General features: G+C 52.8%; 4 protein-coding genes and 1 long non-coding RNA gene across 22 annotated transcripts; 2 read left to right on the top strand and 3 right to left on the bottom strand.

Moving 5' to 3' along the window:
• Positions 1 to 28,162: 28,162 nt before the first annotated feature.
• Positions 28,163 to 35,822, bottom strand: CLEC11A (C-type lectin domain containing 11A). 4 transcript variants are annotated; one of them, XM_074024398.1, is made up of 5 exons: positions 35,341 to 35,416; positions 31,107 to 31,192; positions 29,772 to 29,958; positions 29,262 to 29,453; positions 28,163 to 28,852 (listed from the first exon to the last, which is right to left on the bottom strand). In XM_074024398.1, the coding sequence occupies exons 3-5, from the start codon at positions 29,872 to 29,874 to the stop codon at positions 28,407 to 28,409; spliced, it is 741 nt and encodes a 246-aa protein (XP_073880499.1). In that variant the 5' UTR covers positions 29,875 to 29,958; positions 31,107 to 31,192; positions 35,341 to 35,416; the 3' UTR covers positions 28,163 to 28,406. The 4 variants fall into 4 exon arrangements, with proteins under 4 accessions (XP_073880499.1, XP_045236984.2, XP_073880500.1 ...); XM_045381049.2 differs by lacking the exons at positions 31,107 to 31,192; positions 35,341 to 35,416 and adding an exon at positions 35,673 to 35,822; XM_074024399.1 differs by lacking the exon at positions 31,107 to 31,192 and having other exon boundaries at positions 34,885 to 35,416.
• Positions 34,130 to 93,540, top strand: SHANK1 (SH3 and multiple ankyrin repeat domains 1). 10 transcript variants are annotated; one of them, XR_006694533.2, is made up of 26 exons: positions 34,130 to 34,528; positions 36,980 to 37,277; positions 37,483 to 37,686; positions 38,226 to 38,297; positions 39,957 to 40,065; positions 40,298 to 40,449; positions 42,142 to 42,309; positions 42,769 to 42,885; positions 48,804 to 48,881; positions 49,138 to 49,204; positions 49,495 to 49,825; positions 50,673 to 50,866; positions 55,186 to 55,299; positions 55,478 to 55,553; positions 56,019 to 56,045; positions 63,810 to 63,892; positions 64,121 to 64,245; positions 65,026 to 65,161; positions 65,421 to 65,501; positions 66,047 to 66,070; positions 66,289 to 66,357; positions 66,741 to 66,859; positions 80,678 to 80,774; positions 83,516 to 86,615; positions 89,631 to 89,703; positions 90,111 to 90,186. XR_006694533.2 is itself a non-coding variant. In XM_045381047.2 (26 exons), the coding sequence occupies exons 2-25, from the start codon at positions 37,023 to 37,025 to the stop codon at positions 89,670 to 89,672; spliced, it is 5,844 nt and encodes a 1,947-aa protein (XP_045236982.2). In that variant the 5' UTR covers positions 34,130 to 34,528; positions 36,980 to 37,022; the 3' UTR covers positions 89,673 to 89,703; positions 90,111 to 90,249. The 10 variants fall into 10 exon arrangements, 9 of the variants coding, with proteins under 9 accessions (XP_045236982.2, XP_005590086.2, XP_015297209.2 ...); XM_045381047.2 differs by having other exon boundaries at positions 89,627 to 89,703; positions 90,111 to 90,249; XM_005590029.5 differs by lacking the exon at positions 89,631 to 89,703 and having other exon boundaries at positions 90,111 to 93,540.
• Positions 68,753 to 72,438, bottom strand: LOC141409127 (uncharacterized). The gene is made up of 2 exons (XR_012427907.1): positions 71,639 to 72,438; positions 68,753 to 70,178 (listed from the first exon to the last, which is right to left on the bottom strand). It is a non-coding gene; the product is annotated as an uncharacterized lncRNA (long non-coding RNA).
• On the bottom strand, positions 93,491 to 99,667 carry C19H19orf81 (chromosome 19 C19orf81 homolog). Its single transcript, XM_045381050.2, has 5 exons — positions 99,586 to 99,667; positions 96,969 to 97,041; positions 96,745 to 96,865; positions 94,643 to 94,782; positions 93,491 to 93,850 (listed from the first exon to the last, which is right to left on the bottom strand). Exons 2-5 carry the CDS (start codon positions 97,028 to 97,030, stop codon positions 93,655 to 93,657), a joined length of 519 nt encoding a protein of 172 aa, XP_045236985.1. The 5' UTR covers positions 97,031 to 97,041; positions 99,586 to 99,667; the 3' UTR covers positions 93,491 to 93,654.
• Positions 99,668 to 113,457: 13,790 nt separating this feature from the next.
• SYT3 (synaptotagmin 3) lies at positions 113,458 to 133,754 on the top strand. 6 transcript variants are annotated; one of them, XM_005590026.5, is made up of 11 exons: positions 113,458 to 113,513; positions 114,149 to 114,286; positions 115,894 to 116,056; positions 120,524 to 121,049; positions 123,128 to 123,515; positions 124,104 to 124,322; positions 127,564 to 127,684; positions 128,093 to 128,264; positions 128,364 to 128,496; positions 130,853 to 130,921; positions 131,310 to 133,754. In XM_005590026.5, the coding sequence occupies exons 3-10, from the start codon at positions 115,909 to 115,911 to the stop codon at positions 130,916 to 130,918; spliced, it is 1,773 nt and encodes a 590-aa protein (XP_005590083.3). In that variant the 5' UTR covers positions 113,458 to 113,513; positions 114,149 to 114,286; positions 115,894 to 115,908; the 3' UTR covers positions 130,919 to 130,921; positions 131,310 to 133,754. The 6 variants fall into 6 exon arrangements, with proteins under 6 accessions (XP_005590083.3, XP_073880492.1, XP_045236981.2 ...); XM_074024391.1 differs by having other exon boundaries at positions 115,710 to 116,056; XM_045381046.3 differs by having other exon boundaries at positions 115,526 to 116,056.
• The last annotated feature ends 5,337 nt before the right edge of the window (positions 133,755 to 139,091 follow it).

The following is a 139,091-nucleotide window of genomic DNA, read 5'->3' as shown; positions in this document are numbered from 1 at the left end:
GATTGAACTACCGCACTCCAGCCTGGGTGACAGTGAGAATCCTCAAAAACAAAAACACAACAAAACAAAAAGAACTTCTTGGCACATAGTAGGCGCTCAAACATTGTTAGCTCTCTATTATTAATACTGCTCTTATTATTATTATTATTATTATTATTGAGACGGAGTCTCGCTCTGTCACCCAGGCTGCAGTGCAGTGGTACAATCTCGGCTCACTGCAAGCTCCGCCTCCCAGGTTCACCATATTCTCCTGCCTCAGCCTCCTGAGTAGCTGGGATTACAGGCGCCCGCCACCATGCCCGGCTAATTTTTTGTACTTTTTAGTAGAGATGGGGTTTCACCGTGTTAGCCAGGATGGTCTCGATCTCCTGACCTCGTGATCCGCCCTCCTTGGCCTCCCAAAGTGCTGGGATTACAGGCGTGAGCCACCGTGCCCGACCACTGCTCTTATGATTAATACTGCTATAGTCCTGCTTTGATTAACATCAGGAATAAATTCTGAGAGACACGTCCTTAGGCGATTTCATCATTGTGCAAACATCAAAGAGTGCGCTTCCACAAACCTAGGTGGAAGAGCCTGCCACACACCTGTGCCGGATTATCTAGCCCAGGGGTCTAGGCCACAGCCCAAGTGGGACCATCTGTTTATTTTTTGACATGGAGTCTTGCTCTGTTACCCACGCTGATGTGCAATGGCCCAATCTCAGCTCACTGAAACTTCTGTCTCCCAGGTTCAAGCGATTCTCCTGCCTCAGCCTCCGGAATAGCTGGGATTACAGGCATGTACCGCCACAACGGGATAATTTTTGTATTTTTAGTAGAGATGTCTTTTCACTATGTTGACCATGCTGGTCTCAAACGCCTGACCTCCAGTGATCCACCCACCTCGGTCTCCCAAAGGGTTGTAATCCCAGTTACTGGGAAGGCTGAGGCAGAAGAATCGCTTGAACCCAGGAAGCAGAGGTTGCAGTGAGCCGAGATCACACCATTACACTCCTGCCTGAGTGACAGAGCAAGACTCCATCTCAGAAAAAGAAAACACGTAACACACAATCACACACATCAGCCTAGTCCTATGCAGGGTCAGGATCATCAGCGTGACTGTCTTCCACCTCCAAGTCTTATCCCAGTGAAAGATCTTCAGGGGCAGTAACACCCTTGGAGCTGTCATCTCCCAGGATAACAATGCTTCCTTCTGGACACCTCCTGAAGGAGCTGCCTGAGGCTGTTTGACAGTTTTTCCCTTTCTATTTTTTTTTTTTTCCCTTTTGAGGCAAGGTCTCACTCTGTCACCCAGGCTGGAGTGCAGTGGCACAGTCTCAGGTGACTGCAGCCTATGCCTCTCAGGCTCAAACGATCCTCCCACCTCAGCCTCCTGAGTAGCGGGAACTAAGGCACGCACCACCACACTCAGCTGATTTTTAAATTTTTTTCTTTTTTGCAGAGACTAGGTCTCACTATATTGCCCAGGTTGGTCTCGAACTCCTAGACTCAAGCAGTTAACTTTTCTTTATAAATAAAAGGCGTACACTCTAAAACAACAACAAAAATTATAGTACAGTGAATAAAGGCCAGCCACAGTGGCTCACACCTGTTTCCCAGAACTTTGAGAGGCCAAAGTGGGCAGATCACTTGAGGTCAGGAGTACGAGACCAGCCTGGCCAACATGTGAAACCCCATCTCTACTAAAAATACAAAAATTATTCAGGCATGGTGGTGCATGCCTATAATTCCAGCTACTCAGGAGGCTGAGGCAGAAGAATCACTTGAACTGGGGAGGCAGAGGTTGCAGTGAGCAAAGATCACACCACTGCCCTCCAGCCTGGGTGACAGAACAAGACTCCATCTCAAAAAACAAACAAACCGACCGACAAGCCTATATATAGTAAATACATACACCAGTAACATAGTTGTTTATTGACTTTTTTTTCTTTTTTGCAGAGACAGGGTCTCACTATGTTGCCAGGGCTGGTCTCGAACTTCTGGCCTCAAACCATTGCCCTACTTCAGCCTCCCAAAGTGCTGGGATTACAGGTACGAGCCACCATGTCCTGCCTGTTGCCATGGATGAGTATGACGTACTGTACACAGTTGTATGTGCTATGCTTTTATATGACTGGCGGTCAAGTAGGTCTGGGTACACCAGCATCAGCACAAACATTAGAGTAACGCCTTGAGCTACTCCATTATGACAGCTACAACATCACCGGGTGATTGCAGTCTTTCAGCTCCGTTATAATGGGTGGGGCCGCTGTCGGATGTGCAGTCTGTCATTGACAGAAACCTCGTTATGCTGCGCATGGCTTTATTTCCTCAGGAGAATGCTGTGGCCTCAGCGGTAACATTTCACTGACTCTAAGACACATCATGTCAACAGGTGTCACCAGAAAGACAAGATGTTGTAACCAAGTGAGTTATAGAGAAACACCGCACTTTGAGACAAATTATAGAGTCCTTTATTAGCCGGCGACCGAGAGACAGCTAGCGCTTAAAATTCTCTCAGCCCCGAAGAAGGGGCTAGATTCTCTTTTATACTGTGGTCTAAATAGGGGAGGGAGGTTTCACTGAAGCAGTTTTACAGAAGCAGAGGAGGCAAAAAGTTAAAAAATTAATTGGTTATAGAAGCAGTTACAAAAAATAAACAGTTCCAGGTGCAGGGGCTTAAACTATCACTAAGAGATAAATGCAGGGGCTTTTAGGTACCTTTCGCCGAGCACATTCCCAGGAGCTGCTGGTACAACCTGCCTCAATAGCTTATCGGCAGGTGCATTCCTGGATGTGCTTGGAGTCAGTTTGCCCTAGTTATTCCCTTAAGGGGGATAAAAGGGGCTGCAAGTAAAGAAACTAAAATGAAGTCTGTCCAGCTGTCTCTGCTAGGAGAGAGTCACTCAGGTTAAAACAAGGTAAGGTATCACAAAGACACCACCTAAAAAATACAATCCAATGCTTTCTATCCTATCCTATCCTATCCTATCCTATCCTATCCTATCCTATCCTATCCTATCCTATCCTATCCTATCCTATCCTATCCTATCCTATCCTATCCTATTTTATTTTATGTTTTGAGTAGGAGTCTCGCTCTGTCACCCAGGTTGGAGCACAATGGTGCAATCTTGGCTCACTGCAACCTCCACCTTCCAGATTTAAGTGATTCTCCTGCCTCAGCCTCCCGAGTACCTGGGATTACAGGTGGGTGTCACCTCGCCCAGCTAATTTTTGTGTTTTTAGTAGAGACAAGGTTTCACCATATTGGCCAGGCTGGTCTCAAACTCCTGACCTCAGGTGATCCACCTGAGGCCAAGGCAGGCGGATCACTTGAGGTCAGGAGTTCGAGGCCAGCCTGGCCAACATGGTGAAACCCTATCTTTACTAAAACTACAAAAATTAGCCAGGCATGGTGGCACACACCTGTAGTCCCAGCTACTCGGGAGGCTGAGGCAGGAGAATCACTTGAACCTGGGAGGTAGAGGTTTGCAGTGAGTTGAGATTGCACCACTGCACTCCGGCCTGGGCAACAGAGTGTAACTCTGTCTCAATAAATAAATAAATATTTCAGCATCAATTTCCAAAAGAAAGGACTCCTTTAAAAGAAATACAGTTACCAGGCATGGTGGCTCATTCCTGTGATTTTAGCACTTTGTGAGGCCAAGGCAGGCAGATCATTTGAGGTCAGGAGTTCAAAACCAGCCTGGACAACATGGTGAAACCCTGTCTTTACTAAAAATACAAAAAAAAAAAAAAAAAAAAAAAAAAAATTAGCCAGGTGTGGTGGTGGATGCCTGTAATCCCAGTTACTTGGGAGGCTGAGGTAGGAGAGTTGCTTGAACCTGGGAGGTAGAGGTTGCAGTGAGCGGAGATCATGCCACTGCAGTGTAGCATGGGTGACAGAGCAAGACTCCTTCAAAAAAAAAAAAAAAAAGGAAAGAAAGAAATAAAAAGAAATATAATTTTATTACCACATCCCCAAAATAGCAATAATTCCAATTCCTTAACACACACACACACACACACAAGTCCCTCAATGTTTATATTCCCAATTGTCCCATAACAATTATAAACATTTTTGGGAAGGGGGTGTCTTAACTCTTCCAGATCACTTTTGGACTCAGAAGCATCCATGCCTTTATATTTCTATACACTGCCATCCTCTGTGGCATCTAGATCAAGGGGATTGGCAAACTTTTCCTGTAAAGTGACACAGAGGAAATATTTTGGGCTTTTCATGCCCCAGAGCCTGTGTCAACCAGTCAGCTCTGCTGTTGTGGGATGAAGGAAGATCCACGAAAAACAGTGGGCAGGGCTGTGTGCCAATAAAACTTTATTTATGGACATTGAATTTTGAATTTCATATCATTTTCGTGTGTCATGAACGTTATTATCCTTCTTTTGATTTTGCCTAACCGTTAGCTCACTGACTGCCCCAAAACAGGCAGTGAGCCAGATTTGGCCTGGGCGGTGGGTCATAGTTTGTGAAACCCAAGTAGACGTCAACCTGGTGTTGCTTTAAAGACTTCCTGTGAAGGCTGGGCACAGTGACTCATGCCTGTAATCCCAGCACTTTGGGAGGCTAAGGCCAGTGGATCACTTGAGGTCAGGAGTTAGAGACTACCCTGGCCAACATGGTGAACCCCATCTCTACTAAAAATACAAAAAATTAGCCAGGTGTGGTGGCAGGTGCCTGTAGTCCCAGCTACCCGAGAGGCTGAGGCAGGAAAATCACTTGAACCCAGGAGGTGAAGGTTGCAGTGAGCTGAGATTGTGCCACTGCACTCCAGCCCGGGTGACAGAGTGAGACTCCATCTCAAAAAAAATAATAATTAAAAAACTGAAACCAGTTCCTTTTCTAAGGGCAACACCAGGGAGAGCTGGTAAGATGACGGTTGTTCTTCCCAGGCTGTGCTCTGCCTGGATTCGGGGATTACCTCTCCCCATGGTGAAATCCTCAATGTATTTCTCCTGCTGCACCACAACGTTCAACATTTTTTGCTTTGTTTTGGTGGCCATTCTGGTATTTTTTTCTCCTTTCATTTTAGATGCAGGGGGAACGTGGACCTGGGGATATTTACACACACACACACACACATTTATATATTTTTAAATATATATTTATATATATAAATATATATTATATATTAATATATAAATCTATTATATATTATATATTTTTATATATAAATATATATTTTATATATTATATATTTATATATTATATATATTTTATATATTCATATATTTATATATTATATATTTATATATATTTTACATGTATTATATATCATATATTTTATATATTATATTTTATATATTATATATTTTTATATTATATATTTTATATATAAATTATATATTTTATATATATTATATATAATATATATTTTATATTTTATATATATTATATATAATATATATTTTATATTTTATATATATTATATATAATATATATTTTATATTTTATATATATTATATATAATATATATTTTATATTTTATATATATTATATGTATTTGTGTGGGCGTCACCCAGGCTGGAATGCAATGGCGCAATCTCGGCTCACTACAACCTCCACCTCCTGGGTTCAAGTGATTCTCCTGCCTCAGCCTTCCGAGTAGCTGGGACCACAGGTGTACAACACCTCGCTCAGCTAATATTTGTAGTTTTAGTAGAGACAGGGTTTCTCCATGTAGACCAGGCTAGTCTCGAACTTCTGACCTCAGGTGATCCACCCACCTTGGCCTCCCAAAGTGTTGGGATTACAGGAGTGAGCCACCACGCCCGGCCGACTTGGGTATATTACGGGGTGCTGAAGTTTGGGTTACGAATGACCCCATCACCCAGGTACTGAGCATAGTCCCCGAGAGTTGGTTTTCAACCCTCACTGCCTGCCCCTTTCCCTTCTCCAGCAGTCCCCAGTGCCCTTTGTTTCCATCTTTACGTCATGAGTACTCAATGTTAAGCTCTCACTTATAAGTGAGAACATGTGGTATTTGGTTTTCTGTTCCTGCGTTAATTCCATGAGGATAATGGCCTCCAGCCGCATGCATGTTGCTGCAAAGGGGCAATATTTCATTTTTTTTTTTTTTTTTAAGACAGCGTTTCTCTTTTGTTGCCTGGGCTGGAGTGCAATGGCGCAATCTCGGCTCACTGCAACCTCCGCCTCCCGGGTTCAAGAGAGTCTCCTGCCTCAGCCTCGCACGTAGCTGGGATTACAGGCATGCATAACCATGCCCAAATCATTTTGTATTTATAGAAGAGATGGGGTTTCGCCATGTTGGCCAGTCTGGTCTCGAACTCCTGACCTCCAGTGATCCACCCACCTCAGCCTCCCAAAGTGCTGGGATCACAGGCATGAGCCACTGCGCCCAACCTCCAGCTTTATATTCATCTCCTACCACTCACCACCGCTGCGCTGCTGGCTCTGAACCTTTTTTAAAATCATAGTACCCCATGACGGTTTATGGCATTATTACCCAATCAGTTCACGGCAAATTTAAGTGTTTATTTCCTCCCTGTTTTGCATTATAAATGGTGCTGCAAATAACACCTTTGGGGATGAAAATTGTGTCTGTGTTTAGGATTATTTCTTTGCTCTCAATTCCCACAAGTGAACCCCAAGAAAGAAAAGATCTTGTCTCTGTCACCCAGAAGGTCCTGACAACCCTATAACCCAGCAGGACAGATGCTGCCCCGGCCTCCCGCCCCGCCCCGGGGACTCCTGTGAGATTGTTTCCTGGTTGTTGATGGACGGGGTTGGATTTTGATTTCTTGTGTGCGGGAACGTCTTCCTGCGATGACGGTTGGCCACTCCCCCTCTTTCCGATTTGCAAACGCCTCTCTGTGTCTTTTGCCCACTTGCCTACTGGAATCCGACTTTGTTCCTTCTCTGTGTGGTTTACGTGATAAGATTATTGATGCTATTTCTGTCGCAGGGAATATAAGGTTTTTTCCAGGTCTATTTCTTGACTTGTAATTTTAGTATGAGTTTTGTTTTATACACAGAGATTTTAATTTAAAGGCTGTCAAATCTGTCTCCTTAATACGAGAACAAAAGAGAAAAACTTAGTTAGCATTTTTAAAGTAAGGCATAATTTGCACACAGCACAATTCACCCTTTTTAGGTGCAGTTCTGAGGTTTTGGCAAATGCACACATCAAGTGACCATCCCACAACCAAAACACAGAACAGTTCCATCACCGCAAATCCCCTCACCCCCCGTTATGGCACAAGTGTTTAAAACATAAGAAAGCTAAGAGAATAGATGTGAATAGGCAATTCTTTTTTCCGGGTTGCTCTATGTTTTATGATATTGACCCCTAATTTTTGTCTTTTTTTTCTTGAACAAAACCAAAAATGCTAAATGAGGGGGAAATTGTAGATCAAACTAAAATTTGTAGTTAAAGAATCCCCTGCCATGCTCGTTCTTCCCTCAGATAATGAGAATTGTTAACAGTTCATATCTTTCTTTTCTTTTCTTTTTATAGAGATGGGATCTTGCTATGTTGCCCAGGCTGGTCTCAAACTTCTGGGCTCAAGTGATCCTCCAGCCTTGGCCTCCCAATATGCTGGGATTACAGGTGTGAGCCACCGTGCCTAGCCGAGTTCAACTCTTTTAGATTCCACATGTAAGTGAGATTGTGCAGTGTACTTTTTTTTTTTAACCTAGAGATTACTTCACAGTTACAGAAAAGTTACAACAGTATAAAGAGGCTGGGCACAGTGGCTCACACCTGTAATCCCAGCACTTTGGGAGGCCCAGGAGGGCAGATCACCTGAGGTCAGGAGTTCCAGACTAGCCTGGCCAACATGGCAAAACCCCGTCTCTACCAAAAATACATAAAAATTAGACAGGCATGGTGGCGTGCGCCTCTAATCCCAGCTACTTGGAAGGCTGAGGCTGCTTTGTTTTTGTTTTGCTTTGTTTTGTTTTGAGACAGAGTCTCCCTCTATCGCCCAGGCTGGAGTGCCGTGGTGCGATCTCAGCTCACTGCAGCCTCCTTCACCTCACTTCAACCTGAGAGGCAGAGGTTGCAGTGAGCTGAGATCATACCACTGCACTCCAGCCTGGGCGACAGAGGGAGGCTCCATCTCAAACACACACACACACACAAACACACACACACACGCACGCACACACGCACCCTGAACCATGGAGTGTGGTGAGCACATCGAGGTGCTGGGACGGTGGTGCCTGGAGAGGACCTGGCAACTCCATGCCCTTCCCCGTAACTCACCCCATGCATCTCTTTCGTTCCTGAATTCTATCCTTTATAATAAACCAGTAATAATAAGTAAAATGCTTGCCTGAATTCTGTGAGTTGTTCCAGTGAATTTTTTTTTTTTTTTTTTTTTTTTTTTTTTTTTTTTTTTTGAGACAGGGTCTCGCTCTGTCACCCAGGCTGGAGAATGGTTGCCTGATCATAGCTCACTGCTACCTCAATCTTCTGGGCTCAAGTGAGCCTCCTGCCTCAGCCTCCTGTAGCTGGGACTACAGGTGCATGTCCCCACACTTGGCTAATTTGTTTTTATTTTTGGTAGAGATGGGGTCATGCTATGTTGCCCAAGCTGGTCTCCAACTCCTGGGCTCAAGTGATCCTCCCTCCTGGGCCTCTCAAAGTGCTGAGACTACAAGCGTGAGCCACGGTGCCCAACCTGTAGCGAATTAGTGTATTTGAGTAGGTGTTTTATTCCATTTGCACTACTATAAAGGAATATCTGAGGCTGCGTCATTCATAAAGAAAAGAGATGTATTTGGCTCACGGTTCCGCAGGTTGTACAAGCATGGCACCTGCATCTGCTCAGCTTCCAGTGAGGACTTCACAGAGCTTCCAGTCATGGTGGAAGCCAAAGGAGGAGCCAGCACATTGACACAATGAGAGATGGAACAAGAGAGAGAGGGAAGAGGTGTCAGACTTTTTTTTTTTTTTTTTTGGTTGATGTGGGAAGGGAGACAGATTCTCACTCTGTCGCCCCCGCTGGAGTGCAGTGGCACAATCTCAGTTCACTGCAACCTCCACCTCCTGGGCTCAAGCAATCCTCCTGCCTCAGCCTCCTGAGTAGCTGGGATTACAGGCACGTGCCACCACACACGACTAATTTTTGCATTTTAGTAGAGATGGGGTTTCACCATCTTGTCCAGGCTGGTCTCGAGCTCCTGATCTCAGGTGATCTACCTGCCTCAGCCTCCCAAAGTGCTGGGATTACAGGCGTGAGCCACCGCGCCTGATCCAGACTCTTTTAAACAGTCGGATCTCATACAAGCTCACAGACTGGGAACTCTCATTACTGCAAGGACAGCACCAAGCCATTCATGAGGGATCCGCCCCCAAGACCCAAACACCTGCCCTCAGGCCCCACCTCCGACACTGGAGGCCCCATTTCAACATGAGATTTGTGGAGGAGGCAAACATCCAAACCTTATCAGTGGGAGTTTTGGGTACCCCTGAACTGGTGATTGGCCGGGCGGAAATTCAGGTCGCGTGGACACCCTCCTGTAGCTGGCATCTGAGGTGGGGGCAGTTTTGTTTGTTTGTTTTTTCGTTTTCTTTTTGTTTTGTTTTGAGACAGAGTCTCACTCTGTTGCCCAGGCTGGAGTGCAGAGGTACGATCTCGGCTCACTGCTACCTCCACCTCCCGGGTTCAAGCAATTCTTCTGCCTCAGTCTCCCAAGTAGCTGGGACTACAGGTGCACACCACCACGCCCAGCTAATTTTTGTATTTTTAGCAGAGATGGGGTTTTACCATATTGACCAGGCTGGTCTTGAACTCCTGACCTCATGATCCGCCCTCCTCGGCTCCCCAATGTGCTGGGATTACAGGTGTGAGCCACCGCGCCGGGCCTGAGATGGCGGCAGTTTTGTGGCCCGAGTCCATAACCTGCAGCGTCTGACACTAACTCTGGGCAGTCGATACTGGAACTGAATTGAATGTTTGGGCACCCGGTTGGTGTTGGAGAACTGGGGAATTGGGGGAAGAACCTCTCAGGATCCCTTTAGGATGGAGCTCCTGGTTGGATACAGCTGTGTGAGCCTCACAGCAGGGACTCAGGGAATGTTCACTGCAGAATGAACAAAGTGAGACCTAGAGAGCTGAGGAAACCTGCTCCAGCGACAAGGCAGAGAGTCCCAGGGCTGGAATCCCATCCCGTCTCCTCTCCCTACCAGTCTCCCCACAGGGAGCCCAGGCCAGAGCTCAGACCTGCCCACACGGCTGAGTATTCGGAGCAGGATGACAGGGCATTCCAGTCCTCGGGGTGTTAGGTTTTGAAGGGAAGGCGAGGGTTAAAGAATGACACCACAGGCCAGGTACGGTGGCTCACACTTGTAATCCCAGCACTTTGGGAGACCTAGATGGGTGGATCACCTGAGGTCAGGAGTTTGACAGCAGCCTGACCAACATGGTGAAACCCCAACTCTACTAAAAATACAAAAATCAATCAGCCAGGCGTGGTGGCGCGCACCTGTAATCCCAGCTACTCGGGAGGCTGAGGAGGGGGAATTGCTTGAACCAGGGAGGCAGAGGTTTCAGTGAGCTGAGATCGTGCCATTGCACTCCAGCCTGGGTGAAAGAGCAAAACTCCGTCTCAAAAAAACAAACAAAGAAACAAACAAAACAGAGAGAGGGAGAGAGAGAGAGAGAGAGATGGGGGCTCAACAGCAACACAGGTATATTGCAAAAACCTGTGGAGATGGGGGACCAGCTTAGGGCCCGAGCCCACAGCCACTTATAGGCTGGGGTACTTAAAGGTATGGTTGGGAGGGTCTGAGCAATATGGCTTGCTGCCTGGCAGGATATTGATAAGATGTGCAATCAGGCGGTTTGGCCCTTTTTCCAGTGGGATGTGATAAGATATTCCTTGGACCTTTGCCCAGCAGGATATGACAGGGATTTTTCCTTCAGTAGGGCCTTTGCATGGCAGGGTATGATAAGGATGTTTCTCACCACCTGAACCCTCATGGAATATTCCACTTTGACCAAGGTCTGTGAAATGGCAGAAGGCTTCCAAAATGGTGCAGTTTGGACTAACACTGGGTAGGCAGCGAAAGAGCAGAAATAGTGCTCTGTGTCTGGGCATCTTCCGGTCACCACGCGGTGGGGATTGCTGAAGGTGCAGGGGCGGGGAGTGGACACAGGCCACAGGAGAGGCTATTCTGGAGCCCCTGTAAGTTGAATAGCTTTGCGGGCTCCTCCTGGCAGCCTCCTTCAGTGGGGAGGGTGAGAACCTTGCACAGAACCTGACTGAGAGCCCCAGGAGGAGAGGGAGCTGCCCTGGGTGACAGGTTACAAGCTGAAGTGACATCAATCTCTGTCTGATTCCAGATCTCTCTCTGTTTCCCATATTTGCTGAGGAGAAGCCATAAGCTCAAGCGGCTCCTACTGTTGTCCCAGTGATGCTAGACAGGTGAGACCCCAAACTGGGCCTTGGCCTGGGAGGGCTCGTGGCTTTGGACAGGAAAGAATTCAAGGGTGAGCTGGTGGTGTTAGTCAGCAACTTTTTCTTCTGACCGTCATCAGAAAGTATAGACAGCAATTTTTTTTTTCTCTTTTTTTGAGGCGGAGTCTTGCTCTGTTGCCCAGGCTGGAGAGCAGGGCTGCAATCTTGGCTCACTGCAACCTCCGCCTCCCAGATTCAAACGATTTTCCTGCCTCAGCCTCCTGAGTAGCTAGGATTATGGGTGCCTGACACCATGCCTGGCTAATTTTGGTAGTTTTAGTAGAGACAGAGTTTCACCATGTTGGCCAGGCTGGTCTTGAACTCCTGATGTCAAGCGATCCTCCTGCCTCAGCCTCCCAGTTGGCATTACAGGCGTGAGCCACCACGCCCAGCCAACATTAACTTTTATCTAAGCCACAGTGTATAGCAGCAACAGCAGTGTATACTGCTCCTTGCCTGAAAGGCTACCCCATAGGCAGTGTGCCCAGAGCAGCAATACTTATACCCACTTTTAATTATATGCAAATTAAGGTACAGATTATCTAGTAATGACTAGAAAAAGGGTGGTAACTTCCAGGTCATCAAGTCACCGCCATGGAGAGGAGTGGTAACTTCCCTGTGTTGTCATGGCAACCGTAAACTGACATGACACTGGTGGGAGTGTCTTATGGAGAAGTGCTTTCCCCTCTTCCCTGTTTCAGCTGGTCTTCAACATGATGCTGAGTCCAAGCCCCACCTCCAGAGTCTAGTCCCAGCTCCTACTTCATCAGGCATTGGGGGAGGGAGAGAGGGGATTTACTGCTTAATGGTTGCAGAGTTGCTGTTTGTGGGGGGGGATGAAAAATTTTTAAATAGATTGTGGTGATGGTTATGCAACGTTACGAATGTAATTAATGCCACTGAATTATACATTTAAAAATGGTTCAGTGAAATTTTGTCACACATTAACATAATGTTAAAAATGAATAACGCAATATACCAACAACCGTTGAATTTTACTCTTTACATGGGTGAATTGCGTGGTATGTAAATTATATCTTAATAAAGTGATTTCTTTTTTTCTTTTCTTTTTTTTTTTTATTGAGACTGAGTCTCACTCTGTCGCCCAGGCTGGGGTGCAGTGGCGCAATCTCGGTTCACTGCAAGCTCCTCCTCCCAGGTTCACGCCATTCTCCTGCCTCAGCCTCCCGAGTAGCTGGGACTACAGGCGCCCTCCACCACGCCCGGCTAATTTTTTTGTATTTTTAGTAGAGATGGGGTTTCACCATGTTAGCCAGGATGATCTTGATCTCCTGACCTCGTGATCCGCCCACCTCAGCCTCCCAAAGTGCTGGGATTACAGGCGTGAGCCACGTGATTTCTCTTCTTAAATTCAGTGTCTTACTCACATGTGGCCTGTGGCTACCATCCAGGCAGTCCGGGGTGGGGCTATTTCACTTCATGCTTGGGTTCCCAGCCCTGCCGCCTGGCTGGGTGGCCTTGGATAAGTAAAGTCATCTCTCTGAGCTCCTTTTCTTTGTCTGTAACATGGAGATAACAACAGCACCCACCTCAAGGCTGTTGCAGGGTTTAAATGAGAGGAAAGTGAAAAATTCTCAGCAGGATATCCGGCAAACACAGAGTACTCTTTTCTGTGAGCCGTTATGATTATTGGCCCACTGAGAAAATATCACCAAAGGATAAACTCCCAAAAGTGTAGTCAGTAGGTCAGACATTCATTTAAGAACTGTTGGAAGATGTGTATTGAAACAACCCCAGGGAGGCAGGTGTGGACACCACCGGCCTCCTCTGGGCAGACAGCCTGTCCCTGCGTGGTGTGATTGGCACCCAGCTGTCTCAGTCTGGCTCTTCTGTGTCGACAACTGGCAGATGGGACAGCTCCTTGCTGCTGTCATTCATGCGTCTCTAGTTATGGGAGAGGGCGGCCCCTTTAGATGCTCTGTGCTATGGTGGAGGAGAATGTGACAATGATGCTGTTAGATGCAACGCACGAGGGAACCCAGGAATGGTGCACACTGCGGAACACGCACAGGTGCGGGCGTGCACGGCAGGGCTCCACCTGAGCCTGGTACGTGAATGAATACGTGAAGAGAAATAAAAGGCAGAGAGAAAGCCCTCAAAAGGAAGACTTGGCTGGGCGTGGTGGCTCACGCCTGTAATTCCAGCACTTTGGGACTTTGGGAGGCGGAGAGAGGATCACTTGAGCGCAGGAGTTGGAGACCAGCCTGGGCAACATGGTGAGATCCCCATCAAAGAAATAAAGAAAGAAAGAGAGAGAGAGAGAGAGAGAGAGAGAGAGAAAGGAAGGAAGGAAGGAAGGAAGGAAGGAAGGAAGGAAGGAAGGAAGGAAGGAAAGAGAGAGAAAGAAAGAGAAGAAAAAGGGAAGAAAGTGAAGAAAGGGAAGAAAAGGAAGAAACTTGTTAACAATTCTCATTATCTGAGGAAAGAACGAGGATGGCAGAGGACTCTTTAACCACCAATTTTAGTTTGATCTGCAGTTCCCCCCACCCCCCCCAATTAGGCATTTTCGGGTTTATTCAAGAAAAAAATACAAAAAAATTGGGGGTCAATCTTTTAAAACGTAGAGCAACCCGGAGAAAAGAATTGCCTATTCACGTCTATTCTTTTAGCTTTCTTAAGTTTTAAACACTTGAGCCATAACGGGGTGTGAGGGGGTTTGCGGTGATGGAACTGTTCTGTGTTTTGGTTGCGGGGTGGTCACGTGATGTGTGCATTTGCCAAAACCTCAGAACTGCCCTTAAAAAGGGTGAATTGTGCTGTATGCAAATGATGCCTGTATTTTAAAAATGCTAATCTTTTTTTCTTTTTTCTCATATTAAGGAGACAGATTTGACAGCCTTTAAATTAAAATCTCTGTGTATAAAACAAAACTCACACTAAAATTATAAGTCAAGAAATAGACTTGGAAAAAAAACTTATGGCCCCTGTGATAGAAATAACATCAATAATCTTATCATGTAAACCACACAGAGAAGGAACAAAATTGGATTCCAGTAGGCAAGTGGGCAAAAGACACGGAGAGATGTTTGCAAATCGGAAAGAGGGGGAGTGGCCAACCGTCATCGCAGGAAGACGTTCCCGCACACAAGAAATCAAAATCCAACCCCGTCCATCAACAAGCAGGAAACAATCTCACAGGAGTCCCCGGGGCGGGGCGGGAGGCCGGGGCAGCATCTGTCCTGCTGGGTTATAGGGTTGTCAGGACCTTCTGGGTGACAGAGACAAGATCTTTTCTTTCTTGGGGTTCACTTGTGGGAATTGAGAGCAAAGAAATAATCCTAAACACAGACAAAATTTTCATCCCCAAAGGTGTTATTTGCAGCGCTATTTATTGTAAAAATCACCAAAAGCAAAATAGCGGTACTAATCTTTTTGTCTTTCTTTTATTTATTTATTTATTTTATTTATTTTGAGACGGAGTCTCACTCTTACTGCACAGGCTGGATGGAGTGCAGTGGCGTGATCTCGGCGCACTGCAACCTCCACCTCCCAGGTTCAAGCGATTCTCCTGCGTCAGCCTCCCAAGTAGCTGGGATTACAGGCGCACAACACCATGTTCAGCTAATTTTTGTGTTTCCATTAGAGACGGGGTTTCACCATGTTAGCCAGGATGGTCTCAAACTCCTGACCTCGGGATCCGCCCGCCTCGGCCTTCCAAAGTGCTGGGATTACAGGCGTGAGCCACCGCGCCCGGCCCTAGGTACTGAGATTTTTCAAACGTTGACAAACAGCCATGAAGACAGGGTTATCACGCTTGTATGCCTGATAACAAAAACTATCACATGCGGGGTACCACGGCTCATGCCTGTAATCCCAGCACTTTGGGAAGTCGAGGAGGGAGGCTCACTTTGAACCCAGGAGTTGGAGACCAGCCTGGGCAACATGGCGAATCCCCATCTCAACGAAAAATATCAAATATTAGCTGGGCATGGTGGTATGTGCCTGTAGTCCCAGCTACTCTGGAGGCTGAGGTGGGAGGATCACTTGAGCCCAGGAGTTGGAGGCTGCACTGCAGGGAGCCAAGATCACACCACTGCACTCCAGTCTGGGTGACAGAGCGAGACCCCATCTCAAAAAACAGACAAACAACAACAACAACAACAAAACAAAAAAATAACAACAACAACAAAAACCAACAACACCTATTACAAAAGACTCTATAAAACCACAACCTGGCACGAAAGCCATCACAACCTGCCACCAAAAAGACTGCAAGGACATCTCCCCCGCAACTGCCTGTTCGCCCTCAGACTGGTGTCACCTTTATTATCGATCTTTGCAGCCAAGGATAATTATTTCAAAACAATTATGTAATCCTCCTCTTCTTTCCCTTTAAAAAAACCTTCTTCTTCCTTCACCTCCCTGCATATGCACATAGTTTACTATGACATGCATTTCCTACTGCAATGATCTATTCCCAAATAGCATACTTTCTTTTGGAAGCCTCTCTCTGTTTCTTATTTAGTTTGCCATTGCAATAGCAAAACACTTAGGGAAGGTGGAAAAAAAAAGAAAACCCTTAAATTTGCACCAAGACGGAATTGGGTAAGAACACCATCAGCTCTTCCCAGGGTACTATGATTTTAAAAGACTGAAGATGGCATGGCAGCAGGGGAAATGCTTCTAGAAATTAAGTATCTAAAACCAGCCTGCCCACTCGAAAATATTAGTTAGGATATCAGCTTGACAAGAAGCAGTGCCCAAATCCAGGCAGAGTAGAGCCTGGGGAGAACAACCATCATCTCACCAGCTCTCCCCGGTGTTGCCCTTAGAGAAGGAACTGGCTTCAATAAAGGAGACACCACCTTTGAAAAACACACTGTAATTGATCAATTCTAAGAAGTCACTTTTCCCACATCTTGACGCCTCTGAAACCGGGAGGCATCTTCCAACGGCCGGCACCATACGACTGCTGTTTGAAAGGCATGAAAACCTGCAGAAGGGGTGTCCACAGCCGAGAAGAAAATCCACCAGACGACAGTGGAGCACTCTCAGCCCCTGGGAACCAACTGGGTGGGCCTGGGTGGGTCAGGGGGAATTGGTGAGGAATAAGTTGTCTTTGGTGTTTGCTCTGAAAACAGAAGTCAGCAATAAACTGTTTCCTCTAATTGCAAAGCTGGATCAAGAGCCCCAGCAGTAATGATTTTTAGTTCTTACATGCAATCTTTTTTTTTTTTTTCTTTGAGACAGGGTCTCCATTCCCCCACTCTGTCATCCAGGCTGGAGTGCAATGGCGCCATCATGACTCACTGAAGCTTCGACCTCCCTGGCTCAGGTGATTCTCTCGCCTCAGCCTCCCGAGTAGCTGAGACCACAGGTACGCACCACCATGTCCAGCTAATTTTTGTATAACTTTTCCATAATAAACAAAAAAAGATCTCAATTGTGAAACAATTTTAGGGATCCTTTATTTTACTTATATGTTCCTTTATTGGTTGCAATAAATACACCCATAAAAGCTCTTTCAGTAAATAAGAAATAAATATTCCAAGTGGTAAGGAAGCATTGTTGCATCTTATAGGCAGTACACACTTTTCTTTCTTTATATCAACCATAAAAGTGGAGTGTCTTAGAGTCCATGAAATGCAGTAGCTAAAACATTCTCCAGAAGGAATAATGCTAATAATAGCAGCTGATGGGCCAAGCACAGTGGTTCACGCTTGTAATCCCAGCACTTAGGGAGGCCAAGGCAGGTGGATTACCTGAGGTCAGGAGATCGAGACCAGCCTGGCCAACATGGTGAAATGCCGTTTCTACTAAAAATACAAAAATTAGCTCATGTGGTGGCAGACACCTGTAATCCCAGCTACTCAGGAGGCCAAGGCAGGAAAATTGCTTGAACCCAGGAGGCAGAGTTTGCAGTGAGCTGAGATCATATCACTGCACTCCAGCCTGGGCAACAGAGTAAGACTCTGTCAAAAAAAAAAAAAAAAAAAAAAAAACAAGGCAGCTGACAATTTTTTAAGCACTTACTGAGTCCCCAGCGCTTTCTCAGTGCTTTATAAATATTAACTGATTTTGATGAAATTATGGAAAGTGGAGGGAGAAGAAGAGGGCGGAGGGCAGGCAGAAGAGAGATGGCCCCGTGTACCAGAGGCAGCCAAAGAGCTTCTTAGAAGCAGACTCACATATCCATCTCCCACAGACTGTTTTTGCGAGTCCCCAGGACCTTCTTGGTGGCAAAAGTCTTCAGGGACCACAAGTTCACAAGCACCAGAATTATCTGTGGGGAAAGGTTGATGTCAACTCTTGAGCTTAGGTATTCAAAGCTTAATGCATTACAGTCTGGCGCAGTGGCTCATGCCCGCAATCCCAGCACTTCAGGAGGCTGAGGCAGGCAGATCACCTGAGGTCAGGAGTTGGAGACCAGCCGGGCCAACATGGCCAAACCCCATCTGTACTAAAAATACAAAAATTACCTGGGCTTGGTGGCAGGTGCCTATAATCCCAGCTACTCAGGAGGCTGAGGCAGGAGAATAGCTTGAACCCAGGAGGTGGAGGTTGCAGTGAGCCAAGACTGCACCACTGCACTCCAGCCTGGGCAACAGAGCAAGACTCCGTCTCAAAAAAAAAAAAAAATTTTATAACAATGATACCACAACAAGGGGAAATGGAATAGAACTATCTAGGAATAACCTTTTATATCTCACTGTAATAAAGCTAGCATAAATCTGAAATGGATTCTGATAAACTAAGATGTATATGGTAACCCTCCAAAAAACAAAAACAAAAAATAAAATGTACGAAGAACTCAAGTAACCCAATTTTAAAATGGGCGAGGCCAGGCATGGCGGCTCACAGCTGTAATCCCAACACTTTGGGAGGCCAAGGCAGGAAGATCATTTGAGGTCAGCAGTTTGAGACCAACCTGGCCAACATAGTGAAACCCTATATCTACTAGAAAAATACAAAAATTATCTGGGCGTGATGGTGGGTGCCTGTAATCCCAGCTACTTGAGAGGCTAAGGCAGGAGAATTGCTGGAACCCAGGGGCGGAGCTTGCAGTGAGCTGAGATTCCACCACTGCCCTCCAGCCTGGGCAACAGAGTGAGACTCCGTCTCAAAAAATAAAACAAACAAACAAAAAAGGGTGAATGATCTGAATAGACATTTCCCAGAGAAGATATAAATGGGCTAAATGTCCAGGAAAATATTAACACCATTAATTATCACAGAAATGCAATTCAAAACCATGCAGCCTCCCAGGCTCAAGTGATCCTCCCACCTCTGCCTCCCAAGTAGCTGGGACCACCAGCACACACCACCATGTCATGGTCTCACCATGCTGCCCAGGCTGGTCTCAAACTCCTGGCCTCAAGTGATCCCCCCGCCTTAGCCTCCCAAAGTGAAGTGTTTTAATTCTTTTTTATTATTATTATACTTTAAGTTCTAGGGTACATGTGCATAACGTGCAGGTTTGTTACATATATATACTTGTGCCATGTTGGTGTGCTGCACCCATCAACTCGTCAGCACCCATCAACTCGTCATTAAGTGTTTTAATTTTTAACCACAATAGACGTACAGCCTTACGAAATTATTTTCCCACATCAGTTGAAATCATTATATTTTCTTCCTTGGCCTATTGATGTGGTGAATTATATTGAAAGAACTTTTTTTTTTTTTTAATTTTTGAATCATCTTTGCATTAGGAGGAGAACTCTTATTTGATCATGAAGAATTATGGTACGCTGGATTTAAGAGGCAATTATTTGATTTGGAATTTTTACATCTTCATTCACAAGTGAAATGAATCTATAATTTTCTTGCATCTGGTCCTTATCCGATTTTGGATTCAACATTGCATTAGCCTCTAAAAATGAATCAGGCAGTTATTACATAATTTTCCAGCGATTTTCTGGAATAATTCATACAAGATAGGAATTAAACATTCTTTGAATGTTTGGTATCACTTGCTCAGAAAACCATCTGTACCGGGGGGTTTTGGGGGGAGAGGGGAGATCTCTGAATATAATTTCAAATTCTTTAATAGTCACTGGCTTATTCAAGTTCTCTGATTTTGTGTCATTTTAGTATTGTATATTTTTCTAGTAATTGAACCAGTTCATTCAGGTTTTTAATGTTAGCACATAGCCATAATATATTTTCATTACTTTTTATATCTCTGTCCTGGCTATAATTATTCACCATTTTACAATTTGTATTTTATTTGCAGCCTGTCTCTTTGTTCTTAATTGGTTTGCCAAAAGTAAGTCTGTCTTGGTTGCTTTTTCAAAACTTAAAATAGATTTTGGTTTTGTTAATCTTTTCTTCCCCCATGCATTTCATCGATTTCTCCCCATATTATTTTTAATCATTTTCATACCATACCCCTGAAAAATGTGTGAACAATGGCTACAGGCACCATCACGAACGCATCTTAGTAACAGAAGTTTGTCTTTAAAAAGCAAGTTGCATTGGCCGGGCACGGTGGATCACGCTTGTAATCCCAACACGCTGGAAGGCCGAGGCAGGTGGATCACTTGAGGTCAGGAGTTCGAGACCAGCCTGGTCAACATGGTGAAACCTCATCTGTACAAATACGAAAATTAGCCAGGCATGGTGGCATGTGCCTGTAGTCCCAACTACTTGGGAATATGAGGCAAGAAGAATGGCTTGAACCTAGGAGGCAGGCTGCAGTGAGCTGAGATCACACCACTTCACTCCAGCCAGGGTAACAGAGCAAGACTCTGTCTCAAAAAAAAAAAGCAAGTTGCATACAGTAAGATACAGTTGTAAGCTGAAATGCAGCCCCTAAAATTCATATTTTGGAGCCCTAACACCCAGTACATCAGAACATGACTGTATTTGGACATAGGATCTCTAAAGAGGTAGTGAAGGTTAAATGGGGCCATTAGGGTGGGCCCTAATCCAGCTGGACTTCATCCTTATGGGAAGAGGATATATGGCCACACAGAGAGTCACCAGGGATGTGCACAGAGAGAGGACCACGTGAGGGCACAGCAAGAAGGCGGCCGTCTGCAAGCCAAGGAAGGAGGCCTCAGAAGAAACCCACCATGCCAACATCTTGATCTCAGACTTCCGGCCTCCAGAACTGGGAGACAATCAATTCTGCTGTTTCAGTCCCCCAGCCTGTTGTACTTTATAAAGGCAGTTCGAGCCAACGAATACATGTATTATTACTCCAAAGCCCCAAAAACAAGCATAATTAGATAAGATGTTGTTTCAGGAAACATACACACATGCTAAAATAATAATGAAAATCAAGCAACGGCGAAACACAATTCAGGATTGTAGGTACTGGTGAAGGGGATGGGAGAAGGTGTTTAACAGTAACTTCCTATTCTTTTTCTTCTCTCTTTTTTTTTTTTTTTTTTTGAGGCAGGGTCTCCCTCTGTTGCCCAGGTTGGAGTGCAGTGGCATGATCACTGCTCACTGAAGCCTCGACCTCCTGGGCTCAAGCAATCCTCCCACCTCATCCTTCCAAGTAGCTGGGACTTCAGGCTCTTGCCACCACACCAGGCTAATTTTTGTGTTTTCTTTAGAGACAAGATCCCTCTATATTGCCCAGGCTGGTCTCAAACTCCTGAATTCAAGTGATCTTCCCTCCTCAGCTTCCCAAAGTACAGGGATTACAGGCGTGAACCACCGTCCCAGGCCAGGAGCATCTTTTGTTATTCATAATAACTCGCATCTGCTGAATCATCAATGGGTGTGAAATCAAGGGGGAAATTTTGATGAAAGGCAGATACCTACTTGTCTTAAAGTATCTGCCCCTGGACTGCTTATTAGCTGCAAAGGAGTATTACACAGCTGAGAAACTGGACATCAGCTCGCTGGGTGATCAAAACTCACTTCACTAATGAGGGACCATAGGATACTGACTGTGTCCAGATGGGATACCGTCAAAGAAGTATACACCTCACCTCATTATTCTGGTGGAGAATGTATAACTTGAATCTAATCTTCATGAGGAAACATTAGATCAACTAAAAATGTGGAAGTTCTATTTTTAGAAGGGCAAGGAGCTGTTCTTCCAAAATGTCTCTCTCTCTCATATATATATATATATATATATATATATATATATATATATATTTTTTTTTTTTTTTTTTTTTTTTTTTTTTTTTGAGACAGAGTCTCGCTCTGTTGCCCAGGCTAGAGTGCAGTGGTGTAATCTTGGCTCACTGTAAGCTCTGCCTCCCGGTTCCCGCCATTCTCCTGCCTCAGCCTCCCGAGTAGCTGGGACTACAGGCGCCTGCAACCACACTTGGCTAATTTTTTGTATTTTTAGTAGAGATGGGGTTTCACTGTGTTAGCCAGGATGGTCTCAATCTCCTGACCTCATGATCCGCCTGCCTCGGCCTCCCAAAGTGCTGGGATTACAGGCGTGAGCCACCGCGCCCGGCCCCCAAAATGTCAATATTATAAATATGGAAATGTTCCGGATTCAAGGAGGCTAAAGAGACATGACAACTGGCTGGGCACAGTGGCTCACGACTGCAATCCCAGCATTTTTGGAGGCCAAGGCTGGTGGATCACCTGAGGTCAGGAGTTCAAGATCAGCCTGGCCAACATGGCGAAACCTCGTCTCTACTAAAAATATAAAAATTAACCGGGCATGGTGGTGCACACCTGTAATTCCAGCTACTTGCGAGGCTGAGGCAGACGAATCGCTTGAACCTGGGAGGCGGAGGTTGCAGTGAGCCGAGATGGCACCACTGCACTCCAGCCTAGGCTAAAGGGCGAGACTCTGTTTCAAAGAAAAAAAAAAAAAAGACATGACAGCTAAATGCAATGCCTGACCCCAGATGGGATCCTGAACTGGAGGGGGAAGTGCTATGAAGGACGTCATTGGGTAAACTGACATAATTTTGAATACCACCAGTGGATTAGATAAAAGTATGCATAAATGTTACATTTATAGAAGTTGATTATTGTGGTTATGGAGGATAATATTTCTATTCTGAGGAAATACACACTGAAGAATTTAGGGGTCAAGGGCCATGATGTGTGTAACTAACCCTTAGATGCTTTTGAAAACATACATGTAAGGCCCAGCACAGTGACTCATGCCTATAATCCCAGCACTTCAGGAGGCCAAGGCAGGAGGATCGCTTGAGCCCACGAGTTTCAGACCAGCCTGGGAGAGACCTTGTCTATAAAATAATAATAATAATAAAATTGGCCAGGTGTGGCAGTGCATGTCTGTGGTCCTAGCTACTTGGGAGGCTGCACTTGGGGGGCACTGTTGAAGCCCAGGCAGTTAAGCTGCAGTGAGCTGTGATTGCGCCACCGCACTCCAAAGCAAAGGAGCGAGACTCTGTCTCAAACCAAAAAAAAAAAAAAAAAAAAAAAGAAGAGAAGAAGAAAGAAGAAAAACGGCCTGGGCCCAGTGGCTCATGCCTATAATCTCAGCACTTTGGAAGACTGAGGCGGGTGGATGACTTGAAGTCAGGAGTTCGAGACCAGCCTGGCCAACATGGTGAAACCCCATCTCTACTAAAAATACAAAAATTAGCCTGGCATGGTGGCGGGCCCCTGTAGTCCCAGCTATTCAGGAGGCTGAGGCAGGAGAATTGTTTGAACTCAGGAAGCGGAGATTGCAGTGAGCCAAGATTGCACCATGGGACTCCAGCCTGAACAAAAGGGCGAAACTCCATCTCAAAAAAAAAAAAAAAAAAAAAAAAAAAAAAGACAAAAGAAAAAGGAAAGAAAGAAAGACAGGGGAGAGAAAGAAAGAAAAAGAAAGGCAGGAAAAGAAAAGAAAAATTATATATATATATATATATATATATGAGCTAAAGCTAGCTAATACTGTAAAAATCTGGCCTGCCCTTCATCTATAGACCCAGATAAAACTGTAAGGTTAGCAGGACACATTTCACCCAGGGGGAAGCTGCAGCAGTAAAAGTGTTCTAACAGCCCCCTTTATGAGTGACGACTGCTATCTTACTCACTGAGAAACTTTGTTCTCTAAAATCATAGACTGTTGGAAACTTTGCAGTATGAAAGTCTATCGGTAAGAATGAAACAGCCTAATCTTTCCTTCCTAGAAGATCTGTCACTTTGACCAAGATAAGAAGCCTCCATTTCCAGCCCTGGTGCAGAGTTTTAAATAAAAAGTTTCTGGGCACAGCATGCCACATTTATATTAACATTGTAGTTTCCAGGGAAACAAGACCTTAGGTCCACTTTGCAGTCCAAATCTGATTTTTCCTTTTTTTTTTTTTTGAGACAGGATCTCGTTCTGTCACCCAGACTGGAATACAGTGATACAATCATAGCTCACTGCAACCTCAAACTCCTGGATTCAAGCAATCCTCCCACCTCATCCTCCCAAGTGGCTGGGACTACAGGCATGTGCCACCACACCCAAATAATTTTCTCCTCCCCTCCCCTTCCCCTTCCGCTCTCCTTCCCTCTCCCCTCCTCCTCCCCCTCCCCTCCCCTCTCCTTCTCTCCCCTCCTTCCCCTCCCTCCCTTCCTTCCATAGAGCTGGGATTTCACTATGTCACCCAGACTGGTCTTGAACCCATGGGCTCAAGCAATCCTCTTGTCTTGGCCTCCCAAAGTGTTGGAATTACAGACATGAGCTTATTGCACGCGGCCCAGGCCTGATGCTGACTCACTTATACACATTCCTACCTTGTTCTAAACCTATCTAAACATTGTTTCACTTAAATTTCTTTTTTTTTTTTTTTTTTTTTTTTTGAGACGGAGTCTTACTCTGTAGCCCAGGCTGGATCTCAGCTCACTGCAAGCTCCTCCTCCCGGGTTCACGCCATTCTCCGGCCTCAGCCTCCCAAGTAGCTGGGACTACAGGCGCCCGCCACCTCGCCCGGCTAGTTTTTTTTGTATTTCTTAGTAGAGACGGGGTTTCACCGTGTTAGCCAGGATGGTCTCGATCTCCTGACCTCGTGATCCACCCGTCTCGGCCTCCCAAAGTGCTGGGATTACAGGCTTGAGCCACCGCGCCCGGCCTGTTTCACTTAAATTTCATCCGAATTTCTCTCTTCCTCCAAATCCTATAACTCGATTGCAGCTTCTGCTCTGAGGGGTGACCGCTCTCATTTCAGTGGGTCAACAAACCTGACTGTCTTGCTTGTCCCTGATGATTGGGCTAGGATGGATGGGTAGGTGGGTGGGTGGATGGATGGATAAATGGAATGATGAAGCCAAAGCAATGGGGTAAACTGTTAATAAACAAATCAGAGTATTTGTTTGTCCTACAGTGTTTATATTTGTGTAGGTTATCTATAAGTTTAAACTTATTTCCGAATTACAATTTTGTCTGGTTTTTTTTTTGTTTGTTTTGTTTTGTTTTAAGGTGCATGCCTGTAGTCCCGGCTACTCAGGAAACTGAGGCGGGAGGATTGCTTTAGCTTAGGAGGTCGAGGCTGCTGTGAGCTATGATTGCGCCACTACTGCACTCCAGCCTGGGTGACAGAGTGAGACTCTGTCTCAAAAAACAAAAACAAAAGCAAAACAAACAAACAAACAAAAAACCAGAACCCGAAAATAAGTAGAAAAGAAAGAAACTAAGTTGGTTAGGACCAGTGTTTAGCCACAAAGAAAGAAATTTTATATTGAATTTTATATTGTTAATTCAGCACATCGACGTTTAAATTTTGAAAAGCTTCTTACCATTTTCTATGACACTAATATTTCATATGAATTTATTTCACTTTTTAAAAAATGGTTATGATCTACCCAAGGAAATGCACCTGTTCTGAAAAACTCTCGTCCGAGAGATCTAAACGCGAGTTGAACGTTAAGGCTTCGCGAATTGCGGTTTTCCTACCAGTGGGCGCGTGACCGGACTACATTTCCCAGAGTACCTCGGGGCCAGGCCGGGGTGGAGAGGGGTCTGAGCTCCCACCTCACCGCCAAGGCGTGGCCCTCAGGCTTGCTGGGAAAAGGAGGCGAACCTCACGTGGGAGGAGGGGCGGGGCTTGAGAGGTGACCCGTTGGAGTCACCCGGTTACTGCGGAAAAACGTGGTTCTGGGAAGGCGGTAATGGGCCTACTGCTCGGCCTCTTGGGCTTTATCGCCCTGCAAGCCCGTGCGGCCGCTGGTTCTTCTTTCTTCTCTGGTTCTTCCTCCCCTGCTGAATCATCCCAGGCCTCCTGCCCTTGTTCTACTTCCCTGGAATTCCTTAATGCATCTATTCTAATCAGCATTAAAAGGCGCCCCCTGGTCCATGGCTCTGGCCTTGCAAACTACCAGCTCTCCGCAGAGAGCCAGGGAGAGGACACTGGCAAACTCTGGCCCGTGGGAAGTCTGGTGGGGCTTCCTGGAGGAGACAGTAGGTTTCCCACGCAGACCAGAGTCAGGAATCAGCAGCGAATGCCACATATAGGTGTGCTGTTCTGATGCATAAACAGTCCTTGCAGGCACGCCACTCCCTTCAGACCTCTCTCTCGGCATACCCACAGCTGGCCCTGTGCTTGGCATGGTAGCTCCAGGCCCTGCCAGGGAGACAGACATTGTCTCTCAGACCAGACAGTGGCACCCAAAGTGATGTGGAAAGCCCCGGACCCTATGGGAAACTAGAGGAGGTGCCTCACCCAGCCTTGGGGAGGCCAGGGAGGAAAAGCAGCAGAGATCCGACTCATCTCAGGGTCCCCTGCATGATGCCACACAAGAATCTTCATTCAAAGGGCTCCCCTGTGCCAGGCGATGCTGGGGACAGAGATAGTCATACCTCGTCCTGCCCTCCCCCTACGCACCTGGAGTGTCCCTCAGCCTGTCTGATCAGGGCTGGGTCAAGAGAGGAACAAGGGGTTTGTGGATACCAAAGGGGATCCCTAACCCCGTGCGGGACTCGGGGGAAAGGCTGGATGTTTGGGGTGATGTGTTATCCAATTCTTGGAAGTGGGTGTTTACCCTACAGAGGAGGGAGGATGGAGATCTTTGCATATACAAATGCAGTGTCAGGAGAGAGCACACAGAGGTGAAGATCAGATCTGGGAACTGCAAAGACCCCTCTGTGTCTGCTATTATTCTAGATCAATACTGTTATTATCCCCACAGTACAGATGGAGACATTGAGAAGCAGCAAGGTTATGTCTCACTCAGGTTTTCCCAGGAGATAAGTGGCTGATAGGAGACAGGACTGGAACCTGGGCCATCTGGCTCCAGAATCCGGGCGGGCAGCCATGGTGTACCATGCCCAAATACTTTCCAGAATGGAAGCTCTGCTAGGGCAGAGACCCCTGTGGGAAGTAACAGGTACTCATCATTGTCTGCCTAATCTGATCTCTGGCTGCCTATAAGATCTAGAGCTGCCTATTCCTCCCTGGGGAAACTGAAGCTCAGCATGGGAAGAATTTCTGATTGAAGGCTGACTCCAGGCCACACCCCCACTCTCCTATTCTGCATTCCTCTGGGACTGTGGGGCTGAGAAATGACTCCAGTAGAGAGAAGGGTGGGTGATCTTCCCTCTATCCAAGCTGACCCTGATGGCTTGCTCCTCCCTTGTGGATCCAATGGTGACCCTTTAGGCAGTGGTGCCATGGCTGAAGGAGGGGAAGAGGCAGAGTGGTAAGGACAGACAGGGTCACATTCCCATTCCTGGGCTCCCTGATGTCAGGGTCACGCCCATGATGCCAACCTTGGGGGAGGTACTAGGGTGATTTCCAAAGTGCCTCTCCTCCAAACAGCTGTCCACTATGCTGAGGCCCAGGCTGGCTGACTCCTGGGTGTCTTCACTGCCCCCAGGGAGTAAAGATATGAAAACGGTGAGGGAGAGCCAGGCGCTGTGGCTCACGCCTGTATCCCCAGCACTTTGGGAGGCCCAGGCGGGCAGATTCATTGAGCTCAGGAGTTCAAGACCAGCCTGGGCAATATGACAAAACCCGACCTCTCTAAAAAAATACAAAAATTAGCCAGGTATGGTGGGGTGCACCTGTAGTCCCAGCTACTTGGGGGGCTAAGGTGGGAGGGCTGCTTGAGCCCAGCAGATTGAGGCTGCAGTAAGCCATGATTGTACCACTGCACTCCGCCTGGGCGACAGAGCAAGACCCTGTCTAAAAAAAAGAAAAAAAAAAAAAAAAGGGTGAGGAAGGAAGGTAGCGTGTGGCTCAAGTTCAGCCATCACTAAATGCACACTGTCCTGGTCTCACCTGAACATCCCAAGAGCTGCACAAAGTAGGAGGGAATGTGCCCATGTTCAGATGAAAAACCCGAGGCTCGCAGAGGGGACGGGCCTGGCTCCGGGCCTCATTGGCAGGAAGCAGAGGAGGGAAAATTGGAAGTCTAAGCTTCAGGGTTGGGTGGGTCCTTAAGTCCATGTCTCAATATATCATCTCAACAAGTCCATGAAACCGTATCATCTGGGGAAACAAATTGGAGACACACCACTTAAACAAATTAAACAGGCTTTCCTGCAGGACTTGTCAGAGCCTTTAGCTCCTTCATGTTTCCCAAATCTCTTTGACCAGGACCAAGACCAAGGCCTGGGACGATTGACAGTCCCTGAGTTCCAAAGGCCGAGAGAGGGCACGATGGAGGTGAAGGTGTCTACAGCATTTGCACGCGTGTACTCCGGGCATCTGTGCACAGAACAGATGAATGTGTGTACATATGCACCAGTGTTTCTCCATCACTCTATCTGGGGCTCAAATTACATCTTTAAAAACCAGAACAGGCGTCCAAAGGCCAGGACACGCGCCCAAAGATCAGGGTCTGGCCCTTCCCGGCTTTCCCTGCAGAAGATAAAGTCCAAGAGTGCCTTCACTGCCCCTGAAGTCAGATTCCACAAGGATTTATTGGCACCGGACCTAGCCTGGTGTCCGCCCCTTCAAGGAGGGACACTAACAAGGAGGAGTCCCGGCACCGCAAGAGCCCTCCCAGGAGCGCCCAGCCTGGAGTGGGGTGGGGGAGATGCTGCCATCCGTGGACAGGAATGGAAGGGCGATCTCGCAGGAGGGTGGGCACGGCGCAGGGAAAGGCCGGCTGGTGGGATGGGCAGGGAGGCGGGGGACCGGCCCCGCTAGAAGGGGAACTCGCAGACGTAGTAGAGGCGCCGCTGGCAGTCGTGGTCCCACCAGGAGCCGTCGTCAGAGGCCTGCGCCACGCAGTTCTCCAGCGTGCCGCCGTTGGGCTGGTCCGGGCTGAGCGGGTGCGGCGAGGCGCTGGGCTGGGCGCCGAGCTCGGGGCGGGGTGCGCGATGCCAGGCGAAGAAGGACACGCGCTGGCCGTTTTCGAAGAGGTAGAGGCCCTCGGCGCGCCGATCGTGCACGCCCAGCCACACCGGCCAGTTGTAGGGAGCGAGCGCCGCGCGCATGTAGCGGGTGAGGGCCTCCATCTGCTGGCGATCAGCAGGCTGCGCCAGGCTCCCGCCCCGCGCCGTGCACCGCGCCTGCGCCGCCGCCTGAGTTTCGAAGTCGCGCGAGAGCAGGAAGCACTTGTGGCCCAGGCGCAGCCCCTTCAGGCAGCCTGTGGGCGGGGCCGGGTAGAGAAGGAGGCGGGGTTATGCATTCGGGGACCGGAAGGGGGCGGGGACAATCCTCCGGGAGTGGAGGGAGGCGGGGTCAGGACCTCGTAGGGCGGGCTGGGAGGAGGCGTGGTCAGAACCTTGGGAGCCAGAAGGTGGAGAGTCCGGTCCGCCAGGGGCGGGGTCAGGCGGTGGGGGTGGGACTGTAGGGGGCGTGGTGCTGCCCCAGTAGGGTCCGCGCGGCTCTGGAGTTCCCACCCTGCTCCCTGTGTTCAGCCTCCCAGCTCTCTAACCCCGTCCGCTAGCACACAGCAGCTCTCCCGCCCCGGACACCTAGGGTCACTTTCTCAACCAGTCCCATACCTGACCAAATAGTCTCATTTTTTTCCACCCCGCGTGCCGTGGACTCACCCTCCAAGCGGCCGTGCTCGCGCTCGGCGCGACCCTGCGCCTCCTGCAGGGCTTGCACGGCATCGCGGGTGTCGCCCGCCGCGTTCCGCAGCTGCCGCAGCCCCTGGGTCAGCTCGACCACACGGGTGTCCAAAGCGTGCAGACGGACGTGCAACTGGTGCAGGCCTGCGTCCAGGCCAGCCAGGCGTCCCACTGCGGACAGACAGGGATCGTGCTGGAGGGGGAGCCTGGAGATGCAGCTGGGGGACTGAGGATCTGGAGAACTGCGACCTAGGGCTCCTGAGGGCGGGGTGGCGGTGTGGGGGGACCCCGGACTCCTGGAAGGTAGGGTCGAGTGGCGCCAGGCTCTTAGAAGGCATGGTCGTGGACCTGGGGCTCCTAGGGGTGTGGGGGCTCTGGGCTAGGCAATGGACAACTGAAAGACCACCCGGCAGGGAACCGACCCTTCATTTTTGCGAAAGTGACCGCGGCGGCCTGGGGGTTTAGGGGTGAGGGTTTCTGGTTACTTACGGATGTAAGTGACGATGTCCTCGGGGGTGGGAGAGGGGCTGGGGCTGGAGGATGGGGTTGGCATTGCTTCCTCCTCCTCTTCCTCCCCCTGGTCCTCCTCCATCTCCCAGTCCTCTTTGCCCTCAACAGTTCCGGCAGGATTCTCATCCCCCCTCCCAGCAGGCAGTCCCAGGGCTTCCTGCAGATGCTGGGGCAGGGGAGGGGCGGTGAGCCCCAGCCTGCCACCAAGATGCCCCACGCGCCACTTTCCAACTCTTAACTCATTCTCTGCCGCCTGAGTCCTGTCTCTGAGCCCATCACCAACCCCCCCCCACCCCGTGAGACTATCCTAATTGCTCCTTTTTGTCCATTTCCCTAACCTTGCAATACCCCCTCCCAGGCTCACAGTTCACCACCCATAGCTCCCTGACACTCCAGAGCTCACCTTCAGCATCAGGGCCTCCCTCTCCCGCTCCTCCTCCTGGGCACCTCCCCAGCCTCCCTCCCACTCCCTCTCGGCTCCCCGAGCCCCATGGCCAAAGCCCAAGAGCTGGGGGACCACCAAAGCCCCCAAAAGCCAGGCTGCCTGCATTAAGCTGGACTCTTGGCACCCAAAGTTCCAGATGTCTGGATGTCTGGGGTGGGAGGGGTGGCCTCTGGGAACTGCTGAGTGCCCCTGCCCTGTGTGCAGGTCACTAGCCCCCAGGTTCCCGACTCTCCCAGTTTCTCTCTTCCTGTTTCTCTCCTCGTCTCTGTCCGGTCCGTTGGTCTCCTCTGCTCCTCTGTGTGTGTCTCTCCCCGCCCCTCTTGGCTCCCCCGAGGCCCTGCCTCTGTGGCCGGAAACCTCCAACGTTCCAAAGCCTGGATCTCGCCTTGGGTCTCCTCGCACACCCTCCTCTTTCCACTTTCCAGAGCTCGCTTCCGCCCTGCTCCGTTCCTTCTGCCGTGGCCCAAAGCTTAGATAATCAGGAAGAGGATGGAGCTGGCTCTCCAAGGAATCTTGGAAAACACAGGCCCCGGCTTCAGCCCAGGAACCCGCTCAGAATCACTGGGGCAGTGGTGGGATGCTGGGACCCAGCACTGCTCCCTTCTTCCCTGCCTGGCCATTCCTGAGGAGGGGGCAGACCTCAGGATCTCGCTGAGGTTGTTATTACCCTGTGGCCACCATCGCCCACATGCTCAGTAGAGGAGACTCCAGGGCCTCTCCTGTCCCCTAGATTGCCCACCCCACCCTCCAAGCCCTTTTCTGGAGATCCTAGTGCGTGGGTGTGGGGGAGGGGCGACACATGCAAAGAGCACGCATGTGACTGTGTGTACACAGCCCTGGAAGATGGGGCTCGGGGATTAATTGACCACCTTACTAGAAGCCTCCTGCAGGCCAGGCCCTGGGCTGGGTGATGCTGAGGACTCCAGCTGCTTGCAGACCAGCAGCCAGATAGTTCCTGGGATGAGGAGGTTGGAGATGGGAGAGGGTGAGGAGTCTGGAGGAGCAGTCAGGGAAGGTTTCTCCAGGAGGTGAAATCGACAGACTCTAGGTTGTGTGCTCAAGGAGCTCTGAGCATTCAGCGAGCCACCTCGTTTCAGCCTGGACCACTGCAGTCTCCCTACCCTCCCCCTCCTTCCTCCTGAGCCCCTCCAATCCCCGCTGCTTGCCGCAGCCAAAGCAATCCTTCCAAACCATAAATCAGATCACATCACTCCCCACTCCCCTGCTCCCCCACCTTCCCATCATAAGCAGGAGGGAAGCCAAGCCTGGGCCTCAGTCCTTAGCACAGCCTACCACGCTGAGGGCTGGGAAGGAAGAACCCTTTACACCTCTGCAGCCTCATCACCCCCACTCCCCTCACCCGCCCCCAGGCTCCACCTTCCCTGGCCTCTTGGCTTGCCCCCAAATACTAAGCTGATTACAACCTCAGAGCATTTGCACCAGCCCTTTCCTCCTTCGAGAAGGTTCTTTCCCCAGCGCCTTCTCATCATCGAGGTCTCAGCTCCAAGAGGCCTTCCCCAACCACCTTATCTGTTCCACAAGTTACTTTATTAAAATGCCCCATTTCATCTTTTTGGTATAATCAAGACTGGCACGATCTTGTTTGTTTATGTCTGTTCCCTGCCAATGAAAGCAGGGATTTCTATGCACTGCTGCATCTCCTAGCACAAGGCCTACCTAGCACATAGTAGGTGCTCAATCAACCTGTTGAGTGGGCCAGAGGATAGCCGTTCCTGGTGGGGTCAAAGGCCTGGAGGCTTCACCTTTTTGGTTTGCTGGCACCCAAGTTCCCAGGGTGGTGGTGGCAGCGTGGGTGGAGGCGGTGAGAGCAGTGGGAGAGAAGCTTGGAGGCAAGGAAGCACGATGCCATGCCATGCTCCTCTATGTCAGGCCCATGAGTCATGCAGGGCTTTTCCAGTCCAGGCCTGGCTGGTGGTGCCAACAAGCATGGGGCACACCAGCCGGGGATCACTGGGCCTGCTCTTCAAAAGAGGAGACCGAGGCTCTGAAACAGCATGGCCTGCTGGAGGTCACCAGTGTGGCGGCAGCTAGCCAAGGTTTCTGGCTCCAAGAGCAGGGCATCTGCCCTCGGCTGCCGGGAGCCCCAGGAGGGGCCTTGGAAATCAATGCCTCCAGCCTTCCGTTTTCCAAGAAAGCCTGGTACATCGAGGGCACTGTGACCTTGGGCAGACTGCTCCCTGCCTCAGAGCCTGGGCCTCTCAGGTACCTGTTGGGGACCTGGGACCCCTCACCAGGAGCTACAGACCTCAAGAAATAATGCATCTATGGGGAAAGGCCTTGTAAACTGTGCAGGGGTGCACAGCCTCTCTGGCTGCTGAAGCCAACATGGGCAGCTGTTCTTTCCCCGGGCCCAGCTGCTCACCACCTGGGCTAGTGGATGTGCATCAAGATAGAGCCTCCCCAGGCTGAGCAGGCACCTCCTCCAGCTCATACTCGGGTACCAGGGAGAGCCTGCAGCTGGAGGGGAACCCAGAGGCTGCCTAGAACTGCCCCCTGCAGGCCCGGGAGGTGCTGTTGGAGCTGGGAGAATGAGGAAGCCTAGGCTAAGGGGACACTCGCCACTCACTGCTGCTCTGTGGGATCTGCCCTCTCTGTGGGTGCGTCCCAGGCATGAATGAGCTGTCTGCCTGCAGCTGGCTGCATATGCGTGCCTACACACACATGTGCAAGCTCTGAGGAGATGGTTGGGTGTGTCTGTATGTGATGAACAAGGATCTGCAACTATGAGGGGATATGCCTGGGAGTGCACAATAGTGGTCAAGTGAGGACTTTGGAGCCAGCCTACCTGTTCTTGATCCTTGTTACCACATCCTTATAGCTGGATGACCTTGGGCAAGTTACTTAGCCTTTCTGTGCCTTGGTTTCCCCCTCTAGAAAATGGGGATAGTGAAAGTCCCTGAGCCTGGCACACAGAAAGTGCTGTAGGAATATCAGCAGTAACTATCCTGGAGGGGAAGGATGGCACAGTGTTGGGCATGTAAACGGGTGAGTGCGAACCAGTGCAATGGACAGCACGGTGGGTGGGCGTGATGGGAAGGCGTGCACACGTCTCTACGGTGCTGTAACTCCGTTTTGGTGTTGAGAGATCTGGGCATGCATACCGGGGTGAACGCCTGTGTGTGTGTGTGTGTGTGTGTGTGTGTGTGTGTGTGTGCGCCCGCGCACGCGCGTGTGTGGTGGGCAGTTGTGTGCATGTGCTGCGTGTGTGCCCGGGCACAGGGGTGTGACAACTGCATGTAGCTGGGTGTGCTTGTAGCTGTGTACCCCAGGTGCATTGTGTCTGGGCATGCATGCGCTGGAGAGTGTGTGTATATGGGGACTCTGCAGGTGCTGTTACAGCTGGTGACTATGCACCTGTGCCTTGGGGGAATGTGGCCTGGCCCAGGTATGTCCACGTGTGCCCTGACCCAGTACTGAGATGGAAAGGGTGTGTGTGTGTGTGTGTGTGTGTGTGTGTGTGTGTGTGTGTGTGTTTGGGGGGACAGGGTGGGAATCTATAGCCTTCACACTTCAATTTGGGGGTGTAGAGTCTGGCAACAAATATTTATTGTGCCCCACTGTGTGCAGGGGGACGGGGAGCTCTCTGGGAGGGGGTGGTCCTGAGGCGTATGGGGGGGCACCCTTACGGGGGCAGGACCCCTTCGTCGGGGTATGGGAGCAAGCAGGGGCGGAGTCAGGATTTGGGGACTCGGAGGTGGTGAGGAGTGGTGGGGGAGGGCAAGGGTAGGGGGCGGAGCCGGCGGTGGTGGGGGATGGGCGAGGTTTGGGGGCGCGGGGAGGGGCGATGTCTCCTCCGCCGGCTCCCGGAGGGAGGGGAGAGGGCGGAGGGAGGGGAGGGAGGGAGAGAGGGAAGGAGAGAGACAGGGTGAGGGAGAGACAGCGAGAGCGAGAGAGCGAGAAGGGTGGCAGAGGAGGCGCGGAGCGGGCGGCGGCGGCGGCGGCCCGAGGAAGAGGAGGAGGAAGAGCAGGCGGAGACGCGGCGCCCGGAGCCGGCCGGACCCAGCCGGGGGCGGGCGAGGAGGGGCGCGGCGGCCGCGGCGGAAGGGGGGGCGCTCTGCGGATGGCCAGGCCTGGCCCGCGGGGGGGGTGAGGTCCTCGGCCCTCCCGCCCTCCCCCCCGGCCCCCGCCCGCCCCCTCCCCGGGCCCGCTCGCCCTCCGGGGCGGTGGGGCATGGCCTGAGGGTCCCCCGTCTCCGGGGGGGTGGGGGGTGGGGGGAGGGGGGAGGGGCCGCGGGCGCCGCCGACCGGGACTCAGCAGCCCCGCCAGGCAGGTAAGGGGGTCGAGAACCTGGGGGTTTGGGGAGGCTGCGGGGCTCGGGCTGCGGGAGCGGGCGAGGGCGCCCCGGATGTCCTTGGCCCGGCGCCGGGCTCCTGGCCTGGGTGTGCGGCTGGGGGTGCGGGTAAGGTGGGGAGTGTTGCCCTGGGCGACGCCAAATTGGGTTACGCCCCGGTCCCCGGTGCCCCGTCCCAGATCGCATCCTTGATGGGAGGGCGCGCCCCCCATCCCCCGCCAGCAGAGCCCCTATCCCGAACCCGCGTCCCGGCTCTCTGGGCCCCAGGGCTAGGTCCCGGTACCCGCCTCCCCGCCCAGCCCGGCCACTCCCCCGCCTCGCCCACCCTGGCGCACCTGGGCCCCTCCGCCAGGTCACCCTGGTCCCCACTCCCCTCCAGCGAGGGTCTAGGCCGGGGCTTCCTCCGCCCCCTTCGATCCCTCCAGCTCCCGCTTCTCCTTCCAGGCTCCTCCAGTCCCTTCCCACCCCCTGCCCAAGCTCCCCGCGTCCCCACCAGGTCTCCAGTCCCTACACCGCCGGCCGGCGCGCCCTCTCGGCTCCCGCCCCCGACTCCTGCTCCCCGGTGCCCCCCGCCCCTCTCCGCGGTCGAGCTCTCCCCCACCAGTTTCCCAGCCTCGGCCCTGGCTCTCTCTCCCCGCCCCTCCCCGCCTCCCTCCGCCTCCATTCATTCTCCCAGGCCCCGCTCTCGGCCACGCCAGCCGCCCCCTGTCCCCCGCAGCCTCCCAGGGCACCCCCTCTCGCGCGTCCTCCACCACCCCCCCCCCCGCCGATTCCTCAGCCCGTCTCGGTACCAGCTGCGTGCCAGCTATTCTTAGCCGCGGAGCGTTTGATTCATGCCGCCCCGGCGGAGCGTGCCCGCTCCCTCCCGCGAGCCCTGAGGGGGAGGGGCCGGAGCCTGCCCCGTGGGCTGGGGCAGCCGTACACGCTGGGGGCCCTGGCCAGTTTTTCTTTCATCCCACCGGCCACCCCCTCCGAGCGGGGTTGAGGCTGGGGGTCAGCCAGGGTCAGCCGAGGGGGAGTGGCTGGCTGCAGGCCCCAGATCGCTAGGTGGGCTGTGAGGCGGGGCGGGGAGGAGGAGGCCGGGGTCTCCGCAGAGACGAGGTGGGGCGGCGTGGCTGGGTACCTGGAGGGGGAGGGGGCTTCGCAGCGCTGTCGCGCGTGGGGGAGGGGTCCGCCGGCCCTGGGTTAGAGGCTCGCTCGCCCACAGCTCCTGGAACTCTCCTCCCACCACACACATTTAGTCTTCCCTTTCCCAACCCCCCAGCCCATCCCCACTCCCCCAAAGTCAGCAGTACCCTCCACTGCTTCCCATCTCCATGGCAACGGTGCAGGAACCGGGCCTGGTGTGGGGGGGAGGGACCAGACCAGACATTCTGGTTTCCGGTGCTGGGGTGGGAGTTGGGGGAGAACAGAAGGGAGGCGGACCCCGTTTGGAAGGGGCTCCACCCTCATAAGTCCACCTCAAGGGAGAACAGCGAGGATCCAAAGATGACCCCCTACCTCAGTTTCCCAGACCCTCCTCTCACCTCTTAGCCTCCCTCCTAACACCCCCAGTCCTCAGAGTGAAGCCCCTAGTACCCAGCAAAGCCAGCCCACCCACCCTGCAGTCCTAGAAAAGAGCTACAGGTCATCTGCAGCCACCCACATCTACCCCGGCCACCACACCACTGTCACCAGTACAGCACTCCCCAGGCCAACCTCCCCACCCACCCACACACCCTCTCAAGAGGCCCCAGTCTCTAAAAGCCACTTCTTGTGGTTCCCTTGGGGACACCCTAGGCCAAATGCTCTGCCCATGACACTGCCATCTCAGTGCCCCTTGTTCCCCTGGGACGGCCGATTCCCCAGCACTACTCTGCATGCCACGCGTTGTCAGCCACACTTGAGTGAAGTCACCGGCTCCACCCGCTCCAGGCTCACCACGCCTCCCTCTCCCCCTTACTACATCTCAGTCTCAGCCTCAGCTTCTCCCCAACCCCACCCCCCGGCCCTGGGGTGACAGGCCAGGCTGGGGCCAGGAGGGCAGGATGCCTGTCAGTTTGTCCATCTGTCTGTCCTTAGCTAATTTTAGCTGCATTTTCTGTGGCCTGGCAAAGTGGGCCAGTAGCTCCCGCGGTGATTCTGCGGTTTCTGGGACACGGCCACGCTGGGTCACCGGCAAAGTGGGGCGCAGGGGGCGGGCTGCAAGCGGGGCCAAGGGCAGGGAAGGAGACACATGCCAGAAGCATGTCAGGGACAGGGGTGTGTGCGTGCCAGCGTGGGAGGAGGTGGCAGGGGAGGCCATGCAGGCCAAGGGTGTGCCCAGCCTCCTTCCTGCCTATCTTGGGCAGTGGGGATAGGCTGCCCTTGACCGCTTGACCACCAAGTAGCACTAGTGGCCTCTGAGGGGCTCCGGGTTCCTAGTCTGATGGCCGCCCTTCATCCCCATAGCCGCCTGTGATGCTGCCGTCCCCCGTCGCCCCGTGGCCCCACAATGACCCACAGCCCCGCGACAAGCGAGGACGAGGAACGCCACAGTGCCAGCGAGTGTCCCGAGGGGGGCTCAGAGTCCGACAGCTCCCCAGACGGGCCAGGTCGAGGCCTCCGGGGGACCCGGGGCCGGGGCAGTGGGGCACCTGGTAGCCTGGCCTCTGTTAGAGGCCTCCAGGGCCGCTCAATGTCCGTCCCAGACGACGCCCACTTCAGCATGATGGTCTTCAGGATTGGCATCCCGGACCTGCACCAGACAGTGAGTACCTGCCCACTGGCCAGCGGCAGGAGAGGGACAGGGGAAGCTGGGGGGACAGGGCTCCAACTGACATGGGGAGTTCCACTGGTGCTGGGTATCCTCCCAGGGATCACCCCCACACCCAGCTCCTGGCTCACTTCCCAACCCACCTCAGGCTCCTCTGTGGCCCCTGGCCCACCCTAGCCCCTATCTCCTCCCCCACCAGAAATGCCTGCGCTTCAACCCAGATGCCACCATCTGGACGGCCAAGCAGCAGGTGCTCTGTGCCCTGAGCGAGAGCCTGCAGGATGTGCTCAACTATGGCCTGTTCCAGCCGGCCACCTCAGGCCGTGACGCCAACTTCCTGGAGGAGGAGAGGTTGCTGCGGGAGTACCCCCAGTCCTTCGAGAAGGGGGTCCCCTACCTGGAGGTGAAGCTTCCCCAACTCCTTCACTGACAAGAGAAGGCATGCCCTAAACACATCTGCCCCCCACCCACTTTTTAACACACTCGAAACCTTAACGAGGGGGCACCCATTGTACTAGTCCTGATCTGAGCATCACAGGGAAGTCAGAGAGTCCTGAGTTCAAATTGCCATCTGTTCTGCTTCTGACCAGCTAAGTGACCTTGGCCAAGTCACTTTCCTGCCCCAAGCTTCTCCTCGCCCATCAAAACGGGGGAGGATTCCCAATTACAGTAGGCACTCTAGAACATTTCCTGTGGGGTCCAGACTCCTCCTCCTTCAAAGCAGGGGTTGCAGTGCACATATACCATGATATCCAGCACTCAGAAAAGCCACTGCCACCCCTCTACCTGCTAGACCAAGGTTCCAGGGCTGTTTCCACTCCTACCCTGAGCTACCCTTGGGAATTAGAAGGGGATCAGACCTTCTCCCTACCCCAAGCCTTCTCCCCAGGCTCCTGATTCCAAATCTCTGTGTCTCTCTCACTGCCCTACCCCTGACCTCAGTTCCGATATAAGACCCGAGTTTACAAACAGACCAACCTGGATGAGAAGCAGCTGGCCAAGTTGCACACTAAGGTGAGAGAATCCTGCTGGCATCTGTCCCCTATAGCCCACTACCACCAGAGCCCCCTGCCCAACTGCTTTCTCTCCCCACCTCTTCCCAACAGACCTGCACATTCCCCAAGCCCACAATCCCTCTGGCCACTTCCACCCCTTAACTCGGGATGCTGTACCACATTTGAGACAACCACAAATACCCCCATTATCCCCATCACAACCCCTTCTTACTTTCCTCTTTTGCCCCTCATCCTTCTGCCTGGGCCCGCATCGTTCCCACCTGGCCTCCTTTGAGTCTCCCTTCTCTTCCCCTGCCTCCCCGCATATCCACCCAAGGCCTCTTTACTTCCCCACCTTGGCCTAGGACCCTGACATTGGAAGTCCTTCTGCCTGGAGACTATTTGAAAGACAGGCTGCATTTCTCCCAACCTCATAGCCTGAATCCCTGCAAAAATCCAACCGTTACACCCCCCTTTCCAGCCATATCTGTTCTCCTGGTACCTTGCCCACCAATCCTCAGCCCCGTCTCTGCTGTGTCTCTGATGGTGAGAGCTGGGAGGAAATTGGGGAACTGCTTTGGTCAGAAATGAAGGACTTTTGATCCTTGAGAGGGAAAAACTCCCAATCCCTCCTTGTCTAACCCTCTCTCGACCACAGCATGCATTGAACTCTTTCCTCCCCTAAATGTTCCGTCCCTCCAGGCCTTCACAGTCCGCTTTGGGAACCACTGGCCAAGTGTGGCTCCTGAGTACTTGCAATATGGTTAGTCCCAACTAAGACTCGCTGTGAGTGTGAAATACACACTGAGCTTCAAAAACTTAGTGCCAAAAAAAGTTAAATAACCTCATTGATAAGTTTCATCTCAAGTACCTGTTGAAACAGTAACATTGTGGCTATGTCAGTTAAAGAACATATATCATTAAAATGAATCTCAACACAACTAACACTTCACCCCTGACCCTGCTATATTTTTTTTTTTTTGAGACAGAGTCTTGCTCTGTCACCCAGGCTGGAGTGCAGTGGCGCAATCTTGGCTCACTGCAAGCTCCGCCTCCTGGGTTCATGCCATTCTCCTGCCTCAGCCTCCCGAGTAGCTGGGACTACAGGCGCCCGCCACCACACCCAGCTAATTTTTTATGTTTTTAGTAGAGACGGGATTTCACCGTGTTAGCCAGGATGGTCTCGATCTCCTGACCTCGTGATCCACCCGCCTCAGCCTCCCAAAGTGCTGGGATTACAGGCGTGAGCCACCGCACCTGGCTTTTTTTTTTTTTTTTTTTGAGACAGGGTCTTGCTCTGTCACCCAGGCTGCAGTGGTGCAATCATGGCTCACTGCAGCCTCGACCTTTCAGGGTTCAAAGGATCCTTCCAGCTCAGCCTCCTGAGTAACTGGGACTACAGGCATGTGCCACCACGCCTGGCTAGTTTTTTGCATTTTTTGTAGAGATAAGGGTCTCACTGTTGCTCAGACTGGTCTCGAACCCCTGGGCCCATGTGATCCTCCCGCCTCGGCCTCCCAAAGGGCTGGGTATTTTCTCTGTAAAGGAGGCCGCTAGAAACTTTTCAATGGCGTATGTGACTCTACGTATATTTTCACTGGACGGCGCTGCTTGAGGACCCGGCTTCTCTGCCTTGCTCCTGACTGTCCTGTCTTGTGTGTCTTTGCTCATGGCTCAGACGGGGTTGAAGAAGTTCCTGGAGTATGTGCAGCTCGGGACATCTGACAAGGTGGCGCGGCTGCTGGACAAGGGGCTGGACCCCAATTACCATGACTCGGATTCGGGAGGTAGGGAGGGGTGAACATCAGGAGGACCTCGGGGCCAGGACAGGGCTGGAGAGCAGGGCTGCCATCTGCATTCAGATCCATTCCTGACTGGTGTCTCTCAAACACGTCGCTGTCCAAGGGTGAGGCCGCGGGGCCAGAGGCTGTGGGGTGGAGAGCTACAGAGCCTGGAAAATGGGAAGGGATGGAGGAGAGGAGAAGGGGCTTCAGGTGACCAGCTTTTCCTGCCTTTCAGAGACCCCCTTGACACTGGCGGCCCAGACTGAAGGCTCTGTAGAGGTGATTCGAACCCTGTGCCTGGGCGGGGCCCACATCGACTTCCGGGCCCGGGATGGCATGACAGCACTGCATAAGGCCGCATGCGCCCGACACTGCCTGGCGCTCACGGTGAGGCTGCGGGGACCCCTCACCCCCACCGTGGGGCCCTCTCTCCTTTTCCCTTTGTTCTTTCTCAAACTTCAGTTCTTTGGTTTCTGTAAAAATAGGCCCTCGCATGTCCCCAGTTCAAAGCCCCTTTCCATAGACTGACACACAGCCCCTATTGTCACCCTTGTCAGGTCCCCCAGGTGCACCCACCTGGGCTACAGCTGACATCATGCAGACCCGGACGCAGCCTCCTCCCCTGAACACCCAGAACATCTCCATCCCCTGTGACCCAGCTCAATACCAAACCTGCCTCTGTCTCCCCAAGGTGTAAACCCTTCTCATTCCTTAAAATGCAAAGTGAGTTCCCTGCTATGCCCCCAGATAGAGCCCCTCCTCACACACCCTGAAAACAGTCCCCCAGCTACCCTTCCAAACCCAGCACTGCACCAGCTCCACTCCCTCCTCTCTCACATGCAAATACAGCCCCTTCCCCACGTACACAGCCTCAAATGCACTTTCCCAAATAGACAAACCCATACACCCACAAAATACATACACGGCGTCAGCTGCACAGTCTAATTTTAAAATACTCTTCTCCCCCTGCCCCCGCCAGGACACTTGATTCCTCTTCATATGCGGGTCAAGATGGGCTGCCCCCAAAGACAGCCATTGAGAAGCACCCCAATGCATGGATGCTCCAGCTAAATGGCCCCTCCCCTCTCTCCCTCAGATTCTTTCCTGAAGAGCCCCTAATGCAGTCAGACACCAGCCACAAAGATCTTCAGTATACCCCTGGAGTTAACAGACCCTGTTCATGTATCTCCCATGCACACTCACTCCCAAACCCACATCCTGCTCATGCACGCCCCTCCCAGCCTCCAGACCTGTGCTATCCAAGCCAGTAGCCAGTGGCCACCTGGGGCTGTTTAAATTTAAATTAATTAGAGTGAAGTAAAATTAAAATTTCAGTTCCTCAGGCTCACTAGCCACGTTCAAGTGCTCAGGGGACCACACGTGCCTGCCATATAGGGTGATGCAGTTGCAGACCATCCCCACGATGGTGGAATGTTCTGTTGGATGGCACTGCTACAGGCTGTCCTCATACAAGGTTGCTGCCAACACTTTCTCCTATTAATGCTCATTACTGCCAGCCTTCCACACCCAGAGTTGTCTTTCAAGGGGGAGCAGGAAGTGGCCTGCAGCCCCAGTGAGGCCGGCCCGATCCTTGCCCTTATCCAAGCTCACTTGTCTGTCCCCTGGCTTCCTGCTATGCCCCTTCTTTGAGATCCTGGACCTAATAACACCTCCCACTTGGCCAGAGACCCTCCAGCATCCAGACTCTGGCCTCTCATTTGTCCCCAACAACCCACCTGTAGGAGGTGGAATGGATGGGTACTGTGGCCCCTAATGCCCTTCAATGGCTCATGCAAGGTCACCCCCAGGGGAAAGGCTGGGTGGGATGTCAGAGTGCCAGGGTCCTCTGGAGGCATCTACCCAAGTCCCACGTTGTTCACAGGGGATCAGAGTGGCCCAGAGAGGGAAAGGGCCGGCCTCAAGGTCGCACAAGGGCATCATGGCAGAACTAAGACTGTCACTGTCATTGGCCACTGTGGGTCACCCAGGACGGTCCAGTTCCCCTGGCCCTTCAGAATGAGCTGGTTAATGTGTGACTGTCATCTGTGTTTTTCTACTGGGTTCTCTTTCCGTTCCTAGGCGCTCCTGGACCTTGGGGGTTCCCCCAACTACAAGGACCGTCGGGGGCTGACCCCTCTGTTCCACACGGCTATGGTGGGTGGTGACCCCCGATGCTGTGAGCTGCTCCTGTACAACAGGGCCCAGCTGGGCATAGCTGATGAGAACGGCTGGCAGGAAATCCACCAGGTGCTCCTGATTCACGCCATGAAGGGCTGGGGTGGGGGACCCAGTCTCTGAGGCATCCAAGGGACTGGGGCTGGGAACCAGATGCCAGGGTCCTCACAGAGCATGGGGGTAAGAATAACATGGTCCCCAAAGAGGAAATGATGGGGGTGAAGACACGAAGACCCTAAGGGGGCATAGGCAGGGGAACCAGATGCCTTGATCCCTAAGAGGGATGGGCTGGCCTCTTGGCCCTCTTAAGGAGGCAGACCAGACGCCTGGGCCTTGGAATGACTGAACATTTGGATTGTGAGGCTGACAGCCTGGGTCCCAGAGCAGGAAGGGGGGCAAAAAGGTGATGGGGAGGTGGATGTGGTGAAGGATAGGATGAGAAGGCCAGTGTACAGGTTGTGTACAGACTCTTGGCCCAGAGGGAGAACAGCCTGGGTCTGATCCATGCCCCTCGCTCCCTGTCCTGCCCAGGCCTGCCAGCGGGGTCACTCTCAGCACCTGGAGCATCTGCTCTTCTACGGGGCTGAGCCTGGAGCCCAGAACGCCTCAGGGAATACAGCTCTGCACATCTGCGCCCTCTACAACAAGGTCTGCCTAGCAGTGGCCGCCCCAGGCCCCTCGCATCCCTCATAGCTGCCTCCCCCAGGGCCAAGCTCAGATACTCCTCTTGACTGCATCACTGCACCCTTCACTTCTTCACTATTTCACCCTTTCATCCAGTCATCCATTCATCCATTCATCCATCCATCCATCCATCCATCCATCCATCCATCCATCCATCCAACAGATATTTACTGAGCTCCTTCTCTGTATCAGGCCCGGAGCTGGGTGCTGGGGATAAAGTGTTGAGCTCATGGCCTAGCAGAGGGCAGACAACATAGTTTGCTGCTACAATCCAGAGTGCTCAGAGCAAAGTCACAGGGAATCCAGATCCCTGTGGGAGCCCCCATCTGGGACTGGGCTTGAGAGAGAGTGGCTGGGGGTGGAGGTGGCTTCCCGGAGGAGGTGTCCCTAGTATTGAGATGAGCAGGAGTAGAAAAGGGGAGAAAGGGGTGCTCCAGGGTGGGGGCACAGCCTGTGCAGAAAACCAGAGGAAAGGGGGCTATGGGTCCTCAGTTCCCCTGTGTCTCCATTCAGCCAGTGGTGTGTGCAGGTGCCACGTGGTGGCACGGCAGGGCACAGGGGAAAGTTCAACGTGCAGCCACTGTGGCCCCTGAAGGGAACGAGTGATATGGGAGTTTTAGCAATTCAGGACCTTGGGGGTCCTGACAACCTGGGTCCCTGAGCAGGAAGGGAGTGCTGAAGGAAGACGGGAAGGACATCCCCACTTCCAGAGTTCCTAGGAGAGGAGAGGGACGGAGCAGGCAGGGGATCTCATGGCAGCTGGTTGGCAAGAGCCAGAGCTTTCAGTATCATGACCTCTGGTACTTTAGCCGCCTGTGCTGCAGATGATCCTGGGCAGGTCAGCCCTATGGAAAGCCTCAGTCTCCCCACCTGTTTCTCGATGTTCCCTGCCCTTGAAGGGCAGCTGTGGGGGTACTTAGAGGGACAGGCGCTCGCATGACAGAGCTGGTCTATCAGCCCCCTTCCTCCAGGAAGTCTTCCAAAACAGCCCTCAGCCCCCTCTGCCTCAGCAGAACTTACAGTGCTGGGGATTTGGCGGGTGGCCACGTGCTGCCTGGTGGCAGCCAGCAGCATGCCTGGAGTCCAGGGAAGACTCAGTGCTTTTCAAACCGAACCAACATGGTGCCGGCACTTCTCTCCCTGTGTGCTTCTGCCTCCTGCTCTGCGACACGCAGGCCTCGCAACCAATCCTATGACTCCCAGGCCCTTGTGCAGCTGATGGGGAAGAAGCCCCGGCCCCACGGGCAGATGGGGGTGGGGGAGGAAAAAAGTCCCCCCGACTCTTTGAGGCGCCATCCTTCTTCCTGAAACGGGAATAACGCCAGCTTTTATTGAAGAGGATGAGCCATCATGTATATTAAGTACTCATCCCTGGAAGGCAGCCATCAGAATAATAATTGCCATTATTACCATCACCAGTGTCAGTCAGGGTCCAGTCGGGAGACAGAAACTGTACCATTCGGATAAACCGAGAAATTTTAGTGTAGAGAACTGGACCAGGCATGGTGGCTTATGCCTGTAATCCCAACACTTTGGGAGGCCAAGGCGGGAGGATGGCTTGAGCCCAGGAGTTCGAGACCAACCTGGGCAACATGGGAAAACTTGGTCTCTATGAAAAATACAAAAATCAGCTGGGCACAGGGGCGTGCACCTGAAGTCCCAGCTACTCAGGAGGCTGAGGCAGAAGAATCGCTTGAGCCTGGGAGGTGGAGGCTGCAGTGAGCTATGATCATGCCACTGCACTGCAGCCTGGGTGACAGAGTGAGACCCTGCCTTAAAAAAAAAAAAGAGAGAGAGAGAATTAGCAGGCAGAGTTTTCTTAGTGGCACAGATGAACAAGTCATTTCCCCTCCTTGATCTTCTCCTTTCTCAGCTGTGATGGGTCAGTAATTAACATCCACCATGCAAAAGCATCAAGTGGGTTAGTAGTTTTGCTTGCCTTTGCCATGGGCTTAACAAATCGATGCATAACACATACAAACTTGATTCCTCCATTTCCCCCCTTGTCTTCCTCCCAGGCTCTAAGCTTTCCAAGAGCCAGGGCTAAGTCTGAGAGTGTTTCCCCAGCCCCTGCCACCTTGGCCTCCTGACATGCCCGTCTAGCCTTTGGTGGTGAAGGTCAGATCCGTGTCTAGGCTGTGAGCACCTCAAGGGTGGGGGTTGAGTCCGATTACTTGCTCTGTTCCAGAACCCCAGCACACAGCAGGCCTAACTGCATCTTTGTTGAGTGAGTGAATGAATGAATGAAAATGAGTGAATGAATGATAGCTCAGCCCTCTTGGATTTCCACCAAGACTCTGCACAGTGCCTGGCTCAGAGCATTCAACAGGTGTTTGCTTGTTTCAACAGACTGAATGACTCAACAAACGAATGAAAGATTTGAACAAAATGAATTTTGACTGACTCAACTTCATATCCTCCATCCTCATCCTTTCCATGCACGTTCCTTGAGCACCTACTATGTGCACAGCACCAGGCCTTGGGGATGTGAGATGAATCAGATGCAGCATCTGGCCTGGGGAGGGTGAGGGTGTGGTGGGGGGCGGGGTGGGAGTTCACAGTCTGGTGAGGAGGCAGACGTGTAAACACATCACCGCGACGGCATGAAATAAGTGCTAGGATGCCATTAAATGCGAGTTTCTCTCGGTGCCACCAGCTCTGACTCGTACACCTTCTCAGCTTTGTAAGAGTAGGATGAGGAGCAGGTGAGTTTAGGGGCTGTGCTCTGGCCCTGTGCCCCCAGTGTGGGGGTAGCGGGTGTGAAAACATGTAAAAAGTCAGGAGCGGTGCCTCATGCCTGCAATCCCAGCACTTTGGGAGGCCGAGGCGGGTGGATCATGAGGTCAGGAGTTCAAGACAAACCTGGCCAAGATGGTGAAACCCTGTGGCTACTAAAAAGACAAAAATTAGCCAGGCGTGGTGGTGTGCACCTGTAATCCCAGCTACTTGGGAGGCTGAAGTAGAGAATTGCTTGAACCCAAGAGGCAGAGGTTGCAGTGAGCTGAGATCGCACCACTGCACTCCAGCCTGGGTAACAGAGCAAGACTCCATCTCAAAAAAAAAAAAAAAAAAAGAAAAAGAAAAACACACAAAAGTACACATGGCAGGCGTTAACAGTCTAGTTGGCCAGCATCACGGGCATACACAGGCTCACATACACACACACACTCACGAACATACCCAGAACACACACTGGGCTAACTCTGCTGCCTGATGTGTCTTTGGCAGTCAGAGTCATCCATTCATAGGAGACAGGTGAACCATAGGATCAGAAGGCCACGTGCACAGGAGGATCGCTTGAGCCCAAGAGGTGGAGGCTGCAGTGAACTGAGATCGCGCCACTGCACTCCAGAAAGTGGAGGTTGCAGTGAGCTGATATTGCGCCACTGCACTCCAGCCTGGCAACAGAGCGAGACTCCATCTCAAAAAAAAAAAAAAAAAAAAAAAGAAGGCCAGGTTGGAATCCTCATTGCTCCACCAACTGGTTGTGTGGCCTTGGGCATAGCATCTGCCCTCTCTGAACCTGTCCTGTAACATGGGCTCATACAAACCCCTTGGTGGGTTTGTCATGTGGAAGGGATAAGATCAAGGAAGTGCTTGGAGAATGACGGTTAAATTAGCATCAGAGGACTCTGGGGTAGAGTTAAGCTGGAGGCCAAGTTGGGTTTAGCCAGGCCAAGAAAAAAGGGAGAGGACACTCCTCCTACTGAACAGTTCCTGTGGTTCCAGCATTAATCCAGGTGGCAGGTGCCACAGGCAAAATCATGCCGCTGTACAACTTACGACGTAGAGGAGAAGAGACGCTAATCAGACAAATAACAGGAAATGGAATTTCAGGGAGACGGGGTTATGAAGAAAATGAGTTAACATTGGCTTAGAGTGCCTGGCACATACACCAGTCTCTCATTAAAAAACAAAGCAAGGAGCCAGGCACAGTGGCTCACACCTGTTATCCCAGCACTTTGGGGGGCCAAGGCGGGCTGATCACCTGAGGTTAGGAGTTCAAAACCAGCCTGGCCAACTTGGGGAAACCCCGTTTCTACTAAAAATACAAAAATTAGCCAAATGTGGTGGGCGGGTGCCTGTAGTCTCAGCTACTCGGGAGGCTGAGGCAGGAGAATCGCTTGAACTCAGGAGGTGGAAGTTGTAGTCAGCCAAGATCATGTTACTGTACTCCAACCTGGACGTGCCACCACGCCTGGCTAATTTTTGTATTTTTAGTAGAGATGGAGTTTCTCCATGTTGGTCAGGCTGGTCTTGAACTCCTGACCTCAGATTATCTGCCCCCCTCGGCCTCCCAAAGTGCTGGGATTACAGGCGTGAGCCACCTGTAGCCAGCCACACCAGGCCAGTTTTTAAAAAATTTTTTTGTAGAGACGGGATTTCGCCATGTTGCCCAGGCTAGTGTCAAACTCCTGGGCTCAAGCGATCCCCCCCACCCCCCGCCTCGGCCTCCCAAAGTGCTGGGATCACAGGAGTGAGCCACGGTGCCTGGCCGACCTTGGGCTCTTTTGAAAGCCTTAGTTTCCTCCTCTGTAAAATAGAGACAATTTCCATGTCCTGGAATTGTTGGGCAATTGAAGGATCTTCTGCCTCTAAAGTGCCAAGTGCCTGGCATGTAATGGTAAGCCTCCGTAAGGTCTAGACCCGTGGTTCTCAACCGGGGAGCTTCTGTCCCCCAGGACACACTTGTCAACGTCTAAAGACATTTTTGGTTGTCATGACTGGGGAGGGGAGTGCTACTGGCATCTAGTGGTAGGGACGGGGGATGCTACTCAACATCCCACAGTGCTCAGAACACCCCCCACAAACCAATGAATCACCAAAGAATTATCTGGCCCCAACGTTCAGTGGAACATAGCATGAGCACGTATCCTAAATGCCCTCAAATATCCTAGTGGCCATGTTAAGGAGAAGGGGAAAATAATTAGGTGACATTTATTGTAACAACATACTTTACTTGTAACAGTGTATCCAAAATGTTATCATTTCAACATAGAATCAATACAGAAATTATTTTTTGTGTGTGTGTGTGTTTTTTTTCTTTTGAGACAGTGTCTCCCTCTGTCATCCAGGCTGGAGTGCAGTGGCGGGATCTCGGCTCACTGCAACCTGCACCTCCTGGGTTCAAGTGATTCTCCCACCTCAGCCTCCTGAGTAGCTGGGATTACAAGCGCCCGCCACCACACCTGGCTAATTTTTGTAGTTTTTTGTAGTGACAGGGTTTCACCATGTTGTCCAGGCTGGTCTCAAATATCTGGCCTCAAGTGATCCACTCGCCTTGACCTCCCAAAGTGCTGGGATTACAGGTGTGTGTCACCACGCCTGGCATTTTTTTTTTTTTTCTGGGCGGAGGGGAGACAGGTCTGTGCTCTGTCACCCAGGCTTGATCTCAGCTCACTGCAGCCTCAAACTCCTGAGCTCAAGAGACCCTCCCACCTCAGCCTCCCAAGTATTTGGGACTCCAGGCACCCACCACCATGCCTGGCTAACTTCTGTTTATTTTTTTATAGAAATGGGGAGTGTCTCACTATGTCGCCCAGGCTGGTCTGGAACTTCTGTCTTGGCCTCCCAAAGTCTTAGGATTACAGGCTTGAGCCACCACACCTGGCTATAGACATTTAAATTCTCTCTTGTTTTCATATGGCATCCTTGAAATCCAGTGTGTATTTCGCATGTATGGTGCATCTCCATTTGGGCCATCCATGTTTAAACTCAAGTGCTCCTGGTCCGTACCTGGCAGGTGGCTGCTGTCCTGAGTGGTGTGGGTTTAGGGTGGAGTATTTATTCCTGAGGCTCTTAGCATAGTACCTGTATCCACTCGTGGTGCCCTTAATCTTTTTTCTCTCTCTTTGTCCTGCACCACTGGCCATCACCCACAGGAGACCTGTGCCAGGATCCTCCTGTATCGAGGTGCCGACAAGGATGTGAAGAATAACAACGGACAGACCCCATTCCAGGTCTGGGGCTGCAGTGGATATACTGAAGTCTCCAGGGCTAAGGAAAGGCTGACAGTGACACCCAGTGGATAAGGAAGGGGACAATGAGGAAAGCAAGGAGACAGGCCGTGGAGGGGGAGCTGGAAGAAGAGGGAGGGAGGCATTGTCAGGGTGGAAGGTTTGGGTCGGGCTGGGGACCTCAGCATGTTTCCTGCCCTTTCTCTGCTCCCTGGGCCACCCCGCCCCCCGCCAACCCACCTCTACCCCCTCCCTCCAGGTGGCAGTGATTGCTGGGAATTTTGAGCTGGGGGAGCTGATCCGAAACCATCGAGAACAGGATGTGGGTGAGTGACAGGGAGCTGGGGCTGCACAGAGAACCTGGGGCGGCTGGGGTTTCATGGTAGGATGGGAGAGTTGGGGTACCTGACTTGAGGGCCAGGATAAGATGGAGAAAACCCTAGAGGACCAAAAATGTCTGGGTGGTGGTTGGGGGAGCAATTCCAGGCCCCCCGCCCTTTCTCATCTCTGTCTTTCTCCCTCATGCCTCTCTCCCACCATCTCTCGCCCCCGCATGGCCCCCTGCTTGCCTTTTCTCCCCTAACATCTGCCCCCCGCCGCCACTGTGCCCTCTCAGTGCCCTTCCAGGAGTCCCCCAAGTACGCGGCCCGGCGACGGGGGCCCCCGGGCACAGGGCTGACAGTGCCCCCGGCGCTGCTGCGGGCCAACAGTGACACCAGCATGGTGCTGCCCGACTGGATGGTGTTCTCCGCCCCAGGGGCCTCGTCCTCTGGGGCCCCTGGCCCTACCTCAGGGTCCCAGGGCCAGTCGCAGCCCTCGGCCCCCACCGCCAAGCTCAGCAGCGGGACCCTCCGAAGTGCCAGCAGCCCCCGGGGTGCCAGGGCCCGCTCTCCATCCCGAGGGAGGCACCCTGAGGACGCCAAGAGGCAGCCCCGAGGCCGGCCCAGGTAGGGGAGGCAGCCCTGGCTCCACAGTCCCCAGCCCCGTCAAATCCCCTCCCCAGAGCGGTGGCTTCCCCCGAGGCCAGCCCAGCTGCCTTCCTCTGTAGGCCCTCATCCATCCAAGTCCCTAGTGTCACCGTGGGGTAAAGGAAGGGCCTTGGGAGCTACTGTCCCGACTCCACCCCCAGTGCACCACGTTAGCTGGACATCTGCTCCACGACAGGGGCCCCATGCAGAGGATACCCCAAAGAAACATGTGTCCCAACCCCTGGGGACAGAGAATGACAGGGTGAGGTGGAGGGAAGCCGAGCAGGAAGAGGATGGGGGTGGTGGCAGGGACTTGGGTGGGGGACAGAGAGGTCACTCTGGAGGGAGGATGAGGAGTGGGCGGGGGACATTCCGGGGTCAGGAGGCCCACGTGGCTAGAGGAGGGTGAGAAGGAGGTGGAGGCCAGCCAGGCGTGTCCCGAGGAAGTGGGGGAGAGGCTGGCAACGGCGGGCAGAGGAGTTGGACCTGACCCAGGAGGAAGCTGGGAGTCGCGGAAGGCTCGTGAGCGGAGGGATGACACAGTCCCAGCTCAGCCTCAGGAAGCTGAATCAGGCGGTGCGCACAGGACCGTGGGAGGGGGCAGAGCCGGAAGCCAGGAGGCAGGAGAGGGGGCTGGGGGCAGCTGCGGGGAGGCAGAGGAGCCCCCAAATGCCCTCTTTCCTGGAGGACACCAGTGCTGGGAAAGCCCCTCCCCCCACCTCCACCCTGATGCTCCATCCTCTTCCCCCACCCAAGGACCCCTGTCCTCCCAGAGGTGTTCCCTCCCTCCACCCTCCCTTGCCTCTCATGCCCTCTGTGTACACAGCTCCAGCGGGACACCCCGGGAAGGGCCAGCCGGGGGCACGGGGGGCTCAGGGGGCCCCGGGGGCTCCCTGGGCAGCCGTGGGAGGCGGAGGAAGCTCTACTCAGCAGTACCCGGACGCTCCTTCATGGCTGTGAAGTCGTACCAGGCCCAAGCCGAGGGGGAGATCTCCCTGAGCAAGGGCGAGAAGATCAAAGGTACCCAGGGTGGAAGCAGGGCCTGCGCTGGGCTGGGCTGTGGGGGCGATCAGGGAAAACGTGGAGCAGAGAGCAGACCATTCTCAGATACCCAGAGTATCTCAGACCTCAGAGAGCCCTGCGGCGCCCCTTGAGCCTTGAAGGAGCAGAGAGTGTAGCTGAGATTACCCTGTCAGGAGGCAGTGCTGAGGCAAAGGCAGTGAAGTGGGCCGGGTCCCATTGTGGGACACTGATGCCGTGTGCAGGGCATAGTTGGAACATCTCACCAAATTGTCTCATTAGACTCCTCATGGTCCTTTCTGGGGAGGGAGGTCATGGGCCACATTGCATGGTTGAAGGAACAGAGCCTCACACAGGTGAAGCAACTTGCCCAAGGTCCCCAGTCCAAGCCCACAGTCCTTCCTGCCACCTGGTGCAGAGCATGAGGCCGAGCAGCCTTAACTTTGCCTCCTGCATCTGCCCAGGGGTCCTCAACTGAGAGACGGGCAGGATCCTACTTCTAGGGCCCCAGTGAGTTGGCACATGTAAGATGCTTGGCCATGGGGAGGGCTCCCAAAACAGTGGTTGCCGTTATCAGGGTTCACCTCCCTCTGGTTTTTCCACCTTCGTTTGGAAAGTGGAGCCAGTCTCCCCTGCTTGTAGGCTTCGCAGGGCTGCTGACGTGTTCTTGGATAGAAGGACGCTTTAGAGACGACCACTTGCCACAGGTGTGGCCGTTAATATGAGGCATTGGAAAAATTATTTGCCAGACTCTAGGCTGCCCAGGAGCCGAGTGGTATAGAGGTTGAGAGCCTGGCGTCCTGGGTTCAAATCCTGGCCCCACCACTTCCTAGCAGGGTGACCTCAGCCAAGTGACTTCTCTGGGCCTCAGTTTCTTCATCTGTAAAATGAGACCCTCATGAGGATTAGAGGAGTCAGAGCATGTAAAGCACTTAGACCAATGTTTCCTACATAACAAGTGCCACATAAGACCCATCACTTGGCCAGGCGCTGTGGCTCACGCCTGTAATCCCAGCACTTTGGGAGGCCGAGGCAGATGGATCACCTGAGATCAGGAGTTCTAGACCAGCCTGGCCAACATGGTGAATCCCCATCTCTACTAAAACACAAAAAATAAAAAATTAGCTGGGTGTGGTGGCGCACACCTGTAATCCCAGCTACTTGGGAGGCCGAGGCAGGAGAATTGCTTGAACCCAGGAGGCGGAGGTTGCAGTGAGCCGAGATCACGCCACTGCACTCCTGCCTGACTGACAAGAGTGAAACTCCATCTCAAAAAAAAAAAAGAAAAAAAAAAGCCATCATTTTCTTAAGTGGCCCCTACTTTAGGCACTTAGAGGAGAGAGACCTGGGCCCCTGGATAAGTAGGGAAGATCCTACCGTAGAAGGTCAACTTGAGTGAGGCCTTGAAGGGTATTCAGGGGTCAGAGCGTCAGGCGGGCTGTGTAACTGCATGTGTTACAAAGTCTCTCTTCCCATAGCCTGAGTTCCTGTAGGTGAGGTCATAAGTCATTGGTCTCTGGGTCTCTAGGGCTCAGTTTAATGACCCAGCACACAGGAGGCTTTAATGCACATATATTGAATGAATGAATGAGTGAATGAATGATCAAATTCAGGAGCTACTGTGGAGGCCAGGTGCAGCTCCTTCAGGGCAAGCAGCCTGGGACATAGGCACGTGGGGTGGGAGGAGATGGGAGAAGAGAAGGGTGAGCTGAGGCCAGAAGTAAAGAACCTTCCGGGCAGGCAAGGACCATGGGCAGTATCTTGCTGAGCTACAAGCTCAATGTTTCTACGCAGGAAGAGGATACGCTGCCTTCTGTTTTTATATCCTCGTCTTCCATTAAGAGGGACTCAATTGCCTCAAAGCACGCCCACATCCACGATGTCACTGAGCTTCACACAACCCGATGAGGTAGCCGACTCCTGCTACTCTCAGAATCAAAGCCCAAAGTCTTAACCTGGCCTCCAAGCTGCCTGTCTGCCCACCTTGCCAACCTCATCTCATGCGACTCTTCCCTTCACCCACAAGGTTCCAGGGACCTCATCCTTCTATCCATTCTTCCAGTGCCCCAAGCCCTCCAATCCCCCAATGCTCTGAGCCCTCCCACCCCCCAATGCCCCGAGCCCTCCCACCCCCCAATGCCCCGAGCCCTCCCATCCCCCAATGCCCCGAGCCCTCCCATCCCCCAATGCCCCGAGCCCTCCCATCCCCCAATGCTCCGAGCCCTCCCATCCCCCAATATCCCGAGCCCTCCAATCCCCCAGTGCCCTGAACCCTCCAATTCTCCAATGTCCCAAACCCTCTAATCCTCTAATGCCCCAATCCCTCCAATATCCCAAAGCCCCAAGCCCTCCATTCCCTCAATGGCCCAAGCCATCCAATCCTCCAGTGCCCGAGCCCTCCAATCCTCCAGTGCCCAAGCCCTCCAATTCCCTAGTGCCCCAACCCCTCCATTCCTCCAATGCCCCAAGCTTTCCAATCCTCCAATGCCCCGAGCCCCCCAGTCCCCCAATGCTCCAAGCCCTCCAATCCTCCAATCTACCAACCCCTCCATTCCTCCAATGCCCCAAGCTTTCCAATCCTCCAATGCCCCGAGCCCCCCAGTCCCCCAATGCTCCAAGCCCTCCAATCCTCCAATCTACCAACTCCTCCATTCCTCCAATGTCCCAAGCCTTCTTATATGCCAAAATCTTCAAACATGCTGTTCCTTCTGCCTGGAAAACTCTTCCATGCTCTCTTTGCCTCCCCAGCTCCTAGGATCCTTCAGGTCTCAGTCTATATGTCACACCTCAGGGACACCTCGTTGGACCCCTTTGCCATCTATAAGTTATATACTCCCATCTGGCTTCTCTCCAAACACCCTCTTATTGTCCCTGGAGCTCTGACCCCAACTTCCAATCATGTAGTCACTTGTACAGTTATGCCTCTATTGGCGGCTGTTCTGGAAGCTCCTCAAAGGAAAGAAAAACATTGATTATATTCAACTGTGTCTACCCTGGTACCTGACTCATGACTGGCACTAAATAAGTATTTTTTAAGTGAACAAATGATTGATTACAAGACCACCAAGCCAGGCATGGCAGTACCAGCCAAGAACCCAGTCCCCTTGACAACCCATCTCCTGCTCTCTTCCATGACTTTCAGCTTCCCCTCATTTAGTCTCCCCAGATGCTCTCAAGGGAGTCAGTTTATGGAGAGGAATACATCTGATGGCCCCAACTCAACCCCTAGCATAGCTGGAGTCATCTCCATGCAAGGGTGTTCTCCACATTCGCTTCAGCTTCTTTGTCTATAAAATGGAAAAACAGTTGTTACCTAGCTGGGTAGGCATAAGGGTTGAACGAGGAAGGAAACTATGTGAAGGGCTAAATGGGGGCAGAGTCATGAAAATTGCCAGAGAAATTGAAGACCATGTGTTCGCCACTGGTGCCCTTGTCATGCCCTGAAGCCCTTGCATGGAGAGGTAGCAGCACATGAGTGACTGAAAGCATGCCCTCTGGAAGCAGACTGAGCTGTGTTCAAATCCAGATCTGTCAATTACTAGCCTTGTAACCTTCAGCAAATGATCTTGGCTCTCCAAGCCTCAGTGTTCCCATCAGTAAAAGGGGGATAAAGGAAGTGGCCCCTCTTAGGGTTCTGGCCCAGGTGAGAGTTGGATAAACATTAGCTGTTCTTGTCATGCATCTGTTTTTCAGCAGCAGGCATGTAACAGGCAGCCTGTGATGTTTGCTAAATGGGGAAGCGGTGGGGCCTGGGAGGGTGGGCAGGGGGAAGTGGCTTCCGTTAGGGGAGAGGGAGAGAAGGAAAGAGGTGATTCTAATCTCTTCTCCATTCTAGAGCCAGGAGAGGCAAAGAGAGGCAGAAAGAGGGGTCTGGGGACAAAGGACTAAAGATTAAGTGGCAAGGAGACTTTGGGAGGTGGCAAGGACAGTGGTGGGAGGGTGAAGTAGAGCTTGTCCCCCCATCTGTGATCTAAGTCCACAGAGCCTAGGAGGATGAAAAGGAATTACACAACTGAGCTGTGACCAGTTACCAGGGGAGACAAGGACCAATTGTGGACCTGCCCCTAACCTAGGAAGACCATGTTATGGAACACAGCCCTCTTCTCCAATGCCTCTGGTCCTTATTGGATCCAGAAGCTAGAATGCAAGAGTGATATGATTTGGGTCTCCCCCAAGCTCCTTGCTCCTTCCTCAGACGTTTATTAAGGATGCCATTGGGCTGGGAGCTGGTAACTGTGGGAAGGCTGTAAGTTGAGTGTGTTGGCAGTTGAGAGGCATAGAGACACAGAAATGTCTCTTTGTCCCCGTTCCCCATCCAGTACTTAGCATCGGGGAAGGAGGCTTCTGGGAAGGCCAGGTCAAAGGTCGTGTTGGCTGGTTCCCGTCTGACTGCCTGGAAGAGGTGGCGAATCGCTCTCAGGAGAGTAAGCAAGGTAAGGTGGAACCCCCAGCCGTGTTCAATGGACCCTAGGATTCCCATGTCCATTCCTTTCCCTTCCTAATGAGGGTGGGGTACTGGGAGGTAGATGGGAAGACTTGGGCCAGGAGCTCTAGGGTTGGGCTTGTGGTTTCCAAAACAAGAGTCCAAGGTTGTCTGTTGTCCCCCTGCAGAAAGCCGCAGTGACAAGGCAAAGAGACTCTTCCGGCATTATACCGTGGGCTCCTACGACAGCTTTGATGCCCCAAGGTAAATGTCCTTACACCCTCGGGCAACCCCCCTCACCCCAAGTTCCCTTTGCAATGTATTCCTTTAAATACTTCCATCACCTCTAAGCCCTTTTTCTAATCTATTCCTTCTAAAGTTTGATCCAGGGGTGGGAGAAGCCAGAATTAGCTTCAGACAGCACAGCCCAACCCCAAACCATCTTCGGCAGCCACTAAGACTGCCCAGCTCTGGGGTAGCCAGAGACAACGGAGTGGTCAGGGCAGGGCGGGATGCCTGGGGGGGCCGGGGCGCTCTTATGTCTGGCTGGCTGGAGGCCCTTGTCTCCTTCATGTGCCCCATCTCTGTGCAGTCACGGGCAGTGGGAATGTGTGTGTCCCATGCACCAGTGTGGGGAGGGTATTGTCAGGGCCGGGTGGGATGAGGGTGAGGAGAGAGGTGCACTGACACCTTTCCCCTCCCTGGCTGCTGGCTGACTTGCTTCGGAAGCTTAATGGATGGGATTGGCCCAGGGAGGTGAGAGGGGAGGGGCAGGGAGGGGATGGGATCAGGAGGGGAAGGACGGGCTGCCTGGGGGGTGTATGAACGTGTGTGTGCACGACCAGAGCTGAGGTTTCCTGGTGTGTGAACGTGTGTCTCTGTAGGTGTGCATGACACGCATCTGTGTGCATGTGTGGCCTGGATGTACCTGTACCTATGCCCGGGGCTGGAGGGTCTGCCCTGCTCTGTATATAGCGGTGCCTTTGTGGCTGATTATGTGGGGCTGCCTCTGCACATCTGTGCTTCTCTCAATCTGTGGGCAAGCACTGCAGGGCATGTCAGTGAGTCTGCTCACACACATGGACAGGTGGGTCTCTGCACACATCTGTCCCTCTCTGTGCATGTCACTGTGCGTGTGCTCTCGCACATTAACGTGTGTGCATGCATGCGCGTCTGTCTGATTGATCTGAGTTTCAGGACCTGGGATGTTGGGGGAGGGACGGGCAGAGGAGGGGAGGATTCCAGGGCTTGGGCCTCCAGAAGGACAAGGTTGTGGGGGAGGGAGGGTCGTAATTTGGTGTCTAAAATATGACACTCTCCTCCACTGCTCCCCCCAATCCAGGGAAGGGTCCCCTTGTGCGTAGCATCCTTCCATTAAATGTGTCCAAACCTATGTGTCTGTGTTCTGGCCAGTGGGGATGGGTCGGGGATGGGGGGGGACAGAGAAATGGCAACATGGGGATAGAGGGTGGGGCTGGGGTGCCACCCTGCGCCCCGAGTGTCTGAGGCGCTTGACCGTTGTGCGTGTTTGCCTGGCACGTCTCCGGCTCTGGGCACCGGGTGAGTATTGGGGTACACCCCCCACCCCGAGCTTCTATGTCAACCTCTGCTTCTTGTCTACCAGCGTCTCTCTGGGTCTCTCCTTGGCCTCCGTCCGTGGGGGTCATTTGCCCTACTAGCTGAATGGGGGTGGTCCCCCTCACCCTCAGCTTCCTTCCTCCTTCTACTCTGTCTTGTCAATGGGCTTCCTCCCCTACTCCTCCCTGCCTCTCGCTGGCTCCCACGTGCTCTCTGTGTGTGGTGCGTCGGAGCTTCCCCTCCTCCTGCCTCCTCCCTGTTCCCGGACCCTGTCTGCGCTGGCCTGGCCTGTGCCGTGTGGTGCGCCCTGCAGCCAGGGCCCAACCCCGGCCTCCCTCCCGGAGCTGGGCGGTCCTTCGTGTGTCTCCCCTCCTGGCGTGTGCCGCCCCCTCCTCGCGCTGGCTCGGGGTCCACGGCTCTCTCGGGGAGCTGTGGTGGTGTGTTCGCCCCTCCGCCTGGGCTTCTCTGGTGGGGGAGGGGTGTTGTTCATGGCCTTGGGGCCCAGTCTGAATGTCCTGGCCTTTCTTGCCGACCGTGTCGAGGTGCGTTGCGTGTTGGTCTGTAGTGGTGGGCTGCGTGTCCCCGCCTGGGGCCTCTCTCACCCGCGGTGTCCCTGCCGGGGAAGCGGGGCTCCGTCCGCGCGTCCGTGCACGCGGCTGCGAGGCATCTTGTGTGATGTTGTGCCTCCCTCTCCCCGCGCTCTCTCGCTCTGCACCTGCGCGGGAGGGCTCTGGAGGGGGGAGGGGGGTTAAGGGGGGGCTCAGACCGGAAGTGCCTCCCCCTTCTCCTCCCCCCTCCAAGCCTCGCCCCTCCCCCTTCTCCCGCCAAGGGGGCCCCCGCGTTCCCCTCCCGGCCCCCTCCCCCCTGCCCGGCCCCCTCCGCCGCCCGGCGCAGGACGCCAAGGGGTTAAGCCTCGCGCCCGCCGCCCGCCTCCGGAGCTGTCCGCGGTGCTGAAGCCGGCGCCGTCCGCGGTCCTCGCGCTACCGCCGCGGCCCGACCCCGCGCCCCGCGCCCCCGCGCCCCCCGGCATGTGAGCCCCCGGCCCTGCCCTCCCTCCCGTGGGGGGGTGCGCGCCCCCTCCCCCTCCCCCTCCCGGCGCGGGTCAGCATGAGGCGGGGCCTGGGGGCCCGGACACGGGGGTTCGGCCGAGCGGGGACGGGGACGCGGCGGCGGCGGCGGCGGCGGGGGCGGCCGGCACCGGGACCCGGGCCGGGGCTGGGGCCGCGGCGGCGATGGCTTTGTCTGCGGTCGGTGGCGGGGGTCTCGGGGGCGGCCCCGGTGGGAGCTCCCTGCCGCAGCCGCCCCCCGCGCTGTCCTCCAGCTGGCCAGCTCTGGGGCCCCGGCGGCGCAGCGTCTGGTACATCTACAGGTAACGGAGCGCGCCGCCCCCTGCTTTGCCGCCCGGCCGGCAGGCCCCGGCCCGCGGTGGCGACCCTCCCCCACCGCTAACCCCCAGCCCCAGGGCCCTTCCCCTTCCCCCAACCCGCCCCTTCCCCTCCGCTCCTCTTCCCTTAACCTTCTCTCAGTCCCAAATCCCTTTCAGCCCCCCGTCTCAACCCTTCTCCTCTCCATCTCCCTCCCTGGACCCCTGTCCCCGACCCTCCCCCCTAATACGCACTCGTCAGCCCTGGGAATCTTTTCCTCCACCCCCTCACAGGCCCTTCCAGGCCCCCCTCTGCTCTTCCCCCAAGACCTTCCTCCCAGCAGGCCCCCCAAACTGACCCCCCTCCAGGATTTGGAGCCCACTTGCCTTTCTGCCGCCCTTAGCGCCCCCACTCCCCGGAGCCCTCCCTGTGGGGAGCCACGGTGGCTTACCCGCATCCGCCTACATCCCAGGCCCCTGTCCCTCTGATCCCCACATCCCCACACCTCTTCACGTTGTTGGCAAGTCCCCCCATTCATACCCCTCTCTCCCATTCACAGTCATCCCCCCTCCATCACACACGCATCCCGCCCCCGGCTTCCCCTCCCCTCCTCTTTTTCCGCTGCGTGTCACTGTGCGACGGTTCGTGTGTCAGTGTGGCTGTGTCGATGTGCGTGTGTGTGACTGCCTGCAGCCGCGTGCGTGTGTGTGCGTGTGTGTGTGAGTGAGAGAGAGATGGAGAGATGGTGGGCTCCCAGCCCACCCCCCAACTGTGTCCATCTGTGTGTCCCTGTGTGACAGCGTCTGTCTCTGTATGACTTGGAGCGACAGCGAGGCTGTCTGGGACTGTGTGTGTGTGTGTGTGTGTGTGCGTGGTGTGTGGTGTGTGGTGTGTGGTGTGTGCTGGAGTGGGTCTGTCCCAGGGACTGCGGCTGTGCTTCCCAACACCCACCCTCCTGGGCCTGGCCTGCCCCTCCCCCACAGGTCCCTACTTCAAGGGTCCATCCTGTGTCTCCCTCCCCATGTGCTCCTCCTCCTTGCCCCCTTGCCCCCGGGGGTCTGTGCATGTCAGGGGCACTTGAGTCACTGGCTCTGCCCTCTGCCCGTGTGGGGCACGTGTGCTGAGCCCCGTCTGAGCTGCATGGGGAGCCGCATCCGCTTGTGTGTGCCACTTCTGAGCATGGGGAGGGGGGCTGGCGTCCCTGTGTGGGGCCTCTGGGCAGGCCGTGGACAAGGGCACATGGGGAAGGGCTTGAGTGCGGGGTTGGGGGTGCGCCGTGCACAGCAGCAGGCTCTGGGCTGGCGGACCCTGGGTGTGTGAGAGGGACGGTGGGGTGGGGAGGGGAGTGCTGGCCGCTGCAGTGCCCCTGTGTGTGGGATCCAGTGAACAAGAGCTGGCTGCTGAGCTCCGGAGGCCGCTCAGGGTTGCTGAGGGATGGCCTGGGGAAAAGCATTGTGTGAGCTCCTGCAGGGCAGGTAGTCAGCCAGAGGGAGCCTGAATGGGGTGCTGCGGGGGCAGCCAAGATGGGGGGCGAGGGGGAGGGGCTACAGGGGTCTGGGTAGGAGGTGCAGGGTTGAGAATGGAACAGGGGAGAGTGGAGATGCTGAAGTGGGGGAGGGGTGGAGGCTGGAGCACGGAGGGTTCGGAGCAGAGAAATGGAGTGGGGAGGGAATTCGGGGAATGTGGGGAGGATTTGGGAGTGGGGATTTGGACAGTAGCGGGAGAATACCAAGAGGACGCAGGGAATGTAAATGAAACGCAGCTGCCAGTAAACGCAGGCGGGAGGGCTGTGGTGAAGTGAGTCGAGGGGGCAGAAATAGGTTTAGCTTTCCACTGATGCAAAAGTGGGTACCTGGGAAGTATGAAAGGGACCAGAGGTGCTTTAGGGGAGCCAGTGAGATTACTTACGGAGGTGCCAGAGAGTGTGGGAAGGATGAGGCTAAAGGACGAGGGAGAGGTCGCACGACAAGGGTGAGGAGGTCGCAGAGGTCTGAGGATGCTTTGGGGGAAAGGGGGTTAGGGTGTGTCAGGGGACATGGGAAATGGGGGGATGGCTTCATGGGGTGTGAGGAGGGCTTGTGGGAGTCAGGGATGAGGAGGGTGGGTTAGGGTGATGTGGAACCTCAAGATGGCATGCAGGAGTAGGGAGTGAGGTGCAGAGAGGAGGGGTACACAGGAGTTGGGGAGAGGGAGTTTAGAGGTACATGAAGCTGTGGGAGCAAAAGAGCAGTTGGGAAGTCCAAGGAGACTGTGGTGGGATGAGGGCAACACCACCTATGTCCTAGCTGGGGATTGGGTGAGGGAGTCATGGAGCAGAGAGGGGAATGGAGCATGTGTAGGATAGGGGTTGGTTGAGAAGCAGGAACAGGGTGGGTCTGGATGTTGTTGGACCCTCTTCCTGCCCTAGATCACCACTGGCATATATATAGGTTACCTCTGGTGAATTCAAATCTTGGCTTTGATATTTTATTAACTGGTGTCATCTTGAGCAAGTTATTTCTCTGTGCCTCAGTTTCCCCATCTATAAAATGGGAAGAATAACAGTCAACCTTTCCCTGGATTGTTGTGAAGACTAACTGAATACATAAATGGAAATATATAAATGCAAAGTGCCTGGAATCATGGCTGGCATTCAGCAATAATTCAATAAGTGTTCCTCGTCACGGTGTTACTGCCACACCCTGGGATAAACTCCAGGTGCTGCAGGGCCGAGCTCAGGGTGGATTCTGAGCAGACGGATATATGTGCTCAAGGTATTTCGGTGCTGTGGAGTGGAGGGTATTACCATTGCAGTTACCTGAGTATTCTCTTGGGTATTGTTGAAGAGTGATACTCACTGTGTGACCTTGGACAAGTTACTTAACCTTTCTGTGCCTCTGTTTCCTCACCTATAAAGTGAAATTAGGGCTTGGTGTGGTGACTCATGCCTGTAATCCCAACACTTTGGGAGACTGAGGTGGGAGGACTGTTTGAGTCTAGGAGTTCAAGACCAGCATGGGAAAGATAGTGAGATCCCATCTCTACCAAAAAAAAAAAAAAAAATTATTTTAATTAGCTGGGCACGGTGGTAAGCACCTGTAGTCTTAGGTACTTGGGAGGCTGAAGTTGGAGGATCCTTTGAGCTCAGGAGTTTGAGGCTGCAGTGAGCTATGATTGTGCCACTGCACTCCAGCCTGGGCAAGAGAGTGAGACTCTGTCTCAAAAAATATAAATAAATACATAGATAATGTGGAATTGGTACTTATCCCTACCCCAGAGGCTGGTTATGAAAAGACAATTTAATGATCTATCTGTGAAGGGCTTCAGATACTGCCCAGCCCATGGCAAGTACTCCTTTTTGGCATATTGACATGGGAGTTTTATTGACTATATTGGCTGACATTTGGGGAAGGCTTATGTATGGGGTATGAGGCTGATGAGGGGGCAAGAGAGAGATTCCAGAGGGCAGGGAGAAAGATGGAGGAAGGGAGGGGTTTGTGGTATGAGTGAAAGAAAAGTGAAGTTACCTCCAGTGAGGAAGGGTGCTGCTGGCTGCTAGGGGAGCCTGGAGACCTGGAAGAGATACAAGAGGAGGAGTAGGAAAGTGAGAATGAGGACATTACAGAATGCATGGATAGAAACAGGCAGCTCTGACCTCTGAGCCAATTTCCGTGTCCAGTTTCCTTGTCCACTCGCTGTTCCAGCCTTCTCGGCCCCTTTCCTCCCTTCCCCTCTCCCTTTTCCTCCCTTCATTCACCCCTTTGAGCCCCTTCCCTCCTTCTCTGTCAACACCTCTCCATCCAGGGGAGGAAGACATGGCGGGTATGGTTGGATGAGTTCACTGGACTGTGGTGAACTTTGAGCAAGGACTGTTGCTGGAGTATGTACATGTGAACATGTGTTAGGTGCACTGAGGCGCCACAAGGAGGGTGGCGGCAGGAAGGGAGGACACGTGCACATCCAGAACCCTGTCGCCACGGTGCAAATGTATGGATTTTTATAAGGGGAGCCATGGGGGTCCCGGGAGCATACAGGGGTGCTTGTGGGGGTGGTACCCAAATACAGTGGAGCACAGTAAGTATTATTGCCTTTTGCTGGGATGTATGTGTTCAGAGGGCGTGTTTTGGGAATACACTGAGATCCGAGTGAGGGGGAGTTATTATTGGAACATACTGGGATGTGTGGGGGTTGCCGAAACATACTGGAGTATTCAAGGAGGGCTGTTTTGCTGAATTTGTGGGGGCAGGTAATTGGGAGCATGCTTGGCTATGATTGGAGTGTATTAGGGCCACATGGATGTTACTGGGATCTGGGTATTATTGGAATACACCGGAATTGTGAGGGTGGGAGGTGGGACGGGCTTTAGACAGTGCTGAAGGAAGCAGGGCACAGCAGAGCGCACGTTCCAGTGACTCCTGGGTGTTCTTGGGTATTCTGAAGGCAGTGGGGTTGCAGCCAGGGTGTCTGAGTATTCCTGCTGTAGACTGGGGGTGTCGGATCCTCTGGGAATGGAATGGATGTGTATTCCTGAGGTGTACAGTGGTCATATCAGGGGTTTGGGGCTGTTTGAGTGAGCGTTGAGATCCATGAACTGTATCTGAGTTTCATTGACATTTCCTGGGTACATTTGGTGGCTTTACTGGAAACTACCACCCATATTCATGGGTGCTTTGCATTTTACTATAATAGAATATGCTGAGTGCATGCAGGAGCTCCATTTGAGATGCACCAGGGAATACAGAAGACAGTGCTGTCCACAGCGAGCTTTGCAGCAGTGGAAATGTTTTATATCTGTACTGTCCAATGTGGTGGCCACCAGCCACGTGCGGCTTCTGCACACTTGGAAATATGGCCACTGTGACTGAGGAATTGAATTTTTCCATTTGATTTTGATTAGCTTTCATAAAACCAGCCACGTGAACCTAGTGGTCACCATAGTGGGCAGTGCAGAATTAGCAATTTTACCCTGTGTGGGGTCCTTGGGAGGTGACATATATATAAAGGAATTTTGAGGGGCATCATCAAAATACATGAATCCTCTTGACTTAACACCCTGACCTGAGGACATCAAGCAGATCGTATTGAGCACCTACTGTGTGCCAGGCACTGTGCAAAATACTAAATGTGTATTACCCCCACTGGACTCCCACTGCAACCCCATCAGGTAGGGTCTGTGATCGCCCTCCATTATAGATGGGGGAACTGAGGCACAAAAGGTTAAAGTTGTGGGCTCAAGGTCATAGGCAGGAAGTGACTAGCAGGGACCCAAGCCGGGCCGTCTGGTAATCTGGAGGCTTTTCTCCCCATCCTCCCCACCGTGCCTGGCGCTGAATGGATGGGTGGATGGATGCATGGATGGATGAATGAGGAGAGAGGGAGTGGGAGAGAGAGCATGTGGGCTCCAAGGGGGAAGCCCGTCAGGGCCGACGCTAGCATACGCACACAGAGTGGGTGACAGAGATCCTAGGAGGTGCAATTAATGGCCCTGGAGCAGGGGTTCAGGTCTCTGGGTTGCCGGGTGGGGGACAGGCTCTGTGTCTCATGATCTCTTCTCTACTCCCCACCACTACCCCCCCCATTTCTCCTGCCTCCCTGCCAGCGATTACATCATTAAGGAGAAGACAGTCTTGCTGCAGAAGAAGGACAGTGAGGGGTTTGGGTTCGTGCTCCGGGGGGCCAAGGGTGAGTGCCAGCCGGGGAGGGGATGGGAGAAGGGCTCTGTGACCCCAGAAGCAGGGCTGGAAAAGGGAGCGGGAAAGGGAAAGGGACCCCAGCCCACCCACCACCCCACCCCGGGGTGCTGGTCCCTCAGCTGCGGTGAGGCCTCCGTGACTTGGGTCTGAGCCCCATCCCCTGCTCGGCCTCTCCACCCCCTCCCCTCCGACCCCGCCGGCTCCTCCCTGTCTGCAGCGCAGACCCCCATCGAGGAGTTCACCCCCACCCCGGCCTTCCCGGCGCTGCAGTATCTGGAGTCGGTGGACGAGGGTGGCGTGGCATGGCGAGCTGGACTGCGAATGGGAGACTTCCTCATCGAGGTCAGTCCAGGCCCCCTCTCTTCCCTGGGACCCTGTGACAAGTTCCCAGACCCCCTCATGATCCACACCAGGATCTGGCTGCCCAGTTTTATTCTCCTTTAGCACCAGGATTCCCAGCCCCCTGCCCTCCCTCCAGCCAGCCTCTACTTTCCCCAGCGATTCCACCTAAAGGCCTCTGAGGCATCTCAAAAGAGTGACACAGAGCTGTCCCCAACACATACACAATACCAGGGGATGGCCAGGCACAGTGGCTCACGCCTGTAATCCCAGTGCTTTGGGAGGCTGAAGCAGGTGGATTGCTTGAACTCAGGGGTTTGAGACCTGCCTGGGCAACATAGCAAGACCCTGGCTCTTAAAAAAAAAAATTAGCTGGTGCTGTGTGCCTGAGGCCTCAGCTACTCGAGAGGCTGAGGTGGGAGGATTGCTTGAACCTAGGAAGTCGAGGCTGCAGTGAGCCATGATTGTGCCACTGCACCCCAACCTGGGTGACAGAGACCCTGTCTTTTAAAAATAAATAAATAAATAAATAAATACTGGGGACAGGGAGGGCGGGGGAAGTGAATAGGGTAGGCTGAGCCTCTTCCCCAACCCTGGGGCCAGGGAGGGTGGGAAAGCGGGCTTGCCCAGGGAGGCGGTAGTATGAAGGGTCAGAGGGAGGGGAACGTGGCCCAGAGGCCCATGGACAGGGCAGCGCAGGAGCCATCCTTATTGGGGTCTCTGAAGCTGCAAGCACTCCTCCCCTCGTCTACTCTGTGTGATCTGGGGGTGTCTGTGCCACAGGTGAACGGGCAGAATGTGGTGAAGGTCGGCCACCGACAGGTGGTGAACATGATCCGCCAAGGGGGCAACACGCTGATGGTGAAGGTGGTGATGGTCACCAGGCACCCGGACATGGATGAGGCAGTGCACAAGAAAGGTGCTCCTGCGGCCACTCTCGCAGCCACCCCACTGCCACCAGGCTCAGCCCCGCGGGAGCCCCAGGGCTGGTGCTGCTGCCCAAGGCCTTCTGTTCCCTAGCATTACTTCTCCATTACCCTTGTGGGGAGAAACTGAGGCAGGGAGGGCTCAGCACGCTGGCATCGGCTATTCTCTGAGCCCTGGGAGCCCTGTGGTGGTAGAGGGTGGGGGAGGCGTCTCCCCCATGATACTGATGCCTCCCCTCATCACGTTTCCAGCACCCCAGCAGGCCAAGCGGCTACCGCCCCCAACCATCTCCCTGCGTTCCAAATCTATGACCTCAGAGCTGGAGGAGATGGGTGAGCCTGCGGGGCTGCTGAGGCCAGGGGGCCGGGGGGGAGAGGGGAAGGAGGGCTGGATCATCCCTCGAGTTCGTTAGTGTTGTTAGTGACCAGGGGTCCTTGTCCTCATCCTGTCCCCAGTCCATGGGTCGGACTCTGGCCTGTGTGTGTGTCTCTGGGAAGGGGTGTCTGAGAGGCGACTCTCCTCTGTGCTCTTGTATCTGTTTCTCTGTTGGGGTCTCTCTCAGGGTCTGTATGTACCCTCTTCTGCGGGTCTCTCTGTCTCCTTCCTTCTGTCCCACCTCACCCCCAAGCCCCATTCAACATCTCTCCCTCCACCAGCTCCCCCCAACCCCCAATAAGAAGCGAGAAAAGCGAGCCCCTCCCTCCAGACGAGGCCGAGTGGACCTGGGCGTCCCATTTCCCCTGACAGGGGGCTGGTCGGACAGCTGACCGCCCCTCGCCCCGGGGCCCCGAGGGAGGTGGGCTTCCAGAGAGGGGGCCCCTCTCCTTCCCTTGACGTCCTAACTCTTGGCTCCTCTACTGCCTCTCCCCCGGGCTAGTCTCCCCCTGGAAGAAGAAGAGTGGTGAGTGGGCACAGGACTGGCGGGAGGGCCCCCGTCTCCCGACCCCGCCGGCGGACTCGCCCCTCCCCGACCCCGGCCCCTCACTGCCCCTCTCGCGCATGCGCGCGCCCGCTGGCCACGCCCACCGGCCCGCACCTGCTGGCCACGCCCACAGGCCGAGCCCACTCCACCCCGCCCCCGGGGGCTCCCTGGGCTTCATCCGTGTTCTTTGCCCACAGAGTACGAGCAGCAGCCGGCGCCGGTGCCCAGCATGGAGAAAAAGCGGACCGTGTATCAGATGGCTCTCAGTAAGACGGCCCAGCCCTGCTCCTCGGGCTGCCGGGCCCCAGCCCCGGCATCCGCTGCATCCCCGTCCCACCATGAGCCCCACGGCGCCCCTCACCTTCCTGCCCCAGAGAGGCCGCGATTCCACCTCCCCTCCCTCCGCCCGCCCTCTCCCGACGGCTGCCCCGTTCCCTGCCCGCACCGCTTCCCACCCTGGGTGCTGCCTCCCGGGCTTGGTGATTGTGTCTCCAAGCGGGACTGGCCGTCCACCTGGACCCAGGCAGGGCTGCCCTTTCCTGGTTGATCCAGGTGCTGGATGAGCTACGGGGCGGCAGCTCTGGTCTCTGCGGCCCGGGTCAAAGCAAACTTCATTTCATTGTCTTCCCATCTGTTCATCTCCCCCTAGACAAACTGGACGAAATCCTGGCCGCAGCTCAACAGACCATCAGTGCAAGCGAGAGCCCTGGGCCCGGTGGCCTCGCGTCCCTGGGCAAACACCGACCCAAAGGCTTCTTTGCCACTGAGGTAGGCGGCCTGGTATGGGGAGGAACTGGCAGGGGGAAGGCGGTTCACACACCAGCCTGGAGCCTTTCTCTTTCCAAAACCCTCCTGATGCCCCTGTGCTTTAGGCTGGTCCTGGAGGGGCGACACGCATCCTAGGGTTTCCTCCTTTCTCCCAACTTTGGGGACCTCCTTTCCTCCTTATCCCCTTTCCCTCAAATCCCATCTCTGTCCTTTTCTCTCTCCACTTTCCACCCCTGCTGTTATACTTGCGCTCTTGCCCTGCCTCTTTCTGTCCCTCTGCGTCCCATCTTAAGGGTCTCTGGGAAGGCAAAATGATGTCATGGATGGAGATTCCCCGACATAATAATAGATACCCAACACGTAGTACTTATTAAAATATGAATGGTCACGTCTGTCGCCACTCTGTCTGCCTCTCCCCACAACCAGAGGCCAATCTGTGGGGAGTGTTGATAATTTGGGGGACACTGCATTTTATTTTATTTTTTAATTTTTATTTATTTATTTATTTTGAGATTGAGTCTCACTCTGCCATCCAGGCTGGAGTGCATTGGGGCAAGCTCTGCTCACTGCAACCTCTGCTCCCAGGGTTCAAGAGATTTTCCTGCCTCAGCCTCCTGAGTAGCTGGGATTACAGGTGCGCGCCACCTTGCCTGGCTAATTTTTGTATTTTTAATAGAGATAGGGTTTTGCCATGATGGCCAGGCTGGTCTCGAACTCCTGGCCTCAAGTAATCCGCCCGCCTCAGCCCCCCAAAGTGCTGGGATTACAGGCATGAGCCACCTTGCCTGGCCAGACACCAAATTTTATATGGATTATCTCATTCATTCCTTAGATTCATCCTGGGAGATGCACGAGGTTGTTAGCCCATTTACAGAGGGGGAAACTGAGGCTCAAGGAAGGAAGAGGGATTTTAACCCAGGGGCAGCCCTCTGAACCCATGGTCCTGCCACAGCTCTGGCTATCCTGGTGGGGTCCTGCTGGTCCCTTCCTGGATGTTGCCCCACTCCACTGGACTGTGTGCCTTCCCTCCAACACATCCCCCACTAGGCCTACCAGTGCCACCCCTTACCCTCCAACTGTCTCCTTCAGAGGCCATGCTCTGCCTTACTCCTCCCTTCCCGCTTCCTTCTTCTCTGCCCAGTCCCTATCCTCTGGCCACATCCACCACCTAGTGGTCAGGAGTCTATTTACTCTAAAACTGGGTTCTTTGGCTTTTAGGGGGTCATGGATCTCTTTGGCAGGCTGCCATAGTCCTCAGAATAATGCTTATAAATGCATAACATAAAATAAGTTAACAAAAGAGGCCAGTTACACTAAAATATAGTTCTCAAAATATTTTTCAAAAGCAAAATTTGTGATATCATAATATCATCTTTTTTTGTCAACATGTTAGACACTGGCGGTGGATCTTAACAACTCTAATTTCAAAATCACGAGGAGCATAAACACTATTTTGGGAAATCTGTACCACTGTGATGGGATATGGAAATATCTGTGATTCCTACTGGGGATACAGGCATGGGTCTTGCTGAAACTAGCATGGTTTGCTGCTTACGTATTTAATTGAGGAAAGGTTGAGTTTTTGTTGGAGGATGATGAAAATGAAAACATAGGATTTCTTTTCCTATACAAGTGCACAGGCCCCTGAAGTCTATGCACAGTCCCTCGTGCTCTGGAGGGTCTCGTACTTTTATAAAAATCAAGAGTAGGAGGCTGGGTGTAGTGGCTCACACCTGTAATCCCAGCACTTTGGGAGGCTGAAGCGGGCTGATCACCTGAGGTCAGGAGTTTGAGACCAGCCTGGCCAACATGTAGAAACCCCATCTCTACTAAAAATACAAAAATTAGCCAGATGTGGTGGCATGTGCCTGTAATCCCAGCTACTCAGGAGGCTGAGGCGAGAGAATCGCTTGAACCCAGGAGGCGGAGGTTGCAGTAAGCCGAGATCACGCCATTGCACTCCAGCCTGGGTGACAAAAGCAAAACTCTGTCTCAAAAAAAAAAAAAAGGGAAAAAAGAAAAAAAAAAACTTCTTCCTTATATGGAGTCCAAATCTACCTCCCCTGGGCTCTTATTTTTTTTGACACTGTTTTCTCCTCCTGTGATCTTCTTCTATCTTCACTTGCACTGCAGCAAACTTCTCATAACTCCTCATCAAACTTCTTCACAACCAGCTTTAAGAAGGAAAGGGCAATAGAGAAACAGAAAGAGAGAACATGCACATTCCCATTTTACAGAAGATGAAACGGTTTTAGAGATTTGCATTCACTTGCCGGAGACCTCCCATCGAGTGTGTATCTAATCAGACAGAACCAAAGTCCAAATTTGCCTACTTGCTGAAATTTATTAGAACCCCAGGATCAATATGCGAAGGGTTTTTGTGGTTATTCTTGGACAGGCGCAAAGCAGAGAAAATCTTGAGTACATGCGGGCTCCCAGACAAGGCTGAACGAGGGTGCCTTCTCATTTCAGCTCTTATACTGTGAACAAGTGTCTTTTCTCGGTCTATTTAGTGCCACGTGCTTTGCATCTTTGGGCCTTTTAGTGGTGATATCAGTGTTTCAAAGGTCCCCCAAGCATGGTGCTGAAGAGCTGTCTAGTGTTCCTAAGTGCGAGAAGGCCGTGATGTGCCTTATGGAGAAAATACGTATGTTAGAGAAGCTTCATTCAGGCATGAGTTAGAGCACTGTTAGCCAGGAGTTGGATGTGAATGAATCAACAATGTATATTAAATAAGGCATCCTTCAACAGAAGCATGCATAAAACGAGATTATGTATTGATTGGTTGAGGGAAATGTGTGGCAGCCTCCTATTAACATAACTACCACAAATAGCCACAATTGCCTGTATTTGGGGCTGCGTACTTCTTTGTTGTGGAAGCCTGTCCCGTGCATTGTAGGATTTTAGCAGCATCCCTGGCCTCTACCGTCTGGATGCCAGCAGCAAATACTCCCCAATGTCCTCTGGGGAGCAAAACCACCTCTAATTGAGAACCACTGCCCTATATCATTCTAAGGTTAAAAGATTTTCAGGGCCGGGCACAGCGGCTCACACCTATAATCCCAGCACTTTGGAAGGCCGAGGCTGGCTGATCCCTGGAGCTCAGTAGTTCCAGACCAGCATGGGCAACATGGCAGAAAACCCATCTCTACTAAACATACAAAAATTAGTTGGGCAGATGTGGTGGCACACACCTGTAGTCCTAGCTACTCCAGGGGCTGAAGAGGGAGGATCACCTGAGCCTCCGGGGTTGAGGCTGCAGTAAGCCATGATTGTGCCACTGCACTCCTGCCTGGGCCACAGAGAGACCACCCTGTCTCTAAAAAACAAACAGAAAAGATTAAAAGATTTTCAGCCCCAGGATTATCCCAAGTGGACTTAGATTCAGGATGCTACCATCCATATTCACTCATTAAATTATTCAGTATTTATTGGAAGCCTGGGAGGTACTCCCACTAATCCCATTACTTCATGCCACCCCCTAATCTGTATTTTACGCTCTCCTCCTTCTGAATTTCCCTCTCTGGGTCTCTAAACACACCCCAGGTGTTTCTGTTTGTTCCTGATCCCCCAGAAACTCTGTATTAACAGACAAATGGGGATTCAAATTCTGACTTCCTTTAACTTAATTTGCCACCTTGGACCACATTACTTAATTTCTCTGCATCTCAGTTTTCTGTTCTGTAAAATGGGGCTAAAGCCAGCCTTGCCCAGTTCTTATGAGGATTCCATGAGATTAACTGTAACACAGCAAACTCCCAACAGATGGCGAACCCCTCAGGATAGAAAATAGGCCAGGCTGGGCTGGGCGCATGGCTCACACCTACAATACCAGCACTTTGGGAGGCCAAGGCAGGCAGATCACAAGGTCAAGAGATCGAGACCATCCTGGCAAACATGGTGAAACCCCGTCTGTACTAAAAATACAAAAAAAAAAAAAATTAGTTGGGCGTGGTGGCGGGCGCCTGTAGTCCCAGCTACTCAGGAGGCTGAGGCAGGAGAATGGCGCAAACCTGGGAGGCAGAGCTTGCAGTGAGCCAAGATCGTGCCACTGCACTCCAGCCTGGGTGACAGAGCGAGACTCCGTCTCAAAAAAAAAAAAAAAAAAAGAAAAGAAAAAGAAAATAGGCCAGGTACAGTGGCTCTCACCTGTAATCCCAACACTTTGGGAGGCCAAGGCAGGAAGATCACTTGAGGCCAGGAGTTCAAGACTAGCCTGGGCAACATAGTGAGACCCTGTCTCTACAAAATATTTAAAAATTAGCCAGTCATGGTATGTGCTGAGGTGGGAGGATCACTTGAGCGAGGGAGGTCAAGGCTGCAGTGAGCCATGATTGCGCCACTGCGCTCCAGCCTGGGCAACAGACTGAGACCCTGTCTCAACAAATACATACCTTAATTAATTGAAATAAAGGAAACTAGAAAGTCCACCATGACTCAGCAGTGATCTCTGTGTATGCCTCCAGAGACCCTGCAACATCAGAGACCCCACAATAGCACATCAGACTGAGTGTAAATCTCTGATAAACTAATTAGAGCAACTCCTGTTTTCATCAATTCGACAAATGCACAGAGTTCCTGTGAAATGCCAGGCAGTCACAGTGCTAGGTCTGCCCTGCATGAACCCAGGTACAGGACAGTCAAGAGCCTAACCCTCAGGGAGCTCACTCTCTGAGCTCCAAAGACCCCCACCCCCAGAGGAGCCCAGACACCAGCCAGTAATAAAACCAGCTGCCCACCTGCCCCCGCCTCCTAGAAATGAAACTCAGAGGCACTCACCTGAGTTCTGCGAGACCTCCTTTCCCTCTGTGTCCAGAGGACCCATAGTCATTTGTCCTGTACATCCCCCTTGCCTTTTCTTCTCCCACCTCTTGGATCTGTCCCTGGGCCTTCCCCAGGCCCCCGTCTCATGCTGGAGGCTCTTTCTGCCACCTTCTCTGCTCCTTCCCACCTGCCACTTTTATCTTTCCCACTCTCTGAGTCAATGCAGATGCCCCTTCATGAGGTTTCTGCATCTTGGTGGCCTTTCTTGATGTCTGGTCTTGTTCTCGGTGTCCCCATTTCCCATTTCAGCTCCTCTCCCCTCTTCACTCTGCATCTTCCCTCCGGTTTAGATGCAGTGGTGGGGGGCAGGGGGGCAGTATCCTCCCGAGGCTTCTTGGGTCAGATCTGCACAAAAGTGAGCAAGAGCAAAGTATTGCATAAGATGCCATTATCAGCCAGGCATGGTGGCTCACGCCTGTAATCCCCGCACTTTGGGAGGCCAAGGCAGGTGGATCACCTGAGGTCAGGAATTTGAGACCAGCCTGGCCAACATGGTGAAACCTCATCGCTACTAAACCTACAGAAATTAGCTGGGTGTGGTGGCACACGCCTGTAATTCCAGCTACTCGGGAGGATGAGACAGAGGAATCGCTTGAACCTGGGAGGCAGAGCTTGCAGTGAGCCGAGATTGTGCCACTGCTCTCCAGCCTGGGTGACAGGGTGAGATTCCCTCTCGAAAAAAAAAAAAAAAAAAAAAAGATGCCACTGTCTAAGGACTTGGAAACTGGGAGATTTCAACCCTCTCCAAAGATGCACTTTTGTATACAACCTAGAGGAGGTGGGAAGAGTGGGGGCGCAGAGCCCGGTAGATCCACCCTAGGTCAGGGCACCTCTTGGGCTGTCTCCTCCTAGGGCTCTGCTGTCCCTCTGCCCCTTGGTATGGCTTTGACTTTCTCGGCTACTGTCTTTGTCATCCGCCACTGATGACTGAGGGCTCCCTCGTGCCCTCTCGTCTCTCAGTCTGAGACGTCATTGTTCCCTCTCAGGTGCACTCCTCGCTTCTGGGGTTCCCTCCTGGGGCTGCGCAGGCCCTCTCCGAGTCCGAGCTGCCCTCCCTCCTGCCTCTCCGGGCTCTTCCTGCTTCCCATCGCCCTCTCATTTCCCCTCTCATCTCTCAGTCCCTGTCTCTCCCCCTTCTAGGCCCCATCTCTGTCTGCCCCTGCTCCCCTCTCTCACTCTCCCCATCTTCCCATCCCTCCCTGTTTGCCCACCTCCCTCTCTCCTGCATCTCTGTCTTCGTCTCTTTGTCTCTGTCTCTCCATCTCTGTCTCTGTGTCTCTTTGTCTCCCTAGCTCTCTCTCTGTCTCTCTGTCTCCTCATCTCTGCCATTGTCTCTCTATCTCTGTCTCTCCATCTCTGCCTTTGTCTCTGTCTCTGTCTCTCCATCTCTGTCTCTCTCTATCCCCATCTCTGCCTTTGTCTCTCTATCTCTCTGTCTCTGTCTCTCTACCTCTGTCTCTGTGTTTCCTTGTCTCCCTCTCTCTGTCTCTGTCTCTCTCTGTCCCCCCATCTCTGTCTCTTCAGTTGTCTCTCCCCTATCCCGTCTCAGGGCTGCCTCCCTAGCAGGAGTTCCCCAGCCACTGGTCAGCCGGAGGACATGCGCTGCCCTTGAGGCACCAGGCCACGAGGTGACGGAGACCTGGGCCTTTGGGCGACTCACTGAGGGGGAATCTGCCCGGCGGCCGGTGACGTCATGCAAGGCTGCGCACTCTGATTGGCTGCCCCTTCTGCGCGGGAGCGAATGCTCCCGTTGGTTGGTGGAGTTCAAGTGCTCCCTCGGGGATCAGTGCGATGCCCCATCAGACTGTTATGGTTCTTCCGTCAGTCTGACATCTCTCCTGTCACCCTGACCCTTCTTATGTCAAGCTAACCCATTTTTGTCCCTTCTTCTTCCACATGGCATGGAAGTGTCTTTTGTCAGCTTGCAAATCTGACGCCTCCTCTGTCACTCTGCACCCTCCTCTGTCGGGGACACGGCTCCCCCCTCACTCTAACCAGTTCCTTGCCACTCTAAGCTCTCTTCCGTCACCCTGACCCCTTGCCTGTAACCCTGGCCCCTCCCCATCACGCTGACACCCCCATCACCCTGACACCTTACCTGTAATGCTTGTAATCCTGACCCCTCCCCATCACGCTGACCCCTCCCCATCACTCTGATCCCTCCCGATTATCCTGACCCCTCCCCATCATCCTGATCCCTCCCCATCACCCTGACTCCTCCCCATTATCCTAACCCCTCCCCATCACCCTGACCCCTCCCCATCATCCTGACCCCTCCCTATCACCCTGACCTTTCCCCATCACCCTGACTCCTCCCCATTATCCTAACCCCTCCCCATCACCCTGACCCCTCCCCATCATCCTGACCCCTCCCCATCACCCTGACCTTTCCCCATCACCCTGACTCCTCCGTTGTCCCTTTGACTCCTCCACTGTCTCTCGTTTACCTCTTCTCTCACCCTGACCCCCACCCTATCACCCTCACCCCCACCCTATCACCCTCACCCTTCTCCATCACTCAGACTCCTCCTTTGTCACCTGACCCCTTCTCTGTCACATTGACCCCTCCACTGTCCCCCAACCCTTCCCTGTCATCCTGACCTCTCCCCCATCACCCTGGTCCCTCTGTCACTCTGACCCTTCCCCTGTCACATCGACCCCTCCACTGTCACTCTGATCCCTGCCTCATCACCTTCACCCTCACCTGTCACCTGATCCTCGCCTGTCCCTCTGGCCCCCATCACCTGCACCCATACCCTGTGCAGGTGTTTCCCTCGCCTTCTTCCCCTCCTCCCAGCTGTCCTCTCCTGCCTGGACTCTGTTCTTGGTGTCCTCTCCAGCTCTGCCCCTCAGCAGTCCCCGTGTGCTTCCTGACTGCTCACATCCCCTTCTCCTGGCTCTTCCCACCCCTCCCATTTTATCTTAGGGTTTTTGAGCCACTCTGATATCTTTTCTCCGATGCGTCTTTAATCTCCTCCTTCCTCGCTGGCTGCTCTAGGATAAGGCTCTTTTCTCTCTGATCCACAGCCTCTTTCGTTATCACCCAAATGGGTATAATCCACCCTAACTCACAGGTGTGAGGATCCAATGAGGACACATACGAAAAACAGCAGGCAAAATGGCTCACACAAGAGTGTCTCCCTCCACTTGCCACTTCTCTACTGCCTTTATCTTCTGGAAGGTTCTGCGGTCTGATACCACACAGCTGCAGGACAGGACAGAAAGCCAAGCAGAGTATTGGGCTGTGGCTGAAGGAGATGGGGGAGGGGGTCAGAAAAATATTCAGCAAAGCAGAGAAGGATTGAGCAGGCTGAGAAGCGCTTAGAGAGCAGCATGGCAGGAAATCCGTCAAAGCAGGGATGCCTTCAGGCGACAGCTCCTGACACCTGCTTGGAACTGGCTCTGTGCTGTTTGATGGGAATGTTCAGAGGAACAGGCTGGGATTTTGTCCTGGAGTTGCTCCCCACATCTTGTCAGGGCTTCTTATATTGTTTCCAATGAGTTCTTCCTTCTGCAAATATTTATTGAGCACCTACTATATCCTGGACCCGCTGCTGGGCTCTCAAGGTCTCTCTCTTTTTTCAGTCAAACAAAGTAACTTCCTTTACAGAATTTACATTTGAAAGAGGAGACTAGGAGAATTAGATTCTGCTGTACCTGAGGGGGAAAAAGCAAATAATAGTGACTTGACCAAGAAAAATGCTTTTATCTCTCTCTTGTTAAATAAGTGTGGGGGCCAGGCATGGTGGCTCATACCTGTAATCCCAGCACTTTGAGAGGCCAAGGTGAGTGGGCAACATGGTGAACCCCTGTCTCTAGTAAAAATACAAAAATTAGCTGGGTGTGGTGGTGGGCACTTATAGTCCCAGCTACTCAAGAGGCTGAGGCAGGATAATCACTTGAACCCAGGAGGTGGAGGTTGCAGTGAGCCAAGATCATGCCATTGCACTTCAGCCTGGGTGACAGAGTGAGACTCCCATCTCAAAAAAAAAAAAAGTATGAGATAGGGAGTCTCAGGCAGGTTAGCAGCCTCCATGGTCTTAAAGACCCAGAATCCTTCTCAATTTCTGCTCCACCATCCTCGCCATGTTTCCAACTGCAGACTGGCCTCATAATCCAAAATGGCTGCTGGAGCTCCAGCTATTGCACCAGCATTCCAGGTAGCAGGAACAAGGAAGGGTAGAAAGGCAGAAGGGCAAAAGAGGGCACCTTGCAGCCTCTTGAGTTACCTCCAAGACATCCCAGATGTAACACACAACATTCCCACTTGTGCATCCGGGTTGGCCTTCCTTTGTCATATGGCCACACCTAGCTGCAAAGGAGTCTGGGAAGTGTAGTCTCTCAAAAGGTGCCAAATAAGATTGGCATTTTCTTACCAAGCAAATAGAGTAGAAAGAGTATTGGGGTGGGCTGCATGCCCAGGGAGACAGACAGTAAACAAGCAAGCAAGTGATTATGATGACTCCAAACTGGCATAAGTTAAGGGAGTTATGAACAGAGTAATAGGAGGAAGCCTCTCCAGAGAGACCTCGTGGCCAAAATCTGAAAGAAACCTGAAACTTGCAGGTCCTAACCAATCCCACCCTTCTATCACCTGTCTGACCTCAACTCCTGCCCTTTAGCTCCTGGCCTCCTTCCTAGTCCTCCTGAGCCTGCCTGGCTCACCCTCACCTCAGGGCCTTTGCACCTGCTGTTCCACCTGCCCGGAACACTCTTCCTCTACACATCATTATGCCCCCTCCTTCCCCTCCTCCAGGAGTTTGCTCAAATAATACCTTCTCAGTGAGGCCTTCCTTGACCACCTTATTTTATTTACTTTGAGACAGGGTCTTGTTCCGTTACCCAGGCAGGAGTGCAGTGGCACGATCACAGCTCACTGCAGCCTCAAACTCATGGGCTCAAGGAATCCTCCCATCTCAGCCTCCCAAGTAGCTGGGATAACAGGCACATGCCACCACTAATTTAAAAACAAATTGGGGAGTAGAGACAGGGTCTTGCTATGTTGCCCAGGCTAGTCTCGAACTCCTGGGCTCAAGCAATCTTCCTGCCTCTTGGAGTGCTGAGATCACAGACAGGAGCCACTGTGCCTGGCCAGCCCTTTTATTTTATTTTATTTTATTTTATTTTATTTTATTTTATTTTATTTTTTTAGACAGAGTCTTGCTCTATCACCCAGGCTGGAGTGCAGTGGCACGATCTTGGCTAACTACAACCTCTGCCTTCAGGGTCAAGCGATTCTCCTGCCTCAGCCTCCCTGGGACTACAGGCATGCGCCACCACGCCTAGCTAATTTTTTTGTATTTTTAGTAGAGATGGGTTTCACCATGTTGGTCAGGCTGGTCTCAAACTCCTGACCTCAAATGATCCACCCACCTTGAACTCCCAAAATGTTGGGATTAAAGGCGTGAGCCACCGCGCCTGGCACCAGCCTGTATTTTAAATTACATTCTCCCTCTCTCCTCCCCCTTACCTCCATCTGACCCGTGTTATATTTTATGAATTTATGTTGTTTATGGCCTGCTTGGCCTTCCTGTGGGCCAGGACATTTGTCTAATTTGTTGTATCTTCAGTATCTGTCACAGTCCCTGGCATAAAGGAAGTCCTCAATAAATATTTCTGGAATGAATGAATCAATGAGACAAACATAGAAACAGGCAGTCCCAATCCAGGGAGGGATTACAGTGAGAGGCGTGTGTTACAGACCCCAGGAAAGTCTGGACTAGAACCAATACAACTCTCTGTGATGATGAAATGTTCCACATCTATGCTGTCCAATTTGGTAGCCACCAGCCACAGGTAACTGTTGAATATTTCAAATGTGGCCAGCACAGCAGAGAAATTGAATTTTATAAATTAATTTTAATTAATTGAAATTTACACTTGCCTTTTTGGTTTGTTTCTTTAGAGACACAGTCTCACTCTGTCATCCAGGCTGGAGTGCAGTGGTACAATCATAGCCCAGTGAAGCCTTGAACTCTGGCACTCAGGTGATCCTCCCACCTCAGCCTCCCAAATAACTAAGATGACAGGCGTGTGTCACTATACCTGGCTAATTTTTTTTTTTTTTTGAGACTGAGTGTCACTCTATCACCCAGGCTGGAGTGCAGTGGTGTGATCTCGGCTCACTGCAACCTCCACCTCCTGGGTTCAAGTGATTCTCCTGCCTCAGCCTCCTGTATAGCTGGGATTACAGGTACACGCAGCCATTCCCAGCTAATTTTTGAATTTTTAGTAGAGATGGAATTTCACCATGTTGGCCAGGCTGGTCTCGAATTCCTGACCTCAGGTGATCTGCCCACCCTGGCCTCCCAAAGCGCTGGGATTACAGACGTGAGCCACCGTACCCAGCAATTTTTGTAATTTTTATTTTTGTAGAGACAGAGTCTCCCTATGCTGCCCAAGCTGGTCTCAAACTCCTGGAGTCAAGCGATGCTCCCTAATGTTGAGATTTCAGGCATGAGCCACCATATTGGCCGGAAATGCACAGTTGAATGGCTAGTGGCTGCTCTAAGGGGCACTGCAGGCCTAAAGGAAGGGGGTAGCTGGGCCAGGGTGCAGGGCTAAGATGATAGAGCTTTTCCAAGCAGAGCACAGAGCCCAGTGAAAGGATGTTCCAAGCAGAGTCTCGGAGGTGAGAATTGAGGGAACTGGGCATGGTTATGGCTGGAGGAAAGAGGCAGGAGGGGGTACGGTGGGAAGTGCAGGAAGTGAGGGTTCATCCCAAAGGTGGGGACTTCATTCCGAGAGGGTTTCCTTTCTCTGCACTTCTGGTCTCAAAGATGGAGAAGGGAGACACATGGGAGACCTGGCAGAAGCTGGGGACTCCGGGCCCCTAAGTGTCTGACCTTGGCTGATTCTCCCCGTTACTCATCTGATGCTTGTAGAACAGCAGGCCCTATGTGGCGACTGGGGACTCAACGGGAAACGAGACTGATAAAGTCACTACCCTACCCTCGGCAGGTTTCATAATGATTTCTGTGAACCTTAGGCACTTTTGCTCTTCTGCATTAAAAAAAAAAAACATTGGCCAGCAAGGTATCTCATGCCTGTAAATCTGAGCATTTTGGGGAAGCCAAAGTGGGAGGACCGCTTGAGCTCAGGAATTTGAGATGAGCCTGGGCAACATAGCAAGACCTCGCCTCTGCAAAAAAAATTTAAAAATTAACTAGATGTGATGGTGCCTGCCTATAGTCCCAGCTACTCAGAAGGTTGAGGTTGGGAGCGCTTGGGCCCGGGAGGTCAAGGCTGCAGTGAGCCGTGTTAATGCCACTGCATTCCAGCCCTGTCTAAAAAGAAAAAAAAAAAAAGTTTAAATGTTATTATTTTGTTGCTGCAAAGACCAATATTATCCAGGGTAGAATTTTTTCTTTTTTTTTTTCTTTCACTTCTACTTTGAAAAGAAATTAAAACATTTCCTCTAAAAGCATCATGGGCCCTAGACACTGTAGGTGCGATGCCTGGGATACATCGGCCCTGCCTTCAGGGAGTTTCTAGGCTAGTGGAGGAAACAGACAGCAAGTAAACAAGACGGTTTCTAGGGAAGAGAGATGCTGTGAAGAAAATGGGACAGAGGGAAGTGCAGTCTGGGCAGGGGGCCGGGGAAGGTCTGGCCAGGAGAACTTAGCACTGAAAAGGAACTGTGACAATAAGAGGGAAAGCTGTTGCCGAGGGAACCAGGGCTTGCAGGTGTTCTCAAATGAGGGTAGACCTGGGGCTGACAGAGGAGAAGGAAGAGGTGGGAGTGGAGGCGGACCAAGGGAACAAGTGGGAAATGTGGGCAGAGGCTGGGTCCTGCAAGGTAGACGTCTTTGTGTGGGCTTCCCTAGAATGGGAGCCTGAGGTAGGGATTCCTGTACTAAGGGTTTGCTAAGGGGGAACCTTCAGGGAGTGCAGGAGACTGGCTGGGGCTGTGGAAGGAGGTCAGCAGACGTGGTTCTCGCTGGAGTGGGAACCCGTGGGGTCAGGCTGGGCACCCCCGCTTTAGTGCTGCCTCGGACCTCCATATCAATCATGGGCTGTGGGCTGCTCCAGGAAGCAGGGACACATAATGGACTGGGCGAGTCCGGGACTCTGAAGGAGGGTGATTCTTAAGGGCTGCAGGCAGGTGACACTCCCAGCAGTGGGAGAGGGATGGGATGCCGCATCCAGGGGGAGGGCAGCTGCAGGGGTGCCAGCAATGCCTGCCATGGAGGGTCTTGTAGACCAGAGCTGGGAGTTTGGTTCCCTCCAATCTCCTCCTAACTGACATGGGATTTCAAGCAGGGGCAATAGCATGCTTTTTGAAAATGCCTCTTACTCGTGTGTGGAAAACAGACCGGAACAGGGTGGGGGATCGACGATGGCGGCAGGAAGACGAGGGAAGAGGCTGCTCCGTCCTGGAGAACACTGGTGGGGACCTGGACATGGGCAGTGGCTGGAGGAAGGAAGCAGAGCAAGAGTCGATGGAAAATCTGCTTTCTTCTCCTTTCTTTCTCCCTCCTGCCCCGACTCAAGGCTTTTCATTCCCCCAGAATTCCTTTTTGCCTTCTTCTTCTTCTTCTTTTTTTTTTTTTTTTTTGAGACAGAGTCTTGCTCTTGTCACCCAGGCTGGAGTGCACTGGTGCGATCTTGGCTCACTGTAGCCTCCACCTCCCGGGTTCAAGCGATTCTCAAACCTCAGACTCCCGAGTAGCTGGGATTACAGGCGCCTGCCACCATGCCTGGCTAATTTTTGTATTTTTAGTAGAGACGAGGTTTTGCCATGTTGGCCAGGCTGGGGCTTGCACTCCTGACCTCAGGTGATGGTCCTGCCTCAGCCTCCCAAAGTGCTGGGATTACAGGGGTGAGCCACGTCGCCCAGCCTCCTTCCACCATCTTCACACTGCTCTCCCTTCCTGCAGGGGCTTAGGGAAGGAATAGGGGGCAGCCGTGTGGTGAAGCCACAAGCCTCTCTGCGCTTACTGATCTCTCTCTGCTATCTTTTCTCTCTCTCCCCCTCTGACTGCCACCCCAAAGTCGAGCTTCGATCCCCACCACCGTGCCCAGCCAAGTTACGAGCGTCCTTCTTTCCTGCCTCCAGGACCTGGGCTGATGCTCCGGCAAAAATCTATCGGTATGCCACCCAAAAGAAGAGATGTGGGGGCTGGGGGAGGCCAGGAATGTGACAGTTTAGGAAAAGCAAGCGGACTTGGAAATGTTTTCTGCTTCCAGAGAGACCATAGTTTCATCAAATTGGGTTGAGAGTTCAGGCTTTGGAGATGGGTGAACTTGGCCATGATCCTGGCTCCCCTCCTTCCCAGCTGTGTGAACTGGGGCAGGTGGCTTCACTTCTCTGGGCCTCTGGCTCTACATCTAGAGAATGGGGATGCAGTGAGCTAAAGCCCCTGCTACAGCTTTCTGGTTCTTTCTCTTATACCAGATTCCATCCATTCATTCATTTTACAAGTGTTTACTGAGCGCTCGCCACATGCCAGGAATTGTTCTAGAATAGGGATATGTCAGCAAATAAAACAGACTAAAGGTTCCTGCCCTCATGGGGCTTGCCTTATAGCAGGGGAAGACAGATAATGGATTATAAGGATGATAAGCAAGAAAATTATCTAATATGTTAGCAGTTGTATGTGCTATGGGAAAAAAAAGAGTGGGCCGGGCGTGGTGGCTCACACCTGTAATCCCAGCACTTTGGGAGGCCAAGGCGGGCGGATCACAAGGTCAGGAGATCGAGACCATCCTGGCTAACACAGTGAAATCCTGTCTCTACTAAAAATACAAAAAAGTAGCCGGGTGTGGTGGCAGGTACCTGTAGTCCCAGCTTCTTGGGAGGCTGAGGCAGGAGAATGGTGTGAACCCGGAAGGTGGAGCTTGCAGTGAGCCGAGATCGTGCCAACGCACTCCAGCCTGGGCAATAGAGCGAGACTCCATCTCAAAAAAAAAAATAAGTGAAAAAAAATAGTAGAGTAAGGTAAGAGATCGCGCCATTCCACTCCAGACTGGGCGACAGAGCGAGATTCCGTCTCAAAAACCAAACCAAACCAAACAAAACAACACCTAGAGATGAATTGGGGAATCATGAGGCTCTCTGGGGCTAAGGCAGTCCAGGCAGAGCGAACCACTTCTGCAAAGGTCCTGAGGTCGGGCTGAGTCTGGTGCGTTTGTAGAACAGGGAGGAGGCCCGTGTAGCAGGGGCCGAGTGAGCACTGGACATGAGGGCAGAGGGGGACAGGGTCCCAATCCTGCAGGGTCTGGGGAGTCATGGTGAGGACTTGAACCTTTGCCCTGAGTGAGGTGGGTGCATGGCCAAGGCTCTGAGCAGAGGAAGGACATGAGCTGACTTCAGTTTTAACAGAAATCCTCTGGCTGCTGTGAAGGGACTAGATTGAAGGGGATGAGCTGGGAAGCCCAGGGACCAAAGAGGAGAGGTGACAGCTATTGCTATCCAGATAGGAAATGATAGTGGCTGGCCCAGGGTGGTGACTCTGGAGGGGTGAGAAGGGACTGGATTCCGGATATGTTTTGAAACAACAGGATTTGCTGGTGGATTGGATGTGGGTGACGTGAGGAAGAAAGCTACTAAGGGTGGCTGCAGGGTTTTCAGTCTTAGCGCCTGAAAGGACAGAAATGCTGTTTGCTGCGGTGGTAGGGGGAGACGGTGGGCTGGGCAGAGTCTGTTGGGGAGGAGATGGGGAGATTGGGTTGGAGAGTTTCGAGTCGGAGATGCCTGTGAGACAACCAGCTGGGTGTGGGTATCTGAATATAGGAGCCTGGAGCTCGGGGCTGAGGATGGGGCCCCAAGCATAAACGTGGGCGTCCACAGCAGAGAGGCAATGAATGAAGCTGGTCACTGGTTGAGAGGGAGTAGTCAGAGGCGAGAAGAGGGTCAAAGACGGAGCCTTGGCAGTGAAGTAAGCAAAGACTTAACTCCTGCACGCCTCCTGGAGTTGTTTTTCCCTGACTGGATCCAGCTTTTCCCCAACTCCTGGCGTTCAAAGTCCACCAGTGTGAGTCTTGCACTCCCACTGAGTGTGGGGTCCACCTGGCTCTCATCGTTTACCTGATTGTTTTTTCTATAGATCCGCTCCCTTTTAAACTTTAGCCTCGGCCGGGCGTGGTGGCTCACGCCTGTAATCCCAGCACTTTGGGAGGCCGAGGTGGGCGGATCACAAGGTCAGGAGATCGAGACCATGGTGAAACCCCGTCTCTACTAAAAATAGAAAAAATTAGCCGGGCGCAGGGGCGGGCGCCTGTAGTCCCAGCTACTCGGGAGGCTGAGGCAGGAGAATGGCGTGAACCCGGGAGGCGGAGCTTGCAGTGAGCCGAGATTGCGCCACTGCACTCCAGCCTGGGCGACAGAGCGAGACTCCGTCTCAAAAAAAAAAAAAAAAAAAACAAAAAACTTTAGCCTCATCATAAGTGGTTCTCTCTGTAGAATCACAGCTTTGACGTGCTGGTTGCACTTCTTTCCTGCATATAAGTGAAAAGAAACACGCATCTATGCATAAACACGAGGGACTATCTCTTCCCAGCTCCAGCCGCTTTTGCTGGCCCCAAACCATTCACTGAGCCTTTGAACGGAATTAGAAAACGGCGCCCCCTCCTGGCATGGGGAGGAAGTTCCGCCGAATTTCAGTTTCCTCACCTTGCGGTTTGCAGTTGTGCGGTGCACAACCTGTACCTCTGTATGAAGCAGATTTGGGTTTACCCCAAATAGGGAAGAGCTGGGCGAGTCCACGTGAAGTTCCTGGCATATACGGGGTGCCATTCTTGTTATTAGTATTGTTGCGGTTCTGTGGGATAGTGGAGCAGGGAGTCCCTCTCCACCAGGGTCCCCCTCCCTGATCCTCTGTATCTCCCCAGGGGCGGCAGAAGATGACAGACCTTACCTAGCACCCCCAGCCATGAAATTCAGCCGCAGCCTGTCTGTGCCTGGTTCGGAGGACATTCCCCCGCCACCCACCACGTCCCCGCCGGAACCCCCCTATAGCACACCTCCAGCCCCCTCCTCCTCAGGGCGCCTCACCCCCTCCCCTCGGGGAGGGCCCTTCAACCCCGGCTCTGGTGGCCCCCTCCCCGCCTCCTCCCCTGCATCCTTTGACGGGCCCTCCCTTCCCGATACCCGCGTGGGGAGCCGCGAGAAGAGCCTGTACCACAGCGGGCCCCTGCCCCCTGCCCACCACCACCCGCCCCACCACCACCACCACCACGCCCCGCCCCCCCAGCCCCACCACCACCACGCCCACCCTCCTCATCCTCCCGAGATGGAGACAGGCGGCTCTCCCGACGACCCTCCACCCCGCCTGGCTCTGGGGCCCCAGCCCAGCCTGCGAGGCTGGAGGGGCGGCGGGCCCAGCCCGACCCCGGGGGCTCCGTCCCCGTCGCATCACGCCGGCGCGGGCGGGGGCGGCGGCTCCTCCCAGGGCCCGGCTCTGCGCTATTTCCAGCTGCCCCCGCGGGCGGCCAGCGCAGCCATGTACGTGCCCGCCCGCTCGGGCCGCGGCCGCAAGGGCCCGCTGGTCAAACAGACCAAAGTGGAAGGCGAGCCCCAGAAGGGCAGCGGCCTCCCGCCCGCGCCGTCGCCCACGTCCCCGGCCTCCCCGCAGCCGCCGCCCGCCGTGGCCGCGCCCTCAGAGAAGAACTCCATCCCCATCCCCACCATCATCATCAAGGCCCCGTCCACCAGTAGCAGCGGCCGCAGCAGCCAGGGCAGCAGCACCGAGGCGGAGCCCCCCACCCAGCCCGAGCCTGCGGGAGGCGGCGGCGGCGGCGGCGGCGGCTCCTCTCCCAGCCCCGCCCCGGCCATGTCGCCCGTGCCGCCGTCCCCCTCGCCCGTGCCCACCCCCGCCTCGCCCAGCGGCCCGGCCACGCTGGACTTCACCAGCCAGTTCGGGGCCGCCCTGGTGGGGGCGGCCCGGAGGGAGGGGGGCTGGCAGAATGAGGCGCGCCGGCGCTCCACGCTGTTCCTCTCCACCGACGCGGGGGACGAGGACGGCGGAGACGGCGGGCTGGGCACAGGGGCGGCCCCGGGCCCGCGGCTGCGCCACTCCAAATCCATCGACGAGGGCATGTTCTCCGCCGAGCCCTACCTCCGACTGGAGTCTGCGGGCAGCGGCGCGGGCTACGGCGGCTACGGGGCCGGGAGCCGAGCCTACGGGGGTGGCGGGGGCAGCAGCGCCTTCACCAGCTTCCTGCCCCCGCGACCCCTGGTGCACCCGCTGACCGGCAAGGCCCTGGATCCCGCCTCCCCGCTGGGGCTGGCCTTGGCCGCCCGCGAGCGAGCGCTGAAGGAGTCCTCGGAGGGCGGCGGGCCCCCCCAGCCCCCTCCTAGGCCCCCATCGCCCCGCTACGAGGCCCCGCCGCCCCCTCCGCACCACCACTCGCCCCACGCCCACCACGAGCCAGTGCTGCGTCTCTGGGGGGCCTCCCCGCCGGATCCCGCGCGCCGGGAGCTGGGGTACAGGGCCGGGCTGGGCAGCCAGGAGAAGTCCCTTCCAGCCAGCCCGCCCGCCGCCCGGCGTTCCCTGCTACACCGCCTGCCGCCCACCGCTCCCGGGGTGGGGCCCCTCCTGCTGCAGCTGGGGACGGAGCCCCCGGCCCCGCATCCTGGAGTGAGCAAGCCCTGGAGGTCCGCAGCCCCCGAAGAGCCCGAGCGGCTGCCGCTGCACGTGCGGTTCCTTGAAAACTGCCAGCCCCGGGCCCCCGCGACGAGCGGAAGGGGCCCCCCCTCGGAGGACGGACCCGGGGTCCCGCCGCCCAGCCCACGCCGGTCCGTGCCTCCCTCCCCGACCTCCCCGAGGGCCAGCGAAGAGAACGGGCTGCCCCTGCTGGTTCTGCCGCCGCCCGCCCCCTCGGTGGATGTGGAAGATGGCGAATTCCTTTTCGTGGAACCGCTGCCTCCGCCCCTGGAATTCTCCAACAGTTTCGAAAAGCCGGAGTCGCCCCTCACGCCTGGGCCTCCCCACCCGTTGCCCGACCCACCTGCCCCGGCCACCCCGTTACCCCCTGTGCCACCCCCGGCTGTGGCCGCAGCCCCTCCCACCCTGGACTCCACCGCATCCAGCCTGACATCCTATGACAGCGAGGTGGCCACCCTGACCCAGGGGGCCTCCGCCGCCCCTGGGGACCCCCCTCCACCAGGCCCGCCCGCCCCAGCAGCACCGGCTCCCCCTGCCCCACAGCCCGGCCCAGACCCTCCGCCTGGCACGGATTCTGGCATTGAGGAGGTGGACAGTCGGAGCAGCAGTGACCACCCGCTGGAGACCATCAGCAGTGCCTCCACGCTGAGCAGCCTATCTGCCGAAGGTGGTGGCAGCGCAGGGGGTGGGGGCGGGGGTGGGGCCGGTGTGGCCAGTGGGCCGGAGCTTCTGGACACCTATGTGGCCTACCTGGACGGCCAGGCCTTTGGGGGCAGCGGCACTCCCGGCCCGCCATACCCTCCTCAGCTCATGACTCCCTCTAAGCTCCGGGGCCGGGCACTAGGAGCCAGCGGAGGCCTGCGGCCTGGCCCCAGTGGGGGACTCCGAGACCCTGTCACCCCCACCAGCCCCACCGTCTCGGTGACAGGGGCTGGAACCGATGGGCTGCTGGCCCTGCGTGCTTGTTCAGGACCCCCCACGGCAGGCGTGGCTGGGGGTCCGGTGGCTGTAGAGCCAGAAGTCCCACCGGTGCCCTTGCCGACGGCCTCCTCTCTGCCTCGGAAGCTGCTGCCCTGGGAAGAGGGCCCGGGCCCGCCGCCACCACCTCTGCCTGGTCCCCTGGCCCAGCCTCAGGCCTCAGCCTTGGCCACAGTAAAAGCCAGCATCATCAGTGAACTCAGCTCCAAGCTTCAGCAGTTTGGGGGCTCCTCGGCAGCTGGTGGCGCTCTGCCCTGGGCCCGAGGAGGCAGCGTGGGAAGCGGAGACAGCCACCACGGGGGAGCCAGCTATGTCCCGGAGAGGACCTCCTCCCTGCAGCGGCAGAGGTAAGCGGGGGGCTGGTGGCCAACAAGGGAGGCCAGAGGGGTTGATGGCATAGCTGTGTCCCTTTAGGGTCTCAAGGTGGCAGAAAGGAAACAGAAACCAGGTTGGCAGGAGTCTGCTCTTGCAGAAGCATGCTTCCACAGATACTTTCTTTTTTCTTTTTTTTCTCTTTTTTTTTTTTTTCCTTGAGATGGAGTTTCACTCTTGTTGCCCAGGCTGGAGTGCAATGGCACGATCTCGGCTCACCACAACCTCTGCCTCCTGGGTTCACGAGATTCTCCTGCCTCAGCCTCTTGTGCCACCACACCCAGCTAATTTTGTATTTTTACTAGAGATGGGGTTTCTCCATGTTGGTCAGGCTGGTCTCGAACTCCCGACCTCAGGTGATCCATCCACCTTGGCCTCCCAAAGTGCTGGGATTACAGGCATGAGCCAACATGCCTGGCTCTTTTTCTTTTCTTTTCTTTTCTTTTTTTTTTTTTTAGAAACAGGGTCTCACTCTGTCACCTGGCTGGAGTGCAGTGGTATCATCATGGCTCACTTGCAGCCTCAAACTCCTGGGCTTAAGCAGTCCTCTGGGACTATAGGTGCATGCCACTATGCCTGGTCAATTTTTCTTCTTTTCTTTTCTTTTTTTTTTTGAGACGGAGTCTCGCTCTATTGCCCAGGCTGGAGTGCAGTGGTGCAATCTCGGCTCACTGCAACCTCCACCTCCCAGGTTCAGACAATTCTCGAGCCTCAGCCTCCTGAGTAGCTGGGATTACAGGTGCCCGCCACCACGCCTGGCAAATTTTTGTATTTTTAGTAGAGACGAGGGGTTTTGCCATGTCGGCCAGGCTGGTCTTGAACTCCTGACCTAAGGTGATTTATCCCACCTCGGTCTCCCAAAGTGCTGGGATTACAGGCATGAGCCACCATGCCTGGCCCTGGCCAGTTTTTCTTAAGCTTTTTGTAGAGACCAGCTATGTTGCCCAGGCTAGTTTCAAACTCCTGGGCTCAAGTGATCCTCCTGCTTTGACCTCCCAAAGTGTGATTACAGGTGTAAGCCACCTAGTCCAGCCTTTACATTTTCATTTATTTCAGTAGCTTCTGTTGTCTCCTCCCATCACCATCACAACCTACATCCCATGATGAACAAAAAGTTATTAACAGGCTGGGCATGGTGGCTTATGCCTGTAATCCCAGCACTTTGGGAGGCTGAGGTGAGCGGATCATGAGGTCAGAAGAGAGAGACCATCCTGGCTAACACGGTGAAATCCCATCTCTACTTAAAAAAATACAAAAAATTAGTCGGATGTAGTGGTGGGTACCTGTAGTCCTAGCTCCTCAGGAGGCTGAGGCAGGAAAATAACTTGAACCTGGGAGGCAGAGGTAGCAGTGAGCCAAGATCGCGCCACTGTGTTCCAGCCTGGATGACAGAGTGAGACTCCATCTCAAAAAAGAAAAAGTTATTAACAAAGGAGACTGGAGTGAGACCTGCTTATATTTGTTTCCTTGGTGAGCTGTGACTTCTTTCTGACAGTCCCTGAAATCTGTAAGTCCCTTGAAGCCAGTGTGGTTCAAGACAGGATGCAGTCATAGGTGTGGTTCTAGAGCCCACCTTCTCGGCTTCCAGTCCCAGCCCTGCACTTTCCACCTGGGTGATCTTAGGCAAATGAATCCACCTCTCTGTAGAACGGGGATGGCCTAGTGCCAGCCCAAAGAGTTTTTAAGAGGATTTAATATGGGTTATTGTTGTAACATGAGATGGGGGAAGAGGGGGGCCTCGAACAAGAGCCCAGCAACTTCTACATGGGGAAATACAGGATGATGCAGATGTTTCCCAGAGCAGCCACTTAGCTGCATTGCCACAGAATTCGAGCCCATTCAAGACCTTCTAGTCCTAGAGAAAGTAAAGTTACATTTCTGGTTCAGATACACAGAGGGTTGGGAGCAGTTTTTAAATATCCTTGTCCATCTACAGAGTTCACTCGAATTCTGTTTGAAGGTCTGCTATCCAAATGTGTCTGACCTTCAAATGTGGGTTCAGGGAGGGTATATTTGGGGCAAAAGAAAAGAAAAAGGAGGCTGGTCACAGTGGCCTGCATCTGTAGTCCCAGCTACTCAGGAGGCTGAGGTGGGTGGATCACTTGAGCCTGGAAGGTTGAGGCTGCAGTGAGCTGATATCACACCAAGGCACTGCAGCCTGGGGAACGAAGTAAGACCCTGTCTCAAAAAAAAAAAAAAAAAAAAAAAAGGAGAGAAAGAAAGAAAAGAAAAGAAAAAGGAAGTGTATATTATCAGAGCAATTTGAATCAATGCTCCTAAGTTGTAAAAATAAACAAACAAATGTGGGTTTATTAGGCCTTTAAGATCTGAATGAAATTCATTGAATATTCTTAAGTATTCTGGGTAGAGGATTTTTTTTCTTTTTTCTTTTTGTTTGTGTGCTTGTTTTCCCACTGCTTGTAGCAGCAATAGAAAGGATGCTTAATTCAGTCAACAAACACATTAATTATTGATTCATGATCTGTGTGTGCAGAGTGCCCTTCTGGTTGATGGGATCCCCTGCTGGACAGAACAGGCAAAGACTGTGCAACCCCATAGTCTGGGGACATAAGAGTGGGGGCGGGGCAGTAAACAAAATAATTGCAACCATCCTTAAAAAAAAAAAAAATAAAAAAAGCTACCACAATGGGATGGTTGGAGAAGGTCTCTCATGTAACAGACAAGATGGGCAGAGTAATGGAAGTGGAGAGGAAGCAGCTGCCCGGGGCAAGAGTGAGCCAGGCAGGGGGAGCGGCCAGTTCAAAGGCCCTGAGGTGGGACAGTGCTGGAGGAGAGGGAACAAAAGGGATGAGGGGAACCTTTTTCTCCCCTTGTTTCTTCTCTCTTTCATCTCCCTCTCTTCATCTCTCTCTCTCTGTGTCCCCTGTCCCTTCCATCTCTCTCCCCTGGATGCTCACCCTCTTTTTGTCTCTCTCTCACTGTCTCCCCATCTTTCACTCTGCTATGACTGGCCATAACCTGAAAGGCAGTATAGAATAGTGGTGAAGAGCTCAGACTTTGGTGCCATATAACCGGGCTCTGCCACTTCCTGTGTGTCCTTAGGCAAGTTATTTAACCTCTCTGTGCTGATAATAATAGTAACCTGCATCAGGGCTGTCGTGGGGATTGAGATGCAATCATGTAAAGCACTTAGAACAATGCCTGGCACACGTGAGCATCAGTGAGCGGTGACGATTATTATTATTATCACTTAATGTCTCTTTTTCTTTCATCTCTCTTAACTGTCGCCCTCTCCCTGTCCTCTCATCTTTCTCTCCCTTCATTTCTTTCCTCGACGGCCATATTACCCTTTGCTCCCTCCATTTCTTCCCGTCTCTCTCCTCCATTTCTCCCCCTACCCTTATGTCTCTCCTCCTCTCTCCCTATATCTTGACCTCTGCCTCTTTCTCACCCCTGCCCTTGCCCCCTAAATCCCTGTCCTCCCCCACTGCCCCCTTGTCACATTCCAGACTCTCCGACGACTCCCAGTCCTCGCTCCTCTCCAAGCCTGTCAGCAGCCTGTTTCAGAACTGGCCCAAACCACCTCTGCCACCGCTCCCCACCGGAACAGGGGTCTCCCCTACAGCCGCTGCGGCCCCAGGGGCCACCTCACCCTCGGCCTCCTCCTCCTCCACGTCCACCCGCCACCTCCAGGGCGTGGAGTTCGAGATGCGGCCCCCTCTGCTCCGCCGGGCCCCCAGCCCCTCGCTGCTGCCCGCCTCGGAGCACAAGGTCAGCCCTGCGCCCAGGCCCTCCTCCCTGCCCATCCTGCCTTCTGGACCCCTCTACCCAGGCCTCTTTGACATCCGTGGCTCCCCAACTGGAGGGGCAGGAGGCTCAGCTGACCCCTTCGCCCCAGTCTTTGTGCCGCCACACCCGGGGATATCCGGAGGGCTCGGGGGAGCCTTGTCAGGGGCCTCGCGCTCCCTCTCACCGACCCGCCTGCTCTCGCTGCCCCCGGACAAGCCGTTTGGCGCTAAACCTCTGGGGTTCTGGACCAAGTTCGACGTGGCTGATTGGCTAGAGTGGCTGGGTTTGGGGGAGCACCGAGCCCAGTTCCTGGACCATGAGATCGATGGCTCCCACCTGCCCGCCTTGACCAAGGAGGACTATGTAGATCTAGGTGTGACCAGGGTGGGCCACCGCATGAACATCGACCGGGCTCTCAAATTCTTCCTGGAGAGGTGATGGCTGGCCTGGACGGACCAGCCCCGTCCACAGAACTCTTGAGCCTGCTGGCCTCTTGACCTCTGACCCCTGACTGTCATTCTCTCCCCTGGGCCAGGGACTCTGTTCAAACTGCGCCCTGCCCTCGTCTCCCAAGGCCAGAGGTCACTAGGTGGCCCAATCCAGGCCGGACATTTGCACCTCACTGAAGGGGGGCAGCTGACACAAGACTGTGTGTGTGTGAAGCGGGGAGCGGAGGGGGGATAGGAGAAATTACCGAGGGGGACTGAGAAGGAGGGAAGGGCCTATTCTGGGGGGAGGGGACAGACAGAGCCATAGAGGGTCAGCCCTGAGCCTGATTGGATGGGGACTGTCCCCCAGGCCGCAGGGGAAGGGGGTGCCCTCAGATTCCACCACCTGCCGCCCCTCTAACCACCCTTCCCACTCTCTCCAGACCCCTCAGCTCTTCCCCCTTCCCCTCTCCCCAGCACACACAGCTGCCCCCCTCAGCTTCTTGCACGCTCTGTTGCACGCCTGCTCACCTCTCTCCCCTCCCCTCCCTGGGCTGCAATTTTGCACAAATTTGCCCTCTCGCTGTCTTGCACATTCTGCCTTTGCTTCCGGCTGGCGAGGCCCGTTCAAACACACTCTGTTCTCCTCGCACACGCTGCATTTCCTTTCTCATGCTCCATGCCTCCTGCTCTGATTCTCGCTGCTTACACACTTTTCCCCTACCAGGGCCCTCCTTTACACACTCCATTTCACATCTCCTCCTCCCCGCTCGCTCTGGACCCTTGTTGCAGACACACTTGGGACACATTTTCCCTCCCCCACTCACGGACTCCATGCACATCATTCATTCTCTGGAGTGCCCTGCTCTTTGCTCAGCCCTTGCACACTTGCTATCTTATGCACCCTTCCTGACACACTCTTACCTCCATTTTCTTACGTTGAAGCACTTTCCCTTCTTATTCTTAAAAACCCCAGATTCTTCCACTCCCCACCTCTCCCCTCTCACCGTGACACTCCTAGCCCTCCACCCCTCCCCCCTCTTCCCTCTTGCCCCTTTTGCACCGTCACTTTTGGTCACACCTTTTGCACACTTGCCTCCCAGGAACTGTGTTTCTCTCACAAATGCTCATTCTCTTCTTCTTTGCCAGGCTCCCACTCCCTTGCCCCTTTCTGTTTGAAATCTTTGCCCCTCTGCATTTTTGATTCTTTTGTGAACCCTCTCGCACACTTGCTTTTGCACATGCGCCCCCGCCCCCCGCCCCCGCATTTTCAGTGCTCTCTGGAAGCCTTGTTTCTCCCCCTTTAATAATGTTCTTGCACTCCATGACATGGCTGCACACCGCATCTTGTCTTTTCTACCTGAATGAGAGCTCTACCACTTCTTTCCTTTTGCAAACTCATCTCATTCCATGCGCTCTTGGGCTGTAACATTTCTCTTCCTGACACCTTTATTTGTTTTTTCCTGTTGACAAGCAGCTCTTGCGGCCATTCTCATTCGGATTCTCTTACCTCCTTAAGCTCTTTCTCTTCCTGGTGAGAGAAGACCCTATGCACACTGGCTTCCCGCTCACCATGCTTCCACACTCAAGCCTGACCCTGCCTCCAGCCCTCAGCCTCCCTCTTCTCTTGCCTGTCCTTCCTGGGCCATCTGTCCATCCCTTTTGCACGAAGATGCCCCTCTCCTAACCTGCCCACTCCAAGAAGCTCCCTCTCCTTCCAGCATGGCTGTTCCTTCCCGCACGCTTCCTCTCTCCCCTTGTCCCCGCGGCTTGGCAATTGTAAGCCACCCCTCCCCCTGAGAAGCCCCCTCCCCTGCTGTGGGTAAAGCGGGGAGGGCATTGCCCTCAGGTCCCCCCCCATGTTCAGCTGCCAAAGAAGGGAGCTCCCCCTCCTTCCCCAAGCCCATTCCCCCTCTGCTGCCCCCTACCCCCGAGAGGGGGGGGCGCTCCGTCCATGAGGGGAGGGGGCTTGCAGCCCCCTCCCCTCACCATGTCAGGGATCTGCGGGGAACCTCGTGGGAGGGTCGTGGGAGGGGGGAGGGGTGTTGAGGAGAGGGGCAGAGGACGCGCTGGACCCCTACCCGCCCCCTCCCCCTTGTCGGATGCCCCCAGTCCGCAGGGGGCCTGCGCGGCGCCCGTCTATCAAGGGCTTGTTCATTCTGGATGGGTGCCGCGGGGTTGGGGAGGGCGTAGGGGGTGGGGAGGGGGGAAGAGAGGTCGGGGTGGGAAGTGGGGAGGGACCGAATGCGGGGACAGCGCGGGATGGAGAGCAGAGAAAAAGCAAAAAGAGGAACAATAACAAAAGAAGAAAATATAAAAAACAGAAAAAAAAAAACCACAAAACCCCTAGAACACACAAAAAAAATCCAGAAAAAAAACCTGAAATAAAAGCCCGAGAATTGTCTTCCAAGGGGGGTGGGAGGGGAAGAGGAGGGGGGCGGATGAGGACGTCTGATTCTGAGGCAGGGCTCGGCACGCGTTGAAAGCCCCGGTGCCCAGGTCTTCCCTTCCGCGGGCCTCAGTTCATCTTTCAAGGGATTGGGACCCAGGAGTCCACGTACAGGGACTGGAGGAAGATTAGGGAGGCGGGATTATAACAAGGGGGTTCATTCCTACCCCCCATCACCTCCCTTCCCCTGACTCCCGACCAAGATTTTGCAGAGAGAAATGGCTTTTGTACCAGGTCATTCTTTATAATTAAACTCACAGTATCCACCCCCTCGAGCCGGCCCCGCCTCCTTCCTGGGAAGGCAACGCCCCCTATCCTCCTGGGCTCCGAGTGGGTGGCCCCAGCCCGCGGGGCGGTGCGCAAGCGCAGCCGGGGCCGGCCCGGGCGTCAGGCCTCCTCGTTCGGCTCCGCCCCCAGGGCCTCGAGCATGCGCCGCCGGACCAGGGAGCGGCGCAGGTGCAGGCGGTAGTCACCCAGCAGGAGATCGTCGTGGCGCACGAGCTGGTGCGCGAGCCCGCGGGGACTGAGGCCGGAACGCAGCAAGCGCGAGCGCGTCTGGAAGTCCGTGACCACGATGAGCCACCTGCAAGGGGGGTGGGAACGGAAAAGGAACTCGTAGGTGGTTTCAGCCCCGGCTTTGATCGTCGAAGAATACCTGCCTGGTCCCTGGAGTCGTTCACAGCCCCTGGTCCAGCAGACAGTCGCTCCGTCCCTAAACTCCCCTCCAGCCCTGCCCTCTCGCCTGGGTCGATCTAGGCTCCTTACGCTCTCTTAGCCTGGTTCTGCGTCCTAATCACTGTCTGCCGAGACTCCATCTCAAACCGCTCCAAGGCCCGACCCTCAACTGGCGACTGCAGGCTCCGCTGTACCCTAGGCACTCCAGGCCTGTCCCCACCCTATCACCCCTGGCCCCACCTCTACCATGTGCTCAGTCCCTTCCACCCCCTCACAGCTGCCTTTCCAGGCTCAGACCCCTATCCCGGTCACTACTGGGTCACTCAAACTCGGGCCTCTACTCACTCCAGATCCCTCCTTCTCTCTGATCTCACCGGACCCTGCCTCCAGCCGCGCTCACTCTTGGCCCCGCCCCTCAGTGACTCTGCACCAATCTCGCTCTTATCTAGTCGCTCCTGGCCCCGCCCTACCACTCTTTCACTCCACCGTCGCCCCTCCTCCCAACGGCTTTACACCAACTACGCTCTTATCTAGTGGCTCTGGGGCCTGCCCTTCAGCGCCCTTACACCAACCACGCTCTTATCTAGTCGCTCCGGGCCCCGCCCCCCACGCTTTCGCTCTTGGCCACGCCCCTCAGCGCCCTAAAACCAACCACGCTCTTACCCAGTCGCTCCTGGCCGCGTCCCCGCCGCTTACTCACCGGTTCCGGCGGCCAGCAGTCCCACAGATGACATTCATGTTCTCAAAGCGGATGCTGCTCACGCGCCCGCTCTCCATGGCCCCCGGTAACTGGGCCTCCAGCGCTTGCAGTACCTCCAGGTGGGTAAAATCCTCCTCGGGCTGCGGGTGTCGGAGAGAGAACCTCAGCCCGTGACCTCCTGGTTCATTTTGGGTTCAGAAGTCACCACCCTAAACCCCACCTGCAGAACCTGCCACAGAGTTCCAGGTGGCATTTGAGGGGCAAGGATCGCTCTTGATCCCAGGGTACTGTCGCTATTGTCTGTTTTGTTTTTTTTTTTTTTTTTTTTTTTTTTTTGACGCGGAGTCTTGCTCTGTGCCCCAGGCTGGAGTGCAGTGGCGCGATCTCGGCTCACTGCAAGCTCCCCTCCCCCGGGTTCACGCCATTCTCCTGCCTCAGCCTCCCGAGTAGCTGGGACTACAGGCGCCCGCCACCTCGCCCGGCTAATTTTCTTGTATTTTTAGTAGAGACGGGGTTTCACCGTGTTAGCCAGGATGGTCTCGATCTCCTGACCTCATGATCCGCCCGTCTCGGCCTCCCAAAGTGCTGGGATTACAGGCTTGAGCCACCGCGCCCGGCCTCTGTCGCTATTGTCAAAGGAGACGACAGATTATCTCTCAGATGGGAAAGCATCTACTGTCACTCCAGGTCATTCTCCAAAAAAATCAATTCTCACCAAGCCGATTGGCCCAAAAGTCAATGAACAGTTGGCTGAATGATTCACCAACTTAGCCAACTTTACGAATCTACCAAAAACTTTCCCAGCAATTTGCAATGGATCCGACTGAAAACTCTTGAAGATTTCTGCCAGGATTTAAATTGCACACCTTTCCTTTTATATTCGTATTAGCATTTTAAGAATGTTCAGTAGTCAAAAGATAACAGTCATAGGGGGTTTTGATGTCTTGTCAATCTATTTAACATTCAGAAACATGTACTGATCACTAAACACATTTACAACATGTGATTAGCATGTCAAGGGTGATAACAGTTGTCATAGCACATAAAATTGCTGAGGAACTAAAATGAAATGAACATTTTCATGATTTCACTGAAAAATAATGTCACTTCCAGAAAGGCATTCCTTGACTGAGAGGGGAGGCTGGAGGGTCCCTTGCTCAAAGCCACAAAGAAGTGGAGTGATAGGGTAGAGACTGATCCCTAAAAGGAGGACGGCAATCCCTGTATGCAGGGTGGAGAGTCACACGGATTAGCTGAGAGGGTACCTTGGAGGCCTGTGCCTGGCACACAGTAAGCACCCATTGACATTAGTTCTTCTCATTCAATTATTGAGTGCCTGGGACCCTAATATATACCTCTTCTGATTGAAGGCAGGGATGACCAGTTCACTGAATCTGTCAAAAACATGAGCCCCTTCTTTCTTTCCTTCCTTCCTCTCCCTTCCTCCCTCCCTCCCTCTCTCTGTTTCTTTCTTTCTTCCTTTTTTTGACAGAGTCTCACTCTGTCGCCCAGGCTGGAGTGCAGTGGCACGATCTCAGCTCACTGCAACCTCCACCTCCCGGGTTCAAGCGATTCTCCTGCCTCAGCCTCCCCAGTAGCTGGGATTACAGGTGCCTGCCACCACACCTGCCTCATATTTGTATTTTTAATAGAGACAGGGTTTCACCATGTTGGCCAGGCTAGTCTCAAACTCCTGACGTCAGGTGATCCACCCACTTCGGCCTCCCAAAATGTTGGAATTACAGGCGTGAGCCAGCGCGCCCGACACACATTGGCTTTTTCTTGAGTTTTTGTTATATTTGTAAACTTTACAGAATTTCATAGTACGTGGATTAGTAGGACTCCTTTTGTCCTCCCTCCCTGCCCCCCTCAGCCTCCCCTTTCTTTGCGCCTTGGTCTTCCCTCTGACGTGAGCCGTAGATTTCATGACTGACTCTTTGACAAATTCACAATCAATTTTCAGCAAACTGTCCCGGTGCCAAGCCCACAGCTCTTAAGCCACAGAGCCTGAATTTAAACTCTGGCTACACTCTTTCTCAGCCTGTGCCCTTCCCACCACCCCACCAAAACTGTGCCGAAAATAAGGGCCCAGATCCACTCACCAAGGTCTCCATGCAGAGGCAGAGGGGCTGGGCAGCTGGTGGTGTGGGGAACTTCCGGATGCATGGGAGTTCTCGGTCCAGTGCCTCGTACTCTGCAATGACCTGCCGCAGGTACTGCTTCCTAGGGAGAGAGCAAGCAGGCAGGGACCTCTGAGGTCAGGATTCGCTGCCATCACATTTGGAGAAGCGGAGGACAGAGGTCATGGGGGCCAGGGACAACTCACGAGGATTTGATAGGCCTGCTCAGGCTCCGAGCCTGCATCTCCTCTGGGGTCTCCAGGTCCATAAGGAGGGCTCCTGAGGACAGAGAACCCAGTGTCAGCTGCCCGGAGCCCTCCTCAGCCATGATTCTGCTTAAATGGCCATCACCAATTGCCTGCCCATGCCACACCCAGAATAGCTTGTATGCCAGATACTGAGCTACTGTCTCTTAGCTCCAAACTCTCTTAGCTCCACACTGGCTCTGTGATGCCTGGGTTGAGACTCTACTAACCACATTTCTCCTTCAACAGCTGGGTTCCTATTAGGCTCTGCCTAAAGGGGGCGCCAGAGGGAGGCTGCAAGGCAGGAGGAAGCAGGAGGAACTTGCTCCTTTTTGCTTCCCCTTCTGGTCACCCCGGACTTCCTTCTTCACTGTGGCAGCATCACTTCAGTAACAACACTTGAAACCAGTTTTCAGGGATTTTTTTGTTTTTTGTTTTTGCTTTTGTTTTTGAAACAGAGTCTTGTTCTGTTGCCCAGGCTGGAGTGCAGTGGTGTGATCTCGGCTCGCTGTAAGCTCCACCTCCTGGGTTCATGCCATTCTTCTGCCTCAGCCTCCTGGGTAGCTGGGACTACAGGTGCCCACCACCACACCTGGCTAACTTTTGTATTTTTAGTAGAGACGGGGTTTCACTGTGTTAGCCAGGATGGTCTCGATCTCATGACCTTGTGATCCACCCGCCTCGGCCTCCCAAAGTGCTGGGATTCCAGGCGTGAGCCACCGTGTCCGGCCCAGTTTTCAGTTTTTCCAACACTCTCAATCAGTCTCCTGATTGGAACTTGACTGATAACAGTTCTCAAATATTGACCCTTTTTGACCACCCCACCATCAGTTAACTGGTCTCTCTCTTATGGCCAAGTGCTGGTTGTTCCATGCACTCCATTTTCCCCTTCCCCTACAATCCTACAGTTGTACCCAGCACATGGCTTCCCAGCTGGAGACAATAGTTCCCAGACTCCCTTGCAGCTAACTGTGGCCATGTGACCAAGCTCTCACCAATGAAGTGTTAGCTGGAGTGAGAGATGTAACTTTGGAGTCATTTGCTTTAAAGATTACTGCTTTTCTTGGACTCTTTGCCCTTTCTCTTGGACTGGAATGTGGATTAGCAATAACCCTTCTTCCACCATGTTTGGATATGGCAAGCAACAATTTGGGAGGAACTCTTATCTCTAAATCTTCTCACTAAGCCAAGATGTCCCACCAATCCTGCCTTCCATTACACAAGAGAGAAGTACACTTCTGGTTCTTGACCAGCTGAGGCAGGTAACATAGCAACACCCTAGCTCTACAAAAAAATATTTTTTAAATTATCTGGGCATGATGTTGTGTGCCTGTAGTCCCAGCTACTGAGGAGGCTAGAGTGGGAGGATCGCTTGAAGCCAGGAGTTAGAGGTTGCAGTGAGCCATGATTGTACCACTGCACTTCAGCCTGGGTGACAGATAAAGAGAGAAAGAGAGACAGAAAGAGAGAAGGAAGGGAGGGAGGGAGGGAGGGAGCCGGGTGTGATGGCTCATGCCTGTAATCCCAGCACTTTGGGAGGCCGAGGCGGGCAGATCATGAGGTCAGGAGTTCGAGACCAACTTAGCCAATATGGTGAAACCCCATCTATACTAAAAATACCAAAATTAGCCAGGTGTGTTGGTGTGTGCCTGTAGTCCTAGCTACTCGGGAGGCTGAGGCAGAAGAATCGCTTGAACCCAGGAGGCAGAGGTTGCAGTGAGCCGAGATTGTACCACTGCACTCCAGCCTGGGCGACAGAGCGAGACTCCATCTCAAAAACAGAGAGAGAGAGAGAGAAAAGAGAGAGAGGGAGTGAGGGAAGAAGGAGAACGAGAGGAAGCGAGGAAGGGAGAAAAGAAAAGGAATACACTTCTGTCTTCTTTATGATGTTGTGTTTTGGGGTGTCTTTGTTATAGCTGCTGAAAGAGAGGAAAGCAGACCCTGCCAGCCAGGCTCTGGTGCTCTCCTGCCAAACATAAAACATTTCCCAACATCAAGCAAGGCCACTCTGTGACTGTGATGGACTGAGACAAAGCAAGACCACTCCTGAATCATGTCTCAACACAACAAAGCATGAACATTGTCCAAACCACAAAAATAACCAAAATCCTCCCCCGCCCCCCGCCAGCTCAGAGCTGACAGCTGCTTTTTCATTAACCCCAGCATTAGCTCCATGTACCCCTCCTGGTTCCCGGTGAGATGAAGATTCCCAGTCACAAGCTTGCCTGTGCTTTCCATCAGCCTCCCATCCTTGAGCAAAGCACCACTCCCATGAACCCTCCCCAGTCACCTGACACAGCCCGGCTCTTGCAATAAGTCCTTGCTAACACCCTTCTACTGAGACAACCCGTGTGTGTGTGTGTGTGTGTGTGTGTGTGTGCTGTCTCTCTCATTACAATAAGTCAGCACATTCAACTGGGTTTAACTATAGTCAGTGGTGTGTTGGTACATGTTTCACAACAGGCTGTCTCGCACACTGTCACACACACATACGGTAGACACGTACTCCAGGGCCCACCCCCAGACCTACTGGATTCAAATCTACATTTTCACAGGATCCCCTTCCAGAAACACCTACCCTCATTATTTTCTTCCAGCCAAACCGGCCTCCCTCCATCCCTCAAACGCAGCCATCTCCTCCTCAAGTCTGTCCACGTAACAATGTAACTATGTGCTTACTGTCCCTTTTATATGCCAAACACTTTTAAAAATATTTTCCACTGTGGCTGGGCGTGGTGGCTCACGCCTGTAATCCCAGCACTTTGGGAGGCCAAAGTGGGCAGATTATCTGAACTCAGGAGTTCGAGACAAGCCTGGCCAACATGGTGAGATCCCATCTCTACTAAAAATACAAAAAATTAGGCGGGCATGGTAGCGCTCACCTGTAGTCCCAGCTACTCCAGAGGCTGAGGCAGGAGAATTGCTTGAACCCAGGAGGCAGAGGTTGCAGTGAGCCGGGATCATGCCACTGCACTGCATCCTGGGTGACAATGCAAGACTCTGTGCCAAAATAAAATAAAATAGAATGGAATAGAATAAAATAATTTCCATTGCATCCTCACAACAACCTTCTGAGGTAGTGTTGTTCAACACATGATGAAACAGAAGCACAGAGAGGTTAAGTGACTTGCCTAAGGTCACACAGCACAAAACGACAGAATAAGGATAAAAATGTAAGCATCTGGATCCAGATCTCAATCTCCCCAGGTGGCTTCCTCTCACCTCACTCACATCTAGTCTCCAAACTCCTCTCCCTCTCCAGTTACCCCAGCAAGGTAGAATTTTGAAATGTATATCTGGCCCTATGGCCCCCTTCCTTAAAACCCTCCCAGGACCTTTCATTGTCTTTGGGATGAATAAAGTCCAAAGTCCTTCCAGTGACCATAAGACCACACATGATCAGACCCTGCTAATGTCTTAAGCCTGATCAAGCACAATCGTCCTTTTCACCTGCTGCAGTCCAGAAATGCTGTTTTTCTACGACTTGGACTCTCTCTGACCCCTCCTGCTGCAGGATCTTGGCTAGTGCTGTAACTGCATGGACCTCTCTTCCCCCTCATTTGACTCATCAAGTCTCCCCTGAGGGTCCGCTGATGCCATTCCTCATAGCACAGTATGTTTTCACTCACAGTGGTTGCAATTTTACCTTTATTTCTATGATTCCCTAATTACACTCTGTCTTACCTATGTCTTCTGAGCAACGTGAGGGCAGGGACTTGTCTTTGTGCCCCCAGCATCTAGCAAAGTGCCAGACTTATATTTGTCCTTAGTATTTATTGAATAAAGCCTGAAATGTGTACACTTTGTTTGGGCCCTAATTTAAACAAGCCAACTATAAAAAGTACAATTTTGAGATAATGAGGGAAATTTAAATATGTACTAGGTATGAGATGATATTCAAAAATAATTATAGGCCGGGCATGGTGGTTCACACCTATAATCCCGGCACTTTGGGAGGCTGAGGCAGGAGGATCGCTTGAGCCCAGGATTTCGAGGCTGCAGTGAGCTATGATGGTGTCAATTCATGCCAGCCTGGGTTACCAAGTGAGTCCCTGTCTCAAAAAAATAAATTAATTTTTTAAAAGTCCTGTGAAAGTGTTAAATGAGTCAAAAAGTAACTCCAGCAACATCAAAGATACATGTGAAAAAATCTGAATACAATAGTTTCTCATGAAATATGACATTAGAAATAAGAACTATTTCTAGTTATAACAGTGATTTTAATATATTCATTTAAATGTATATGTGTAATTAAATTAACAAAAGCACAAACTTAAAAATAAGTACTTATTGAATAATTGAGTAAATGCAACAATTTCAAGCTTTTTTTTTCCCCTTTGGTGACAGAGTCTCGCTCTGTTGCCCAGGCTGTGGGGCCATGGTGCAATCATAGCTCACTGCAGCCAGGGTACGCCTGGGCTTAAGGGATCTTCCTGTCTCAGCCTCCCAAGTAGCTGGTTAAATTTTTTAAACAGGCATCTCAGAGGGCCCCTGCATGCCTTGGAGGATGCTGGGGACCAAGAGATGAATGAGACACACCTCTGCCCTTTCAGAACTCTCAGGTAAAGGGCAATGTGTGTCTCAATGAAAGTGTTACGAGGTGGAGGGAAAGCCCAGTCTGGGGGCAGTCAGGGAAGGCTCCCTAGAGGAGGTGTTGTCCACAGTGAGACCTAAAGAATAAGAAGGCATTTACCAAATAAAGAGATGACAGAGAGAAGGGTGTTTCACATGAAGGGCCTAGCATGGGTCAAGGTTTTTGAGCAAAAGAGAAGAGAGTCACCTGCAAGAACTTCCCAGAATTCCCTTGAGCCCCAAGACTAAAGAGTGCTTATTGCCATTGGAGGCTATGAATGATCTGTGAGATGGCGCGGTTCACGTCTCCTCTCCCAGCATGAGAACAAGCCAGGCCATTTCATCCATTCGGCACTATAGGCAAAATGCTTGGGGCCCAGGGGCTTTCTAATGGCCTGTGCTGAAGTTCGCAACCTGATCAACTAAAAAAATGTCATTGGTTCCACAATGCTGCAAACAAAACAGCAAAATCGAAATGAACAAATGTTGATTAACAGAACTAGCCAACTGGTCGACTCAACTCCACTTGACTTTTCTGGAGCTACATATAAATTACTTGTCACGTGGGTGCCTCAGTCTAGTCTAGAGATGGTGCAGCGTGGGGTCTAAAAAAGAAACATGCCTTCAAACGCACTAAAAGAGACCTAAAGGCAGAGAAACGACATCTGTATTGCCATCAGGGCATTTGTTCTGCCTCGAAGGCTGAGGTGGAAGGATCGCTTGAGCCCAGGAGCTCAAGGCTGCAGTGAGTTTTGTTTTTGGGTGTGTTTGTTTGTTTGTTTGTTTGTTTTGAGACAGAGGATCCCTCCATCACCCAGGCTGGAGTGCAGTGGCACAATCTTGGCTCGCTGCAGCCTCTGCCTCCTGGGTTCAAGCGATTCTCCTGCCTCAGCCTCCCTAGTAGCTGGGATTACAGGCACCCACCCCCACACCTAGCTAATTTTTGTATTTTTAGAGATGGGGTTTCACCACGTTGGCCAGGCTGGCCTCAAACTCCTGACCTCAGGTGATCCACTCATCTTGGCCTCCAAAGTGCTGGGATTATAGACATGAGCCACCACACCCAGTCCTGAGTTTGGTTTCCTATTACCTGCAGTTACACGCATCCTCACTGAGATACTGCTCCATAAATGTTGAATGAGTGTAAATGCACGAGCTGTGCTACAGCACAGAATGCTAGCAGGAAGTGCTGGCTTAGGACCCTGAAGTTGTCAGCAGGGGTCAGACCACACAAGGCCTCAAAAGCCAGGCTGGAGCTTTGGGACTCTGTCCTAGAGGTGACAGGAAGCTAGGAAGTGTTATGAGCAAGGGACGGCCAGGGTCACTGCTGGAATTCAGAGAGACCTCTCTGGAGCCATGGAAGGATAGGCAGGAGGAGAGAAACTGGAGACCAGGGAGGAAGTGAGGAGAGGGTTCACATGGAAGAGGATGAGACCTGGGACAGGGCTGCAGGGACAGAGAGGAAGGAATGGGGAAGGGAGAGTCAGAGGGCAGGAAGATGGGGCCTGATGGGCTGTGGGAGGGAATTATGGGAGGTGGAAGGATGGCACCAGTGACTGGATTGGCAGTGGGGCCATTTGAAAATGGAAACCAGGAAGGAGGAGAGCAGCTCTGGGGGAAGATGCTGAGCTCAGGGTGGGAGACATGACAGTGAGGGTACCTAGGAGAAGAATGGCCTCAGAGGTGTTGCTTAGGTCCCAGCAGAGGCTCATGGGAAATGTAGTTCTGAGTCCAGGGCATTGGCCAAGGAACTGCAGAGGCTCGTGGGAAATATCGTTTGAGGTCCAAGGGGGCCGCTCTCCAGGAATCTGGTGAATGTTAGGGGTGGCTTTTACTTTGGAGTGCCAGTGACTCACTTAAGGCCACACTGTGAGCCAGGGCTACTACACACTGCCTGGATGCAGGAAGTCCACCCCTTCCCCAAAGACACAGCTCAGTACCTGCCTCCCTGTGCATGGTGAGGCTGCCCATGGTGGAGGAGCACATGGGCTCCACCTCTGGCTGCATCCTGGGAAGGTGGGTGAGGGATGTCTCAGGAAGGTGGCAAGAGAGGCTCTGACTGGGCCACCCGCCCCAGCTCCTTCTCCCCACCGCTGCCTCCTCTACCTCCTCTTTGAAGCCCCGGGGCAGAATTACAGAGGAACTGGAAGGCTGAGACCATGCAGAGATCTGGGTTCCCCTGACCTCAGGGACTCCCTGTGTGCCCCAATCCCTTCTTTCCCATTTCCCTGTTTTCCCTCCTATCTCTCTCTGTCTCCTAGAGTCCCTTTCCCCACCCCTCTCTCTCCACCTCCCTTCCTCATTCTCTCCCCATCTCTCTGCCCCCCTGCCTCCTCCCCTCTGTCCCCACGTCTCCACCACTCTTTTGCTTGATTTCTCTGCCCTCCTCCTCCCTCCTCTCCTGGGCTCCATCTCTTCAGTCTCCTCCATCAGTTTCCCTGGTACCTCCCCAGACCCCGTCCCTCCTTGTCTTCATGGTTTTCTCCTCTCCCTAACCCCGTCACCCTCTCTCTGTCTTCCCACCTCTCCCCAGTCCCCTTGCCCCATATCTCTCCTCTCCTAGCTGCCTCCACTGCCCCCTTGAGCCCCCCTCCCCTCTGTCATCCCCTTTCTGTTCCCACTTGCCCTCTGCTCATCCCTGCCCAAGCCAGGAACTGGTTAGAAACAGACGAGATTCCAACAGAAACTGGGTTCTCTAGGGGGGAGGGGATGGTGGGCAGGGGGCCTGGTTGCCATGGTGCCTCCAGAGGGGGAGGGGCAGGGGCCTGGACTCCTGGGTCTGAGGGAGGAGGGCCTGGGACCTGGACACCTACATCTGAGGGAGGAGGACCTGGGGCCTGGACACCTGGGGCTGGGGGAGGAGGGTCTGGGGCCTGGACACCTGGGGCTGGGGGAGGAGGGTCTGGGGCCTGGACACCTGGGGCTGGGGGAGGAGGGTCTGGGATCTGGACTCCTGGGTCTGAAGGAGGAGGGCCTGGGGCCTGGACACCTGGGGCTGGGGGAGGAGGGTCTGGGGCCTGGACACCTGGGGCTGGGGGAGGAGGGTCTGGGGCTGGACACCTGGGGCTGGGGGAGGAGGGCCTGGGATCTGGACACCTGGGTCTGAGGGAGGAGAGGATGGGGGCCTGGACTTCTGGGTCTGGGGGCTCCTGGGACCTCTCATGCTAGAAAGAAGGGGTCTAGCCATGTAGGTGCCCGTTCAGCATCCCTTTCTCTGGGTCTGCAGAGCTCTCAGTAGGAATTGTGGGAAAGGAAGCTGGACCTTCCCTTATTGATTTTGTCTGTCCTTGCAGTCTCTGTCTCTGTTACTTGTATCTCTGTTTCTCTCCCTCTCCACATCCAGATGGTCTCTGGACTATTTGCTGTTCCTGCTTACTAAGTATTCGTTCTAGGTAGTGGCACCTTGATTTCCTCAGTGGTGAGCTTAAGAACCAATCTAGGCCGGGCGCGGTGGCTCAAGCCTGTAATCCCAGCACTTTAGGAGGCCGTGACGGGCGGATCACAAGGTCAGAAGATCGAGACCATCCTGGCTAACACGGTGAAACCTCGTCTCTACTAAAAAATACAAAAACACTAGCCAGGCGAGGTGGCGGGCGCCTGTAGTCCCAGCTACTCAGGAGGCTGAGGCAGGAGAATGGCGTAAACCTGGGAGGTGGAGCTTGCAGTGAGCCGAGATCGCACCACTGCACTCCAGCCTGGGCGACAGAGCAAGACTCCGTCTCAAAAAAAAAAAAGAACCAATCTAGGCTACAAAGTCAACCTTTGGACTTTTGCTGGACCTGTTAGAAAACAGGCTTTTTCCACTGTGGTTTTGGGGCTGGTCAGAACCGGGGTTGGAGCTCCCAGTGCCACCACATCACCATGCAGGGAGATAACTTGCCTGAGAGCAAAGACAACACGAGGGAAGCATAGCCCGAAGATACAGACGGTTGGATTCCTGGAGATGATTGGAGCACCTGGATCCAGCAATGCCTGAAGCCCTCATCCACCCACTAAAGTTCCTTTTATGCTTAGGTAAATTTGATTTGAGATTCCGTTATTGGCGATTAAAACAGTCCAGATTGAAATAGTCTTACTCAGTTCTGGGGCCCCTGAACTGCTAGAAGACCCCCTCCTGGCATCTTCACATCTCTTTCTGTGCCATCACGCTGTCTTCCATTTCCAGCCGGCGATTTTATCTCAGCGGCATGGAGGACATTTTTGATTGTCTTGGCCACAGGCACATCTGACCCTCACAGCCTATCTGTCTCCAAGTTCTATTCCTTTTGCCTCTCACCTCTCTCTGCTCCTTCCTCTCCTCTCTGCTCCTTCCTCTCCTCTCTGCTCCTTCCTCTCCTCTCTCCTCCCATAGCTCTAGCAGCCATTCAGACCTCATCCTCTCCTGCTGGGACCCTTGCCCCAGCCTCCTTTTTTGTTTGCTTGTTTTTGAGACAGGGTCTCCCTGTGTCCCCCAGTCTGGAGTGCAGCGGTATGATAACAGCCTTGACCTCCCAGGCTCAAGCAATCCTTCGGCCTGTCTCCTGAGTAACGGGGACCACAGGCCCACACCACTACGCCCAGCTATTTATTTTTAAGATGGAGTCTCACCATGTTGCCCAAGCTGGTCTCAAACTCTGGGGCTCAAGTGATACTCCCACCTCAGCCTCCCAAAATGCTGGGATTACAGGTGTGAGCCACCATGACTGGCCCAGCCTCCTTGCCGCCCCATCCTCCATTCTCTCGTCCTCATTCCTCTTCCCACAGGTAAGGCTCCAGAGGAGTCCTTCTGTGCCCAGCACTGACCTGCCCCTGTCCTGCTCACAGCCCTCCCAGGGCTCCCCAGTGCCTTGGACAAACTTTCAGCCCCTCATCTGGACTGAAAGAGCTGCATGATCTAGCCTCACCTCCCTCTCCCAACCTCACCCCTCCAAACATTCTCCAGCTACCCTGTATTAATTATTTTATATAAATAATCCCTCCCGCACATCCCACCTTATTCTGTCTCCACTCTTTCCATACACTGTGTCTTCTGCCTGGAATGCTCTTCCAACCTTTCCCCATGTCCCCAAATGCCCTCATCTTTTAATAAGAAGCTCAAGTGCCCCCTCCTCCAGGAAGCCCTCTCTGACTCATCCTCCTACCAGTTGTGTTTTCTGTCTCCTCCCTCTGCCTGTTTTTTATCTGCTCCTTCTCCAGACCTCTGAACACTGCCCCCTGCCCCATCCATCTTGCTCAGAAATTTGTTTCCTGACTCATCTCTGGCTTTCCAGCATCACCCCACACAGGGCCAGGATTCTGGGAAGTTCAGGACACATGAGTTGAATGAATACATGATTATTTCCCTCTATTTCTGGGACCCACACTCAGTAGCCCCCTAACCCCATCTGCCCTGTCCCTCCTGGTCTTCATGAGCCAACATAAGGTGAAGAAGAGAACATGGGCTGTGGCATCAAACAGACCAGCATCAAATGCTGCTCCCAGGCTGTGCAATGTCAGGCAAATGTCTTCCCCTCTCTGAGCCTCATCTTCCTTATATCTTGCCTTCCTCCATCATTCCACCAATGCTACCTTCAAGGGCTGTTGGTGCTTAAATGAAGCAAGGTACAGCAGCATCCCCAAATCTGAGCCAGGCACCAAGGAGGCACCCAAAAGGAGGTCATTTCCTATCAAGTCCTCTGAGTCTGCATCCAGCTTTGGCTGGATGTCTTTGTCTCTCCTCCTCTGCATCTCTCTCTGCTCCTCTGTGTGTCTCTCTTCTTCCCTCTGGGGTTTGGGACTCTACATCTCCATCTCTCTGTGCCTCCGTTGCTCTCTGTGTCTTTATCTTTCTTCCCTTCTCTCTGCCTGTCTCTGGAACCCTACCTCATCTCTGTGTGTGTGTGAATTTGAATTTTGAGGGGGTTTGGGTTTTGTCGGGGCAGGGGTTTGAGACAAGGACCCAGGCTGGAGTGCAATGGTGCAATCGTAGCTCACTGCAGCCTCAACCTCCTAGGCTCAAGCGATCTTCCGCCTTAGCCTTCCAAGTAGGCGGGACTGCAGGCGCACACACCACACCTGGCTAATTTTTGTATTTTTTTGGTAAAGCTGAAATTTCACCATGTTGTCCAGGTTGGTCTTGAACTCTTGAGCTCAAGCTATCTGCCCACCTCAGCCTCCCAAAGTGCTGAGACTACAGTGTGTGTCTGAATTTGAATTCCTGTATGACATGTTTCTGTATTCCTGTATCTCTGTCTCTCACTGCATCTCTATAGATTTCTGTATGTCTCTGTATCTCCATCTTTCTCTCCCTGTCTTCCTCTCTGTACATCTGCCTCTGTCTCCATCACTCTATTTCCCCATCTCTGTTTCTCTGTCTGCATCTCTCTTTCCTTCCCTTTCTTTCTATATCTCTGTCTCTGCCTCCATCACTTTGCCTATTTCCCTATCTCTCTGCTTCTCTGTGTCTCCACCTTTCTATCCCCTTGCCTGTCTTTCTGCCTTACCCCACTGACTTCCCTCTGCCATGCACTCCATCTCTCTGGACCATCCCTGTCCCACTTCCTGGCCTGGTGCCCAGTCTAAGACACACATCCCTGAATCAGCGTTTTCCTCCAATTCCAGAAATACTGTCAGTGCCGCAGTGGCGGCAGGGATGGCAATAGCCCTGGCCAAAGGGTTTGTCTCCCACCTCCCCATTCTCTGTGTTTGCCCTCTCCAGGGGGAGCACCAGAAGAACAAGTGAGTCTGTGTTTACACCCATGTGTGCATGCCTCTGAGTGTATCTGCATCTATCTCCAGGCACATTTGGGTGTGAATCTGTAGATATTTGTGAAAACTCATCCAATCAGTCATCCATCCATCCATCCCTTCGTCTATTTCTCCATCATCCACCCATCCATCCTCTAACTCTTCATCTATCTATCCAATCATCCGTTCAGTCATCCCTCCATCTGCCTAACCATCCACTCATCCCTCCCTTCATCTATTTCTCCAAAATCCATCCATCCTTTATCTAATTCTCCATCTGCCCATCCAATCATCCATCCATCCACCCAACTCTCCATTCATCCATCCCTTTATCTATTCTTGCAGCATCCATCCATCATCCTATCATCCACTCATCCATTCGTTCCTTCATCTATTTCTCCAACATCCATCCATCCATCCATCCAGCAATCCACCCATCTTCTATCCATTCAGCCACTTACTCATTCACCCCTTCATCCATTTCTGCAGCTTCCATCCATCCCATCCAACCTTCCACTCATCCACTCATCCATCCCTTCATCTATTTCTCCAACATCCATCCATCTATCCACCAGTCTATCTATCCTCTATCCATCCAGCCATTCACTCATCTATCCCTTCATCTATTTCTGCAGCATCCATCTATCCACTCCCACTCTAACTCTTCATCTATCCATCCAATCATCCATGTATCCACCCAACCATCCACTCTTTCATCTATCCATTCCTTCATCTATTCCTCCAATATCTATCTTATCCATCCAGCCATTCACTCATCCACCTATCCGTCCATGCCTTCATCTATCCTTCCAGCATCTATCCAGTCATGCACTCATCTATCAATACATCATAGATTCATACATTCCTCCACTTATCCATTCACACGTTCATTCATTCATTCAACCAACCAATATGTATTGAGTGCCTACCATGTGCCAGGTACTGTGCCAGGCAGCTGGAAGACAGCTATGAACAAAACAAAGTGCTACTCCTACAGAGCTTGTGTGCTTGGCAGTCCTCAAGGTGCCAAACTCCCTCCTGCCCCCAGGTCTTACATGGGCTGTTCCTTCTCCCTGGAGCATTTCCCCTTCCCTCCCTCATCTTCACCACCTGGCTTATGCCCACTCATCCTTCTGAGCTCAGCTGAAAAGTCACTTGCTCAGGAGCTTCCCTGACCTCTCTCAAACACAAAACTCAATGGATGTTCCTTCCTAGCATTGATCCTAGTATGAGGATCCTAGTATGTGTCGTTATTTTGATTATTTTCTGTCTCTTCCACTAGACCATGAGCTCTTCCAAACCTGGAATTTTAGTCTATTTTGTTCCCAGCTGAATCCCTGGTGCCTAAAAAAAAAAAAAAAAAAAAGCCTGGCACACATTAGGTGCTCAGAAAGTATTTCTCAAACGACTGCATGAATTGAGTTGAATGAATATGGAAGATTCTATCTCTGTCTCCTGGCTCCGTGTCCGGTGCTCTTTATACTGTTCTATACTCCTAGCAGCAGTAGCAAGCAAGTCCTCAAATGGGTCCTAGATGCAAACAGCATAGTGGCTAAAGGCAAGGGCTCTGGATTCAGATCCACTCGGTTTTTTGTTTTTTCTTTTTGTTTTTTGAGACAAGGTCTCACTCTAACTGGAGTGCAGTGGCACAATCATGGCTCACTGCACTCCAGCCTGGATGTAAATGCACATCCATCTGGGGGGATGCAAGAAAGCACAAGGATGGGACTCTGGGCAGCCTCCATTCCCCCACAGCCTCGACTTCTGGGCTCAAGCAATCCTCCCACCTCAGCCTCCCCCCAAGCAGGTGGGACTACAGGTGTGTGCCACCACGCCCGGCTAAATTTTGTAATTTTCATAGAGATGAGGCCTCACTATATTGTCCAGGCAAGTCTCGACTCCTAAGCTCACAGGATCCTCCTGCCTTCAGCCTCCCAAAGTGCTGGGATTACAGGTGTGAGCTACTGCACTTGGTCCAGACCCATACAGTTTTTAATTTCCACTCACACTTTCCAGATGTGTGATCTTGGGCAGGGCACTTCCCTTGCTGAGCCTCAATTTCCTCACTTGTCAAGTCCAGCTAAAGTTTAAATGAGCAAATGCATTTCATTTTTAGTTATGACAACACTAAACACTAGCCATTTTTCCTAAGCACCTTCCGTGAATTTAATTTAATCCTCAAAATAACTCAATGAGATAGAATATGATTCTTTCTTTCTTTCTCTCTTTCTTTTTTTTTTTTTAGACAGAGTTTTGCTCTTGTTGCCCAGGCTGGAGTGCAGTGGCGTGATCTTGGCTCACTGCAACCTCCACCTCCCGGGTTCAAGTGATTCTCCTGCCTCAGCATCCCAAGTAGCTGAGGTTATGGGCATGTGCCACCATGCCCGGCTAATTTTTGTATTTTTAATAGAGACGGGGTTTCTCCATGTTGGTCAGGCTGGTTTCAAACTCCCGACCTCAGGTGATCTGCCAGCCTCGGCCTCCCAAAGTGCTGGGAATACAGGCATAAGCCACTGCACCCAGCCAGAATATGATTTTTTTTTTTTTTTTTTTGGAGACGGAGTCTCGCTCTGTTGCCCAGGCTGGAGTGCAGTGGCCGGATCTCAGCTCACTGCAAGCTCCGCCTCCCGGGTCTACGCCATTCTCCTGCCTCAGCCTCCCGAGTAGCTGGGACTACAGGCGCCCGCCACCTCGCCCGGCTAGTTTTTTGTATTTTTTAGTAGAGACGGGGTTTCACTGTGTTAGCCAGGATGGTCTCGATCTCCTGACCTCGTGATCCGCCCGTCTCGGCCTCCCAAAGTGCTGGGATTACAGGCTTGAGCCACCGCGCCCGGCCCAGAATATGATTTTTAAAAGTAGTATTACCTGCACTTACAGAGAGGGAAACTGAGGCATGGAGAATATAAGTAACCCCTCCAAGGTTGCATGGAGATGGGGGCAGCACTGGGATTTGAATCCCAGTGCTCTGCCCCCAAAGTCACACAACCAGTGCACTACGGCTGCCTCTCTATGCCTGGGCAGCCTTGGAATCTGAGCATCTCTTTGGAAACGTGTCATGGCAGCCTGGCAAGCCCATCTGTGTGCCCATCTCTGAGTGCGTGCATCACAGCATGTCTCTCCCTGTGGAACAGGGCTACCTGTGGACCCTGGGCGGGCCCAGTAGGGTTCAAGAGTCGGGCTGTGAGAGTGAGCATCCAGACCTGCACTAGTGTAGGTTTACACCCACGCATGCTTTCCTGGATATAAACGCACATCCATCTGGGGGGATGCAAGAATCCACGAGGAAGGGACTCTGGGCAAACCTGGGAGGCATTTCTGGGGGTGCTGTGGTAGGCTAATGACTGCAAAATGCACACATAGGCAGCAGTAGGGGTAGGGTGTAATCTAATTAGAGGGAGGGCCCAGGATGCTTGCTTAAAGTTGTATTTGCAGAAGCAGTAAACAATTTTTACTTTGTTACTTATTTATTTTTGACATTTTTATTTCTTGCTCTAAATATTTATTTAATTATTCATATTTATTTTTATTTTTGAGACAGGGTCTCACTTTGTCGCCCAGGCTGGAGCCCAGTGGCACAATCTTGGCTCACTGCAATCTCCACCGTCTGGGTTCAAGTGATCCTCCTGCCTCAGCCCCCCAAGTAGCTAGGACTACAGGCGTGTATCACCACAGCCAGCTAATTTTTGTATTTTTTGTAGAGACAGGGTTTTGTCATGTTGCCCAGGCTGGTCTTGAACTCCTGAGCTCAAGCGATCCACCTACCTTGGCCTCCCAAAGTGCTACAATTACAGGAATGAGCCACCGCACCTGGCCTGTTTATTCTTGAGATGGGGTCATGCTTTGTCGCCCAGGCTGGATGGAGTGCAGTGGTGCAATCATAGGTCACTGCAGTCTCAAAATCCTGGGCTGCAGCAGTCCCCCCACCTCCGCCTCCTGCGTAGGCACACACCACCACACCCACTAGTTTGGTTTTGTTTTGGTTTTTTGTTTTGTAGAGATGGAGTCTCGCTATGTTGTCCAAGATAGTCTCAAACTCCTGGTTTCAAGCGATCCTCCCACTTCGGCCTCCCAAAGTGTTGGGATTTACAGGTGTCAGCCCAGCCTTTGATTTTTACTTAGAGGTTGTATTTATTTGGATGTCACTGATTGAGAGCACTGAGGGGGCCTCCGAGCCACCTCTCCAGGCTATATAGATCTAGATCGAGCTTGTCAAACCCACGGTCTGAGGCCCACATGCAGCCCAGGAGGCTCTGAATGTGGCACAACACAAATTTGTAAACTTTCTTAAAACATTATGATTTTTTTTTGTAATTTTTTTTCTTATCAGCTATTGTTAGTGTTAGTGTATTTTGTGTGTAGCCCAAGACAACAATGCAGCCCAGGGAAGCCAAAAGATTGGACACCCCTGATCTAGACCTCACCCGAGGGATTTAACCTCCATGGGCCTCAGTTGTCTCCTCTGTGAAATGGGAATGTCATAATTGCACCCAAGTGAAAATTAAATGAGAAAATGCTTTCAAAGCACTTAGCACTTCACCACTTATAGGAAGTGACAATTGCCATTAACTGCTATTAATATACCAGAAACTGTTACTCGCTGCTTTTGAGAAATATTCATTAAGTACCTAGTCGGTAGCAATATTTTATCTACACTGACTGGTTTTTCAAACTGTGGATCCCTTAGGAAATAAGTTTATGGTGTGTATTTTGCTGACGAGGAAACGGGGCCTCAGAGCAAGAGGTGCACACAGGCAGGAGTTGGCCCAGGTGGGATTCAAACCCAGGTCCCTGCTAATACCTCTATTCTGGCTGTGGCACCTGTACCTTTGAGTCTCAGCTGCCGCTCCCACCACCGGCCTTCAGAGCGGCTCAGGTGGGAGGGCCTGAAGTCCTGGGTTCCCGGGAAGAGGGGCCTGGGGTCCCTGGACTTCCACCTCTGTGAGATAGCGGGACGGAGACCCTGGAGAAGCAGCACGTCACGATCCCAGATCTCTGGGTCCCCAGTGTGGAAACCCACTGGGTCTCTGCTGCCTTGGTCCCGGGAAATCTCCCTGCTTCCTTGCTGAGGCCAAGTGATTTCGGCTTTCTTGCCGCGGGTTCGGAGTGGGGAAAGGAGGGAGTGCAGGGGGAGGAGCCGCGGACCTGCGACAGTGGCGAGGGGAGGAGCCGAGCCGGCACCGCGGCGGGCGCGCGGGGCTGCGGCGGCGGCGGCGGCAGCGGCGGCTCCGGGTGAGTCCGCTCCTCCCCCTCCCCCTGCCAAAGCCCCAGCCCCAGCCAGATCCCGGGGGTCGGCCCCGGCGCATGGGGGCGGGGTAGATGCAGAGGCGCGTGGATCTTGGGCCCGGGAGTGGGAGCGCTGCAGCCCTCTCTGGCCACCCCGGGGGAGGGGCACGTGGTCCTGGAAGGGGGTCCCGAACACCTGGGTGTACCCCACCCGTCGCCCACCTATCTCCAGCGCGGGGAAATCGTTTCCCCATTCCGTGGCCCCTGAGGACTTAGGGCTCCGTGGCTTTTCGAAGTCCTGGACATTGTTCCCCTCCCCTGCAGCGTCTTGGGACCCCAGCATCTTAACCCCCCCACAACCTTTAAAAAAAAAAAAAAAAAAAAAAAACCATCCTCTCTGCAGCCCGGAGAGGCATTAAGGACTTCAACTCCCAGCAGCCCTGCAGCTCCGGGTCTATGAAGCCGCAGCAGCGCGAGCGCGAGGCCTGCCGGGAATTGTAGTCTCTAAGCCCTTAACGGGAGCTGGGGGCCCTGAGGTGGGAGGGGGTGGCCGGGCTCCCAGTGGGTCGCCTGGGGTAGGGCAGCTGGCTCGAGCAGGACAAGATGTGACTCTTAAGCTGAGCTTTTTCTCCTGGCCTCAGCTCCCAGATCAGACTTCCCCTCTCATTACCCGGCGCGTGGGAACGGGTCCACAGTCCCTTGTCCGCCCTACAACCCCCATGGGCTGCCGCCCGCCGCCGCCTCGGCTGCCACCCAGAACACGGCAGAGATAAGCGCAGGTGAGTGTGACCATGCCTGTCTTAGAGTCCTGGCCTTCTGCAGCACCCCCACGACACCTGTCCATCTGTGAGCCCTGGTCTGTCTGTTCCTAATTCCCCTGCATCCCCTTCAACCTATCTTGATGCCTGGCTCCGAGCCATGTGTCACTAATTCCCCCTCTCCTCACATCCACCTCTCCTTCCTAGCCTCCTCTCATTTATGTGCTCATTGAACCTTCCCTTATGAACCCATGTCTGCCTGCCCAGCCCTCCTCTCTCCTTTTGTCTGTCTGTGATCTCTAGCCATCATCCACTGTCCTTTATTTCCGCACCCATCCATGCTCCCATTCGACCATTTCTCTTTCAAGGATATTTCTGCCCACACTCCTGCCTGCCCCTCTTCACCGTCTCTTGTCCCCTTGTCTCTCGAGCCCCTGTGAATTAATTACATCTCAGTTCATTCCTTGTCACTGTCCATCCCAAGTCTCAATCCTTGACTTTCCTTCTGCCTGCCTGTTCACCTCTTCATCTCTTCCGAGCCTCAGTCTGCCCTTCACATTATCTCTGTCTCCCCTCCCTGTCTGTCTCCTTCCCTCAACTTGGTCCCCATCTCTGCATCTCCACCTTTCCACCCCCAGGCTCCCACCGTACCTATTCACCTCCTCTCTCTCTACCGGCATCCATCCTTCTCTCCTGGCCCTCCCTGCATCTACCCCACTCTGGCCTCCTTGGTCCCTGGACCCTCCAAGTGCTTTCCTACCCTAAGTCCCTGCTCATCCTGTTCCTGCCGTCTAAAATGCCTTTCTCTAAAATGCTTTTCCCCACCCCAGCGCCACTGTCCCCTGCCTGTGGCTGGCTCCATGTCATCCTTCAGGTCTGGGAGAGCCCTCCCTGACCGTCCCCCTCTGAGTTCCTTTGTGATGCATCCTCCGGCTGTGTCCTGTGGAGTGCTTCTGACAGTCAGTCTGAGAACGACAGGTTTGTGTATGTGTTTTTGTTTGCTTGTTTACTCTATGTCTCCTCTCGTTGGATTGTGACACCAGGAGGTCAGAGAACTCCAGGACCTTGTTCTCTGCTGGATTCGCAGCAACCAGCACAGCACGTAGGGCGCAGTTGGTGCTGGAGGGATGTTTGTTGAATGAATGAATGATGAATGGCTGGCACCTTGTCTGCTCATCCCTAACTCCTGTTCCTTCATCTGTGCAGCCCTAATCTTTGTTTCCTCATCTGTCCATCCCTTTATTTGTGCATTCTCATTAGTCCCTTCACTGCCCTTCTCCATCTCTTCCTCCTTGTTCATTTGTCCCTATTCTTTGTCCTCTACTCCATTCACACCCATCTCTGTCCCCTTGACGTACCCAGTCCCTGTTACTATCTCCATCCCTAATTTCTGCCCTCTTGTCTGTCCACTCCTAATTCCTTTTCCTTGTCCATCCCTCTCTAGTACCTGTCACCTTGTCCTTCTTCCTCAAATCTCCATCCCTAATCCATCTGCCCCTAATCTCTGTCTCCTTTGCCCATCCTTCCTTTGCTCGGTGTCTCCTTCCACCCTTATCTCCACACCTGCCCACCCTGCTCTCCCATTCTGTTTCCCATCTGCACCCTTGCCCCATCCCTCCCACGCACAGGACCAGACGGCCACCATGTCAGGAGACTACGAGGATGACCTCTGCCGGCGGGCACTCGTCCTGGTCTCAGACCTCTGTGCACGGATCCGAGATGCTGACACCAGCAACAGGTGCCAGGAGTTCAGTGACCGAATCCGAGGCTATCCCCGGGGTCCAGATGCAGGTCAGCACCCCTGCCTGTCTTGGCCAACCCCCTGCCTGCACTATGGCCGGGCGACTCGGAGCAGAACTGCTCAGCTTTCCATCACTTGCGGGGTCAGTCCCTCACAGAGTCTTGCCCCCATCCTGCCTGCTGCTGCCCCTCTCCCAAATCTCTGATCCAAGGAAAAGGAGCTGTGTGGTCCGCTTTTTGAGTTTTGCCCTGTGGGCCTCCCTCTGACTACCACCACCAAATGCCCCCTTCAGATATCTCTGTGCATCTTGTGTAAATCTCAGGCTCTTGAGTCAGACTGACTTGTTTGGGTTCAAGTTCCATGTCCCTGACTTTTTAAATAACTGCATGGCTGTTGGTAAGTGACTCTACTTCTGGGCCTCAGTCTCCTCACCTGGAAAATGGGGATAATAAAAGGGATGCCTCATCGAGCAGATGAAAGGCTTAAATGATGCAACACCCAGGAAGCACTTAGAACAATGCTGGGCACGCAGTGGTCATTCATTCGATGCTGGGATTCGCTTACTGGGCACCCACTGTGGTCCAGGCAGCACGCGAGGCCCTTTGCACATCTCAATGATTACTCATTGAGACAGTGACCCTTTGTGGAACATACAATCCCCATTTTCAACAGAGGAAACTGAGGCTGAGAAGAGTGAAGTGATCTGTCCAAGGTCACACAGCTGGAAAGCAGCAGGGTTCTGGGAACAAGGAAACATTATGAGTGCCGTTGCCCAGATGAGGAAACGCTGACGAGAGGGAGCATGTGCTGAGTGATTACAACCACAGTCGCATCTGCTGAGCCCCAGGGCAGGGCCTGGCACCACACATGCAGGATGTCCAGGTGACAGTCATGAGGGATAAGGCCGAGAGAGCAGCGGTCACTTGCCCAGAGGCTCGATGGTAGCAGAGGCAAAACTAAATCCTGCGTAGTCTAGTACAGCACTGTAGTTTGGGGGTCCTCATGACCACCATCAGCTTCAATGATTTGCTAGAATCATTGACTCACAGAACTCAGGAAACTGTTTTTGTTTGTCTGTTTGTTTGTTTTTGAGATAGAGTTTCACTCTTGTTGCCCAGGCTGGAGTGTAATGGTGGGATCTCGGCTCACTGCATTCTCTGCCTCCTAGGTTCAAGTGATTCTTCTGCCTCAGCCTCCCGAGTAGCTGGGATTACAGGCGCCTGCCACCACACCTAGCTACTTTTTTTTGTATTTTTAGTAGAGACAGGGTTTCATCATGTTGGCCAGGCTGGTCTCGAACTCCTGACCTCAAGTAATCCACCTGCCTCAGCCTCCCAAAGTGCTGGGATTACAGGCATAAGCCACCGTGCCTGGCCGGAAACTGTTATACTCATGGTTATGATTTATTACAGTGAAACTATACAGACTGAAGTCAGTAAAGGGAAGAGGCACCCAGGGCAGAATCCAGGACAGAGCAGGTGTGAACTTCCAGTCATCCTCTCCCAGTGGAGTGACATGGACAGTGCTTCATTTTCCCAGCAATGACGTGTGACAGCATGCACAGTCTATTACGAACTGGGGAAGCTCACCTGGGCCTTGGTGTGCAAGGTTTTTATTGGGGGCCAGTCCCATATACGTGGCTGATTGCTGGTGTGGCTGACTTCAGTCTCCAGCTCCTCCAGAGGTTGAGCCGGAGGCCTCCAGCATACATCACAGTGTTAGCATAGACTATGCCGCATGATCCAAGGCTCCAGATAAACAAAGACACTCTAATCAGGCAGGACATTCCCTGGGCTTAGAAGTTCCCTCCCAGGAGCTGATCAAGGGCCAAATCTTTCTCTGCACAAGGCGAATCTTCTACTGCACAACTACACCACCTCTCCATGCCCAAATAGCTCCCCGGTCTGTGCAGACAGGAATGGCGAACCTGTCAGGGTGTGTGGGATCCATGTTCTGAGCTGAACAGGGTCTGAATCAGGCTGGCAGTAGGAGAAAGCATCTGTTTAATTTTTCTCCATAATGACCCTGTTTTCTCAACTCACCCTGTGTTCAGGAGGCTCATAAAGTCCTTGCCTCTGGTTTCTAACAGGCCTCCCAGAATGCTCAGTGAGTGTTGGTCACTTAAAAAGGAACACTCTGGGCCGGGTGCGGTGGCTCACACCTGTAATTTCAGCACTTTGGGAGGCTGAGGTGGGTGGATCACGAAGTCAGGAGATTGAGACCATCCTGGCTAACACGGGTGAAACCCCATCTCTACTAAAAACACAAAAACAAAAAATTAGCCGGGCATGGTGGTGGGCACCTTAGTCCCAGCTACTCGGGAGGCTGAGGGAGGAGAATGGCATGAACCCAGGGGGCGGAGCTTGCAGTGAGCCGAGATCGCACCACTGCACTCTAGCCTGGGTGACACAGCGAGACTCTGTCTCAAAAAAAAAAAAAAAAAAAAAAAAAAAAAAAGAAAGGAGCAGTCTGGCCAGGCATGGTGGTGCATGCCTATAATCCCAGTACTTTGGGAAGCTGAGGTGGATGGATCTGAGGCCAGGAGTTTGAGACTAGCCTGGCCAACATAACAAAACCCCGTCTATTCCAAAAATACAAAAATTAGCCAGGCGTGGTGGTGCCCACCTGTTGTCCCAGCTACTCAGGAGGCTGAGGCACAAGAAGTGCTTGAACCTGGGAGGTAGAGGCTGCAGTGAACTGAGATCACACCACTGCACTCCAGCCTGGACGACAGAGCAAGACTGCCTCCAAAAAAATAAAATAAATACATAAATAAATAAAGCACCCTAAGAGGGAGGGGAGAAGGAAACCCAGAGTTCTGCCAGTGCCTGGTATGTGTCCCTGCAGGGCCACTTCCTCTCTCTCAGAGCCTGTTTTCTCATATGTAAAATGGGATAAGTCATTTCAAAGTTATATAATGTCATAAGGATTAATGTCACACACCACTATAGCTTCACTGAGCAGTACAGGACAAGAAGGCATCCCCTTCCTGCTGTGTGTCCCCTAATGTAACTCAGCTGTCCTTGCTGGCAATGGCCTTCCTACCTGCTTCCCCACCATAATCCACTGTCTGTTTGGAGTAGGGATTTTCCCTTTCACTTTGCCAACATCCAGAAGTCCATTTCAAAATAAATTCCCATTCCTTGAAGGTCATTTCTGAAAAACCCCACTCCTGGTACCAATTACTGAAGAATCCCAAAACCTTTGGTTGTAAGAACAATTCTGTACTTGGATTTCTCTGCAAGGCATATCAGCACATATGTCGCATTCAGATTGTGTTAGCTATGGTGTTGATGGTGTTGGACACACATGGTGGCAGCAATAGGATTTATTATTCTAATAAAAATTCACATTTGAACTACTATTTATTGGGAAGCATTGAGGTGTGATAGCATCATGGTGAAGACCATGGGCTTTGAAGCCAGGCTTCCCAGGCTTAAATCCTGACTCTACCACCTACCAGCTATGAACTTTGAGCAGGTAATTACAGGTATACTGATCTCAGTTTTCTTTTGTGGAAAACAGGGATAAATATGTTGCTAACCTCATGTAGTGCCTGGCAGGCTTAAATAACCTGACCCCTATAAAGTACTGAGATATCTGGTATGTAATCACCCCTCAAGATATGTTTGTTATTATCTTCCACATGTGATTTACCTTCTGCATTCCTTCAAACTACTATAAGAGAGAAGAACTGATTTTTCCTACTTGGGAAATAGGAAGTGTAAGGTTCAGAGTGGTTAAGATACGTTCCCAAGGCCACACAGCAAGCGTGATTTAAACCCTGACCTGCCTAACTGTCATGCAGGGTCCCTGCTTCCTTGACCATCTCTGAGCATTTTGCAGGACCTTGGTGCTACCTCACATGTTGTGTTCTCTTATAGAGAGGCACCAAAGTCTAGTGATTAAGAGAATAAAATCTGGAGACAGACTGCTGGATTCAAATCTCAGATCTGTCATTTGTTACTTGTAAAGCTTTAAACAAATCACTGAATCTCTCTGTGTCTCAGTTTCCTCATCTTTAAAATGGTTATGTAGAAATACTGGGCTGGGCACAGTGGCCACATCTGTAATCACAGCACTTTGGGAGGCCAAGGTGGGAAGATTGCTTGAGGCCAGGAGTTCGAGACCAGCCTGGGCAACAGAGCAAGACCTCATCTCTACAAAAAAATTTAAAAGTTAGCCAGGTGTGATAGCAAGTACCTGTAGTCCCAGCTTCTTGGGAGGCTGAGGTGAGAGGATTGCTTGAGCCCAGGAGTTCGAGGGTGCAGTGAGCTATGATCATGCCACTGCACTCCAGCCTGAGTAACAGAGATTCCATCTCTTTAAAAAAAAATACAATACTTACCTTGTAGAGTTGTAGAACATATATTAAGTAATATGTGTAAAGTGCCTGGCACTTGAGATTGCATGGACAATTGCATGGCAAATATGAAGGGTTAACTCTTTGGGGACAGCAGAGGGAGGAGGTACTGTGACCCCATCCTGACCCCTACCTCTGTCCTCATTCTCTCCAGACATCTCCGTGAGCCTGCTGTCGGTCATCGTGACATTCTGTGGCATTGTCCTTCTGGGTGTCTCTCTCTTCGTGTCCTGGAAGTTGTGCTGGGTGCCCTGGCGGGACAAGGGAGGCTCGGCAGTAGGTGGTGGCCCCCTGCGCAAAGACCTAGGCCCTGGTGTTGGGCTGGCAGGCCTGGTAGGCGGCGGCGGGCACCACCTCGGTGCTGGCCTGGGTGGCCATCCTCTGCTGGGCGGCCCACACCACCATGCCCACACCACCCACCATCCACCCTTTGCTGAGCTGCTGGAGCCAGGCAGCCTGGGGGGTTCTGACACCCCTGAGCCCTCCTACTTGGACATGGACTCGTATCCAGAGGCTGCAGCAGCTGCAGTGGCCGCTGGGGTCAAACCGAGCCAAACATCCCCTGAGCTGCCCTCCGAGGGGGGAGCAGGCTCTGGGTTGCTCCTGCTACCCCCCAGTGGTGGGGGCTTGCCCAGCGCCCAGTCACATCAGCAGGTCACAAGCCTGGCACCCACCACCAGGTGAGAGAGGATACTTGGCTGGGGGTCCACTCTGAACTTCTGCTCCTCCTCTGTGTCTCTTTCCCATCTATGGTTCTTATGGGTTCGGGATTTGGAGGGAAATCGGGGTATTGACTCCTGGATCTTAGGGAAAGAGGAGGGTGGGGCCCTAGACTCCTGGCTCTGAGGGAGGTTGGGGCTATGGGGTCTAGACCCCTTGGACCCGAAGGAGTAGGGGACTGGGGGCCTGAATTCCTGGGTCCAGAGGGAGGAGACTGGGGAAAGGACTTCAGGACAGGAAAGTAGAGGAGAATGAGGTTGGATCCCCAAGTCCCTGTGGCACAAGGCAATTCACCCCCTTTCACTCTAAGCCAGGATTGGTAGTGGGACCTGGAGTTCCTTCATTCATTATTCCTCAATATACCTGTAAATGTATATTGAGCACTAATATAAACTAGGCCTGAGCAGGGTGTTAGGAAAACACCGGACTCTGCCCTCCTGTTACTCACAGTGTAGGGGAGGCGGCCCCCAGACTGGCTGTCCTGGTGTAGCTGGGCTGGTGAGGCAGGAAAGCAGTTCAGGGGACCACAGCTGGGAGAAGGCTGGAAGCTTCCTGGAGGTGGAGGTGTCTCAGCTGAGACTTGCAGGCTGAGGGACAGTTAGTCAGGCAAAGAGGCAGGGCTGTGACCTGGGCATTCCAGGTGAAGGGAGCGGCCCAGGCAAAGACAAGAGGAGAACGAGATCATAGTGCATTGTGGGGACAGCCCACACCAAGGGGACAGCCAGGGCACCATGCCTTAGTCACCAAGGCATGAGAATAAGTTTGAAAAAAAGAAAACTTCAGGCTGGGCACGGTGGCTCATGCCTGTAATCCCAGCACTTTGGGAGGCCGAGGTGGCCAGATCACTTGAGGTCAGGAGTTTGACACCAGCCTGGTGAAACCCCGGCTCTACTAAAAATACAAAAAATAATAATAGCCGGGCGTGGTGGTATGTGTCTGTAATCCCAGCTACTCAGAAGGCTGAGACAGGAGAATCTCTTGAACCCAGGAGCCAAGATTGTACACTCTACTCCAGCCTGGGTGGCAGAGTGAGACTCCATCTCAAAAAAAAAAAAAAAAAAAGAAAAGAAAAAAGAAAACTTGAGAGATGTGGCTACGGACACCAGACCACACGGGGCTTTGAGTGCCAGGCTGAGGCTCTGGGACTTTGTCCTGAGGACACTGAAAAGCCATGGGAGGGCTATGAGCAGGGGAGGGGCAGAGTCAGCTCTGGGTATAGAAGGAACCCTCTGGGGCCACATGGGGTGGGCTGGAGGGAGACACTGGAGGCTGAGAGTTCAGGAGAGGACAAGGCCTGAGCTGTGACCAGGACAGTGGGGATAGAGAGGAGAGACGGCCGGGGAGATTAAGAGAAGGGCAGAAGAGGGTTCAAGGAAGGTCTGTGTTATGTGGGGCGTCGGGGGTCCATGGAGAAGCATCCTGGGTCACCAGCTTGAGGCCCAAAGGAGGTTACTGAAAGCTGGTGCATTCACAGGTATAGGCTGGAGCTAGCTTTGAAACGGGGAGAATGAGCCTGGGCGCGGTGGCTCACGCCTGTAATCCCAGCACTTTGGGAGGCCGAGGCAGGCGGATCATCTGAGGTCAGGAGTTTGAGACCAGCCTGACCAACATGGTGAAACCCCGTCTCTGCTAAAAATATAAAAATTAGCCAGGTATGGTGGCACACACCTGTACTCCCAGTTACTCAGGAGGCTGAGGCAGGAGAACTGCTTGAACCTGGGAGGCAGAGGTTGCAGTGAGCCGAGATCATGCCTTTGCACTCCAGCCTGGGCAAGAAGAGCAAAACTCCGTCTCAAAAAAGAAGGAAAGAAGGAAAGAAAGAAGAAAGGGAGGGAGGGAGGAAATGCCCCCAGATACCAATGGGGAAACTGAGGCTCAGAGAGTCCAGTGGCTCCCTCAAGCTCACACAGTGAGCAAAGGAGGGCACTTGTGGCCAGCTGGCTGGGTGACAGAGGGAAAGGCAGGGAGGAATCTCTCAAGTGTCTGCATGCAAAGATCAGAGTCACTGACCTCACCTTGGTCTCCCCACCCCCTACAGGTACCCAGCCCTGCCCCGACCCCTCACCCAGCAGACTCTGACCTCCCAGCCGGACCCCAACAGTGAGGAGCGGCCACCCGCCCTGCCCTTACCCCTGCCTGGCGGCGAGGAAAAAGCCAAACTCATTGGGCAGATTAAGCCCGAGCTGTACCAGGGGACTGGCCCTGGTGGCCGGCGGGGTGGGGGGGCCCCAGGCTCCGGAGAAGCAGGCACAGGGGCACCCTGTGGCCGCATCAGCTTCGCCCTGCGGTACCTCTATGGCTCAGACCAGCTGGTGGTGAGGATCCTGCAGGCCCTGGACCTCCCTGCCAAGGATTCCAACGGCTTCTCAGACCCCTACGTCAAGATCTACCTGCTGCCTGACCGAAAGAAAAAATTTCAGACCAAGGTCCGGAGCAGCAGGCTGGACACCGGGGTCCCACAGAGAGGGAGCTAGGAGTCTGGACTCCTGGGTCTGAGGGAGGAGGGGCTGGGGTCCTGGACTCCTGGGTCTGAGGAAGCAGCAGCTGGGAGCCTGGACTCCTGGGTTTGAGGGAGGAGGGGCTGGGCCTGGACTCCTGGGTCTGAGGGAGGAGGTGCTGGGTCTGGACTCCTGGGTCTGAGGGAGGAGGTGCTGGGTCTGGACTCCTGGGTCTGAGGGAGGAGGTGCTGGGTCTGGACTCCTGGGTCTGAGGGAGGAGGGGCTGGGCCTGGACTCCTGGGTCTGAGGGAGGAGGGGCTGGGTCTGGACTCCTGGGTCTGAGGGAGGAGGGGCTGGGGTCCTGGACTCCTGGGTCTGAGGGAGGAGGGGCTGGGCCTGGACTCCTGTGTCTGAGGGAGGAGGTGCTGGGTCTGGACTCCTGGGTCTGAGGGAGGAGGTGTTGGGCCTGGACTCCTGGGTCTGAGGGAGGAGGGGCTGGGGTCCTGGACTCCTGGATCCTGTGGAGGAGGGGCTTATGGGCACGGTGTCTTGTCTCCTGTCACCCACCACCACCAGGTGCACAGGAAGACCCTGAACCCCGTCTTCAATGAGACGTTTCAATTCTCGGTGCCCCTGGCCGAGCTGGCCCAACGCAAACTGCACTTCAGCGTCTATGACTTTGACCGCTTCTCGCGGCACGACCTCATCGGCCAGGTGGTGCTGGACAACCTCCTGGAGCTGGCCGAGCAGCCCCCTGACCGCCCGCTCTGGAGGGACATCGTGGAGGGCGGCTCGGTCAGTGGCCCCCTCCCCTGACCTTCCCCTTCCCAGGGCCCTGAGCGCCCCCCAGGTTGCAAGTCCCCTGCCTTCAGACTTCATAACTTCCTCACTTCCTGTCCCCGCATTTTTCTGTTAAAATGTATCACACTGGGGAAGATTGCAAACTTACAGGCAAGAATAGAGAATGGGCCGGGCGCCATGGCTCATGCCTGTAATCCCAGCACTTTGGGAGGCTGAGGCAGGCAGATCACTTGAGTTTTGGAGTTCAAGGGCAGCCTGGCCAACATGGAGAAGCCCCATCTCTACTAAAAATACAAAAATTAGCCAGGCGTGGTGGCACATGCCTGTAATCCCAGACACTCGGGAGGGAGAATCGCTTGAACCCAGGAAGTGGAGGTTGCTGTGAGCAGAGGTCATGCCATTGCACTCCAGCCTGGGCAACAAGAGTGAAACTCTGTCTCAAAAACAAAACAAAACAAAACAAAAAACAACAGAGAATGATACAATAGACACCCTTCCTCTCCTCAACGTCGCCAAATATTAGCATCAGGCCTGGATCCGATTTTCCAACCTCCCACCCCCTTTGCCATCGGATGCCTTCCTGCCTCAACCCCATGACTTCTCCCCTCTCCCCCCAGACTTCTGACCTTCCAACTTCCTTTCCAAGTTCTGGACTTCTAGAAGCCCCAATCCCTCTCTAATCTCTGAACTTCTGAATTTTCCCAACCCCTGACATGGGAACTCTTTCATATTCTCACCCTCTGTTTTTTCATGGTCCCTGCCCAAATCCTGATAGCCTGATCCCCCAGGCCTCCGCCATCCTGGGATCCCCAGTATCCAGACACTCCCCAGTTCTCCCAGCATCCAGATCACAGGGCCCAATGGCCTCTTCCTTATTCCTTATGACCCCTGCCCTCTGGCACCTCGTTGTCCCTGTACCTCCAATCCCTCCCCAGCCCCACTCTTAGGTACTTGTTGTGTGTGTGTCCTGAGCTCTTCTGCCCCAACAAATCTCAGATCCTCAACTCTACAGCGCCCCCCATTCCAATCTGATCTGTGGATTATCCAACATTCCAGTTCTCTGCCAGTCTGGGGTAGCTGTGTGTCTGTTGTGGGGAGGGTGGCCTTCATATCAGGAGAGGACTAGATCTCCTCAAGGTCCTTTCCTTCTCTGAGCCTCAGTTTCCCCATCTGTCCAATGACAGATGTCCAGTTGAGCTGGGTGCCTATAGCTCTTCCTCTAGGCTTCTTCATGGTGCTCTCCCCAGTCTTCCTGCTTGGCCCCCCAAGCCCAGCCTTTGGGATTGAAGTGCCCAGTTCCAAGGTCCCTGTTCCCAGGGCCCCATGGGTTCCACCAGCTCCTGCTCCCGGTCATCAGCCGTGACAGCCCCATCCCAGGGCCTTCTCTCTGTATCCATGCTGGCCTCATTCTTGTGCTCACCCTTCTCATTTTCTCTCTCCATCATCATCACTTGAAGTTTTCCTCACTCATTCCACTGATTCGTATATTCTCTCTTTCTCTTTCTCCCTCTCTCTCTCTCTCTCTCTCTTTTGAGTCAGAGTCTCCCTCTGTCACCCAGGCTGGAGTATAGTCGTGCAATCTTAGCTCACTGCAACCTCCACCTCCTGGGTTCAAGTGATCCTCCTGCTTCAGCCTCCCAAGTAGCTGGGATTACAGGCATGCGTCACCACACCCGGCTAATTTTTGTATTTTTAGTAGAAATGGGGTTTCGCCATGTTGGCCAGCCTGGTCTCAAACTCCTGAGCTCAAGTTATCCGCCCACCTCAGCCTCCCAAAGTGCTTGGATTACAGGCATCAGCCACTGCACCCAGCCTTCATTCATTTCTTCAACCACTGTTTTTTCAGGAGCAGGGCCTGGGGACCCCAGACAGCCCTCGGCAGCTCCAGGTCTAGGTGGCTGGGCCTTGTGTCAGGGGCTAGGGTTATGGGGAGGCACAGAAGGAGCTGTGCAGGGCTGTAGGGGAGCTGGGAGCTTGTGGAACGAGGAGAGGCTCAAAGGCCAAGGAGGAGGTAGAGGGAAGAATGTTCTGGCAGAGGGGCAGCCTGGACAGAGGCCCTGACGGGAGTGAGTGGGGAGTCCAGGGCCCTGGGCTGGCGCAGCTGGGAGGCTGCAGGGCTGGGCCGGGTTGGTCAAAGCTCCCAGCTAGCCCCAGCATGGCTCCAGCCTGTGTGTCAGGGTTGGGGGCGGTCCTGGAAACTTCAGTGGAGGCTGATGAATCTGCCCTCTCAGGCTGGTGTGTGTGTCTCTGCTCCGTCTTTGTCCCACTCTGTCTCAGTCCATCTCTCTCTGTCTCTCTCTTTCGGTGCAGGGACTAGGGTGTCTAAGTCTAGGTTTCTCTCTCACTCTCTGCTCTCTGTCCCTCCACTTTAATTCCAGGTAACTATCACTGTCTCTGGGTCTTTATACACCCCAACCCACTGTCTCTGTCCCTCTCTCTCTCCGGACCTCTGTCTCTCTCTGGGTCTCTCTCTATATATCTCTCTCTTTCTCTCTCTCTAGGTCTCTGTACTCCCTCTCTCTCTGGGTCTCTATCTCTCTCTCTCTGGGTCTCTGTCCCTCTCTCTCTCTGGGTCTCTGTCTCTCTCTCTCTGGGTCTCTATCTCTCTGTCTCTGGGTCTCTTTCTCCCTCTCTCTCTGGGTCTCTGTCCCTCTCTCTCTGGGTCTCTGACCCCCTCTCTCTGGGTCTCTGTCCCCCTCTCTCTCTGGGTCTCTGTCCCCCTCTCTCTGGGTCTCTGTCCCCCTCTCTCTCTGGGTCTCTGTCCCCCTCTCTCTCTCTGGGTCTCTGTCCCCCTCTCTCTCTGGGTCTCTGTCCCCCTCCCTCTCTGGGTCTCTGTCCCCCTCTCTCTGGGTCTCTGTCCGTCTGCCTCTGGGCCTCTGTCCCTCTGACTTTAGAACTTTGCCTGTGGGTCTGTCTTTCCAGCTGCATCCCTCAGTGTTTTGGCTTCTGTCTCAGTCTATTTCTCTCTGTGTTTTCTCTCTCTCTCACCTTCTCTCTCTCTCCCCTCACTCATGCTTCTTCCAATCTTCCCTACAGAACAAATAGGCTTTGACGGTCATGGGCAGCTGTGGCCAGGGAGTTACTGGGTCTTGGCCCAGAGTCAGATTGTTAAGTGGATGGGAAGCCTGAGCCCGGATGTCAGGGTGGAGAGCGGGAGGCTCCAATGGGAGAGAAAATCAGGGAGAGTTGAAGAGGGGCTGAGGCAAGATATCACTGACCTTTTCCCCACCTGCAGGAAAAGGCAGATCTTGGGGAGCTCAACTTCTCACTCTGCTACCTCCCCACGGCCGGGCGCCTCACCGTGACCATCATCAAAGCCTCTAACCTCAAAGCGATGGACCTCACTGGCTTCTCAGGTGAGGATCGTGGATCTGAGGGAGGAGGGGCCGGGGATCTGGACTCCTGGGTCTGAGGGAGGAGGGGCCGGGGATCTGGACTCCTGGGTCTGAGGGAGGAGGGGCCGGGGGATCTGGGCTCCTGGGTCTGAGGGAGGAGGGGCGGGGGATCTGGACTCCTGGGTCTGAGGGAGGAGGGGCGGGGGATCTGGACTCCGGGGTCTGAGGGAGGAGGGGCTGGGGATCTGAACTCCTGGGTCTGAGGGAGGAGGACCTGGCGTCTGGACTCCTGGGCCTGAGGGAGGAGGGGCTGGGGGTCTGGGATCCCGGACCTCTGGGTCTGAGGGAGGAGGGGCTCGGGGACTGGGGTCTTGGACCCCTAGGTCTGAGGGAGGGAATCTCTGTTCCTTGCTTCATTGCTGTTCCCAGACCCCTACGTGAAGGCCTCTCTGATCAGCGAGGGGCGGCGTCTGAAGAAGCGGAAAACCTCCATCAAGAAGAACACGCTGAACCCCACGTACAATGAGGCGCTGGTGTTCGACGTGGCCCCCGAGAGCGTGGAGAACGTGGGGCTCAGCATCGCCGTGGTGGACTACGACTGGTGAGGGGCGCGGCCCGGGTGGGGGGCAGGCAGGAGGGCTGGGGTGGGGACAGGCCCTCCCACCGCCCTCCTCTGGTCTTTACCGACCCCAACCCCCAGCATCGGGCACAACGAGGTGATCGGCGTGTGCCGCGTGGGCCCCGACGCTGCCGACCCGCACGGCCGCGAGCACTGGGCGGAGATGCTGGCCAACCCCCGCAAGCCCGTGGAGCACTGGCATCAGCTAGTGGAGGTGAGTGGGGTCCCATACCCACCCCTGACAAGCACCCGTGCGCCCTCGGCCCCTTCATCCATGCAATGAACGCCCTGCATGTTTATAAGCCACAGAACCAGGCATCCTCGGTTTCAATCCCTGCTGTGCCAACTTCAGCTGTGTGGCTTAGAGCCAGTTACCCAAGCGCTCCGTGCCTCAGTTTACCCACTAGGAAATGGGACTGTTGATAGCATCTTCTGTTAGGATAGAGGTGAGATGTGCTGAGTTAAACGTTCTGTAAGTGGTCGCTGCTGTTTTTACCCATGAGGCTAAATTGAAAATAGAGGGGGCCGGGCGCGGTAGCTCACGCCTGTAATCCCAGCACTTTGGGAGGCCGAGGCGGGCAGATCACCTGAGGTCAGGAGTTCGAGACCAGCCTGACCAACATGGAGAAACCCCTGTCTCTACTAAAAATACAAAATTAGCTGGGTGTGGTGGCACGTGCGTGTAATCCCAGCTACATGGGAGGCTGAGGCAGGAAAATCACTTGAACCTGGGAGGTGGAGGTTGTGGTGAGCCAAGATGGTGCCATTGCACTCCAGCCTGGGCAACAAGAGCGAAACTCCGTCTCAACAATAACAACAACCAAAAAAAAAAGAAGAAGAAGAAAGAGAAAGGAAGGAGGGAAGGGAAGGGAAGGGGAGGGGAGGGGAGGGGAGGGGAGGGGAGGGGAGGGAAGGGAAGGGAAGGGAAAGGAAAAACAGAGGAGAAAGTGGGTGAGAAGATGGAGATGGAGTGGGGTTTTTATTTGTTTTGGTTTGTGTTGTGTTAAGAGCAGGCTGTGAAAATTACTTGGTCATAGCATACTGAGTGGATTTTTTTTTTTTAATGGGGCCAAGTGAGGTGACTCACACCTGTAATCCCAGCACTTTGGGAGGCTGAAGTGGGAGGATCACTTGACCCCAGGAGTTCGAGGCCAGCCTGGCCAACATGGCGAAACCCTGTCTCTACTAAAAATACAAAAAGCAGCTGGGTGTGGTGGCGGGCGCCTGTAATCCCAGCTACTCGGGAGGCTGAGGCAGGAGGATCCCTTGAGCCCAGGAGTTTGTTACTGCAGTGAGCTATGATCTCACCACCACACTCCAGCCTGGGCAATGGAGCAAGAAACCCTCTCCTTAAAAAAAAAAAAGCAAGTATATAGGGGCACACACATTTCCTTTGGAATAGCAGTCTAATGTGGCATGAGACTGGCCCTTTTTAAAAATTTGATATTTTGTTCATCATGGATTTGTTTTGCATTAATTTTGATTTTTAAAAAATATTGCATCATTATTATTATTATTATTGAGACAGAGTCTCACTCTGTCACCCAGCCTGGAGTGCAGTGCTGCAATCTTGGCTCACTGCAACCTTCCCCTCCCTGAGTCCAAGTGATTCTTCTGCCTCAGCCTACCAAGTAGCTGGGATTACAGGCGTGTGCCACCTCACCCAGCTAAATTTTTATTTTATTTTATTTTATTTTATTATTTTATTTATTTATTTATTTTGTAGAGACAGGGTTTCACCATGTTGGCCAGGCTGGTCTCAAACTTCCAAGTGATCCACCCACCTCGGGCCCCCAAAGTGCTGGGATTGCAGGCACGAACCACCGCACCTGGCCAATATTGCATTAAATATTATTTCTGTTGATTGCTGCATTTGGGGCACACATTTACATTTAGCACCGGGTGAAACTTTCCACATCACCAGACTGAGTCCGGCCCTGCCATGGGTTTTTTTCCAGTGATGATGAGGGACCGAGCAGCTGGGCACAGAGCTCAGATTTGAGATTGGAAAAGACGAGGACTCTACTAAGGTGGATAGGATGGAGGCTACTCCCTCCTTCTGTCATTCACTCATTCATCCATTCATTAATTCATTCCACAAACCTGAGGAGTTTCTGGTGAGCCACTGCCCATGTTGGGCAACACTGGCGGCACAGAGTCTGGGCCCAGCCCTGACACTGCCCATGAATTTCAGCCCCTCGTGCTCCCTGTGGCCTCAGAAGATCCTTCTACACCCAGAGCTTCTCCTCCCCTTCCTTGCTCACAGCCCTCCCATGGCTCCCCAGTGGCCCCAGGACAGAGTCTCAGCTCCTCTGATGCCATGCAGGACCTGCCGCACTCATCCCTACAGCCCCATCTCTCCTCGCATTTGCAGAGACGCCTATTTTTTGTGCCTCCATTTCTCCATCTGTAGAATGGAATCGTAATACCATCTGTCCATCACTTCAGGGCCAAGTGAGAAAGCGCGCCCTAAATAATGAAACAGGATTGACGTCTTCTCCTGTTGATGATTAGCGTCTGTTTCAAATCTCTGTCCCTCACTCCTGAACCTTCTGGACTTTCTCCTTTAGGAAAAGACTTTGACCAGCTTCACAAAAGGCAGCAAAGGACTATCAGAGAAAGAGAACTCTGAGTGAGGGGTAAGGAGCCTGGCCACAGGAAGGGGCTGGGGGTGGAGATGCCTGAGTCTGAGGGAGGAAGGGCTGAGGGTCTGGACTCCTGGGTCTGAGGGAGGAGGGACAGGGGTCTGGACTCCTGGGTCTGAGGGAGGAGGGGCCGGGGGCCTGGACTCCTGGGTCTGAGGGAGGAGGGGCGGGGGGCCTGGACTCCTGGGTCTGAGGGAGGAGGGGCGGGGGGCCTGGACTCCTGGGTCTGAGGGAGGAGGGGCCGGGGGCCTGGACTCCTAGCTCTGAGGGAGGAGGAGCTGGGCCTGGGACTCCTGGGTCTCTGGGTGGTGATGGAGCTGCAGGAGGTCGTGACGCAGTTCTCTGCCGTCGCCGACCCCTCCTCTCCTGCTCCATCGTGCAGGTCTGGCCTAGGCCCGGGATCGGACCAGGCTCCCTCAGGATCCCATCCTTTCCTGCCCGGACCGTGAATTCATCTCCTTGAAGCCATAACGTCCGAGCTGCTGGTGCAGGGCAGCCCTGGCCCTAGGTTTCCTACCCCTGGAAGCGAGAGGATGGGAGGAGGCCGGCCCAGCTCCTTCTTTCAGGGTGGGGGGCATTCAGCCTCCACTGTGTCTGTCTTTTCTTCCCTGGGGCTCCCCCTTGGGGCGAGGGGCCATGCATGTCTGGGGGACCCCTGCCCCCCAAAGCCCTCTGTCTGTCTCTGTCACTTTGCTGTTTGTCCAAGACTTGGTGTCCCGACCCTTGTTCTCGCCGTGAATGTCAATGGGCCAATCCTCTCTGTCCTTTCAGACACACACACACCTGTGTCCACCCCTTCTGTTCGCCACACCCCGCGTCTGGCCGGTCCCCCCACTGCTGCTGCTATCAACGCCAGAATAAACACACTCCGTGGGTCTCACTCCACCTGGGCCTCCTGTCCTCTCTGAGACTAGGAAGCTGGATTGGAACATGCTGGCTCTGCAATAGACAAATTTGTGTTTCTTTCTATGACTGGGCAACTTAATGATCTCGCTGAGCCTCAGTTTATAAAAATGGTGTTAGCCAGGATCATTGTGAGTACAGAACACAAAATTCAACCCAAAACCATAAACAGAATTGAAAGACCTCTGTCCATGGAAAGCCTATGAACACAGAGGGACTTCAGGCATGGTTAGATCCAGGTGTTCAAGGGATTCTTTCACTTCCGCTTTCCTCTTTTTTTCTTGGATGGAGTTTCACTCTTGTTGCCCAGGCTGGAGTGCAGTGGTATGATCTGGGCTCACTGCAACCTCCTGGTTTCAAGCGATTCTCTTGCCTCAGCCTCCTGAGTAGCTGGGATTATGGCCGTTTGCTACCGTGCCTGGCTAAGTTTTTGTATTTTTAGTAGAGATGGGGTTTCACCCCGTTGGCCAGGCTGGACTCGAACTCCTGACCTCCTGTGATCTGCCCGCCTTGGCCTGCCAAAGTGCTGGGATTACAGGTGTGAGCCACTGCGCCTGGCTATTGACTTCTCTCTCAGGTGTTTGCAGTGGCAATGAGATGGCCACTTGGAGCTCCAGGTGTAAAATGCTGTATCTGTTATGATACCTTTGGCTGCAAAACAAACAAACAAACAAAAACTTCTCCACTGAAAGAGCTTAAGTGAAACGATTTTTTTCCATGTTTGCATATCAGATTTTTCAAAGACAGTCCCAGGGTTGGTTCGGCTGCTCAACAACATTAGGCTTTAGCTGGCATCTCTGAGATTGGTGTTCATTCCCCTCCTGAGTACAAACTGTCTATAGCAGCATCGTGTTCTCACACACTGGCATCTAAAGCAGGCAGTGTAGACCGGGGCCTCCCCTTCTGTGTTCCCCTTTTTTCCTCCACAGAATAATTCTCCTTATTTCTCTCTTGCCAGAACCCGGCTGTGTGGCTACCCCGAGTTGCAGAGCGGTCTGGCTAGTGAACATCTGTCATTTCCAGTCCCCATGGTGGGGTGCGGACTTTGCCTAGAGGAAGCATGGGGAGGGGAACTATAGTTGGGTAGGAAATTAACAGGATCTGCTGCCATTGCAAGAAATTAACAAGACTTGTTGTAATTGCCTTCAGAGAGATAACTTCAGAGGAAACAATGTGAGAATCAGCTGTCTCTCAGCTGCTGTGTCATTCAGGAACACGATTCTGATTGGTCCAGCTCAGACCTTGGAGACACCCCGGGCCAATCATTGGGTCCAGTTTGGGCAGACTCTTGGGCCCGCCTCCTGCCTTTGCTGACTCCTCCTCTTCCTCTCCTGACCATCTTGCCCGGGATTGGTCCAAAGCCCTTCAGGACCTTTTTGCTGGAGGGATGAATTAATCTCCTGGAAGCCAGTAGGCCTGCACTGTGGCCTGGGCAGAGGCATTGGTGAGGTTGCTTCCTTCTGAGGCTCTGATGGAGAATCTGGTTCCCACCTCCCACCTACCTCCTGGTGGCTGCTGGCGATCCTTGGCCTTCCTTGGTTCATGGAGGCATCGCTCCGGTCTCTGCTTCTGTCTTTGCATTGCCTCTTCCCCTGTGTGTCTCTGTGTCTCAAATCTCCCTCTGCCTTTCCCCTATACGGACACCTGTCACTGGATGTAAGAAACCACTCTAAATCCAGGATGATGCTGTTTGGAGATCCTTGATTACATCCCAGAGACCTTTCCTCTAAATAAGGTCACACTCACAGGTTCCAGGGCACGGGACATGGGTATATCTTTCGGGGGCCACCTTTCAACCCACTGTAACCGCCTTGAAAAACAGTCGATCAGTTTCTTATAAAATGAACACAAACTTACCATATGACTCAGCAATCCTGTTCCTAAGTATTTACCAGTAAGAAATAAAAACATGTTCATACAAGTATTCACAACAGCTTTATTCATAATAGTCCCGATCTGGAAAAGCAGAAATGACATGACTGTTCATCAGTGGGAGGGTGGATGATCAAACTGTGGTATGCCCACAGGATGGAATACGACTCGGCCATAACACAAACCACCTGCCAACAGGCATAGCACCATGGATAAATCTCAAAAACATGATGTCACGTGATATAAGCCAGACACAAGGGTACATACTGTAGGATTCCAGTTACATGAAATTGTAGAAAGAAAACACTAATATGGGCCGGGCATCATGGCTCATGCCTGTAATCCTAGCACTTTGGGAGGTTGAGGCAGGCGGATTACTTGAGATCAGGAGTTCAAAACCAGCCTGGCACCTGTAATCCCAGCTACTTGGGAGGCTGAGGTAGGAAAATCGCTTGAACCAGGGAGGCGGAGGTTTCAGTGAGCCGAGATCACACCACTGCACTCCATCCTGGGCAACAGAGTGAGACTCCATCTCAAAAAGAAAGAAAGAGAGAAAGAGGGAAAGAAAGGCCAGGCATGGTGGCTCACGCCTGTAATCCCAGCACTTTGGGAGGCTGAGGCAGGTGGATCACGAGGTCAGGAGTTCAAGACCAGCCTGGCCAACATGGTGAAACCCCATCTCTACTAAAAATACAAACATTAGCTGGTTGCGTTAGTGAGCGCTTGTAATCCCAGCTACTCTGGAGGCTGAGGCAGGAGAATGGTTTGAACCTGGGAGGCAGAGGTTGCAGTGAGCCGAGATCACGCCACTGAACTCCAGCCTGGGTGACAGAGCAAAAGAAAAGAAAAGAAAAAAAAGAAAAAGAAAAGAAAAGAAAACAGAAAAAGGGGGAGGGGAGGGGAAGGGGAAGGGAAAGGGAAAGGGGAAGGGAAGGGGCTAATATGTAAGGGCAGAAAGTGGATTAGTGGTTGACTGGAGGCAGTGGCAGTGGTTATGGAGAGATTGATTACTAGTGGACACAGGGAATCTTTCCGGATGATGGAAGTGATCACACAACTGAATACATTTGTCAAAATTCTTCACACCTAAAACTGGTTCGTTTGAATTTTTGTACATTGTTGCAAAATATACATAACACAATCTTTACCATCTTAGCCAATTTTTTTTTTTTTTTTTTTTTTTTTTTGCGACAGAGTCTCGCTGTGATGCCAGGCTGGAGTGCACTGGCGTGATCTTGGCTCACTGCAACCTCCGCTTCCCAGGTTCAAGCAATTCTCCTGCCTCAGCCTCCAGAGTAGCTGAGATTACAGGCATGAGTCACCTCCCCAAGACTTAGCCAATTTTAAGTGTACAGTTGCATTGTTGTGCAATCATCACCCCTACTCATTTCCACTCTTTCCTCTTGTAGAATTGAAACTTTGTTCCGATTAAGCGACTACCACTGGCTTCTCTTCCCAACCCCTGGGAAGCACATTCTACCGTCTGGGAAATTCCCTATCAATTTGACTACTCTGGGTACCTTGTGTAGGTGGAATCATACAGCATGTCTTTTCATGACAGGATTGTTTCACCTAGCAGGAACGTCCTCAGGCTTCACCCATGTTGTAGCATGTGTTAGCATTTCCTTCCTTTTTGTTTTTTTTTTTTCTTTTTTTTTTTTGAGATGGAGTCTTGCTCTGTTGCCCAGGCTGGAGCGCAGTGGTGCGATCTCGGTTCACTGCAAGCTCCACTTCCTGGGTTCATGCCATTCTCCTGCCTCAGCCTTCCAAGTAGCTGGGACTACAGGCGCCCGCCACCACGCCCAGCTAATTTTTTTGTATTTTTAGTAGAGACGGGGTTTCACCGTGTTAGCCAGGATGGTCTCGATCTCCTGACCTCGTGATCTTCCCATTTTGGCCTCCCAAAGTGCTGGGATTACAGGCGTGAGCCACCGCGCCTGGCCCACATTTCCTTCCTTTTTAAGGTTAAATAATTTTCCACTATGGGCCAGGCATGATGGCTCACCCCTGTAATCCCAGCACTTTGGAAGGACGAGGCACGAGGATCACGAGGTCAGGGTGTTATGGGAATACATAATAATCTATTTATCCATTCTACTGTTGATTGACATTTAGTTGGCTTCTGGTTTGGCACAATCACTTATAGTACTGCTGTACACATTGAATTTTAGTGAACGTATGTAGGCATTTCTGTATTTCTGTTGGGTATATACCTAGAAGTGTAATTGCTAGGTCCCAGGGTATGTGCATGCTATGTGAATGTTCTTTTTTTTTTTTTTTTTTTTTGAGACTGGGGTGGCCAGGATGGTCTTGACCTCAAGTGATCTGCCTACCTCGGCCTCCCAAAGTGTTGGAATTACAGGCATGATCCACCATTCCCAGCTTCATGTTCATCTTTAATAGACACTGCCAACCAGGTTTTCAAACTAATTTTCTCCATTTATACCCCCGCCATCAGTCTCTGAGAATTTCAGTTGCTCACCAACATTTGGTATTGTTAGTCCTTTCAATTTTAGCAATTCTGGTGGGAGTGTAGCCGTGTTTTATTATGGTTTTAATTTACCTTTAGCCCAGTGCCTAAAGAAATGTAACACCGTTTCAAATATTTATTGGCCATATGAATATGCTATTTTGTGAAATGTCAATTCACACCATTTGTCCATTTTTCAACTGGTTTTTCTGCCTTTTTAAAAAAACAGGTTAGTAGGAGTTCTTTCTTTATTTTTCATATGAGTCCTTTGTTAGAATACATATTTTTCTCCCACTCTCTGGCTTGCCTTTTCATTCTTTTAATGGTATTTTTTGATGAAGATCAGTTTCTATTTTAATGTAGTCCAATTTATCAACATTTTCCTTTATAGTTAAGGCTCCTTTGTTTCTGGTTTAAGAAATAATTTCTGGCCAGACACAATGGCTCATGCCTGTAATCCCAGCACTTTGGGAGGCTGAGGAGGGAGGATCACATGAGCCTAGGAGTTCGAGACCAGCCTGGGCAATAGCGAGACCCTATCTCTACTAAAACAAACAAGTAAATAAAAGAAATATTTTCTTACCCTGAAGGTTCTGAAGATACTCTATGATATTTTCTTCTATAAATTTTAATGTTTAAGTTTAACATTTGATCTACAACACATCTGGAACCAACTTTTGTGTGTGGTGTGAGGTAGAGGTCATATGGCTATCAACTAGCTCAGCCCTATTTATTCAAAAAGATCATTTTTTGCTTCTCACTGCACTGCAATGTTGCTTTTGTCATAAACCAAGTTACCATATATGTGTGAAATTTTCCTGATTTTTCCATCTTATTCTTATTCTTTTGTCTATTTGTTTTTCCTTGCAAACTATGCTGCTTTAATTATTATTATAATAAGCCTTGCTCTCTGGAAAGTACTCTCGTTATTTTTTTGCTTTTGACAAAGGGAATTTGTTGACTTATAGAACTGAGCTGTATAACTAGCTTCAGGCATAACTGGATCCAGGCACTAAAATGAATATTTAGGAATACAGCTCATTTCCCATCTGGACCTTACTTTTCTGTATCTTGACTTCCTTCTCAGGCAGAATCTCATCCCTCATGGTGACAAACAGGGCCCAGAGCAGCTCGAAGCTTCCATCCTATCATTTTAACAACCTAGCAGAAAAGGGGTACTGCCTTCCTGAATGGTGATACCAAAGTGTCAAGGTTAGCTCTCATTGGCCCAACTTGGGTCACATGTCCATTTCTATAGCAATCATGTGTCTTAGTCCATGTTGTCTTGCTATAAAGGAAAACCTGATGCTGGGTAATTTTTATTTTATTTTATTTTATTATTTATTTTGAGACAGGATCTTGCTCTGTCACCCAGGTTGGAATGCAGTGGCACAATCTCGGCTCACTACAACATCCGCCTCCCAGGTACGAGTGATTCTCCTGCCTCAGCCTCCAGTGTAGCTGACACCCACCACCATACCTGGCTAATTTTTTGTATTTTTAGTAGAGACAGGGTTTCACCATGTTAGCCAGGCTGATCTCGAACTCCTGACCTACAGTGATCCACGAGGCTGGGTAATTTATAAAGGGAAAAGGTGTATTTGGCTCATGATTCTGCTGGCTGGAAGATTCGGCATGCAGAGAAAGTCTCAAGCTGCTTCCACTCTTGGTGGAAGGAGAAAGCAAGCAGGAATCACATGGCAATAGAGGAAGCAAGAGAGGCAGGTGTCAGCCTCTCTTTAACAACCAGCTCTCATGGGAACTAATGGAGGAAGAACTCACCCACACTGCCAGGGAGGGCATTAATCTATTTGTGAGGGGTCCACACCTGTGACCAAAACACCTCTCATTAGGACCCCATCTCCAACACTGGGGATCAAATTTCAACAATGAAGTTTAGAGGGCAACTTGGCCAACATGGGGAAACCCCGTCTCTACCAAAAATACAAAAATTAGCTGGGCGTGGCGTGTGCCTGTAATCCCAGCTACTCAGGAGGCGGAGGCAGAGGCAGAAGGGTCACTTGAACCCAGGAGGTGGAGGTTGCACTGAGCCAAGATTGTGCAACTGCACTCTAGCCTGGGTGACAAAGCAAAACTCTGTCTCAAAAAAAAAAAAAAAAAAAAAAAAAAAAAACAGGATGGGACATACATCCAAACTATTGCACATTGTAACCAAGGTCATGAAGCACTCAGATTGGCCAGGTCTGACTCTTGTTCTCACTCTTAGATCCCTGGCAGGGTCCAGTCAAAAAATGTATATTTTGCATGGGGAGGAGTGATAGGAAAATTAGATGTTTAAGAGAATAAAAAGAGAAACTATAGACTGTGAGAAAATCTTTTCAAAACACCTATCAGACAAAAAGCTGGTATCCAGGCCAGGCATGGTGGCTCACATCTGTAATCCCAGCATTTTGGGAGGCCGAGGTGGGGGGATCACCTGAGGTTAGGAGTTTGAGACCAGCCTGACCAACATGGCAAAACCCTGTCTCTACTAAAAATACGAAAATTAGCTGGGTGTGGTGGTGAATGCCTGTAATCCCAGCTACTCAGGGGGCTGAGGCAAGAGAATCACTTGAACCTGGGAGGCAGAGGTGCCAGTGAGCCAAGATTGCGCCATTGCACTCCAGCCTGGGCAACAGAGCAAGACTTTATCTGAAAAAATAAAGAAAAAAGAAAGCTGGTATCCAAAGTATACAAAGAACTAAAACTCAACAATAAGAAAACAAACAACCCAATTTAAAAATAGGCAACAGATCCAAACAGACTCTTCAACAAAGAAGATATCCAGATGGCAAACAAGCAAATAAAAAGATAGTTGGCCAGGTGTGGTGGCTCCCACCTGTAATCCCAACACTTTGGGAAGCTGAGGCAGGAGGATCATTTGAGGCCAAGAGTTTCAGACCAACCGAGGCAACACAC

The sequence above is a fragment of the Macaca fascicularis genome, chromosome 19 (genome assembly GCF_037993035.2).
Source record: "Macaca fascicularis isolate 582-1 chromosome 19, T2T-MFA8v1.1".
In the NCBI taxonomy this organism is placed as follows: Eukaryota; Metazoa; Chordata; class Mammalia; order Primates; family Cercopithecidae; genus Macaca; species Macaca fascicularis.
This window is presented reverse-complemented; position numbering and strand designations above follow the sequence as displayed.

What these genes read in the sequence shown, in the direction of transcription:
- SHANK1 (XM_005590029.5), top strand. Translation starts at nt 37,023, where the DNA reads ATGACCCACAGCCCCGCGACAAGCGAGGACGAGGAACGCCACAGTGCC. An exon ending in TGGGAGACTTCCTCATCGAG is followed by an intron (nt 64,246 to 65,025) that starts GTCAGTCCAGGC and finishes TCTGTGCCACAG; the next exon opens with GTGAACGGGCAGAATGTGGT. An exon ending in CGTGTATCAGATGGCTCTCA is followed by an intron (nt 66,358 to 66,740) that starts GTAAGACGGCCC and finishes ATCTCCCCCTAG; the next exon opens with ACAAACTGGACGAAATCCTG.
- C19H19orf81 (XM_045381050.2), bottom strand. Translation starts at nt 97,030, where the DNA reads ATGGACCTGGAGACCCCAGAGGAGATGCAGGCTCGGAGCCTGAGCAGG. An exon ending in AGCAGGCCTATCAAATCCTC is followed by an intron (nt 96,866 to 96,968) that starts GTGAGTTGTCCC and finishes CTCTCTCCCTAG; the next exon opens with GAAGCAGTACCTGCGGCAGG. An exon ending in GCCTCTGCATGGAGACCTTG is followed by an intron (nt 94,783 to 96,744) that starts GTGAGTGGATCT and finishes CGACACCCGCAG; the next exon opens with CCCGAGGAGGATTTTACCCA.
- CLEC11A (XM_005590028.4), bottom strand. Translation starts at nt 30,342, where the DNA reads ATGCAGGCAGCCTGGCTTTTGGGGGCTTTGGTGGTCCCCCAGCTCTTG. An exon ending in GGACATCGTCACTTACATCC is followed by an intron (nt 29,454 to 29,771) that starts GTAAGTAACCAG and finishes GTCTGTCCGCAG; the next exon opens with TGGGACGCCTGGCTGGCCTG. An exon ending in CGAGCACGGCCGCTTGGAGG is followed by an intron (nt 28,853 to 29,261) that starts GTGAGTCCACGG and finishes CCCCGCCCACAG; the next exon opens with GCTGCCTGAAGGGGCTGCGC.
- SYT3 (XM_074024392.1), top strand. Translation starts at nt 115,408, where the DNA reads ATGAATGATGAATGGCTGGCACCTTGTCTGCTCATCCCTAACTCCTGT. An exon ending in AGAAAAAATTTCAGACCAAG is followed by an intron (nt 123,516 to 124,103) that starts GTCCGGAGCAGC and finishes CACCACCACCAG; the next exon opens with GTGCACAGGAAGACCCTGAA. An exon ending in ACATCGTGGAGGGCGGCTCG is followed by an intron (nt 124,323 to 127,563) that starts GTCAGTGGCCCC and finishes CCCCACCTGCAG; the next exon opens with GAAAAGGCAGATCTTGGGGA.